This window comes from Pangasianodon hypophthalmus, chromosome 14 (assembly GCF_027358585.1).
Source record: "Pangasianodon hypophthalmus isolate fPanHyp1 chromosome 14, fPanHyp1.pri, whole genome shotgun sequence".
NCBI classification, from domain to species: Eukaryota; Metazoa; Chordata; class Actinopteri; order Siluriformes; family Pangasiidae; genus Pangasianodon; species Pangasianodon hypophthalmus.
In genome coordinates, this window is record NC_069723.1 from 8,662,837 (window position 1) to 8,801,875 (window position 139,039).

The 139,039-nt window shown below is 38.3% G+C and overlaps 6 protein-coding genes across 18 annotated transcripts; 4 read left to right on the top strand and 2 right to left on the bottom strand.

Annotated features, from left to right (window-relative positions):
- The first annotated feature begins 4,743 nt into the window (after positions 1-4,743).
- On the top strand, positions 4,744-9,092 carry LOC113532938 (zona pellucida-like domain-containing protein 1). 2 transcript variants are annotated; one of them, XM_026924682.3, is made up of 11 exons: positions 4,744-4,863; positions 5,170-5,283; positions 5,365-5,591; positions 5,783-5,973; positions 6,198-6,270; positions 6,351-6,448; positions 6,534-6,617; positions 6,757-6,928; positions 7,019-7,115; positions 7,230-7,256; positions 8,583-9,092. In XM_026924682.3, exons 2-11 carry the CDS (start codon positions 5,190-5,192, stop codon positions 8,708-8,710), a joined length of 1,191 nt encoding a protein of 396 aa, XP_026780483.1. In that variant the 5' UTR covers positions 4,744-4,863; positions 5,170-5,189; the 3' UTR covers positions 8,711-9,092. The 2 variants fall into 2 exon arrangements, with proteins under 2 accessions (XP_026780483.1, XP_026780482.1); XM_026924681.3 differs by having other exon boundaries at positions 4,746-4,863; positions 8,580-9,092.
- Positions 9,093-9,284: 192 nt separating this feature from the next.
- Positions 9,285-10,881, bottom strand: zgc:162608 (uncharacterized protein LOC100037332 homolog). The gene is made up of 3 exons (XM_026924683.3): positions 10,685-10,881; positions 10,475-10,580; positions 9,285-10,383 (listed from the first exon to the last, which is right to left on the bottom strand). The coding sequence occupies exons 1-3, from the start codon at positions 10,728-10,730 to the stop codon at positions 9,597-9,599; spliced, it is 939 nt and encodes a 312-aa protein (XP_026780484.2). The 5' UTR covers positions 10,731-10,881; the 3' UTR covers positions 9,285-9,596.
- A 3,310-nt stretch (positions 10,882-14,191) lies between these two features.
- On the top strand, positions 14,192-40,792 carry si:dkey-103g5.4 (uncharacterized). 10 transcript variants are annotated; one of them, XR_008303690.1, is made up of 34 exons: positions 14,197-14,897; positions 15,078-15,301; positions 15,584-15,745; positions 16,507-16,692; positions 17,633-17,750; positions 17,833-17,946; positions 18,041-18,206; positions 18,288-18,450; positions 18,538-18,726; positions 18,823-18,997; positions 19,582-19,721; positions 19,994-20,301; positions 23,440-23,597; positions 25,858-26,085; positions 26,229-26,564; positions 27,261-27,635; positions 28,754-28,924; positions 29,566-29,723; positions 29,816-29,956; positions 30,050-30,197; positions 30,296-30,429; positions 33,808-33,933; positions 34,121-34,310; positions 34,398-34,472; positions 34,606-34,761; positions 34,837-34,896; positions 35,159-35,275; positions 35,397-35,548; positions 35,707-35,793; positions 38,076-38,222; positions 38,317-38,469; positions 38,617-38,989; positions 39,449-39,573; positions 40,112-40,792. XR_008303690.1 is itself a non-coding variant. In XM_053239923.1 (32 exons), exons 1-32 carry the CDS (start codon positions 14,771-14,773, stop codon positions 38,767-38,769), a joined length of 5,301 nt encoding a protein of 1,766 aa, XP_053095898.1. In that variant the 5' UTR covers positions 14,192-14,770; the 3' UTR covers positions 38,770-39,406. The 10 variants fall into 10 exon arrangements, 6 of the variants coding, with proteins under 6 accessions (XP_053095898.1, XP_053095897.1, XP_053095895.1 ...); XR_008303691.1 differs by having other exon boundaries at positions 39,474-39,573; positions 40,112-40,791; XR_008303688.1 differs by lacking the exon at positions 40,112-40,792 and having other exon boundaries at positions 39,449-40,098.
- Positions 40,793-47,303: 6,511 nt separating this feature from the next.
- On the top strand, positions 47,304-65,311 carry ttc12 (tetratricopeptide repeat domain 12). Of its 2 annotated transcripts, none has more exons than XM_053239498.1 (21): positions 47,304-47,428; positions 47,679-47,827; positions 48,025-48,055; positions 48,173-48,250; positions 48,364-48,485; positions 48,607-48,666; positions 50,052-50,123; positions 50,232-50,292; positions 52,345-52,533; positions 53,506-53,575; positions 53,955-54,043; positions 54,898-55,066; positions 56,223-56,315; positions 57,312-57,375; positions 57,460-57,594; positions 57,820-57,912; positions 58,055-58,123; positions 59,235-59,336; positions 61,504-61,603; positions 61,845-62,070; positions 64,177-65,311. In XM_053239498.1, the coding sequence occupies exons 1-21, from the start codon at positions 47,371-47,373 to the stop codon at positions 64,244-64,246; spliced, it is 2,100 nt and encodes a 699-aa protein (XP_053095473.1). In that variant the 5' UTR covers positions 47,304-47,370; the 3' UTR covers positions 64,247-65,311. The 2 variants fall into 2 exon arrangements, with proteins under 2 accessions (XP_053095473.1, XP_026779663.3); XM_026923862.3 differs by having other exon boundaries at positions 47,679-47,842; positions 64,177-65,309.
- A 13,017-nt stretch (positions 65,312-78,328) lies between these two features.
- On the top strand, positions 78,329-88,827 carry ankk1 (ankyrin repeat and kinase domain containing 1). Its single transcript, XM_026924057.3, has 8 exons — positions 78,329-78,788; positions 79,080-79,359; positions 80,032-80,183; positions 80,291-80,340; positions 80,428-80,583; positions 81,690-81,811; positions 82,028-82,058; positions 82,143-88,827. The coding sequence occupies exons 1-8, from the start codon at positions 78,589-78,591 to the stop codon at positions 83,393-83,395; spliced, it is 2,244 nt and encodes a 747-aa protein (XP_026779858.3). The 5' UTR covers positions 78,329-78,588; the 3' UTR covers positions 83,396-88,827.
- Positions 88,828-93,756: 4,929 nt separating this feature from the next.
- Positions 93,757-121,932, bottom strand: drd2a (dopamine receptor D2a). Of its 2 annotated transcripts, none has more exons than XM_034310394.2 (8): positions 121,894-121,932; positions 107,393-107,703; positions 103,018-103,127; positions 99,849-99,985; positions 99,503-99,699; positions 98,687-98,767; positions 96,279-96,618; positions 93,757-94,743 (listed from the first exon to the last, which is right to left on the bottom strand). In XM_034310394.2, the coding sequence occupies exons 2-8, from the start codon at positions 107,669-107,671 to the stop codon at positions 94,556-94,558; spliced, it is 1,332 nt and encodes a 443-aa protein (XP_034166285.2). In that variant the 5' UTR covers positions 107,672-107,703; positions 121,894-121,932; the 3' UTR covers positions 93,757-94,555. The 2 variants fall into 2 exon arrangements, with proteins under 2 accessions (XP_034166285.2, XP_034166284.2); XM_034310393.2 differs by lacking the exon at positions 121,894-121,932 and adding an exon at positions 111,766-112,113.
- Positions 121,933-139,039: the final 17,107 nt, after the last annotated feature.

A 139,039-nucleotide genomic window follows, 5' to 3' on the forward strand; every position in this document is an offset into this window, starting at 1 on the left:
TACAGCCAGGCGAGTCGGTGAATTAATTCAATTCAATTCTATTTTATTTGTATAGCACTTTTAACAATGGTCACAAAGCAGCTTTACAGAAATATATACATTCAGGATATAAATTTGAAACTCAAAAATTTATAAATTTATCCCTAATGAGCAAGCCAGAGGCGACGGTGGCAAGGAAAAACTCCCTGAGATGATATGAGGAAGAAACCTTGAGAGGAAACAGACTCAAAAGGGAACCCATCCTCATCTGGGTGACAACAAATAGTGCAATAATAAATAATTCCCTTCTATAACTGTGTTCTACATGGTCAACAAGTGCAACTGTGTAAACAGGAAATTCATTATAGTTTTAACATGAAGTCCATTTTGCTGAGGTTATCAACTGTTTACTGTTAGAGACTTGAATGCAAAACTGTTTGTGGCAATTGCAGTCCTAAAGCTATCATAGCAACTGTAGTCCTAAGCCATTGTAGCAAGACTGTTCATATCAATTAGATGTGTTATCTATCAGAACCATGGTTACATTCTCTATGTAACTTTCCCATTTAGAAAAATTAACATAAAAAACTCCCATGGCCATGTTTCTGCATTGATAGTCCTGTTTCTGCATTGACATTTTATTAGACAACAGTCTATACAGATCGACCCTTTAAAACACAATAAAATACAAACATCTGTCCAATCGGAAAATAAAAATATATTTTATTACATTTTTAAAGTGAATTAAGTAGTATTCTGTACTCCACCTCTGCATCAGGTCACCAACTGGATAAAACAAAATTATTCTGACGTTAGTTTACTGGTTAGTTTAATGTCAGGTTAGGTCAGCTTTATTTATAAAGCATATTTAAAGAAGAAAAAAAAGAAAGTGTTGGCCATGGAGGCATGGTGGCGCCTGTTTCCGCTTCACAGCTCCAGGGTCCCCGAGCTCAGGTTACTGTCTGTGTAGAATTTCACGTTTTCCCCGTGTCCCTGTGGGTTTCCTCTGGTTTCCTCCCACCTCCCATTAACATGCCAGGATTGGCAACTCTAAACTGCCCCTAGATGTGAATGAGTGTGCAAATGCTTGTGTGTGAGATGCCCTGCAATAGATTACTGGTGTATCCATGCCTCATACTCAGTGTTCCCAAGATAGGCTCTGGATCCATCACAGCCTTGTCCAGGATAAAGCACTTCCTGAAGAGGAATACTGATCAGTAAAATCAAGTTTACATGAATTAGAGTAAAGGGGGGTTAAACTCTTTGCTCCAAATTCTTTGATAAAATATTTGTATACTGGATTGAATCATGGTCACAAAAAAAAAAAAATCAAATAAATAATTAAATGTGGAAAAATATAAGTACACTGGAATATTAAATATGGTTAATTATCATAGTATTGCTAGCACCTAGTGTTGTAGTTCCCTTCAACCCACAATGGAAATATATGTGAAAAGATCGACTGTTTCATTTTTGGAGAAATTGGCTATAATGTTGCATAAGGGATCGGGTAATTAATTATCACTATTGTGTTTGTCCCAAAAGTAAGATTTTCTTGCTGTCAGTTTTTGGTGAGGAGGCAAAACTCCTCCATAATTCAAACACTTCTTGCAGATTGCCGGTTCTTCATTTTGCTGCACATTGTATCCTTTTTACAATTTGATAATTGCTTCGATATCTTGCTTTTCAACTACTTTCTTTGACATTTTTTACTGGTACATGAGCCTAGAACGAAGTGTACACTTCAAATAGCAGTTGACCAAAAGTAATTTGGGACACCAAATCCACTAATTCACCAATGTGTCATGCCAGAATTCTCTTTCCGAGCCTCACGTAGTCACAGACTCATGGACTCCTGTCACGTCTTAGCATCAGAGGGAAGTCTCACTAGTCTGTCTATCTAGTCTCACAATTCCCAGTGTATCTGTTTACACTGTTAAGCTGGTATCATACATGAGTCTGATGGCCACAGGTCCTTCAAGAAATGTGATCACGCAATTGTTGTTGCATGAAAACATACCCAGGAAGAACACACAATGGCAGATATAGCAGGTTATAGTTTTCTGTCCTCTTTGCATCATATGAATGACACTTTGGACACTTTAATCTTCCCTTCTTTTAATCCTGCCTCTATTTAGAGCTTGTTTAGGGCTTACAGATGGTTTCACTTATCTGAGTAGGACACTGGATCATGTATTTTGTTTTAACTTTTATTATATTTATAAACAGATGTCTTAGAACCAGACCAAAATTTGTCACTGGTTTAATCGCATAACAGTTAAAAAGACATAAAATTCTTAATTAAGCGCTTGCAGCTTTACATCTACAGGGTGGTAATTTGTGTAATTAGTGACTCTGAATATATCAGATGTCATAATAAAAATCCAGCAGGTTTTTATGTGCAGTTAATACTTACTAATGAGGTCATGAATAACAAATTAGCTAAGATCATTACATGGGAGTCAGTCAGAGACATTAATCAGGAGTCACTTTTGTTCTCAATTTGATAGCTGCTTTCAAGAAGCTTTAGCAAATTTCTTCATTAAATCCTAGGAAAATATAATAACAAAAAGCAGGCTGTGATGAGACAGCCAGCCATGAATCTGTGAACATACTTTCCTCACACACATTTATGTGTGTAAAATGTATTTCATTAAAATATCTCATGAAAGAGGTTATAAATTCTTTAAGAGCGAATGATTATTTAATTTAAGAGCTTCTATCCCTAACCTCAGATGTCGGCTAGAAAACAATATATCCTCTTAATACTATCTTTGCTCCAAAGAACTGTGTAATGTAAAAACAGTTCCATTACACTCACGCAGGATTAATGCAATCTGAGCACAAGGTATTTGAGTTTAATATTGTATTGGCTACACTGAGAAGTTCATCTTAAAAAATATACACCAGAGGAGTGCCAGGAGTGGCAGAAACACGTTACTTACTTCTTTGTATGTTTTGTATCAGACAACACCTTTCACTCGGTCAGACAGGCTTTTAGCCTGTAGGGGTTTCTCAAGTCACTCAGATCCTGGAATATAATATGCACTAAACCCAACTAAAGTTGATTATTTATGGCACTGTGCTATATTGTATATATGATATCATATTTCCTGTATTCATACCTGTACATCCCCAGGGAAGATGCCTCATTTAACTTATCATGTGGCTTGTCTTGATCTGTGTACTATATGATTTATTTATATTTATCTTTCAAAGTTTTTATTTTGTTTAAAGGGGAATCAAATTTTAGAGTGTAGTGAGTGAGGACTCAAAAGCATAAATACTACATCATACTGTATATCCATTCCCTGTTTTGCACTTAGGGGTTGTTCATATACTCCTCAGAATCACTGAAGCAATTAAAAGCAAATTGTGAGAGCTTTAAGAGCTTTTGCTCAGTTTGTAAGTGATATACTGCATGCTGGACAACTGGGATTGACTGAAACAACAGAATATCAGCTATAGTTTGAGGGTGTTTATATGCATATTAGGTAAACCATGGTGGTACGGTGGGTAGCACTGCTGCCTCACAGCATGAACCCCAGCATGGGTTTCCTCTAGGTTCTCCTCTCATTGTTAAAAAAATGCTGCTTTAAATTGCCTGTGGTTGTGTATGTGTGTGAATCTGTGTGTGCGAGGTGCTCTGTGATAAACTGGCATCCCGTCTGGGGTGAATTCTCCTGGGATAGGCTTTGGATCCACCACAACCGTGACCAGGATAAAGCGCTTACTGAAGATGAATGAAGGAAACAGCTCGTGATCTAAAACGTACTGCCTAAACTGTGAAACATGGCGACATGTGGCTGACAGGATGACAGGATGAATTCTGAAATGTACAAAGCATCTTAACTGCTCAGATCCATCCATATGCCTCAGAATTCAAAGGAGAACAATAAGCATGGAGGCTGGACAATATTACCCGTAACTATAAAACAATTGAGCAACTATGGAGTTTTTCAGGGCAAAACAATGAAAATTTATGATTAGCCAGACAGTTACCCCAAAAAAAATCCCAATGGGAATATATTTTACATACTGAAGATAAGACCTGCGGTCCTGGAGAAGCAGTAACATCAAAAAAGTATGAATGGGATTTATGGGAATTTTTAAAAATAATTTTTGTGTTATATGGATTTTTTTTTACAATTATGTAAATATATATTTTTTTAAACTAATAGGTATTTTAAGTCATGGACTATGCATAAATGTGTTGTTTACCTGGTATATTTTATTATATTGATTCGGTGCACTTCAACATAAATACCATTGTTTCATTTAAAAATGCCACAGAAGCAAAGTCATGACAAATATTTTCTAAGAAATTACTGATACAATTTGGTGTATGTCAAAACCTAATAACACAGTACTATAATTATTTGATTGTCAGCCACTGAGGTCCTTGGAGTTCATTCATTCATCACCAGTAGCTGCTTTATCCTGGTCAGGGTTGTGTTAGATCTGGACCCTATCCCAGGAACACTGAATGTGAGGCGTTAATAGATCCAGGATGGGACAACCGTCCATCACAGGGCACCATGCACACATATTCACACCTAACCAATCCACCTGCCATCATGTTTTTGGGAGGTGGGAGGAAACCGGAGAACCTGGAGGGAAACCAGGTGGACACAAGATGGAAAACTGAGCTCAGGATCAAACCCGGGACCCTGGAGCTGTGAGGCAGCAACATTACCTACCCTTTTTTGAGTTCAGTTCTGAAGAAACCATGAGCCATATGGTATACAGCGTTGGTGGGAGGGGTGATATGTGTGTGTGTGTGGGATTTCCCTAGACCTATATACCCACCTGTTCACACTTATCTGGTCTTCTGATACTATATAAGGGGCAGCTTTGTGCATAGCTGTCTCAGGACTAAACAAGGTAGGGTATACTGACTTTACAGCTAAAACTTTAAGGCTAAACTGAACTTACAGGAATGCATTGTATTATAATCAATCCATGTGGTCAGACAAATATCCTTAATAATAATGATTCATTTAAAAACAAGATTTACAACGTAGTCGTGAATTCTGTAATATTTTCATGCAAGTTAAATTTGCTAGAACTTCATTTCTGTGCTATAAATTTATATAGCATTATAAATTGAATTTGCTAATACTTGACAGAAGATTAGTGTCTGGTATATAATGCTTCAATTAATGCTTCACAAAGTAATAATTTCTTTAGGATTTTCTCCAGAAGTGAGGATGCTGCGTTTGCTGTGTCTCACAGTGCTGACCTTGGCCCTGCAACCGGTACTCTCCCTCTATAACTGCTCCTCCCTTTATGAGAGGGTGCCAGGTGAGTCTCAAACCTATGAGTGCTGACCTTTTGCCATGTCTCTCATTTTACCAGATGCTAATCTTCCGCCTGTATACTCAGATAATAATGACCTGAAAGTGGATTGCGGAGTCAGCATTATCAAACTGGAGGTTAACCTGTGCACAGCACAGTGGGCTGGTTTTGACCCCACCGGCCTGGCCCTGAATGGCATGCACAATAGTAGCCAGTGCAAAGGCACTATAGACACCAGTGTGTACCCTCCTGTCATCCGGTATCAACTAGCGGTCAATGACAGTGAGGGCAACCTGTGCCGACAGTCACTTCAGGTGAGCACAGTGTATTTCTGTTTTACTCATTGAGTTCTTATGGAAACAAAGCAAAAATAAATAAATTTGTATACCACTTGTATGGAAAAACCACATGTGGAAAAGTCATGTGTAAAAATCACAAATGAAAATGAAATTATAATATGGACTGGGAAAATATGTTGATGACCTCTGTGTTCTTTGGTGCTCAGATTGTAAACGAGGTTCCCAGTGCCTCTGGACCTTTCAGCCAGTTCTCCACCATCCAGTCGGTCATCATCACCAGCTACATTGACACCCCAACCTCCTCAACAGGTGTTATCAGCTATTCCACAGACCTCTACTATCACTTCTCCTGCCGTTACCCTCTGGAGTACCTCATCAATGACACCATGATAATGGCGTAAGTTTCAAACCCATTTCTTTCACTTGTTATAGCTTATTTTTGTTTAAAAGACAAAAACTAAAATCGCAGTGAACACATGATCTTACACACTTAACCTCAATAGAGAGCATACTTAAAAAAGTGCATGTGAGTTGTCCTGTCCTAATCCTAGTCAACTGGCTGATATGGTATTTGTCACAACAGCAGTGACTAAAAAAGATGGTATTATTTTTAATTTCCAGATCATCAGTGTCAGTCGCCACCAATGACAAAAATGGAAGCTTTATTGATAGTCTCAGCATGAACGTGTACAATGTGAGTCAATTTACCAGTTTCATTTTAATGTGTTTAAAAGATGTCTTTAATTTTGACACTATAATCCAATCTATTCTTAGGATTCTACCTTTTTCTATCCTTTGGTGGTTCCACCTAATGGACTACAACTGCGAACCAAGGTCTATGTAGAGGTCAAAGCAGTTAATCTTTCTGGGAAGTAAGGGCTATAAAAAACATTAGAGATTTGTTCATTTATTTTGAAGGAAATGATTAACTATTTATTTGTGGTTTATTTGTCATAGCTTTAATCTCCTCCTGGACCACTGCTTTGCAACTCCATCACCTTACAGATACAACAACAGTGAACAACTTGACTTTTTCACTGTGTGAGAAATACAACTTCTGACCACAACTTGTGATTGAATAATGATCCACTGCAGTACATTCTGTCTCTTTTACTGTTTATTACATCCTCCTTAATTCGCTCTGATTTATGCATAAACAGTCAGGCCTGTTCCTCCACAGATGTAACTATGACCCACGGACTACTGTCCTGAGCAATGGGGTCTCCAAAAACAGCAGGTTCTCCTTTGAGGCATTTCGTTTCGTAGAGCATCGCAACCAAGACAAGTCCTCCATCTTCCTTCACTGCATACTGAGACTCTGTGAGCCTGACAAATGCCTGAATATTATCAGCGTAAGCAAAGAGTTTAACTTGGTTCATTTTTGAATCATGGAAAATAGACATGATGTGTAATTTACGATGGATTGTGTACTGCTTGTGCAGGGTTGCAATGGTAGAAGAAAGAGATCTGTGGAAGTGGAGTCTGGACAACCGAACACAGCTACTTTGTCAATGGGGCCACTTTATACAGCTGCCCAAAGTTAGTGTACAAACTTCACAATGCTAAATAAAGTGCACAAAGTGTTTATTTAGTTTATGCAAATGGCTATGAATGTCCATCACTGAAAAGGTTCTTGTAACACTTTTTTTTCAGCTGCTGTGCCAACTGCCTCTGCTTATGGTAAGAAGTTTTCTAAGCTTTATGTTGAGAATGTGCTGGCAATGTCATATACTGATCTAAAGTTCTGTTATTTTGTGGCTTTGAATAGAAGCTATAGAACTCGTTGCCACTTACAGTGAGGGGAAATAAGTATTCAGACAATTTTTTATTTAATATGCTTCCAGTGCATATAACTACTTCAAATTTACACACATAATTCATGCGCTTTGAAGTTGTACTTATATATATGATCAAAAGGTGTGTATTTATAAGAATAAACAAAAAAACAAAAAAGTGTAAGGACACCACAAATTAACAACATTAATACAGCCAATATTCTGGCTGTATATTTGGGGTCTTTGTCTTGGTGAAACATCCATCTTCTTCCCAGATTCAGTTTCTTGGTAGACGAGATTAAATTCTCCTCTAATATGTCCTTGTACATCGCTCCATTCATGTTTCTAGTCCTAGTACCAATTGCAGAGAAGCAGCTCCATATCATGATGCTCCCACCACCGTGCTTCACTGTGGGTATGATGTTCTTGGGATCATACCCTTCTTTCTTCATGAACATGATGAAATGATTTATTGTTGGAGACTTTTTGTTTCATCTGACCAGAGTATGTTCAAAAAGAGTTCTTTTTTTTTTTAGCAGAAGAGTTTTGCATGTGGTGTAGGAACAGAAATGATTGTGGTACAGGTCATTGTTTTCTGTGTAACTGATGCTCCTGCTGCTGATGCTCCTACTCTTTATCATTAGTCTGAGAGCGCATTGTGAAACCTTGCATGGGGACACCTGTGTGGGGATGCAAATTGCATCTTGACTTATTTTTATGTAACCCTTACATATACAGCATACATACAGTATACACACTATATAGTGTCTGAATACTTTTTACCATATCAATTTCATTTTTTCAACATATATTTGTTTGTGCTTATGAATACATACTTTTATGAATACTTGCTTTCATAAATACAAAGTCAAAAGACATTATGTGAATAAATTTGAAGTAGGTATATGCACTAGAAGTATATTAAATAACAAAAACAAACGTCTGAACATTTATTTTCTCTCATTCTAACATTGTGACCCTTACTCTGGACATTTTTAAATCTAGGTTAAAAACTACAAGAGGAAAATGCATTTCTTTTACAAGAGTAAAATACATTTCTTCTTAATCTTTTAATTTTTCAATTATTAGTATTTTAATGTGATTTTATTTTATTTAATAGCTGTAGCCTTAATGTATCTTACACATTAGGGTCCCGCTTTATGGCCCCTTGGTTAATGAAAGTTGTTTTTAAATGTGCTGTATAAATTGATTTGACTTATTCATTCAGCAGGAGGCACTGGAGTGTCCAATAAAAGCCAGGATAACATGGCAGGAGTGGTGGTAGGGGCAATTTTTGCCTCTGCTGGTGCATTGCTACTCGTTCTGGCTGGATGGTTTGTGCTGAAGAAGGTTTGGTAGGATGGTGACCTACGTTATGTTTTCAAATAAAGGAGCCAGAAGCCTGTCATCTGCTCTGGGCTTAAGCAGCAAAATTTGATCCACCTGATAAGACAGCTTAGTATCTCATAGCACCTTAATGAAGCAGGAAAGGTGCTTGAGTATGTCCAAAGGTCCACACAATTCAAACACATATATTTGTAAATGCATGAAGGAACTACAAGGAGATCATTAAAGATTTTTTAATCTTGTGCTTCAGATTATAAAAAGTATTTTCAAATCATCCCAATGTGTAAATACAACATTTGTGTTTTAGATAACTCCAAGTATTTAGATGATGGTTTATAATAATAAAATGGTTTATTATTGCACTTACATTTGAAGATATGCCACATTTAGCATTCCTAGCTGATCTTATCTAATCTTATGTCCATTATGGGTTTAAATACACTGTGTCTACTGTGTTTCTCTTTAGAAATCATTGTGGTAAACTATCATTTAGTGAGAGTGCTGATTTGTATTCTATTTTGATCCTACAATGAATTGATGATATTATGCAAATTTTGTTGGTTTTATTTAAGAAGACAATGAAAAATGGACGATATATACTTTAATTTTTCAATTTAAATGCATTTCTTTTAAAAATAGAAGACTTTAGATATTGATTACACAAAGCATAATAAATGTGCATCTAAAAAAAATGGTCCACTGGTGTTTTCTTGCACTCAACTAGACAAAACTAGACAAAAAGACACTACATTTTAATTTTCTGTATAAAAAGTTGTCTTTACTAGACATTTTAAGAGACAGTTTTCTACAAAAAGACAATAATTCACACTGTACAGTCTCACTTCTATTTACATTAAAGAGGTAATTCTAACATGAACAGAGAGGGAGAGGTGTCTCTCTAGTTGATAGTGTGTACAATGTCCTGGAGTAATGCATTTAGTCTGGTGGAGAAATCCTCCTGTATGGACTCTATGTTTACATGACTTGATGGCTCGCCTTTACTCTGCTTTTCCTCAAGCATGGATATTTGCTGCTCTAAATCAGCAATAAATTTATGATTCTGCCTTGAGGAACCATCACAGAACTGGTCCACTTTGGAAACCATTTCAGCTCCTAAGGGTTCTGATGAAGTGAGGAGTGTCGTTAATGAGACTTTCAGTGCTGCAATCTTGCCCTGTATCTCCAAACTGAATGAGCAGATCTCTTGGCCCAACCTAGCTGTCACCTCCTCCCAAAGATCCTTCCTACTGCTGTCTTTGTCCTCCTCAACTGCCTGAAATGCTTTTGTTTTAAAGTCCTCAAAGGCAGCGGTTCTTCTCTTATGACTCTCGTCCATAGCTTGACTGATCTTCTCTATTGCCTCTTGGTAGAGCGAAGGTCCATCAGCTTGAACCCCTTGGATGGTCATCATAAGATGACCGCAGAGTTGATGGGTGTTGGATTCGAGAGCCGTCTGGAGGCTCTTGGTAAAGGGAGACAGGAGCTCGTGGACATTAGTCGGGGTGACCTGGGGGTGGCTGGGGTAAGGAGAGAGCCTCTGACGGAGATCCAGAAGTTCCTGTCTCAAGCGAGCTCGTAGACGGTCTGATTCCTGGCTCAGTTTGTGCCTGAGCTCAGCTGCCATGGGGTTCAGGGAGTCTGGGGAGTAAAGGTCACTGCTCACCACGTGACTCTTCCACATTCCACTGCAACATATGAATTGATTTGTTGCTTTTAGACCCAGCGTTCTGTTTATCATTAATAATAAATATGAAGTACTATAACAAAAAGACTCACTCATATTGCTTGGTGGCATCTTGTTTTTCAATGGCCAGATTTGTACTTTCATCCTGGATTCTCCAAAATCCTTCTTGACTGGCAGGATCTTGACTGACAGGAAATGCTACATGGTAGACGAGGAACAAGAGCGTGAGCTTAATCTTTAATCTTTAAAGCAGACTATCTCATGAATAAAACTGCTCATTATAGGTTACAAAGGATACAAACCTGTTGTGGTCCCCAGTGTCACAGCAATGATCACATATAGAAGCATTTTTTTTTTCTTTAAACTTTTGTGTCCACTCTGAAATATAGGAGAGACAAAGTGAATTATTGATGATCAGAACCTTCTAAATGTCACAGCTCAAGTCAGGATATCGTGAATGTGATGTGTCCGGTTCTTATAAGGGTCTGTAGGGTACACCCCTCAATCCCGTCTTTTAAAGCAATCTCTTATCAGAGACCTTCCTGCACTCTGCCTGTGTCAACAGATACCACGTGGAGGGTCAATACGATAGCAGAGTGCTGCGAGAAGTTTCAGAGATCCCTTTGATTGGCTGCCTCATAGCTGAAACATTCCTGACAACTCTTCTTCAGAGTAATCTTAGTGTCGTCATAGCAAGGTCAGGAATGACGCATCGCAGAGTGAGGTGAGGTCAACGCTACTTCTGATGATTTTACTAACTGACGTGGTTTATACACTGATTCAAACTGATAAACGTTACTTCACATCTAACTAAATATTGATTAAAAGATTGCCCATAAATCCGAGTGCCTGAAAGGTTAAAACAACAAACCAAACTGTGTATGTGAGGTCATTCTATTAAATGGAGGATAAAAAATTGGCAAGGATATGGCCTATGTGGCTGTCATGGCACAAAAGTCCCAGAAAGTCCCAGAAAACTATGTTGACTGTGATATCTGATGTGCAGAGAACAAAGGTGCTGTTTGTTTGTATTCTGCTCAAAAGGTGCTGTTTGAGTTTGTCGTTTGTCTTCTGGGATGTAAGTAGTGATAATCAAAGCCAAAGGTGGAGCTCTCTGAAGTTCTGACATCCACACAAACAAGAAATCGTCTTTAAGTACATATAGCTGCAGTCCCCAGTAGGTTACACCTACAAAAAATAAAAATACTTATTAGAAAACTCAAGGCTGTTTTTACTTTATTTACCAAAGCACATGGTGAGTGAAGTAGATTCCAGGGATTTGTGGGTGGAATTGGTCTTGCTCTGGTCATTGATTATTTCCTGTGGGCAAACAATTTGAACATGCTCAATGTTTTTACTTCTGTCCCTGTTTGCCCTTGAAGTCCTTGAAGCAAAAAGTGCATACGCACAACAAAGAGTGCACACCGTACATCAAATAGTACACAAATAGTGTTTCTTGAAATACATATCGAACATTAGACATAAAGTTAACGTAAGACTCATAATAATTTCAGATATAAAAATTGATGACTGTCTCATTCAACAATTGTACTTATTCTCTCAAACAATGCTAATCTACAAATAAAAATTTGCTATCTGCAAATATTATGCAATATTGATTTTATTTATTGATTTATTGGCTTTTATGAAGAGGAGATAGAAAAAAAACAAAAAGACAGTGCTTATTGTCATGTTACACATAATGCTTATCATCATGAGACATAAATGGTCAATAAATAATGATTAATAGTATGTTAAAAGCACTACAAATAAACAATTACACTCCATAAACTAGTTTGGATGGTTAGATCGGAGTTCTCCTAACTGTTTCCCAGACTTGATGAATGCATTATTCTGTAAATGATTACTGCAAATAACATTAACTCTAGATAAACATGTAGGGGTAAACATGTAAGGACCCATTAACCTGAAACCAAAGCGTGTCAGGACGAGTTTGGATAGAGCCCTTATGCTAAATTTGACATAGTAACAATATAATTGATTAATTTTTCAATAATATTTCCTATTATTGGTTTAAACAGGGTTTTATTGTATGATAATTATATTCAATGAAATCGGTCTGTTCTATGAAAACTGAATCATTTACCAAGACACGCTCACAGAGCACTTCATTAGGAATACCTGCACACCTATTCATTCATGCAATTATCTAATCAGCCAATCATTCTCAGCAGTGCAATGCATAAAATCATGCAGATACGGGCCAGCAGCTACGGGTTATGTTCACACGTTCAACCATCAGAATGGGGAAAAATGTGATCTCAAGTGATTTTAATGTGGCGTGATTGATGGTGCCAGATGGGCTGGTTTGAGTATTTCTATAACTGCTGATCTCCTGGGATTTTCTTGCATAACAGTCTCTAGAATTTACACAGAATTGTGCAATGAAGAAAAAACATCCAGTGAGCTGCAGTTCTGTGGACGGAAACGCCTTGTTGATGAGAGAGGACAACGGAGAACGGACAGACTGGTTTGAGCTGACAGAACCACTCTGTATAACCACTCTGTATAATTGTGGTGAGCAGAAAAGCATCTCAGAATGCACAACACGTCCAACCTTGAGGTGGACGGGCTACAACAGCAGAAGACCACACTGAACTGCTGCTCATACAGTACTCATCGCAAGGGCAATTTAGTGTGGCCAATCCAGCTACTGGCATGTTCAGAGGAACCCCAAACAGACATGGAGATAAACTCTGTACAGACTGTAAAAGACCCTGGGACCCTGGAGCTGTGAGGCAACACTAAACTATGCACCACCATACAAAGTTAGTGCCAATATATCATTGATGCAGTAGAGAATCAAGCTATATCACATTCAAATATATTTGTACATAGTAAATACTTACAGCTATCTACACAGAATCCACAATTGTTAAGCTGTTGTTGATATTATATGTTATTTAATTTGATATTAGATGTTTTTGCATAGCTAATGTCATTGTAAGTAATAGAACTACTTATACATACACATATAAATCCTAGGACTACCTATACATACACATATAAATACATACCTTGGATTTCTTTATACAACTCCCACACACCCAACATTCCTGTCAATACACATGGCATATCCCATATTTATAAATATTTATACTATATTGTTAGCCTTTTCACTGCAACTACCTCAGCTCGATGCTGCACAGCATTGTATTGCACATACAACTGCACATACCTGCACTTTATATCACACACAGTTCATACATTTTTGCTGTCTATCTTTTTATATCTTTTATATTTATATTTTTAAACTTTTCTGTTTTTATGTAAATTCTGTTTTATGTCACCGGACAGTCATAAAGAGCATTTCAGGGAACGTTGTACTGTGTATGGTTGTGTGTGTGACCAATAAAACTGTAAATACATTTATAATAGTCTAATAATGTATGACTAGTAATAACCATTAAATGTGGAATTATAGAGATAGAAGTCATTGTATTACTGTAATACTGTATGCTCTAATAATTAACCTCAAATAATTTAACTCATTTGAGATGATGACATTGTAATGATTGTATTATCTATCCAGGCAGGAAGTTATGTTTCACAAGGTCAGTGAGACATACTACTCTCAATGAATTAAGTACTGTAAGTAGGTGAAAGGTAAGTTTAGTTTATGTGCGTCATAATGAAATTCGGGTCACAGTATCAGCATATTTGCCAAAGTCCATTATTCGGTAGTGCATTAAAGATTACATAATATCATGTGCTTCCAGTTTAGTGAACTATTGCCACTGCAATAATATAAACAGTGCATCTGTTTATAACTACTTCAAATATTATTATCTATTTACCATTCCTGTGGAAGTCTAGATATGCAGAGGCCAAACGGTTTAAACTGTTTTGCTCATGTGGACATATTTAAGATTACTTTTGTTGTATATTGGGGGATATTGTAGCTACCAGGGGAATCAACTTTAACCCAGAAGCCACAGAAGCTTTGCAAATAAACAGGCTGGGCATGACTGTCCTGTTTTGGGGAAAGTAAACAGAATTCAAGTCAATCATTCCTGTTAGTTGGAAATGGGGTATTATTTTAAAATTCACACTTAGAAGATTCAGCTATTAAAAAAAAAACTTTAGGGAATTTTTTTAAAGGAAATTTACTATTTTCATTAAAATGCATTATTAAAGGTTGCAGCTTTCACAAACACAAACAGGTGCTGAAAGACAGGTAAAGCACAGCTCAAATCAGTAATCAGTTTCAAAAAGGCTGCAATTTGACCGGGTTGCATTGGGTAGCCTCTTTCTTTGCCCACTGGCATGTGTGACACCTAACTCCTCATGAATCATTCAGCCTGGGAGAGAAAGTGCTTCCTATTTCCCTGAGAACCATCTCAGAGTACGGTACTCCACACTGCAAGATGATGCACAAAACTAGGGACTGTTGCTGGCCAGTTCTTCTCTGGTGGCTGTCTAGCCCAGCAATAAGGACTGCTTTTGGGCTGAATGCAACACGAATACATCAGCGCCAGCCCCCTTGTCAGCCAGGTAAGGTGCATAGTGTTCTCGCCGTGAGGCATGGGAATATAGGAATACCTTTTGAGACCAAAAGTATTTTGTACCTGTTGTTTGCCTGCATTGTCATTTTGAACTTCTCTAAAGGATACGACTACTGCCCTAAGGGAATGAAAAAGGTACATGTGAATGTTTTTTGTGCCTTGCAAAAAGGTCACTACTGTCCAGAAGGCAGTGAAACTGCAGTGCCATGTCCCAGAGGAACGTTTGCACCGAGTTTTTGGGCCAGAGACATCAACGGCTGTATCAGCTGCCCTCCACATCACTATGCACCCACAGAGGGTCTGTCTGCCTGTCTGCCCTGTGGATCCAGAGCACAACAGCCTTTACCTGGGCAGGATAAATGTGTATGCCTAGCAGAGGGCCAAGTCTTCCAGGTGAGCACATATACCTCTTTTTTTCAGTATATCTGTAACTGTATGCAAACAGATCAGCAGTATCCAGTGGTGCAATCTGTAGACTTCAGCTAAAACAGCCGCTCATGTTTCAGCCTAGAGGCGGTTAGGTTACATGGTCTGTCTGTAGCCCACTCAATACTAAACCTTTCTCTCCTCAGATTCAACCACAGGAAAACCAAGCTCAATAAACAATTCACCGTCACTCAAGCCTTTACAAAAGGATGAGGTTTTCAACATATGATCTATGTTTCATTCATACAGGCCAGCGATGGGCAGTGTCACTGTGCTTTGGGGTACCGTTCTACACAAAGAGGGGATGCCTGCGAGCTAAAGATATATGAGATCTGCAAAGATGGACAAGCGCGTTATCAGTATGGCGAGTGTCTGGATCGCAGGCAGTGGAAACACCTTTGTTCTCATGAGGTCGGTACAAGAAGCCACTTTGTAAAGTCAAACAGTGCTATCACCTACATACCTCTGTGAACTTTGGCATACAATATTGGTAGCTTGAAGCCTATGAATTGCTGCACGCATAGCTCAAACCACAGTGTCTATTTCAGATAGTCCATTAAAATGGAATTGCATTATGTTTATGATGGTAAAGTGACACAACATCACGTACGTCTGCAATGTCATAACCATAACATATGCTACACCCACATATGCTACACCCATAATAATGCATTCCCCAATTAAACTTTTAATATTTAAATCCTTAAATATTATTTTCCACTGCAAAAACAAGCAATGATTAAGATAAAAAAAAAAAAATTATATATATATATATATAAGAATTATAATCTAATATATATATAAGAATTATTTATAGAATAACATTATTTATCAAAAGGACTATAACTTTAATTATCAAAAGGACTATAACTTTAGTAAGATTTGTATTGGCAGATGTTAAAAGCAAAATGCTAGAGACGATGGTGAAAATTTGTACTTATTGATTTTTTTAACCACTTCCCATCTTCTGTTCTGAACATAAATGACCTGAGGGTCAATGAACCATGAGGGAAACAAAACACACTTTTCCATGAATCTCTTGTCACAAATACACTAGGAACCTGCATTCAGTTGACAATGAATGTAAGCTGTAACAAGCATGTGATATAACTGTAGTGAAACGGCAACTTTCTGAGTCGGAGTGTCACATCCTGCACGCTGCACTTCCCCAGGTGTGTGCATCTCCACAGCTGTATGAAGGCTATGATGCCTCCCTGGGGCTGTGTGTCTGCAAAAGTCTAACTGATTCAGGAAGAAGTGAGTGCTCAGGATGGTGTGGAGACAGGATGAGACCTGTGCTGCAGCTGGTGTGCAGTTCCGCTGTCCTTCAGCTGCTTTACACTGAGTCAAATCGACAGGTACAACATACTGGCCCAACCCGATGATTATACTTTTCAAGCTTTCATCTTAGAGGGCTGAAACTCATGATTACACATTGCATATCTACTCTATATGAACATTACTATAGTCTTGCCACACTAGGGGTGTAACATAATGCCATGCTATCTGTATCTGCACCTGTTTAGTGCTTCAGTATTCATATATGTATCTATAATTGGGTTTAAACTTGAGGTGGGAGTGGCCTAGACTAGGTATTAAAAATGAATAAATAAATAAATAAATAAATAAGAACCCTATGCTCCAAGGAAAACACTGGACAAATGAGCTAGAAACACCAGCACTGTCAGATTGATGTGTTAATTCTGGCTCTTCAATCTCATCTTAGTGCAAAATTCTCTACTAGAGATGTGCGCAGGACTATTTGTTTTAATCCTAGCACACACGGTTAGTATTATTTGGTACCTGTCTGCAAAAATGTGTAACAATTTTAGTTGGTTCTACCTCCCAGATTCTAAAAAAAAAATCTAGTAGGCTAATTTAATCCACCGCGACCCTGACCAGGCAGTTACTAAGGATGCACTGTGCTGCACCATCATGTGAATTTACATGGTCTTTGTTTGGTTTGCAAGCTTCAGATCTGATCTATGAAATCTATGAAAGTAAAAACGTCCTGCTTGCATAGATTTTGTTGCGTCCTACATGATCCATTTTTAGCAAGCTTTCTAAAAAAGAATGTGTTCATGAGACATTATTTGTTCAGTTGGAATAACGTAGTCAGTTAGATCCATCCATAATCAACATATAACAGTATAATGATAACTTCTAAAAAGCAAGTTTTATCCACAGTACATTGTTAGACAGTATCTTTGACAGTGTACTGTACATGTCCCATGGGCCCCGTTTATCTTGTTAAAGCAAACAAGGCTAGACTTATCTATATATCTTTGAGGGACACAGGTGAGTGCATCAGGAAGTGCGCTTTTATCTGTCCTCAAACATTGGGACTCCCGAGGAAGGCTGAGGTGTGAGCGGCATCACGGGTTCTCCAGGCCTGTGTACACAATACAGACAAGAGGTGAGTAACCATGGCCAAAGGCAGGATGTTGAAAGAATTTGCAAGTGTTTTGTAACACTTCCCACTGTTTGCCATGCTACAGAAAGTGGCTTCTATGGGTTCCTCCACACTATCCCAGCAGGAGTACGGCTGTTGATCTTGGAAGGTGGTCAAGTGAGTGACAGTTTTGCTGAGATCTTGAACAAACACAGCATGGGTAAGGTGGTGCTTAAAGGTAGTTAATTTATCAGCATGGCATACTCAGAATGAGTGACCATGACAGGTGGTTTCAAAATCAATTCTTTTACCAGGAAACCATACCTATATGGATACAGAATCCTACTGGTCCATGGGTTCTGATTCAAGAGGAGCCAGCAATAGAGAAGCCATTCAAGTGATGAACCCGATAGCGTGCTTGCATCTGGAGGATATTCTTTTATTCACTGTGACCAGGCACCACTATCCGCAGTATGACGTGTGAGTAAGAAAACTTTGTCTGCCCCATTTACAATTACTCCCTCAGTGACATGAACTAAGGGTTTGTCTTGTTGTTTACAGAGAGAACTTATTCAACACTAATGCTGCTTTTGACTGGGGAGTCTTTAGAGTATTAGAGCAAGAGCTAGCAATGGCACGATCTGCAAGCTCCCTCTTTTCTGTTAGCTTCAGTGAGCCTGGTGTGTACGTCCTCAAACTGAGCAGCAATCAACACAAGCATGTGGTACTGTTCTTGTTTAACCTACCTTTAACTGCATTCATAATATGACCTTGCTATCCATAAGATGCCAACAGAAAGGTCCTTCTCCAGTATGTAAGGGTTTTGCCTGCTGGAGGAGGTTGCTATGACGTCGGACCGTTCTTTCCTGCTGATCCACATTACATGATTCGGATGGGCATAACCCTTCAACGCCAGCTCCTGCTGCGACCCAACTGGTGGGTGATTGGAGGTCTCTTGGCTGGAGCTACAGTTGTGCTCTGCTTGTGTCTTGCAGTACTGGTCAGTCTTGTACTAATTACATAGAAACAGTACTATAACTATTGGTTACTGAGTTAAAATGGTCAAGAACCGCTGATTTCCATTTCCAACACACAGGTCTTGTTCAGGGAGCATGGCTGGCCAGAGAAGTTACCTTCTCAGGCCAGGTACCGGGATCTACAGCTCAAGTACAACATGGATGACTATTCATCAAAAGGTTCCAGGATCATAGCTATGAAAAAGACACACCGACACCTACAGGTTGGGATGAATGAGGACCCAGTGTTGAAAGGTAACTTTAGATGAAAATAAGAGTTTACAAGAGCTGAAGTTATCCATGTTGCCATATTGCACAACAATCTGCACTGAAAACTGGCAGTTATTTGAACTATTGCATCCTACAAGACAATGTACAGTACGCTGTATGATGTAAGAAGTTACACACAGAATTGGCAACCATCCGTGCAGTATTTACAAACAATAACAGCGTAAACAAATGCTATATTTTCTCTTTTATTAACTATTGGTTGGTTCTTGCATTCAAAGTCCCCCCATCGCAGCTCCTTCTTTAGTGTTATAAAGATATATAATCAGGTTTACTATGTTAATGGCCTGAAAACACTGATAACACTGATAGTGACAGCTGCATTTGGCACATAAGTTCACTTGCCAAAGTTCAGATGGTTTTGCTTGTCCTATCTGATGAGTGACTCTAGAGTGACATTGAGTGACTCTTGCTTTATACATTTTACTGAATTCCCTGCACTAACACACCATGGATTTGTTAATTAAATACTTAAAAACCAAGTATGTTGTGAACAGTTGAGAACTGAAATGTGGCAGGATTTTTGGTCACTGTTCTCATATTGCTCATAGCTATGGCTGTAACATCAGACGAGTTCTGGGACTACGAGGAGCAGGTGAACCTGGAGGCTTTCAGTTCCAGCACCTTCTATGACATCTTGCTTAAGCACAGTGTGTCTGTAACCACCCGGCTTGGGCAGCTCAGAGAAGAGGTGAATTTTCCACAGTTTGTCCCAAACCTCCTCCGTTTCCAGTGACCTCCTCCTAAAATAAATTATAATGAACACATGTTGAATGATGTTGCAGATATAACCACAATTAAACCATAATAAACATTCTCTCCTTTTTGTTGTTGACTGAAGTGGTGCTTTTGGGTGGAGTGAGCTAACCACCAATAACTTACTCCCCTGGAGCAAGCTGCAACATGACGAAAAAAAAAAAAAAAAAATTTCCCCCATTGAAGGAAAAATATCTATGACCACAGGTGAAGCAGCTCTATCAAGGGGTGCTGGAAAAAGTGCGGGGGCTCCAACCTGGCCGGGGGCCAGTGGTGGTAGGGGGCAAGCTGGAGTGTTTGGAGAGGCAGGTGGAGCAAGAGATAGCACGCAGGAAAGCTCTGGGCACTCAAGTTTCCCAGCTGCTGGACAGCCAGCTTCAGATCCTGCGGAATGAGTCACAGTCCCAGCATGCCATGCACAAGGCTTTCTCGGCACTCCTCAGAGAATGCTTTCGGTTGCTGATGCTGGTTTCTGACAACCAGGCCTCTCTCTGGAACAAACACATCCAGCAATGGTATGTATTACATGCACATTCATAAAGTCGTGTATACTGTACGTGTTTTCATAGGCCAAACCAAACAAAGATTTTGGCAATGCTGATTTATTTCTTACTCACTTGTCACATGCGTATGTTGATGAATGCCAATCACCGGTAATGTGCAAAGATCTTGCACCACACAGCTCATTTTCATTTCAGTGACGCTCACAAAACTCCAAAAAAGGTAAAGCCTACAAAGAGCTGAAAGTGGAAGTGGAAGTTATTTTGACTCAAGTATGTACAAATCAATATTACTGAGCAGCCTAACCACCTGAAAAGGCCAGAATTTGGAGACAAATTACAGAAAAGAAGAATTAGGTACAAAATAAGTGAGGTGAAGGAGATGCTTTGACATGACAAAGGAGGGAAAAAGAGATATGTACCCAAGGGATCATAGACACCAAGCACATCACACTGGTATGAAACTGCTATGTTTAATTGTTTTAAGTGTCTCTGCCTCTTTGGCTTTTCATGCATTAATTTGGAAACAACTTACACGCCAGCTTTCGTCTTAGGAAAAAAAAATCATACTAGCCTCAAAATATTCGTTTTCTAAATGTAGTGTGTGTTAAATCTTCTAGTAGCCTAATGCCAAGTGAGCCTTTACAGTGCATCGGCTTAAGGCTACCATATGCAGAGACCAACCAGTCCGCTTTTTATACAGTAGCATTTATTGTGCCTTAATTGAATGACTGGTCTCATTTGTGTGAATGCGTGAAATTAGCATTCTTTCTTTAATTATTAACATTTTCCCCATATTTAATATTTCTTTAATTAATTCCATTAATATGAAACAACAGGGTTTAACAAAAGGGTTGTTTGTGTGTAAAATTGAAATAAACAAACTATTTATTCTACACTATTTCTACATTTCTAAATTCTACACATTTATTCTTGACAGTGTAATCTGTGTAGACATTTGCAGTAACTCATTGCCAAATAATGATTTGAAGCCGATCAATCAAAGGTTACATTAGTGAGTCTCTTTTTATATAAATTTACACAAACTCAGGAGCTCTCAGAGGATATAAATGTTTTTTTTTCCAAACTATCTGGATTCCCAGGGTTCCCAGGTTGAACATGAGCATGAAATACAACCAACACAAGCCACTCATGTTTCCTTTTTAATTTGACTGTTAACCATCGGGGCTGAGCAAACTGATTGGCCACAGCTAGAGCTGATCAAAGTAGGTTTTATAAACCTTGTCAGTTAGTTTAGTCAGTTGGTTGAGTGATGTCATGCCGCAGAGCTGTGAATTGTGGCACAATCCCTCAAGCAATTACTTATTTATTTAATAAATCAATCCATCAAAGTTTGCAGAAGAAAGAGTGATGCTTTATAAAATGAAACTAGGTGTGCAAACTTGGAATGGTGGTCAAAGGAGAAAAGAGTTTGATGTAGACTTTAAAAAGCTTCAGCAAAAGCACTCAAAGCAGATTTTTAATAAACAGATTTACCTTGAACTGATTCTCTCAGTTATTGATTCCTAGAGTCAAGTGGGCATTTTATTATGTAACTACTTTGCCTTTAAGCTAGAATTTTATTTAAACTTTCATGCGAATCATGATTATATTTAGAGGTTATGATTGAACTTTTCTTTTTCTTCTTCTTTTAAGTAAAAACCTCTAACTAAATTCACCAGTATCATCCACCAGCATACAGGATCAGGCATAATTGATTGGAGTTTTTGAACTCCAGTGATGCTGCACTTACTACTACAATTCAGGACGTATTACTATTTAAAGAACATTGCTTCATTTTCTTTACATTTCATTTAGCTGTTATTTTTAAACAAGTCTAATCTTTGTATGGTCTGCTCATTTCAGTATTAAATAACCACTACTTATCTTTCAGGTAGAATTTGTAGAGAGAGCTGCAACAGTACTGTTTAATGTTCATCTGCAATCCAATGACTGATTCATAGACAGCCATGTGTTAAAAAGCATGAAATATCTTGGACACTGAATTAAAAAAAGACATTTCAAACTTGACACTTGAGAAAATGCATTATGAAAAATGCATTTCAGAAAGGATGGGTCATGCATGCTTGGTTATATCACTTCAGAGTCCTCACTATCCATCTGAAGTTTGCTTCCTTGCTTCCCTCTTAGTTAAATAGTTAAAGAAGTATTTGGCTGGAAGTAGGAACTTTGAACTTAAGTGCTCAAAAGACACGAGTACACTCTCTTCTCAGAGGCTGTCAAAGGTCTGAATAACCCTATGCCTCCTGAAACATGTGAAGCATGAACAAGGGGAATGAAGCTAAAAATATCTTTTCACTCAATATTTAAATAGAATACAGACTGTTTGCAAAACAGGAACTAAAATAAGAGTATTGGAGCACCTTTGCTCCCTTTAATGATGAGTCTGATGGATTTTCCATTCCATAAAAACCTTGGTATTGATCTGTTGAGATCATTTTGGCATGACTATTTGGAAAGAGAAGAAAGAGGAAACATTAGAAAAGACTAGACAGGATTCATTTTAAGATAGCTTATACATAGCTAAGCAATGATGAAAACAAATTTACGATATTGGAAGAGATAAATAAAAAAAACATGGTTCTTCAGAAATCATTGAATGGCATGCTTACAGAAATTAGATTTGATCAAGAACATCACTTACACAGCATTACCATAGCTAACAGATTCTTACTAATTGTTCTTGCATTTGTTTTATATATTTTGTCTTTGTTTCTGAATGGTTAACTTGTCCAAAAAGTTTTATATTTCAAAGCATGCAGAAATCAAGACTCTAGAATTCAAATGTTTCATTTGACAATTCTGTGATTTAAAGCTATTACACCATGAATTTTTGACCATCAATAAACCTTTCAGTTGTTTTAAATACTTAAGTAAATACTTATAAATACTATAGAAAATAAATTATAGATTTATTTTTATATATTTCGCACCTATATTCAGTATAATTATAAAGTGAACCCATTTTTTTTTTTTAACAGAATAGCCTTATAACCCCAACGATGAGTGTATTCCTGAATTAATCAAATACTGGTGTTTAGGCTTTCTTTCCAAGAGCTCAGATTCTTCTTTCATTATTTTTAATCGATATTTCCTGCCTGATTGAAGTAATATGCATGTTGTGCTGTGCAGTGTTATGGACAGAGTGAATGCGCTGGCTGAGGAGATGGCAGAGCAGGTCTCAGTGGAGGCGCAGAGGCAGGGTTGCTGGGCCGTGCTCAAACAGGGGACTGGAGCACGGCTACTGTGCCCCACTTCTGGATCGGTCCTCACTAGGGATGACATTATTGGTGAGTTATTGCAACTTTTTCAATAATTCACCTTCAATAACTTTTTCAGCTTTTCCAACACATGGGATATGTCCAAGGTCCTTGCCCTACATAGGAAACTACGCAACCCCCCCCCCCCCCACCCCCCCTTACCTACCCCACCCCCCAGAATTATTGACCTGAAAGAGTTAGTTCTATTACTATATGCTTTTTTTATGTACATTATCTCTGGACCCTTCCTCTCTTTTTGCTGTATTGCAACATCAGCAGAAACCTGTGTTCATTTCAAATCCACAGCATATATACCAGCATATTCAGCGTATATCTGTGTCAATTTTAAATCCACCTGCAATTCAATTGCATGCCTGCACAAAAAATATCTCTGACTTTGGGAGGGCTTACAGCTAAAACGGCAGATCATGAAGACAAAGGATCTGCTCGCGACGGCTTTGATGGAAAGTTTTTAGGAGCAAAAAAGTTGAAAAAGATCAGCTAAGCTTTGAACCTTCCTAGGAGCGCTGTGAAATCCATTATAACAAAGTGGAAAAAATAGGGCACAACCCAGACATTACCAAGATCAGGCCAAACCGAGTGCTCAGGCAAGAAGGGCAATTGCCACAGAAGGGTCCAAGAGTCCAGCTACAACACTGAAGGAGATACAGAGCTCACTGGTTGAAATAGGAAAGCCTGTGCAGACCTCAACAATATCAGCTCTTTACAGATCTGGCTTCTATGGGAGAGTGGCCAGAAGAATCTACGGGCCATTTCAGAAAATCGCTTTTGGGAAAAACAAATTGTGGTCTGATGAGACTAAAGTTGAGCCATTTGTACTAAAACCAAAGAATAATGTTTGATGCAAACCAAATTCAGCCCATCACCCAGGTAACACCAATCCTTTCATGTGGTAACATCATGCTCTAGGGCTGTTTATCAGGAGGAACTGAAAAGCTTGTCGCCATCACAAGCAAAATGGATGAAGCAAATTGTTCAGCAGAACCTGTTCCAGTCAGCCACACATCTACATTTAGGGCAAATGTTCCAATGTATGACAATGAGCCAAAGCACAGGGCAAAAACTACAAAGGAATGGCTTGAAATAAAGCTTTGTGTTCTGGAATGGCCGAGTCAAAGCCCAGTTGAAAATCTGTGGCATGACCTGAAAATTGCTGTTCACCAACATTCTCCATTCAGTTCAAGAGCTGGAAAAAAAATAGCAAGTGTCACAAGCAAAATGTGCAAAGCTCATAAAGACACATCCGAGACAACTCAAATCTATACTTGCTGCAATAGGACAATGAGGGGGTGAATACTTATCAATTAAGCAGTTTTTAGATTTTTTTTTTTTAATTTTCAAATAATTCTGAGGACATTTAAATACACTTATTTCATTTTATTTCCATAAAGAATCACCTTAAAAAGAAAAATATCCCATATTAATATGCTTCAGTTTGATGTTGCAATACAGCAAAAAGCGAAATAATCACTAGGGGGTGAATATTTTCTAGAAGCACTGTATATATCTATAGCTCTGAGATCATAATCTGTGGGTCTGTCAAAACTTTTTTGCATCAACCAATTAAGCAACTGCCCATGTCCATCAATCATATGTTGCATTGATAAGTCACAGGTTTGAACAAGCTGTCCATCATTTTTTTTTTTTTTGCCTAAAGCTTAGATTAATTTTCCATCCAGTATGTATCTATATGTTTCCATCTGAGTATCCCAAATGATGTCAGGATACAGCAAGCTTGAGAATACCGATTTCTGCATTGCATGTCCTTTGCATGCGCATACTGTATGTTAATCAATATCCAAAATTAGTAAAATTAACATGATTTAATTGCATATTAATTGATATTAATTATAGACCAGTGACTGATCCATATTATAATGGACTGATTGCCTGATGCAATTTGTGATTCAGAATCAAGAGCTGTTATCCTATTGGCTGATCCATACCCTAATCCTAACCTAAACCCTGTATGATTGGCTGATTCATTTAATTATAGACTCCCTCTGCTTACAGTCTGTCATACTCACTGTTTGTCCAGACTACAGGTTTACATACTTGGCACTATTTGTGTAGTGTCTGGTAAACTACCCCACCTAGTGGTAGTTGAATTTAGGAGAGAAAATTAGACCTCAGTACTGCTCAAATAGGGATTCGTCACAGGTTTCTGGAAATGACCGTTTTTTTTCCTGTCTCAGTAGATTACTAAAATGATTTAGTTGGCTGCTGGTAACAGTTTGTAAAAACTGCACCAATCTTTACACCAATACAGCACCTGATGGATCCGTCCGGGCTTGCGATACTGTCCATGTGGACCCCTGCACAGGCCTCATCCATCCAATCTTGAATGCCCACATGCTCCTAGCTAGTGGCCACAGCATGACTGTGCCCTCTGACTTCTTCCTCCACCCTCAGACTGGCCGAGTGCTCCCTGTGGCTGGGAATGTAGGATTTGACCCCTCCAGCTCCACCCTTGTCTACACAGCTGATGCTTGTGTGGGTGAGTTGAGGATCCTGCTTTCATTCCCATATTCAACTTCTTTTAGCATACTACAATTAAGTCATGATGATGCCAGTTTATAGTACTGCAATATTCAGCACCAGATGCTGGATGTGACCCTAACATCTGATCATTGATCTCAGGTGAAGTTGGAAAATGGGAGTCTCCTGTGCTTCCATTCATTCCCTACCCTTCATCTTGCCACTCTGAGCTCCTAGGGCCATGCAAGTTGAGAAGCCTCCAAACAGGCCAGAAGCTTGTATTTGGGGGACCCATGTGTGACTATGAAACTGGCGTACTTGTCCCAATCCTGGCAGTAACCATCCACCCCCAGACAGGGATGGTGTACCCGGTAGGTGGTGTTCATGTGTGCCCCGTGATGCGACTGCGGCAGCCCATTCAGATCGGTTGTCCAATGCTGGATCCTCGCACAGGCAATGTGGTACTCATCACAGGTGTTAGTCTGGACTCACATACAGGTCAGTACATGTGTACCTAATTTCTTCTACATTGAACATTTACTAGAAGCTTTCAGATTTACAGAAAAAAACTGACATCCCTGGGAAAACAACTGCCTGTAGCATTACAGTAACACCTTATTTCAGTAGTCTGCAAACTTTTTGTAGCCAGGGCCCCCTTTAACTGTAAAATAAATTCCACAGACCCATCAGTATGGATTTATTTCATGAACATTAAGATTTTTCAAATAATATTTTTGAAGCCATAGAGCTTTCTCTTCCTGATTTTTCACAGGTCTGAGTTGACTTTGGTGCTTGGACCCCTAAATACTGTGGGCTGTGATTTCCACCACTGTACCAAAGTAAAAAAATTCACTGGCTATGTTTCCTGAACCCCTGGGGGTCCCTGGACCCCACTTTGAGAACCACTGCCTTATTCTATTCCGCAGAATATAAGCTATTCCCCAAATTAAAGTCATTCAAAATTTATTATAAAACCATATCTCTGATATTAAACAATAAATTGACATCTTGATTCCACATAATGAGATTTTACGAATATGCAATTTGAAAATGCCCCAAGACTACGCTTGCCCATCTACTGGCAAAACTGTATATAAAAAAAGACTAGCATCATTCTGAATGCTGCTGTTCTTAAAACATTTACATGTTTGTCTCAGGTTGCTGGAGTACCTGACATTTAAGTCTGTGCTGCAGGTGCAGTGCTTCCAGTAGGAGGTCTCCTGCTGGGCGAATCCTTCATCGAGCCCTTGAGTGGCAGGCTGGTGCGTGTTGGTGGAGGCAGCATCCGGGGGGGAAAAGTGGTGCCACATGCAGGGGGTTTCCAGGCTCTACTGGACAGCCAAGCTCTTGGTGCGCGGGTGCGGGTGGTGGAGCTTATACGGGCCTACTGTGATGAGTGGAAATCTGGGAGTCTGGAGCTCCACAATGACATTAGCAGAGTGAAGGCAGCTGTCTCAGATTTGGAGCAAGCCTGGAGGAACAGTCAGCAGTGCATGCTCCAGCTGCTAAGTTGTCTGGAGGCTCAGCAGGAGTGGGCCTGGTGGGTGGCTGAAGATGGCGGCACTCTAGGTGAGTGGGTGCACTCATATGCTTAGATGTGAGTAAACATTTTTAATATGCACATTAAGTAAGTTTTAACCTTACTGTAGCAAAGCACAATAACTTACTATGAAGATACTGAAAGACAGAGTTAATATTTAGCTTGGTAATAACTTGTAAATATAGATAACACTTTATGTAATTATGTAATTTGTGTAATATTCCTGACAATTATAAAGAATAAATATAAAAATAATAAAGACTCACCTAACATGTTTGTTCCAGCATGAGGAAGCATCATTTGGACAGACATTTTGGCAAAACCTAGCTAGTTAGCGGTCATGTACACTTATGAGAGCTAGAGCTAGCTAGTTAAATCTCACTCATTTGCACATACACCAACATTTTTGGCATTGCTAATTTATTTTATGCTCTTGCCGCTAATGACCACCATTACTGTTATACTTGAAATTCTGTTTCACTGACAGGACTGTCAATGTGTCTTCAGAGATGTTTTTTGAATAATAATTATTCTTTTTCTAATAAAATAGTAATAAAATACTAACCAGCAAAATTGGTTATTAGCAAAATGTCACTGGTAAAGCTGGCTGTGTTTTTGTAGCTAGCATGATCATGCTGGTTGCTTTTTTGGCTGGTTTAACTTTTTTCTCCAGCAGGTAAATAGTAGTTTGTAGAGTAGTGTAGCATAACTGTGTGTGTGTGTGTGTGTGTGTGTGTACTTTATGACTTCTACATTATCGTGTCAGTAAAGAAAGCAGCATATTACATAAGAGACCACTTTTCAGACAAAAAACGTAATGAAGGCTACTGGGTTTTTCTGCAGAAATAAGAAGTGTGGCAGTCAAAGTCTCCAGAAGAACTGTGTCTGGTTCTGCAAGATGCTCAGTAAAACCTACCAGCTAATTTCCTTATAAAACTGGACAAAATTGTAACCTGAGTCTGCTATAATTTTTTTAAAGCAAAGGGTCATCACTTCAAATATTGACTTTGTTTCATTTATTACTGTTTACTGCTCTTTATAGTATATATATGTATGTGTGTGTGTATATACATGTGATTATTTATATGTATGTATATGTATATGTAAATCTGTACATATAAAATATTAGGCCTGCATGCTCTTGTAGGTGAGATCAGTCTGGCCGGCACTGAGCTGTCCCTGCCCGCTCTGCCAGGATTGGAATATCCAGACCCAGGGGGTTCTGGCTTGTCAGTCCCTGTTCTAGGAGAACAGCTGGATTGGATGTCGGGGTGTATGGTGCCTCTTGCTGGAACTATGGAAGATGCAGATGGCAAGGGTCAGGCATAGTTATCCCATTTTGCATATTACACCCCTGCAGTGTTTGTGAACACAAAGAGATGCGCACACAACCTGGTTGCAAAAAATACCTGAGTAACCTAGCCAGCTGGCACTACTTGGTTATAATCTGACTGAACAAGAATTTTAATTAGAAATTGTACTGAAATATTATTTCACTTACTATTATGGATTACATGCAGTATATACATATCTTCTAGAAACTCTGAGTGTTTATACTACAGAGAAATCCATTATAATTGTCGGTTCGGTTCTTCTGTTTTGATAGTATGCAGTAAAAATTAATGTGCTTATGAACACGTTTCATATTCTGACACACAACAGCACAATGCTTTTTGAAAACCAATTCTGCGCTCATGAATGCAGAAGTGGGTAGATAGCGCTTTCATGAGCAGCAGTTCGAAAAATATGCGGTCAGCTGGCTTCACATGATGCCTGATGGGTGGGAATTGGACATGACTAAATTAGGGAGAAAATCATCAAATTTGCTTGTTCTTATAGATCACCATAGATGTTTTTGCAACCAGGAAGCACGGCTAATATCAGAGTGGCATGTCTCACTCAGGTCTATAGATAGAATGGTATGACCTGCTTTCTCATCATGACCATGAATGTGTCCAGGGCTGGTTCCTATCCGCTTTGGGGCACAGACTGTAGACCCTGTGACGGGGGTCGTGGCTCCAGTGGTAGGAGCTCAGCTAGACGTGTGGAAGAGGACTGTAGTCCCAGTGACTGTGTCCCAGTGCCTGACCATAAGAGAAACTCCAGACAGTATTCTGGTGAGCAAATTTGGTTAAAAACCTGAATGTTTCTAAAAGGCTGTGCATGTTGGAAGTGTGTGCATGTGTGTGCATGTGTGTGTTTGGTGCAGGCAGAGGCCTTACAGAAGGAGTGCAGCATGAGGGCCCAGTTCTGGAGACAGCAGAGAGAGAAAGAGGAAGAACTGGTGGCAGATTTAGACAGAGCTCTGTGGGACTGCCTTTACACAGCCCTACAGGAAGAGTCAGATCATGTGAGGCTCACAGCAGGCTCGATAGATAAGAGATGGCGCTGAGTGTGAGTGGAAAGACCTTAATCATGGTGTGTGTGTGTGTGTGTGTGTTAGCTGGTGTGGACAGATACAGAGAAGCAAATAAAGGAGGCAGCAGCAGAGCTTCAGGAGGCAGTCTATAAAGAGGCTCAGAGAAGAAATGCTGTGAACTCGGAGCTCTCTCTCCTGCTGCCTGGACACATCCTACTCACTCTTACTGGAGGTGACATGTACACACTTTATTGAGAGGCTGTGGTACTGATGGGTTTACAACAGAGAACGAATCCCACAGATTAGGTGTCTTTGTGTGTGTTTGCATAGGTGATGAAGAAGAGTGGAAGCAGCAGCGTCACTGGCACACTGAATTGACTGCAGCGTTGAATAGAGTGAGTGTGTTTATGGCAAGGCAGCAGTGGGAGCAAGATCAGTCCACACCTCTGGGTATTGAGCAACCGGTCAGTTTCACCGCTCAATCTCTTTTGCTTATACACATTTTACTATGAAGATTCCCAACACAGACACTGCATGCTGATCAATAATGTCAGCAGTTCACCATCTCAGCTTGCTGTAGTGATACCCCAGCATAAAATCTGTCTTAAGTAAAAGCATATTGGTTTGCTTGGAAGTCAGAGACATTCTGCACCTTTAAGAAACATTTTGATGTTTCTTAAAGCCATCAATCTGTCCTCATTGCACAGACAATGCAATGCCATGTGTAAATTTAGGGTAGTCTCAAAAGAGATGTTTTTATTTTAGAAAAAAAGCATTGTTCACAGTACAATATAAGGAATTTATGCCCAGCGTTTCACATTATAATAAGAACACTTTCCACCTGCATGCAATCGCTACAGCATGTGGAAGCATGTGTAAGGAATAAAACACAACAGGGCGTGATGTTATAGAAAAATAATCCGTGCCGGGGTGGTGTGATATGTGAGGGTATTTTTTGATATATCAACATGTCCCATACCATATACTACAGTCATTTTCCAATGAATCCAAATTTTAATTTACGTCATGCTTGTTTAACCATTTATAGATATGATTAAAGTTAAGGAACATCTGCAAGACAAGATAGTTCCTGTTATCACTTACATACAACAACTATAAATAGTCATTCCCTCACCAGAATTTTTTCTCTCTTCTAGTTATTAAGACAAAAATGCAGCTTGTCATGTTACAGAGAAACCAGAAAGCTTAACGTCCTGTCCTGAAGACTCTCTCAAGGGAGAAAATGTATTGACTGTTACAAAGCACCAATACAAGGACTCCTTCCATAAATATTAAATAAACATCTCCTAACAGAAAAACTTCATATCAACGATTAGCCGTTTTGCTTTGTAAAATAAAAATTTTAGTATCCATTTAATGTCCTTTTTTTATACAACTAACTCCCTATGAATGAGCTGTTACTATAGAAACAATAACACCTTACAGTGAGCATTAATATAAACAGATTTGAGAATTCAACAGCACATCCACCATAGCATCATATGCTAATCATGTCAGCTCCTTTATATTTGGCTGCATGCTGCACAGATTGAAGTGCAGGGTTTTATCAGCGTGTATGACTAGTGAGACCACTGGTGTCAGTGTACTCAACCATAGTGTTTCTACATCTCACTACAGCCAATATGCGTGGCCTTTTCTCATGTTGCAGCTTCAATGCACTTTTGAATGTGCATAAGAGCTCTTTAATGAAGTCGATAGTTTGCGGGATAGCCCAGTGACTCGCTTGAGCGACTATACAAAGAAATGAGTTAGGCATTCAATCATGTGTGGAAGCTCCAGCTTCGGTTTCAGTAGCGCAGCATTAATATCAACCTGCAGAGCATTTGCTACTGCTGAGCTGCGCTTCTGATCATCAGAACACTCAGATGGCGGGTTGTCAGCACTCTCTGCCAGGGTAGACTCATTATTCATGTTTAGAGAATGAGAAGCAGCTACTGAGAGTACATCAGGGTCTGTCTGTATGTGAGGCAGCTGTACTAAGCTCCTCAGAATTCTACACATCATTTCGCTGCGTTGCGCTATCAGCTCATGTGTGTGTCTCATGCCTGCTGATGACCCCTCTTCGTTACAACGTCGTAAATGAGCTAACTCTTTGCATTCTAGCTGAACCTTCTGCGCTTTCTGTTCCTGGCGCAACAACGCAGCAAATGATAGCTTATGGTTTTCTTCCTAGAGGGCTCAGCAGCCGTGTCTGATGTTCACATAGCCTGTGAGGTTCATACATTGCAATCAGCCTCATGTTGCTTTAAGGGCAAGGCTCTATAAGTGCTTGTCAGAGATGTTCCAGTCAGTGGTGAGGCCAGAAATTTTAAAGTGAGTGGACCTTGGTGAAATAGGGTGGACCTCAATGCCTATTCTCAAATTAAATAATTTTACAATATGTATAAAAATAATTTGACAATTAAGATTAGTTAAATGTTATTTATTGATAGCCAACAGCAAGATTTCTGGACTTGCCGTTTTTTTGTTGTGCGTGGAAACTCGCGTAAATGGGGCTGAGCAGGTGGTTCATTAAGTGCGGATAAATCAGCCGGTGGGTTGCTTCTCTGGAGGATGGACCCAGGTTGAGAGGAGGTGCTGATGGACGGGAGAGATGACGTTGTTGGCTGCTTGTCATCAGTTGTTGACGTGTCTGTATTGTCAGCATCATCGAGTGTAGTTTCAGACTCCATTCTTGGTTTTTTAAAATATTTAATCAAAGATATCTGTTTCGACATGCTCGCCTTGTGCATGTAGATATTAGTTTATATTTCACTAGCATAAGTAAACTCACCTTCCCATCCCCCAACATTCCGTGATTGGCTGAAACAGTAATAACAGTTTATCGATTGGCTGTTGTTAGGCTATTTATAAAAAAAAAAAAAAAAACACGTTTTCACACTAAAATAATTATTTATTTCTGAAACTTGATATGCATATTTGAACGTGTGTTTGAGCGATTATTATTGTAATGTATGTGTGATTTTTTTTCTCCTTTCCCACAAAAAATATTTTCCTCATTTGATTGGGTGGACCAGCTGTCAATCTGATGCTCTTATGTAACCTCGCCACTGTAACCGCCACTGTAACCTCGCCACTGGTTCCAGTCTCAGGCAAATTGAGCACTGATCCCTGACCATTATTCAACTCCATCAGGGTCTGGTAGAACAAACAGTTTGCCAAGATGTTAGGAAAGTTCAACAATTCACAACAAATTATGGATTCATGAATTCATAAATGTATTAATTTAGCAGCACCCACTACTGCTACATGCAGAGACAAAAAATAGGCCACATATCTGCTCTATGGACAGTGTGAACTGTGGCGAGAATAGAAATTTGTCAAATGCTAAAATTACCTTCATCCAAGTTATGCATCAATGCACAGTTCTCTGATGTTGCAAAATTAGTTAGAAATTCAAAGTATGTTCAAAGTATTAAGTGGTAACAATGTCAGTTACCATTTTAAAACCAAAAAGTAAAAATCAGAAAAAAGTCCCCAAAAAGTCCAAAATGCTACATTATCTGATCAAAAAAGAAAATCTTGGCTACCACCTGTGGTTTACATTGTGCATGGAAGGGAAAAGGGAGTAACTCTCACCTTATCCTGTCTAGTGTTTATGTGCTTTGTTAAAAGAAACATACCAATTCTCAACATTCTCTAGATTCCATTAGTTTCACTGTTTATTCAAGAAACCTGTGCTACACCATAACAAGCAATTTACTGTAAGCTTTTCTAGCCTTCTCAACATTGCTACTTAGCCATAATTCAAGTCAATGTAGTGAACACAGGTTTCACAAATCCACTTGCATACTTGGTGGAATGATGTTCTGGTGCTACAGGATGAGAAGGCAAGGCAGAAGGAGCTGTGGGAGCAATTAAAGCAGAGACACACCGAGCTGGACGTTGCTCTTTCTTCAGTGCACTGGGCCTGCGAGCTCGGCCAGCTCCGTGCTGATACTGCAGAGGTAACATACACCTAAAGCCAGTATGTTTAACATGGCACACTGGACTCATATTCAGCTCAGCAAGGCTGAATGCACTTTAAGAGGATTTCACACATCAGCATATTATATGGATGAGCTGGAGCTGCCTTATGAGTAGCACTGTATTACACACTAAAATTCTATAAGCATGTTTTTCCCCTCTCAATAGGCCATATTATCAGGCTCATTCTCGTATAAGGATTATGGTATGGTGCAGCCCAGAGGCAGAAAAAACCCTCTGAAAGCAATGGCTCTGACTCAGCAAAAAATCCTCCCTCAGTTGGAGCGCCTCATTCAGCTGCTGGAGGATGGCAAACTTTCCAGCCTCTTCATCAGCGCCCAGGGCCAGCAGAGCTCCGGTACAACACGCTCATTCATTTCTTTGACATAGAAATGGAAATTAGTGTGTCCTGCTTTCTTTAGTAGTCTTCACTGTTTCTTTGCAGACTTGCCAATAAAGCAGTTGTTTGAGAGTGACACAAGCTCTCGAGCATGGACTGTATCAATCCCTGTAGCTAAAGGTATTAATTAAAAGTATGAATGAGTTAATCTCACTGGTCAGGACAGCACTTTTTGTATTTTCCTCATGTTTGCTCTGAATGGTGTTGTATTCTGACTGCCCATTGTGATATTAATGTGATTTTTGATGCACAGATTCCAATCAGTCTTGCTGTGCAGCAGTTTCTGCTCAATCCCTGAAAGATCATGAAAAGGCTTCGTCTGTGAGTGAGCTGAATGGCTTAAAGCCTATATTGTCCAGTACATCCCCACAACATAGAGAACAGGATGTAAGCCCCGCTCAAAGCCAGGGTAAGGCAAGATTCTGACCGTCACATCTCTAGTGACAGCACTTCACCTAACGGTCTCAACTTTGTGCCCAATCAGATGCCCAAAATCTCAAGGAGACAATGTTTCCTGTGCTCATGACAGTCCCCAAACTGTCAGGTAAGACAATCTGCATTTGTAGGACAGCTTTGAAAAGAAAGATAGGAATAAAAACATTATTTCATAGGCTGAAACTAAATGTGTCCTTGCATATTTGAAGCACTAGAGGGTAGTAAGATCCAACTTCAGATAGTAATTAAGGCTCAAGATGATTCAATAGCTGGTCAAATTGATTAGATGTGTTAATTATTGTATTGTGTTGTTATTGTAAAAAAGCCTTTTTAATGATAATTAGTGCCATGTGCTCTACTATATCATCCAGGTGAGGACTGGGCCGGTTTGCTGGAGCTCTCTCCACTCTTCCGGATTATCCAAGATGTGGAACAACGGCTCAGAGACCAAGCACAGAATGCAGGCCTGCTTAGCGGCGAGCACCCAGGTCACTTGCTAAACTCATTTTGGTCACTTGCTGAAAAACATTTGCTGTCGTTTGTAGTTAATTGTAGTTAGTCTCTTTAACTGAGGATGGAAGGCTTGAGCATGCTGTCTTTGTGCTGCAGGCTCAGGGTGCCCCTTTATCGATTTCTTGGATGCGCAGTGGGATTGCGAGGGAAAGCTCGTCAAAGTCGGTGCTGACACTCTTAACCCCCGGGAGTTTCTGATCTACCAGCACGGCCAGCTCCTTCTCCAACTGCTACACACACACAGAGTGGTTTGAATCTCCTTATTTCTGTCTCCCTATTCGCACATACACACTCCTTCATTTTGATTTATTGTGAGTAATATTTTACACCCACTGAACAATGACATAATGGAATGGTTGATGTATTGGAAACTCCGATTAGTTATGCTTGGGTTTGTACTTTCCAGACACCAGCAGTGAAATTACACCTTGCCTCAAGTCTTCCTACAAATAACTACCGCTGCAATGCCTTCCGCAATTCCTTTTATTATCAGGTATTTATGGCCATAAGTAAGCATATGGTAATATTAAACATCTGTCTTGACAATGGAGGACAACACAGGGGGAAAAACTGCCTGTTTTGTGAAAAAAACTGCTGCTTTAAGTCTATATCACACAAGAGTTTCAATTAACATAAAGTAATTTATATTTGACGCTTTGATGCATTTGTAATTTCTAGCAGGGAATTGGTTTTTCATATATTCCAACTTTGGAAAGAAGTTGGGGTCAGAGAACAGTGTCAGCCATTATACTGCAAAATCTGGAGAGGCTTGCACAGAATCCTGCAGTCTCAGTTTAACAGTTCTAGGATTTGAACTTTCAATATTCTCATCAGTAGTGCAAAATCTTAACCTCTATAATACTATCTATAATGTTAACGGAATAGATTATAATATTTAGTCTTCTACTGACACTTATTGTATACTACATATACTTCTGTGTTTAAACACATTCATTTATCTGTATCATGATGCATGTATCTATGGTCATGTGTCATTTGTATTTAAAGATGCTTCAGATCAATAGTGATTGATTGACCAGGAAACTAACAACCTTTGAAATCAATGTGCAATTTAATATACTTCCAGGTTTTCAGTGCCAATTCAAAATGCATTCCTGTCTCTTGGTTATATTTTAGGTTAAATCACTTTACAACCCGTTTATATGATAATTTGAATACAATTAAAATGATGCATTCCATTTTAACAATATTAAAGCAGACTGTAGTTTACTCTGTAAAGAATTTAAAACCAGTCATCATTCATAAATGGCTTTTCTGTAAGTACAAATCTTTAATTTGAGCACAAAGCATCTGAAAAGTGCTGACATGCAATCAGATACAGGAAAAAGAAAGAAGTGTCAAGTTGCAGCTACACTCAATTGTTATGGGAGGGCATTGTGGCTTAGTGGTTAGCACGTTTGCCTCGCACCTCTGGGGTTGGGGGCTTGAGTCCTGCCTCTGCCCTGTGTGCATGGAGTTTGCAAAAGAATGAAACGTCATGAAAAATTGCACAGAGAGTACACAGACTTTATAGAGAAAATGCTGCAGAATGACCTGCTGCAGTACCTTCAAAGCAATTGCATGAAGATGAGGGAAAAATCTGGTACATACCACACCATGGTGTTTACCATAAGCGCAAGCAAAATTTACGTGTGGTATCTGATTGTTCATCACCATTTAAAAACACATCTTTGAATGGGGAATTACTCCAAGGACCAGATTTAACACTCCCTGTGCTTCGGGGGGTTTTCCAGTCCAAAGATGTATTGTAGGCTGATTGGCATTCCCAAATTGTCCACAGTGTGTGATTGTGCCCTGCGATTGTGTCCCCCACCTTGTGCCCCGAGTTCCCTGGGATGGGCTCCAGGCTCCCCATGACCCTTTGTAGGATAATGGATGGATAATGGATGGAAATGATAATGTTTTGGGAAATGGATGGATTTAGTTATATAACTCTATGTAGGACTTAAACTAGTGTTTCAGTTTATACATGTTAGCTAGCTAAAGTGTTTGGTAGTTAACATGCCTGTTAAGTGAACGTTTGTTAGTAATAAATAAGCTGCATTTCAGAGATTGTGAAGAAAAATTGCAAACTGTCTGCTGTTTGGTCAACTTTAAGACCTAATTTATACTTCGCTTCTGCTCCCTAGTGGACATGGTACATGCAAGTATGCTGGCAAACACCTATGTGACTCCTCACTCAAAGTCCTACATTTTCACAAATACTGTACATGGATAGAATAATCTAGCCCTAAGTATTTGCTAAGAAAATGTTGACAACCATTCTCCTTACCTTCAACTGACCCTACCTTTACTTTTGAAACTCCATATGCCTTGCGAGTTGCTTTTGGCAGGGACAGACCCAAGTTCAGGGTTGAACAAAAGATAGAAATAAAGAAACCAGCCAAATCCATATAAACATTAACATGCCATTATTGTGAATCAGTTTTCTAAGGTATCATTGAACTTGTATGATTAATATAGGTCTAGAAACACTCTTAATGGTCTCAGCTGTGCCTCCCGTTCCTTAAAAGGCAACACATAAGGCAGAGGAGGTAAGATCTATTGTTAATGTTTACGTTGCAATTGCTCTGGGACTGCTCAAGCAGCCTGGGGTTCATTTTGTGATCAAGAAGAACGAAGACATGCTGATGCTGAAGCCACAGCACCACTGCCGCTTCTAACTGTGTTGATGTATGTCAATAGATTAGGAAAAATGAATGCTCAGTCAATCCAAATGTCTGAATGATTCCCAAGCATTGACTGTGTCTGTAGGAGACGGATAACACTCTGTACGTACGTCAGCAGAGGCTGCAGTCTGTAGGAGGTTTCTCTCTGCTGCTTCTGCACTGTGCTGCTCACATATCCACCGGCCAACTTAGCGTTGATACAACTGTTGCTTTCCAAAGAGCCTTCTTTAAGGTAAAAGCCAGGCTCATACACCAATGCACCATTTCATTTCCTAGCATTTCGGGGTGTTGATTGTGCTTCTCCCCCTGCTCTTTTTATGCTCCAGGTCCTACAAGTGGGTCTAAGTGAGTTGTTCCAGGCCAGATTGGAGCCTGATTCAGCTGAAGGAAAGAAACAAAGCAACGACTCAGCCCTTCATAGCCTTGTGCTCGAGAGAGTGCAGAAACACGACCCAGGAACTGTGTCTGAGAACCTGAATGTAAGCCAATTAATTATAACTTGTGCTTCATTGTCTGGATGTAAGGCACTATGCTGAAACCTGGGACAGTCACCTGAGAGGTGAAGTGTCACCTGGAAGCAGGTTGTGAATTTACAGAATAATTAATATAGTGTATATTTTTGACAGGAGGTGGCCAGGCTGCTGGAGAAGCACCATGAAAGTTCAGTGTTCAGGAAAGTAGAAAGCCTGCTGAGAGATAAGATCTTGGAGGTCAGCCCAAGTGACAGTGAGCTGCCAATTAAACATGGAGCAGAAGGCCAGGACATTGCGCCAGAGTGAAGTGATGAATCTGTCTTGAAATACGAGCACTGCTTCCTTTCACTGAATGTGACAAGACCAACTATCTCATCCAAACTACTGTACGCTGCTCCATGGGAGACAGATGGCGGCCTAGATGCTGGCTTTGCTTTGGATTGATGACATACAAAAAGAAGCACATGGAATACACATTAAACAGCGTCAAACAAAAAGGGACAATCCAAATGTTGACAAATGATAAGTAAGGACATGAACGTACTGCAAATCAGTGCAAATTATATAATATTAAGATCATTTTTCTGCAGTGGATTGGAAACTACTAAAAGGCAAGGTCATGTAGTCAGCACTTGTGTTGGTATGCATTTAAAAAAGCTTGAATATAACATGTTTAAGTCATGAATGCTTTCAATATTTCATAAAGGAAGACCCTATTTGACATGAGGTCATTACAGGAAAAATATATACTGTATACTGACCATTTTTTCGATAATGTTTGCACTCTTGGGATTGCACATGGAGAAACTAGAAGTGTTAGGATGACAAGGCAGAGATTTTCAGCTCTGTGGAGTCCTGTTGATGGCACAAAGTTTTCTTAGGGCAGAACTGGAATGATTGATTTATTATTTTTTTCAATAAACCTGTCTACATATTTATGGTTGTAACTGGCACTGTGTTTAGTTTTATGTCTGAATTTTTCAAGGCTCACATGGTTATGGTTCTCCAAGGTGGAGAAAATTGATTCTTGCTGTTGAGAGACATGGAGCTTCAAATGACTATGCAGAAAAGAAAATTATCCTCTGTGGTCCACTAATGCTTTTAATGAAGGTATGTTATAAGATCTTAATTTCTCTCGTTTCATTCTGATTAAATGCATTGTCAAAGTCATTTTCAGAACATGTTTCAGTTCACTGCATACACCTAAGTTCGATCATACTTATTGTATTTTATACATAAAAATAAAAACAATTGAGTTTACCAGTAACAGCTTTGTGGATGACTTGTTCCATAGATAAATAACATTTTGCTCTTTTGTAACCTCTGTACTAGAAGATTCTAATTCACAATTTGGTCAACTATTATTTCAGTAAATAACTAATATGTTGGTATATAATTTTTTTTGGCCTTCTAGCAGCTACGGCCAATCATAATCAATTGAACACTACTAGTCTTCATTTATATAATAAATTTGCTGCCATGAACTCGATTTTAGTCTTAGTTTAATATGTTTACTGTCGGTGCAATGTGTTAACTTTGAGACATTAGAAAACATCAGCACATTAGAGAACAAAGTTAATGATGATAGCACAGCGAATATTAGCTAACAGCTACCTACCATCCTTTTATTTATGTATTTTTTTTCCAGTGTTAGCAGGACTAAATAGCAGCTGGTATGAGACAAGGTGTGATGCTGAAGAAGGAGTGGGTAAATGTCCTTTAAGGGTGTAAATCAGGACATCCTGTGTGATAGATAGCTCTAGTGCTGTTCATATAGTTCAAAAGACAATAATTCCTCTGATAGCTCTGATAGTTCCAGCTGCAAGACAAATCACATTTATATTACTGCACTCTCTTAATACGTTATTGTTTCTATAGTAACAACTTACACAGAGACCTGTATGGCAGATGCTCCACATAAACCATTTTTTTTTTCTTTTTAAAATTGTGTGTATTTGTTAATATGCTGAAGTTGTCTGTGAGGAGACGGTTACTTCTCTTTTTTTTGGAAGGAGTCTCCAGTGACAGTGCTGTAAAAAGAGGAAGTGTTATTCCTTTGAGTTCGGATACAGGAGAGTCTTCAGGACCGAGTCTTCAGGCTTTGTGGCTTCTTAGTAACATGACAAGCTATATATTTTTTTGTCCTATTAACATCAAGAGGAAAAAAAAGAGGCTGGTGAGGGAATGACATAAGTGATAACAAGACGAGTTTGTTTCGTGGACGTTCCATAACATTAAATGTAACTGTAATCAGATAAAATGTATAATGTGTCTTTTCTTTTATAAATAAAATTTGCTAGTGTTGACAAATGGCTGTGGTGTAAGAGGAATAAAACACTGGGATGTGCTGTTATTAGAGGTGATAACAGTAACTCCGCCTCCCAATGGACTGCATAACATTACTGATTATTTTATTCCTTAACTATGGTTCATTCCATATAACAAAATTTATTATATATTTCCTATTTGACAGGTCATTTGTATATTTTTTCGAGATACTTAATGTTCTGTAGCTGGGCTAAGTATCATACTTTCAACTGCTTTCAGTGTTTTTCTTTTGTAAGTAAATTAATTTTGCTGATAGAAGTTTCTTTTTCCTATAGAATAAACATTGTGTTCCTTTTCATTTTTTCCCCCTATGGATATAGCAGGATTAAACAGATCAACCCGGATGAGCTAACAGACACCCTGGCAGTGTTTTCAGAATTATGTGAGTGCATTTTAGAATGAGTTTCTCTCATGTGTGCAATGTCACACTGGACACATTATACCTCTGAGCTTATGGTGATGGGCATTTGACATGTGTTATTGAAAATGCATTTGACTTGATGCCTGTCAAGTGTACCATCAGACACATCTTCACATGAAAAAGGAGATCAATTATTTATTAACCTGGGTCTAGCATTATTCTCTGACAGAGCAGGAAATGTTGAAAGAAATACCTTCCGGAAACCAAAGCCCACAACATAGGTGTTTGAAAAGCCTAGCAATATAACAGTTAAAAAAGCATAGTGTCAGAATCTATCTATCCGTCCATCTAGGTCTTATAAAAATGATGTAGTGGACCATGATAAAGAATGTGTAGTGATTATAACTGCATGCTGACTTCAAGTGAGCCATGTGAATGAGCAAAAGAACACAGCAGCTCTATTGTTAAGCTACTTGTAGTATACAAACTCTACACTGATGCAATAACCATTATACACCAATCAGACATAACATTAAAACCACTGACAGGTATAGTGAATAACCTTGAGTATCTCACTACAGTGGCACCTGTCAAGGGGTGGGAAATATTAGGCAGCAAGTGAACGGTCAATTCTCAAAGTTGATGTGTTGGAAGCAGAAAAAATGGGCAAGCGTAAAGATCTGAGTGACTTTGACAAGGCCCAAATTGTGATGGCTAGACGACTGAGTCAGAGCATCTCCAAAACAGAATGTGGGATGTTCCCAGTATGCAATGGTTAGTCCCTACTAAAAGTGGCCCAAGGAAGCATAACCGCTGAACCGGCAACATGGTCATGGGTGCCCAAGGCTCACTGATGTGAAGGCTGGCCCATCTATTCCGGTCCCAAAGAAGAGCTATTGTAGCACAAATTGCTGAAAAAGTTAATGCTGTCTATGATAGGAAGGTGTCAGAACACACAGTGCATTGCAGCTTGCTGACTATGGGGCTGCGTAGCCGCAGACCATCAGAGTGCCCATACTGACCCCGTCTACTGCCGAAAGCTCCTACAATGGGCACGTGAGCATCAGAACTGGTCCATGGAGCAATGGAAGAAGATGGTGTGGTCTGATGAATCATGTTTTCTTTTACACCATGTGGAGGGCCAGGTGCGTATGTTTCACTTACCTGGGGAAGAGATGGCACCAGAATCTACTATGGGAAGAAGGCAAGCTGGCAGAGGCAGTGGGATGCTCTGTGCAATGTTCTGCTGGGAAACCTTGGGTCCTGTGGATGTTACTTTGACACGGACCACCTACCTAAACATTGTTGCAGACCAAGTACACCCCTTCATTGCAATGGTATTCCGTAATGGCAGTGGCCTCTTTCGGCAGGATAATGCACCCTGCCACACTGCAAAAATTGTTCAGGGATAGTTTGAGGAACATGACAGAGTTCAAGGTGTTGACTCCAAATTCCCCAGATCTCAATCTGAATGAGCATCTGTGGGATGTGCTGGACAAATGAGTCCGATCCATGGAGGCTCCACCTTGCAACTTACAGGACTTAAAGCAGGGGTGTCTAAATTTATCCCCAAAGGGCCAGTGTGGGTGCAGGTTTTCATTCCGACCAAGCAGGAGCCACACCTGGTAGTCCACTGAAAGTGATGATCAATTGATTTAAAAGGGTGGAATCAGGTGTGGCTCCTGCTTGATTGGAATGAAAACCTGCACCAACACTGGTCCTTTGTGTATAAGATTGGACACGCCCGACTTAAAGGGTCTGCTGCTAACGTCTTGGTGCCAGATACCAGAGCATACCTTCAGAGGTCTTGTGTCCAAGCCTTTATGGGTCAGAGCTGTTTTGAGGGCACAAGGGGTACCTACACAATATTGCAGCTGGTTTTAATGTTATTGATTATTTCTTACATAAAGGAACTCATGTAACCTCATTTCAATTGCACCACCGAAGGAATGCCATACTAAATTCTTTAAAAGCTTTGAGAAACTTAAATCTGCTATTACCTGCGAAGTGTTCCTTAGCTTCTAACATGTTGATGTTGGAGGTCTGAGGTGGCTGTAATACTTTAAATCCCATCGGACTTCCACTCCAGGAAGGTCTTAATGATGTTTGCAGTGTGTTTGGGTGGTCATTATCTTGCTGAAAGAAAGATTTTACCAGTCAGTTAGTTTTCCCATAGGTACAGCATAATGAATAAAAAAAATCTCTTCATCATTCATTGTCACATTGCTTTTGACTGTGTCTCTGAGATCAGCACTCCACAAGACTGTCACAATTGGGAGGTGAAGGCAGATGCAAGTACAGACAATTTTTCAAGTAAAGTGCAAACAAACCAATCAAAGACATGAAAACAAGCACCATGAACTGTGGATCCGAAGCAAAGAAGGAGTGACTTCCTCACTCATCCAAGATGGAGTGACTTCCTCAGCCAAGCAAGGAGGCGGCGTGACATCCTCAGTGGGGCAGGTAGGGTGGGAGATGGTTCTAGCCTGGTCAGAAGCCCCCTCCTCAAAAAATTTCCTGAGGAGGTGCCTGGCTTCGTGCCATTCCTGTGTGACCTTAACCCAAGCTCCCCTCCCCTGATGCTCCCATGTCAGGCGGTTCCTCTCCAATCTCAAAAGACTCTGCCGCATCCATTTGTCAGTCAAGCTTTCTGTCAGTGGGAGGTGAAGGTGGATGCAAGGTGGATAAGACAAAGTTATTTACTTTATTAAGTAAAGTGCAAACAAAACAATCAAAGACACCACAAGCTTGACTGTGAAACACTGAAAAACTTAAATAGTGCTGCTAACAAGCCATAACAAGATACAGGTGAGAGTGATTATTAAGACATGTGATGTGCAGGGGCTGATGGGTACTGTAGTTCTGCACCCCTTTGGCGCTACCATGACAAAGACCATGATTCCCTGATTCACACAAACCTACAGACATGCATTAGTCTACTTCTCAAAGCTCTTTTTCTGAAATACTAATAGTTTATTAAACAAACAAAAGCAATTTGGGACTTACCGTTCCATAAGATCTGACCATCACACCATGTTTTATGTGTATGCTATGTGATAGCATGTTATTATTTCTTCTGCTATGCTACAAAACCATTTCTAAGGATGCTCAAGTACAGGGCTGGGCATTATGACGATATAATATTGATATTGTAATAAACCATGTCACAGTGCACTTTACTGGAATATTGTGGATATTGGGATAACTTTTTAATTATTTTTTAATGTATTTTTTAATATGTACACTCACTGAATGTCAAAATTTTGTACATAATCTTTGAAATCGTAAACATTTTTGAAAATAAATGCTCCCTTTTCAGTTTTTTTTTTACTTATAAATACATGTTAATAAATTGATTGTAAATGTGTGTATTAATAATATTATTAATAATAAACAAATGCATTATTTGTAGCAGCTTTTTAATGCAACGCTACTATATTTCTGGCAATTTGTGGCATGTATTATGTATAGCAGAAATGGCTTTGTGAAAAGATTCGTGATGTGACATTTTTGTCATCACCCACCACTAAGCACTATGTGATTAAGTGCTGATTGCTGAACAAGCCTTAAACTGGATTTCTTTGTCTTTTAAGAAAATGACAATTAAGATGTGTTTTTTTGCCCTCCACTACATTCTATGACATCGACTTACCCAGTTTTCTTTCAAATATCGCATAGTGAAAGATTAGTTTGGTGTCTATTGTTCTCTATTGTCTACCAAATCTATTGTTCGCTGCCACAAAACTAGGATGATGTTTGTCAATATGTCTGTGTGATCACATAATTTAACACACCCGTGTAAAATCAACCATCCCACATGGTTCGATTAATCAATGTCTACGTTGAATCAGAAGTGCTGGTGATGAAATATATATATATATATATATATATATATATATATATATATATATATATATATATGTATAATATCGATTTATATTTCATCAGAGATTTCAAGGATTGGAAAACAGACTTTTATAAAATGAATAATATGTTATTTTTATTGTATTAATATTAAAATAGATTTATTCTAACAATTTATACCTTTACATTTTACACAGTATTAATGCTGTACATAATATTGCTCATGGACACATATTATCCTTCACTTAAGGAATATGCTTAGTTAAGACTGTACAACAAATGATAAACTTATCACTGAATTTTATTCTTTCCTAACTATTACGTCTTCCTCCATCACCTTGTAATCATCTGCTCATCTTACAATATAGTGCTGTAATCTATCCCACCAGCTATTGCTACGAAATCTGTATTATTATCCAGGACCAAGTTCTGATGAGGGAAATGATCTAATCATGCATTCTTATTCACACCAGCTGAATAACTTCATTCAAATAATTATACAGTGAGTTACAGAGTGATTTAAAAAAATAAAAAAGAATAAAATGTCTGATTTTTTCATAGTCTCTAACAATGGATAAAATAAATTCAGTATAACTTTATATTTCTCCTCCTTTTATCATTTACTCTCCTTTTTATTTTTCAATTTCTCATGTTTCCTGTATGATGTATGATGATAAAGGGGTGTGTCCAGCCATTAGATCCTGACATTGAAGTTTAATGCAAACTAGAGCAATCGAAAGTGTCAGTGTTGACCACATTATGTTGCCCAGCAAGCTGCTGCTGATTAAGACAGAATTTAGAGCTCTTGGAATAAATGACACCATGCTCTCATCAGTGTCAACGTTATTTAAAGATGAGGCCTCATTAATATTTTCAGAAATGTTTTCATTATAATTAAAAATGTCATGACATGATGGTTTGCCTATACACAAATCAGCCATAACATTAAATCCCCCTGTCTAATATTGTGTAGCCAAAACAGCTCTGACCCGTCGAGGCATGGACTCCACAAGACCTCTGAAGGTGTGCTGTGGTATCTGGCACCAAGACTTTAGCAGCAAATGCTTTAAGTCATGTAAGTTGTGAAGTGGGGCCTCCATGGAACGGACTTGTTTGTCCAGCACATCACACAAACTCCATCGGATTGAAATCTGGGGAATTTGGAGGCCAAGTCAACACCTTGAACTCTTTGTCATGTTCCTCAAACCTTTGTAAGTGCTTTTGGTGCTGGACAGGGGTCAGCATGGGCACTCTGACCAGTCTGCGGCTACGCAGCCCCATACACAGCAAGCTGTGATGTGTTAGAAAGGTGTCATATCATAGCCAGCATTAACCTTTTCAGCAAATTGTGCTATAGTAGCTCTTCTGTGGGATCGGAACAGACGAGATAGCCTTCACTCCCCATGCATATCAGTGAGCCTTGGGCGCTCATGACGCTGTCGCAGGTTCACTGGTTGTCCTTCTTTGGACCGATTTTGGTAGGTACTAACCACTGCATCCCGGGAACACCCCACAAGACCTGCCGTTTTGGAGATGCTCTGACCCAGTCAACTAGCCTTCACAACTTGGCCCTTGTGAAAGTCACACAGATCGTTACGCTTGCCCATTTTTCCTGCTACTTGCTGCCTAATATATCCCACCCCTTGACAGGTGCCACTGTAACGAGATAATCAATGTTATTCACTTCCCCTGTCAGATTTAATGTTATGGCTGATTGGTGTAAATCATACTGTAGACCTAATAATTATTTTATTTAAATGTCTAATTGTTCTTAATTATTTTTTGTAATATCTTGAATTTAATTAATTCTGATGAATTTATATATTTTGTTATAATAATAAATGTTTGTAATAACATCTATATCTGCCTAGTTGTTATTGTAATATATAAATATAATAATATTATTATTAGTAGTATATTTGTAGTATATAGGAGAAGTGAGAAGTTGAGAAAAACAAAGGAGGGTTTTATATATATATATATATATATATATATATATATATATATATATATATAAATATATATTTATTTATTTATATTTTGCATTAGCATATTAGCAAATATATATATATATATATATATATATATATATATATATATACAGTATATGCTACTTTATAGTTATATATATTTGTTTATATATATATATATATATATATATATATATATATATATATATATATGTCAAAATGCTACTTACTGTTCTATTTAGTACGCTACTATGCGTTTTTGGCCGCACAACAATGACGAAGCATACCACGTGGTTTCCGACGTTGCTATGGTTACAGGTCTCCGCGCGAGGACGCGCAGCTTGACTGTGTTGTTGACTGATAGCTAAATAGCTAAATTAAAGTATGGACTCGTGTGAAAGTGAGGATTTGGAAAAGTTCCTAACGAACGTGGACCGTATAAGTGCGTGTTATTTATTTTAAAATACATTTGAGACTCCACAAGAGCCTAATTTCTGTAGCTGACTGGAGATAACTTTGCAAGCAAGCTAGTAAACATGCTAACTTTTAGGCTTGACACATTATACTAGGTGCTATAGTGTCACTCATTTCACAGCTTCTGCGTTATTTTCTGCTCTTTTGTTAGCCAAGTAGCACAGAAAGATGAGTTCTTGAGCTGTTCTGAGTGTGGACTTTGCTCTGTGTTGTTCCAGGTGAGCTGGTGAAGGAGCTGAGCTCTGGTGATGTGGTCACTCAGGAGAAAGCTGTGGAGAAGGCAGATTGCCTGGTTGCCTCATTGGAAGAAGAGAAAACGAGCAAACGTCCCATCAACAGGACAGTTATTAATCCCAATCCCTCATGTGTGAGCAGACCAGTGGTAAATACCACTATATTTATTCCTTGATCTGTACCTACTCATGCATGCAAGCATTATATAGTAGTCTCTCTTTGTGATCTTAATCAGAAGGCTGAAGGTCGAGTTACTTTTTTTCCCAAGTTTTTTATGAAGAGTCCTAAAGTTGTTTTCAGTGGTATATTAACAATCATTTTATTTCCTAGAATGCAAGTTATGTACCCAGTGAAAGTCCAGGTAGGTTTACTGCATATGCTTGTCCTCAGAAGATGAATAATAATTTTTTTGTACAAGACTAGAACTAGAAATGTACAGCATGTACACTCCTTGACTTGTCTATGGCTTTTTTTAAAGAGAATTTTATGAAAGCTTTAGAAAAGGATGCAGAGGAGAGAAGAAAGAGGAGACAAGTGAAAGAGAAGCAAGCAAACGGTGTGTGTGTGTGTGTGTGTGTGAACTTGAAATTTTGAAATCATACCAATGCTGTATAGCTGCATTTCTGTACACTGTCACTATCTTTTTTTTCCACTCTATTTGATCCGCAGTCTTAAAGGAGAAAGGAAACAAAGCGTTTGCCCTGGGAGACTATGAATTGGCTGTCAAGGTGTACACAGAAGGTCTAGATCAGCTTCGTGACATGCCAGCCCTTTACACAAACAGAGCTCAGGTTCTCAATGCCATTCTTTTTGTAAAGCATTCAAACAGCTCAACTGCCTGTATAAAATGATTAAAAGCCCAGTGATGGTATGTTGCTAAAGTTTGCCTTCTCATGGATCCTTATCCTGCAGGCTCTTATCAAGCTGAAGAAGTATAAGGAGGCTATAAGTGACTGCGAATGGGCCCTAAAGGTAAGTGTAGCTGTGAGTAAAGGTTCGCCAGAGGTGCCCTCTCATTCATCTTAGTGTCAGCTCAGCTACTCCTCCTTTTATCCTGTCCTGTTTGGGGACTGCTCTGGGCCACTCAGGAGCATTGTTTATTAAACGAAACAGTTGCACAGCTTTAGAAAACTGGGTTGAAAACTGGTGCCTTGTTCTTATGAGCTAAGTAACTTTGCTCTGAATGCACCAACTCTTAAAGTAATGGAGGTACATGTTCATTATCTGAGGGTTAAAGCATTACTCCAACAAAGTCATTCACAGGCAGTCTAATGAGTTAGAAAAGAATGTGATATAACCTTGAAGCCTTTCTGAGGAAAATTCTCTGTTGCAGGGTTCTGCACAGAACCTTTAAGGGTTCCCCCAGAGGGACAGTCAGAAATATTAATAATCAGAAGGATGTCTCCAAACATATCTAAGCAGTATATTGGTCTAGGTTGTTTGGGTCTGACACGGGCTGCGGTCCATTCTGAAGTGACCATCTTAACTGTTCCCATTGACCAGGGCTGAACTTGATTTCTTGGATTGTTGTCGTTGATGAAGGATACACCGACATGTTTGATATGTTCTTCATTCTGGCATGTGTTTTTTAGATAAATTGAAAAATTGAGGTACTTCTTCCTTTTTTCACTTAATAACCATGGGGTATGCAAACTTTTGCACTCAACTTTGTCTGCTATATCTGTTGCCTGCACAAGAAATATTTGCCTGTACTGAGAGGAACCTTTTTCTTGAAAGTATAATAAAAAAAATTAATAAAATAAATAATAATAATAATAATAATAATAATAAGGTCATGGACAGGTGTTGGCTGTCAATACATGCTTATGCAAAATATATATTTTTGTCCAAATCTTTAATTAATCTTTCAGTTTAATATTTTTAAGCTGTACAATTTTTCCTTTTAGGGCTTTTCCTTTTAAACAAAGAATTTGTGATTATTATCAGTCTGTATACACGGAGGCCATAAAACCTTATAGAAGGATCAAGTAATTGCAGTAGTTTTAGTGCAGTGTTTAACAATTTGATAAACCTACATAATACATAATACATAATAAACCTACATAATACATTGGTAAGACTTTCTTTCGTGTCTGTCTCATAAGATCTTTGAATTTTTGTTAAATTTGTAAATCTTTTAAATATGTATTGATAAATTTTAACAAGTGCCCTTAGACTTCCATTATAAGTGCATTTCAAGTAAAAATACAATTTCTGCTACAGGAAAATTTGAAAATGAAATTCTTGACCCTAATACTCACAAACTCACTATAGATGTGATAAATAGACACTAGGTTGAGAAATTGTTGACATGCTCAAGTACCTAACCAATGCTTATATTCTGTTTTCTAACACAGTGCAGCGATAAGTGTATAAAGGCATACGTCCACATGGGAAGAGCACATCTAGGACTAAGACATTTTACTGAGGTAAGAACAGCTGGCTATTATTAGTTTATGTATATGGTGTTAAATTCTTCATGCTAGCCTCCTTTCTGATTAATAATCTCCCTCTATATTATCCCCATATTTCATTAGTCCAGGCTGTGTTATGGAAAGATATTGGATATAGCACCAGAGCGTGAAACCCTTGTAAAAGGTAAGATTTAGACGTACTATCAAGAGGTGTGTATGTAATATATGGTGACATTTAAGTTTCCTTTTTCTGCCTCCTTTTTTGTTTCACTTAAACTATCATGTTGTGCTGTCATGACAACATAAAGTGTGTGCGCTCTCTCTCTTTTCTGTCGTTCTCTCCCTCCCTCACTCCCTCCCTCCGTGTGCCCCCCCCCCCCCCCCCCCCCCCTTTTCTTTGCTTGACTGTGCACAGCTTTGGAAATAATTGCATGGAAATGTGTCCGTAACAGCTTCACTATTTCAGCATTCTCGTATAAGCTCTTTACATATTCACACATACTTGGTAGAATATTGCCACTTGACATTTTAAATGAGTGGACAGGATCAACTATAATTTGTGATAACTAGGGTATAACACTTTTTGTAGGTCAGTCTGAACAACTGCAGATGCAGTCCCTGTTAACGGAATTGATAGTTGTTGTTTGTTCACTTTTAAAAATAATTCAACAGAACGGACATTAGCTTTGGAGCTCTTCACTTTTTTTGACAGTGTAATACTGAGTTTGGCATTTCTTATTAAAGGCCAAATTTTAACTAAAAATCCAGTTTTGTTTGAATAGAGAGACAATAGTTGGCTGAGGCCAATCTAGAAAGACGTGTGTATAGGCGAGATGAATTTGAGAAGGTGTCTGGGTTATGAATACAGAGAGTACGTTGTGAGTTTTAGCTTAGTGCTGAAATAAATTAATTAGGTTTAAGCCCAAGACTGCTTTGAACTGATTTCTTGTTAATCCAGCTTTATGGTATAACAGAGTCAGGTGTATGTTTTTGTAATTAATACTTTCATTAATACTTAAAGGAATGCTAAATACATAAATGCTTAAAGGTCTAGTGGCTAAGGATCCCGCGCTCTCACCGCCATGGCCTGGGTTCGATTCCCAGGCAGGGAACCAACCCAGCCGCCAGGAGTGTACTCTGAGTGCTGGTCCCAAGCTCGGATAAAATGGGAGGGCTGTGTCAGGAAGGGCATCTGGCATAAAACCTGTGCCAAATCAAACATGTGGACCAATGATCCGTTGTGGCCACCCCTAACGGGAGCAGCCGAAACAACAACAACTTGAAGGAATACTCCAGAGTTTTCCAACCTAATCACTTTGTGTATTTCTGTGTTGAGAAAAAAAAAGAAAAACCTGCTTACTGAGAGCTCAAGTGTGAACATCTAAGCTACTTTCACATATGCAGCATTTAATCAATTTGAATCAGTGTGTTTCCTCCCAAATCAACCGCCCCAAGACTGTCTGAGCGAGGTGTTCTTGGCCTGGTTCTACGACAGTCCTGGCACAGTACGATTGCACTGAGAACACGAGTCGACACTGAATTGACCCATCTGCAGGAAGAGAACTAACATGCCGTGAATTTTGAGTTGTGTGCAGCATTTTTTTGCAGATGTGAACTCCTAAACTGAGCCAAAGGACAGAGCTGTAGCACTGCAGAAACATGAGCTATTTTAGTTACTTGGACCAAGAAATGATAAGAGAAAACACTGGATGTGACACACAGTTATTTATATTATTATGAAATCATTTATTTAGTGCCAACTCCTTGTTCTCAGTATAAGTTTCTCTGTATTTCTAACCAGTACTTTTTCAGCCTTACATATACCTCAGGCCAAGTTTTTTTTTTTTTTTGCCGTTTTTGGTTTAGGAAACCAAACCAAAACAAATCACCAAAAGTCTAAATTTTGCTTTGATTAACTGAGCAAGCAGACTAATAGGCCTGAAAGCTTGTTGTGACAGTAACTACTTATTGTACCTGTTATCACATCTGTCTCATCCATAGACCTTTATTGTTAAAGTGTAATGGTTTATTGACAGAGTTCAACAACAGTTCTTAGACATAGATTCTAATTGTTTACTTTTCACTGAAAAGAACGGTATGGAAATTTTTTGTCATAGGTTATCGCACATCTGCAGAGAGATGATGGCATTATTCCTTTAATACAAACACTAACAAGCAGTAATAATGCACCCCTGATAAGAATGACAGTCCTTTCCTATCTCTGCTGCCACTATAGATTATCTGACACAAGTGGATTTGGAAGAGAAGAAGGCCCTTCAGGAAGAAACAGCACTCAGGGAGTTGAAAGATGGAAAAGAAGGAGCCATGGCCATTCCTGACTTGCTGACAAAGCTGGACAGACTCAATGAGCACAGCCTCTACTACTGCGGTGGAGTGGAGCTTCTCACACAAGCTGTTACAGACAGTAAGTGCACATAATGCTGAATTCATGGTCTTTGTCCTCTTTAGTTTATTTCTCAACCTGTATCCCACAATTCATCTCCATTCAGCTTTGCTGGTCCATCTTTAGTTGTGCACATTTGTGAATGTGTACTTATGCCTGATTTGGCTTTGTCTCAGCAGCCAAGGCAATATTTGTTCTGCTTTGTGGTCAATAGGGAGAGGAGTGTGGGCGTAGATGTCTCATCGATTCCCCTATGCGCTTCATTAACACTTTGTGATAACGTTTATCCATGCTATTGGTTACAGAGGCAGCCTCTGATCCCTTTAAGAACATGGCTAAGGCAAAAAAATGAAGCAAAAGGAGATAGCCAGGTATATTCTTTATGTTCTGCTCCTATCAGTATGTCTGTATCTGAACAGCACCAATTACTTTATGCCGCTCGGTAGCTCGGATTTGATCTCAGTAAGGTGACTTCCAAAGAAGTCATTCATATTACGAACTAGAAACTTGCCTTGTTCACACAACAAAGGGCTAGGTTTAATAAATTTGTAAAAAAAAAAGTGCCTAAATGAAATAAAGTGTAGTGAATTCAGTACTGCTAGAGAGGTGTTTCAAAACTATTTTCTTGGATGCTTGTTATCAGTGAAAGCAGAATGAAGGCCATGTCCCGAAGTCATTCCTACAAACCACGCAGCCGTGAAAGCTTTCTAAAATGAAAAGATCCCAGCCAGCACTCTGGACAGGGAAGATACCTGAACAGGGCCTTTGTGAGCTAATTTCTTTCCACAGAAGGTATACTGCTTTTGGCCAGATAAGAGAACTGTCCCTGACTCCTAATGAGTTTTTGTTTATTTCTCTCTCTGTCTTTGTCTCTTTTGCCCTTGACTATAAGGGATTTTGTTTCTGAGGCTGGCCGGGGTGGTTCTGTATTGATACATGGCTTTCACTGCATTTGTTTTGGTTACAATGACAGCATTTTTTTGTTCCTCTCAGGTACTGGGCAGACGTTATTCCGATTAAACAATGGCTTTGGTGTCATCGCTGGCAATAACACTATACGGAGGTATGTTTTTAGAGAAAAGGCTTCTGACAGCCTGATCATTTTGAAAAGTTTTTTTGCTAATTCATTTAGGACTTCAGTCTTTTGATGCAGCAAAGGCTTTTCCCATATGTGTTCACTGCAAATTGTGCAAACCAGCCCTTAATTGATTACAGCTTTAGATCTCTTAGACAGCTCTCTTCATCAGCTGGCTTTTTGTGGACTAATTTCTAAACGACTGAATACGAATGAACTACTATGAATATGTATGAAACTCTGAAATCTGTTTTTTATTAAAGTACGCTTAGGTTTTGTTGTGATTCAACAAGATTTGCAGCAAATGTTAAGCATGGATAAGTGCTTTATAATCCCCTCTTTTTTATCCATCGCTGTCTCTTTCCAGCTGTCTTGCACAGACTTTTAAAGAGCTTCACAGCGAGGAGCTATGTGTTTCTGTCCTCAGATTATGGAGAAAGGTTTGCAGCGGAAATGGTAAATAGTATTTTTTTTTTTTAACGTTTTCCTTTCCATTTGTTCATTTGGCAGACACTATTGTCCAAGTTGGCAGAACATAATCAAAGTTTAGAGTATAGAGCTGTAGAGGAAGCTAATTTTTCACCACGAATTTAACAAGAACTAAACACAGAGGATTGTAGAAAGTGATAGCACTCAGAAGTGTTGTTTTGTCACAAACTACAAATCACACAAGTTTAAAAGTCAGGATTTATCTCAGGTAAAAGAAATACACAGTAATTTTGGATGCGTATTGAGTTTCCTTCCTGTTTAGTGTTAGTTCCAAGTGCGTTTCTTTCCACCACATTGCAACACCATGGGTATGCCCTCAAGTGTAGCGCATAGCTACTTTTTTATAGGTTTATTTGACATACAGGCCATACAGAACTGCTGAATTACAGCTGTGTAACCATGCACATGCTCAGTCATTTGGTATATTGATTAGCAGCCTTGATTCTTTTCATTTCAAGGAGACTGCACCCAGTTGTGCACTTGGAGAAGCCCAAGCAAGTGCCACAGCTTGACATTTAGTTCAAAGCAGAATCACAGGGCTTAAATCTTCACTGCTTATATTGAGTGCATTAGAGTGGGAAGCGTAAGAGCAGGCACTGATGATGAGACTTCAGCTGCCTGGATAGATAACAGTTCTAAAGACATATTTCTCCAGTTTATTATCCTAGCTTTTCAAATGGGGAAAATTCATTGGCAGTCTCTACAGGAATAATAAACTCGTGCTGAAGCGTTCAGTTTCAGTTTAGTGCTACAACATTTCTGTTAAGGAAATGGATGTTCTCAGAACACTGAATCTTGTCTTGCAATGCTGTCACTTACAGAGGAAAATCAGCAGCTGTTACTGCAGTGTCTCAGCACAAGAGAGCAGATTGTCCAGTTGTTAACCTCAACTTCATTAGCAATCCAGCAGGAATGTTTAACTCTAATCTGCATGTGCTGTCAGACCCAGCATGGGAGACACTTGGTAATTGAAAACCTCGATCTGCTCAGGTAAAAGGTTTTCTGTTCTCAGAGAACATTATTCAGTTTTATTTTAGAGTGAATCTGAATAATGAAATTCAACATACTACATGGTGTAATAAGTAAGGAATAAAACGTGACGAGGTGTGCTGTAATTAAGCAGCATCGTATGAGCAAATTGGTTAATTTGCTATAAATTAGCGACATGCTATAACGTGAGTGTGGCTTCTTCGGTATCTATTTCCTCTAGCAAAGCAAAAAAAAAAAAAAAAAAACTAAACATTTGGCCATATTGTGTCTGAAATGTCGCTTACTCAATGTTATACTGAATATTGGCATGGCTGTTTTGATTTGTACTTTCCTGTTAAAGGTGCTTCCAGTGGTGTCCCTTTTCATCTTCATCTGATGAGCTTTCATATTTTAAGTCAAAAGTTTAATTCCTGAAAGTATCATTTGCCATGTCTGCTGACAATGTCGCTAACACTACTGTAGTAACCGTTTCGAACTAGGAAGTTTCGAAATGCTGCATATGTGGCGAACACAGATGAGCGGAGTGATACACGCAGTGACATGTCCCAGTGCGTTTACAGTAAATATAACCACTCTTGGAAAGTCACTCAAACTAGTCAAACTAGTGGACCGGAACTAACTGTTGTATAATAGGAAACTAATCCTGTGGTGTGATGCCCTAAAGTTTATTATTTTTCAATAACGCATCTTGTAGTGTCTTATTCCTTTTATACCACAACTATTTCTCAATGACAATTTTTAATTTGTTAAGAAATCGCACATAATACTTTTAACCATTTATAGTTACATTAAATGACACATTTTTTTATACCCCTTTATTTTTAGATTATTATTAAACTTAGATTATGTGAAGCACTGGCCATATACGTTTCTGTGAATGAGTTGTATCTATAGAAACAATAATGTATTAGAAAAAATATATTAATATGATTTGAATTAAAGCCAGTACTACTGTTTGAGCCATACTGTTATTGAAAATTAATTAACATCTTCTGGCCAATCAGATCAGAGAATTCTACAGTGCTGTGGTATAACAGATAATAATCTATTGTAATTCACTTTTCTGATAAATATGCATTTTGCTTCTCAGATCTGATTTCTTATCTTTAATTATGTCACTTATTGAGTCTGTTTTCTTTCTGGCTTTTATCTGTAGAATGGTAGAGTTCTTGATGGACTGCATATGCAAAGAGGACAAATCAGGAACCACGGCCCTCGCTATTCTGGAGAACTTGGCTGGAGAAAATAAGTAATGCCCCATTGATATATTTACTTCCACACCTCAGCCACTTGCCCTCTGTACACCTCACTAGAATCTATCAACCTGATAGGCAAGAGAGGAGCAGCTTCTTCATGAAATCCTGCACATGACCCACACGAGATTCCATTACGCACCCATGCATCATAGAGGAGCATTTTAAACCAAGACCTATTCAAATTCATTCAAATTAATAGCCAAGGCCTTGTGAGAATGACAAATGAACCAGAATGAAACAAAGCAATCCATCACAGCTCAGTATTTCACTGAAAGAAAGGAACTTTTTCTTTTCCTACAATCCATTTGACCTCTAATCCGAGTAGTAAAGGATTGATCACACTTGTGGTTTTAGCTGTCTTTTGCCATGATTTGTTGTCGCAGACAAATTCCATACTCATGGCCGAATCCAGAGCTTTAGGTCATATGGTGTGATGCTGTCAAGGACAAATGATTGAGTGCCTCTGTGAGCTTTTAGATAAGGACTGCCACCTCTAGAAATTTCAAGCATTGGATACGGTGTGTGTCGTGGTGCAGTAAATTTTCTTTCAGTGCTACAATTCAGACTGGCCTTCACTATGAGCCTAACATACACATTTAACCACAGGATAGTTGGTGATAGTATGCTAGATGGCAGTGACCACCAGGAATGACTGCATTTCTTCATTACATGTGGCTCAGACCCAAGACATCAGTTAATTGAAATACTTTGTGAGCCACTTTATAAGCAAAAGTGAGTAAATATCCTTGATAAATTAATTGCTGCACAGACCCAAAAGATTTCCAATTATATCAGCCCTATATTTCTCCTTGCAGTAGCAAGGCACACTCATCAGTATCCAAGATTTACAGGCCCTGCTTGGATCAGTGATCAACAGTGGGAAAATGCACTCTTTATATTCCAAGCCTGAGGTTCAATTTGCATAACATAGAGACACTGTAGAGCTATCGGAAATGTAGTGTAAATTTTTTTTGTGTTTTTGTTTGCAGGTTTAGAATCCAGTTTAGAGAGAGCATTACAAACGTTTTTGCTCCTCCTTTTGAGCATTTGCTGGTAATGAATCTCAGAGGTCCTTCTGATTTGTTTAGTCATTACTCTTTGAGTTAACTGTGTACTGAACTTTTATTTCATCTGTAGGAAAATGTTGCAGCATCCAGCCAAAACTTGCTGCCCTGCTTAATTTCCGTGATTGGTGCCATGTCTCTGGATGAAGTCATTATCAACAAGCTGGCAAGCCGTGAAGAATTTTGGAAGAGCTCGTTCTCTGCCATGGTAAATTTGATCATCTCATATGATGAAGTTAAGTTTGTCCTTGAACATCACTGAATAATGTATAATGTTTTCCCAGCTTGAATTTTGATTTTGAGTTTAAGCTCATTTTCGTGTTACATTGTATGAGCTGCAGAACATTAAAATGCTTTTTGATGTTTGCACATCTTCACAGGACACACATTGAATTTTTAGCAATGTCAAGATGAAATAATGTTTTTACACCAGGGGCAGTGTGCTAGCTGTGAATACAGAAGTATTCTCTATCCTCTCCTGGGTCTGATGATCAACATAGCCTCTAATCAAACTCCGGTCATTCAGGTAAGGGGCTGGCTGAATCTTTGGATCAATGCAATAATGTATTTAAAGGATATAAGGTGGGGGGGAGGGGTCTGTCATCTCACTTTGCTATAATCAAGTCCAAAAAAGTGCATTGAGAGTATGGTATGTGTTTCTCACACAGGAGTACGCTGTTGTGAGCTGTAAAAGATGTGTAGCTCTGCTCAGTGATCCAGATGGTGGCATCATCACGGTGAGGATATATATATATATATATATATATATATACACACCCCCCATCCCCTCAGGATTCACAGTAACAGTCTCCCCAGCTCCCACTCAACTGCTCATTCTTAGCTGTATATTTGTTTGTGTCACAGTGGCTACAAGTCTGCCTTGTTTTCAGGTCTTCTGCTGTTTTGCACATTTTTCCAATTTCTGTTTTTTTATTTCTGCCCTAACTCTACTATGTTCACTCTCACTTGTTAGTATCTGCACCTAATTACTCTCACTATTTTGTACTCAATCCTTGTCTGAAAAAGTTGTTGCTCACTGGGCTGCGACTATATTTGATTACGACCATATTGCAGGGATATAAGCTGCTGCATAAATTGCACTGCTCTTAGCAAGTTATTGGTCTGTCCTAAGAAGTTTGATTCCTCTTGGACAGAGAGAGGCATGGTGAAAGTAACCTTGTCTGCATGTGTGCTGCCCCCAGCCAATGCTTATACTAATGTTATAGTAACACTAGCCACTAGAGAGTTATAGTCTACAGTCATTTTGAAAAATTACAACAAACAGCAGTGTTTAATTTGCTCCTGTATTGTTCACTTCACTCATATTTTGATTGGTTTATTTCACACATGGCTGTCTATGATGTAAAAGATGTATTTTCTTAATATATTGATGTTTTCGCTTCGTTAGCACGAAAGCCTCAAGGCAATTCTGTCAGTATGGAAGGAAGCATTTATAATGATTCCTGTGGCAACCCTAGGCATAAGCTCAGGGACAAATTTCTCTGTATCTATGTAAATCAATCTTCAAATGCGATCTCCCTGAATTTGTTTTCTTGGCAGATCTTATCCCTCGAAATGTTCCACAATGTACAATTATTGTGAAACAGCAACACCCTGGCTTGCCCATATGTCGAATAATGGAGTGGATTGTTTACCTGCAGTAGCAAGCCAAGCTTTCAGTGCTCAGATTATGCGTCAGCACTGTGACTAGTTTTCTGTTGTCCTCCTGCTTTGATGCTAGGCTGTTGTGAAACACTCTAACTGTCTGAGAGTGATGGTGCTGTTACTCAGGCATGACTTTGTCTATCACATGTCATTCTTTCTTTGCCTTTTTTTCACTGGCATTAGAGAGCAGCGGGATTGCTAAGTGTGGTCCTCCCAAAATCAGCTGCTGCCACTCAGGAAGTTGTGCAGCAAGGAGTAGTAAAGAAACTGCTCAAGATTCTCAAGGTATCAAGTATTCAATTTCACCATTGCCAAAAAATAAACACTGTATTCCAATTTGTAATGTGACTGTTAGCAAAGAATCTGTCAAAAGATGAAATATTAAGCTTAAAACCATATGCACAGAATTTTGTGCATTTTGACATGTTGACACTCTGTATGTGTGGAGCCATATGTCCAAAAGATTCATGTAGCTAACATTTTGTTCTCTTAGGTGCCAGTAACATCCTTGAGTTATTTGACTTTACATCTATTATGTATGAAAATGGCATATAACTTTTATTATTAGACACTCCTACATTCCAGGATGCCATCTGTAGGGTGCACAGAGGCCAAATCTGTGCATGATTCAACATTAGGGCACTTTGACTAACCAGCAAAATCAACGGACCTGAATCTGGGATTATTTGGAACAGCAGGTTCAAGGCACAAGGCACTGGTGGCATCCTAAACTCATGGTACTGGGGGCATCGTAATCTCAAAGCACTGGTGGCATCTTAATCACAAGGCACTGATGGCATCCTAAGATCAAGGCAATGGTGGCATCGTAAGATTGTGACACTGGTGGCATCCTGAACTCAACAGACTGGTGGGATCTTAAGCTCAAGGGACTGGTGCTCCTAATCTCAAGGCATGAGTGGCATCCTAATTTAACGGCAATGGTGGCAACTTAATCTCAAGGCACTGGTGGCATCCTCATCAGTGCACTGGTGGCATCGTAATCTCAAGGCAATGGTGAAATCCTAATCAAGGCATTGGTAGCATCCTTACCTGACAAGATTGATGCTATTTTAGTGCCTTGAATAAATATTCATCCCCCTTGTACTTGTCCACATTTTGTAGTGCTACAACCTGGAAATGAAAGGGATTATTTTAATAATTAACATTAATATTAATATTGAAGTGTGATAGGATGGAACAATATAGTTTGCAAAATTATTTATAAATGAAAACATAAAAGTTCTCATGTGTTCATGTATTCACCCATGTTGCTGTGAAACCCCTAAGGTTCTGGTGCAACCCATCAGAAGCCACATAATTAGTTCAACGGAGCACATTTATTATACTAAACACATTTATAACACATTAAATTATACAAAAAAATTTAAGTGTTACATGATCTCAATATAAATACACATCCTGGAATGTGGAAAGTCTAGTGTTTGTTAGAGAACATACCTAAACATCATGAAGACCAAGGAGCTATCAAAACAAGTTTGGCATAAAGCAATGGAAAAGTATCTCTCAGGGTTTGGTTAGAAAAAATATTCCAAACTATGAACATCCTGCAGATAATTAAATCTGCTATTAAATCATGGAAAGATTTAGTCAGAGTCACTGCACAACCAAGACTCTGGCTAAAGGAGGCTATCCAGGAAAACGGGTAAAAACGGGTAAGGATGACAGAGAAGACAGAGGAGCAACCAAGAGGCCAAGGGTAACGTTCAACACGATGCTACCACCACCATGCTTCAGAACATTAGAAAATGTGGAATACTTATGCATGGCTGTGTATTAAAGCTATGGGAGGTAACCAAGTATTATGGAAGAAGTGACACATGTAACAAATTTTTTGTCCATGGAGATGGCTCTTCCACTGAATGGGTTCACAATTCACTTATTGAGTTCGAGAGTGACTATTGGTGTTTTGCCAATTTTTATGATTGAGGTTAAGTGATTTTGCCAGTCAATGTCCCATCATACTTATTAAGCAAGTCACACACATCCATCATAGTTTCAGATTCAGTTCATGTGGACTATTGATCCATTTTTAAATAATTTGTTAAAAGATAGATACACATCATTTCACATATGGTTGAGAATCAGTTGATAGGCTGGTTCATGACAGTCTAAAGATAAAGTATAAAATAAAGCATTGCCAGCTTTACTTTAGAAATAATCACATACTCAAATCACTACTGCAAAATGATGACTGAACCAAACCAGCTAGCTAATAGCTTTGCTATCGACAGTCCTAAGTAGACATTTGGAAAGTGTCAACTTTGTCCAGTGTCAATTCTCCACATTGACAGTTTTAAATATGAAAACCTCTTGAGCCAACTTTTGACAGCATTAATTATTCTTGTTTTGTGTCACAATGGGATACCACCATTAATGTGTAATGTGGTGAAGTTTCCTGAAAATTTTAAAGCACTTCTTTTCATTCTATCAGGGAGAAGGGCAGGCGAGCTCGAGATACTCAATTAAAGCTCTGGCAGTGTGCACTGCCTCTGGCCAGCAGGCCTGTGAAGAGCTGGTGAAGCTTGACAAGAGTAAGTACTGAGGGTCAGAGAAATGATATTGGAGTGGGGTACAACTATTAAACATAAATGAGCCTAAATAAAAAATAATTGAATCTGAAATACTAGTAGGTAAAAGGAGAAGCTAAGTAAATTGTAAAATAAAGGTACAGTAATTATTTAAGAAAAAAACAGTATGGCAGGAAAGTATAGCAAAGTAAGTTTAGTGAAAATACAGTAACTTTGTGTGTATTACACACACTTGTTTATTCAGGGCTGGTGACCATGAGGAAGCTCCTGGGCAGCAGTGATGAGCTGGTGGTAGGGAATGCTGCTCTGTGTCTGGGAGACTGTTTGGCGGTGCAGGGAGCTGCAGCCAGTCTCTTGGGCACAGATTGCGTGATGCTCCTGCTGCGCCATGTGGCTGGCAAAGCTAAGAGAGCTGACGTGCAGAAGAACGCTGCCATCACTTTGGGGAAACTGTGCAAAACCGAGCCCAGGTATGCAGAAGTGCCCTTTCTGTCATCCTGATCATTATGCCAGTTAGTCCTGTGTTTCTGACGTACCTATTACCTACATGATACTTGCTTATCATTCCTGCTTCATTGGTGGCCACTCTAATAAGCAAATGTAATTGTTGCCCTCATTATCTGCAGAGATCACTGTTTATCCATAGTATGCAGTTATTAATAATGCACAACGTGGACACGAGTGGTAAAAATATTTGGATTCCCTCCTTTTCTCATAACTTCAGCATCCTTCGGCTATAACCCTAATTTACATTTCAAAATTACCTTTTTTTCTGGATGAACCGACTCCTTAAGAAATATTACTTTTTCAGGGGATATATGCAAAGAAGGGATTACCATTTGGCAGGATTTGGAGTTTGGAGTCCCAGACAGCATTAGCAGTATCTCCCAATTAGGTAGCATCTCCTTAGAGTCTCTGAACTCTATTATGCCAAGTAAAATTATTACTCAGGTTGGTATTAAAATGAGATTATTTCATTATAAACATTGTTGTCTTATATTAGGTCCCCAACAGTGCTATGGGGTGCATGGGAGAGAGACTTAAGTGTGCCTCAGTCTATACGTGGAATAAAATCAAGTTATGAGATGTGAGATCTTGATTAAAAAAGTTCAAGATTCTAAATAGATATTAGTAGACTTATAGAAGTCCTATTCTGTCTTGATCTCATTTTCTGATGAGGGAATTCCCTAGTGTACCAAAACTGACTAAACTAACACGGTGATTCAAAAGGTTCAGAGCAGTCAGTTTCAGACTATACACTCACTGGCCACTTGAGTATGAACACAGGTTCACCTGCTTATTTACAGTTATTCAATCAGCCAGTCAAGTGACAGTATTACGCAGACACAAGGCAAGAACCGCCATTAATTTTCACATCAAACCTCAGAATTGGGATCAAACTGCGATTTCAGTGACTTTGACCATTGCATGGTTGTTGGTACCAGACAGGCTGGTTTGGGTATTTCAGAAACTGCTGATATGGAATTTTCATGCATAGAAGTCTCAAGAGTTTACACAGAAAGGCGTGAAAAACAAAAAAGGTCTAGTGAATGGCAGTTCTATGGGTGGGAATACCTTGTTGATGAGGGAGGTCAGAGGAGAATGGCCAGCAGAACAGCAGAAGACCACATGGGATTCCACTCGTCTCAGCCCAGAACAGAAGTCTGAGGCTACAGTGGGCACAGGCTTACCAAAACTGGACAGCTTAAGATTGGGAAAAACATCACCTGGTCTTTTTCTTAAACTGTCAGGTTTGAACCTGTGCCCACCGTAACCTCAGATTCCTGTTCTTGTTAGGAGTGGAACCTGATGTGGTCTTCACATGATGTCATGTGTTCAACTGTGCAATTTCATGCACCTTCAAGTCTTTCACATGTGATTACATAATACTCACATAATCACATGTGAAAAATGTATGAAATGCAAGGATTGTATTTAAGAAAGAAGTTGAAAAACATAGAATTGAAAAATATATAGGCTATTTATTGTAATTTATCAGTATGCAATGGGGTAAATTCTCCTTAAGCGGGTCAGTAACAAAATGTGACATTTTATGAATCAGATGCGGAATCAAGATTAGTTGTTCGTGAGGAGGCATTTTGATATGCACTTATCTGCTTCATGCTTTAATTCACTGTAAAATCGGTCTTGCAGCCGTTGCATTTATAACAGCTAATGGGGCAGCTTGGCAGGAGTAGAATCTGTTTAAATATTTAAAGTTTTCAGTTATTTGACTTTTCAAGACCTTGCTGTAACTAGTTCTAATTAATGATGCTTTGTTCACACATTGAAAGTGTGGGGGCAGAATGCATATCTTCATGTAGGTCATGTTATGAGGATAATCTGGGTCTCAGAGACTAAGATGTAGTATGGGCTCAGGCTCTCAGTGGACACAGACTGGCGTCTGGCTAAGAGAGCAGCCTGTTTAGGATAAAGGCCAAGAAAAAGTGTTAGACAGACAATGATCATATAATACAATCACCACATTAAAAAAGGGACATCTGCAGAGTTGACAGCTGATATGATGGACAATATTATTCACTTAGTCTGACTCTGTGCTTTGGTCTTATTTTCAGGCACATAGTGAAGCTCAGAGAGCTCAATGGTCTGGAGATCCTTCACTCCTGTATGAAATTGATCACGTAAGCCCTTCCACTTCATGCAGACACACCCACACGGACGTTGGATTAGTATCCTGAAGATCACAACTAGAACAATCTTCTTGATCTTAAAGTGAGAAACCTACACTGCACTAGGACTATTACTTTCTTTTATTACTCAGTTCTTGCCTATGTTCATTTCAGTTGCACAACACTGACACTGGTGCACTAGATTACATGCAGCCCAAAGACATTCCAAATGGCTGACTTTGCATGTTTGTTCAGTTTCATTGCAATTTCTTCTGTTTGTTGCCAAAATTGAGAAATAATTGCTTTTTTCTATATGGATTTTAATAATAAATAAACTTGGATGTTTATTGTAAAGAATTGGAAAACCCGCACAATATATGGAAATGCATAGGCATCCTGAAAACAATAAGCCACACTGGAGAGTTAGGTAAAAAAAAAAAAAAATTAATTAGATATCATTTCAGGCGAACTTAGACATACTTGTAAAGAATCACTAATCAGGTCAGCACCTAGTTTACAAACATGCCATTAGTGTTATATAGTTTGGTCTTTACAGGGTATTAATTTTAATTCTTAAACTTCTCAGTTTAAGTATTGGTTCCTAAATTTTAAATGACATTAAAGCTGGTTCATGAAAATGAAATGCGTTGCTGTTTGTAACTCCATGCCTCCAGTAAAATTTAACCATACCTCAGGCTCAGTCAATCTGGGAACTGAAGAGCTCATGAGTAGACCTCTGGAATAACTAGCAGGCAATGAATCTATTTAATAATGGATTATGTGAACACATATCATTGCAACCTCATGCAAGCTTTGGCACAATTGGGAAATAATAATACTTAGAAGGCACATGATTACAGTGAAGAATTCTTCCACTGATCCATTTTGTGTTGTTCACGTGTGGGTAAATTAATCGAAGTATAAATGAGCCAAGAGCAAGGCATAGCTTTCAGGATGTTATTAGTCATACAACAGAACAATAGACTGACTGGGATTATTATAACAGTGTTTATATAAGCAAAGATTTGTTATGTTCTTCTTGCATAAAACAGTAGCTTGATAATTGTGGAGTTAACTCTCATACATATTTCTCATGGTTGGGCATACAGGTAAGTAAATTGCTTGTAAGGTAATTGTTAAATTTATACTAAATGGAAATAAGCTATTTGGGAGAAATCTTCACATGCTGAAGAGTTAGGAAATAGACAAATTAATCTGGAAAACAAATGCAAATGCAACAAATAAATATAAATGCAGTTGTTTTAATTTGCAACTTGATAGTTCTAGAATATTTACAGTGCTAGTTTATTAATTCAGGAAACCAATGTTTTTAAAGAAACAGTTTCTCTGAAACTAAAAATTCGAGTCCCCGCAAACCGAAAGCAGAACATTCAAAGCTGCTCTGCCATCAGAAGACCAAAACAACCCCCATCACAACAGTTCAAAAGACTCCTCTGAGAACCTTCCTTGTCTGAATGTGCCTGTAATCGCCTCTCCTGGGACAGATTTGTTCCATGCACCACACGAATGGCCCTACGCAACTATTATAAACTCAATGAATGGTATTGCTAAAGATGTAATTAGTACAAGAGGGGCTCATGTCATTCTGATTCATTCACTGTGAGTAAGCATAACACATCAGCTCTGCAGCTTGCCTGTGGAGCAGATCTCCCATTGATCTCCGATGAGAGGGGATCCTCATCGCATACTGAATCAGCACAGGTTATTAATGGTATCATGGCAGCTGCTGCTCATCCAACCAGATGCAGGGTAAAGGTTGCTGCTTTGCTTCACACTCCACACTGAATCAAAGAGTCGTGGAGCCTATTGCTCTTTTGCCCACAAAGAGCATCCCTGTGGTATCAGGCTATGGTCCAGCAATAATTGATAACCTTGAGGAGGCTGACAGAATAGCAAGAAAAGAAACAAGTACAAATGAAATGGGACTTTGAAGTTGCTGGGAGCTTCTTACCCTCTGAAGGCTACAATGCCCATTTTCAATGATGTAAATGACCTTTGTACAAAAGGGCAGCCTCACTATAATGTATTTGACAATTCTGCCGAACAGATCTGAGTTACGCACCGAGGGTAGTGCCTCTGTAGATGAACTGGTTGCCAGAGAGCCTTCAGAAGAATTAGAAAACAGTCAGCTTGAGCAGAAAAGTATGCCTGCTCTAGGTTTAGTGACCCATTAGAATGCTATCTCTGAGGCTAACACCGGTTAAGGTTGGGTTCATCCAGCCAGGAAGCAGTTCATGAAACAGCAGAAAACAAACAAAAAAAATCGCTCATCTTCAAAGGTTACACAAGCATAACGAGAGTGTTTACAAATTCTATGAATGAGAAGCTCCATGTCTCTACATTTTCCAGCCCTTTGAATGTTCTCTCCCCAAGGCCTGCCTGCATGAGCCTAATACACTTCCTTTGGCACAGAGAAGCAAATACAGGCTGGAAGCATCTAACAAGATTGTTTGTAATCTCACTATGGACTCTGGACCTGTCGCAGTGAATCATGTCTGAAAAAGATGAAAGTATAAGTGAACTGACAAGTCGTAACACATGAAGTGGCGATAGACAAGTGGGAGCAGCTGTCCACTCACCTTCTCAGTCAGCTCACTCATCAAGAATTCTGCACTAGTAAAAGATGGAGGAGAATTTAAGTTTCAAAGACTCCTTGTAAATAACTTCACAGAGAGACTCTCAGTTTTAATCAAAGTCAAAAATTCCACTCAGTCTGAAAACAATCTCCTTTTATGCCCTGAAAACATTTCATCTACTGACAGCAATTCTTTCCATAAGCTTTATTATCGCTCTTAAGCTTCCAGTGAAGATAGAATGTTATATCCGTACGGGAATGAGACCCTTGACAGATGATCCTCAACACATGAGAACTGAGAGAGTTATGTCTGCATCTACTCAGAGTAGAAGTGATGCAACCGTGCATGGTGGAAGGATTTAATGAGCTTGATCCCAAGTTTTCTGATCACGCCTTCCAAAATATGCATTGCGTAGTTTTGTCAGACAACCTTTGTCAGTTGCGTACATTACGCAAACCCCCTTCCATCCCACTCTGACAGAGATGCAGAACTTCAAACATCACTAGTGTTTGAAGGTCAAGCTGTCACTCCGAGTTCGGTCAGCCAGGCTCTGTCTCCATCCAGACAGCAACTGCAAAATCTTTCCTATCAAGCTCAATTGGCCATGTGCCATTTCCATCTGCCTGTGACTTTTAAAGAACACTCATTGATTTTGGCCTTAGGACTGATGACACCTACTCCTAGATCTATGTCTTTGCTGGGAGTAAAAAAAAAAGTGCAAGGCTTGACAGGTTTTTATCCTATGGGTAAAAATAGAGAGGACCATGTCTTTCATCACACTGAGCAGCTAATCAGAATCACAGAAACCTTGCCAGCAACAGGAACAAGCTCAGGATCCACCTGCTCCTCAAGTTTACCAGGAGAGCAGCAAGATCAGACCAATTAGGTACTCTGCTTTTATAAGTGTCCTTTTAAAGTTGAACTTCTGAAAACTACTGAAGGCCAAACTAACACATCTGTTTCATCAGCTGGTATTAACGGTTTTCAGTCAGCCCCTCCTTCTACCACTGCGGTTGGACAGGCAATTAATCAGTTGAGTTTGCTCCACGCTACATTGTTATCCATCATAGCTGCTGCTTCAAATGGCCCACTATCACCATATTATGCAACACAAAATCCAGTACGTGCAACCATTTTTAGCAGACAGCATCATATGAAGAATCACAACATCCTCATCAATAAGCCTGACAGACATTTTTGCTACGCCAAAGGTACATCCACATGTCTCAATGGCTGACCTTCTATAAAAAAATGTCATGAAAGAAACTCATTACCAAGACTGCACTGTTATCTCATATTGAAGGGACATTCTTGACCACACAGATGGAAGCTTGGCAGAGCGACAAAGATCCCTGAAACTGCTTTTTTCTTACAATTGTCTGAGTTAAAATCAGACCTTCCAGTGATCCAGAGGACGATGAAGACTTCATCACCAGATTTTCTCCCTGGAGAAATATGACATTTTACTTTCACATATAAAGCTGTATACTTTCTAATATAAACCCTTATTCTCAGGGGTGGAAAGTAACAACCTACATCTTACAGTAGCTACTCATGACAATACTTGAGTACATAGTCCACTGTAATTGTAATTTTTTTATATCAATTTAAAGTAATCATTTTGTATCATAGTCATAGTAATCATCTTTTTTAAAAATAAATTATTCAACTTTGCTACATTTATTTTGATCACAGTTTCAGTGTAAAAAAATAATAATGCATTTAACACTGCAGAACTGTCACTGTAAAAGACAATACATGCAAAGTATTTTAAATAATTCAAAATTAAGCCATTACCTGAAAGTCTACACTTCAGGCACCAAAAACATAATCCGCAGCAGCAATGTCTGAGATAGTGGAGACGGATGAGTCTTCCTTGCACAATTTGTCAGGTGTCCTCAGTTTTAAATGCTTCAGAGGAAACACTGTGATAATGATCTGCAAATTATGCCAGCCAAGACCGGTGGAGATACCTGTATTTCACAGCTAAACATCCAACATGTGGAATCATGTACAGGTAAGCCATTAGCTAGCTGAGTGAGCTAGACTAGCTAGCAAGATTTATGATGTTGTACCGTATGAACGCTCTGTATTAAACTTAACTTGTCACTTTCGATGTTCGGGAGTTATCGCCTGTTGTGTTAAAAATATCTAAGTGCTGCTACAGCCTCTAGGTAATGCTCAAGATAATGTGTAAGGGGCATTTTTGCTAGATAACTATCTACAAAGCTAGAAACATGTATGAATTATAACGAGCTAGCTAGCTCTTGCTAGCTAAAGAGCCTAGCAAGTTACTGAAACCCCTATCAGCATTTGCTAGCTAATGCTACCTTTCTTTATACATTGTTGATTGATAATAGATGTGTTGTTCACTTTGGCATAAATCACTTAAGAACACTTAGTTAACGTAAAAACAGAATGAAAAATAGAACATTTTCGGATTAGTTGTGTCAATTGTAGACATGTAAAAAAGTAATTTGTAAAGTAATATTTAGTAATAATAGTTTTTGTTTAAATTTACTCTTACTTGATTAATTTTCTTAATCGCTTCTTTTACTGAAGTGAATTATTACTACAGTAGCAGGACATGTACTGAAGTCAGTATGTTTTGTACTCTTTTCACCACTGATTATTCTCAAATAAAGATCAAGGTTTTAATCGGCTTTCATTATTTTAGCCTACAGAGATAATTACGAATAGCATTTTTGAACTTCTTGAATAAGGCTTGCCACCAGAGAAACTACCCACGATGTCTCACACTGTACACTGTGTTCAAGGCAAATTAGTCATTGAATTGTGCTTCAGTTTAAAATCTATAGTCAACTTTAGAAGAATTGACAACCTTCATTAAAAGGGGAAATAAATAAATATATAAAATTTACACACTGTTGTTACAGTTTTCTACTTAATTGCAGAATTTATCCCTAATAATCCCTCATAGTCATTTCTTTTCTCAAATAATTTAAAAAAAAAACATTCTCTCAAAACTTTTACACCCCTAAAGAATGTTTAACAAATCTTCATCCTCGGGAAATTATATAGCATAATTTTAAAAATTTATTTAAAATGTATTTTATTTTATTTTCCCAGAAAGTCTTGTTGCCTTTTGACCAAATATGAGATAACACTTATTTAAAAATGTCTTATCATGCACCAAATATAGATATGATAATAATAATAATAATAATAATAATAATAATAATAATAATAATCTGGAACAGTTAAAAATTTGCCTGAAAGAGGATGGACATTACCTCTTATAGGAGGTTAAGACTTAAATACATTGTCTTTCAGAATTATTGACATAATTCTTCATAAAAATGGGCATTATATAGCCGCATTATATAGTTTTATGGAAACTTTATTTTTTTTTTTTTTCAAACAGCCTTGTTTGTAAGTAGTGCAGTATTTTTTTTAATACACAAAGCACTAGTTTCAAAATTATTGGAAACTTTAACATAAATATTTGATGATGATGCCTGTTCTGGAGAGAATAACAGCACTAAGTCTCTCTCTGTAACATCTGGCAAGGTTGAAAAGACTCTTCTTCCATGCAGAACATTTTAAGGGGCTTCTGAGTGGCGTGACAGAAATGTATTCGCCATACCGTCCAGAGGTCGTGAGTTCAAATCCCAACAATGCACCAGCCATCCATAACCAGAACACAAGGGACCACTATACGATGTGCATACTCTCTCCCTAGCCAATTGTGGGCATCTGTGAACTCATGTATGCAGAAGAGGGCAGATAGAGCGTTCTTTCAAGTGTATTACGCAGCATGAGCAATGGTAAAAAAGATGTGTTTAACTGACTTCACATGTCTCAGAGGAAGCATGTGTTAGACTTCACCCTCCCCAGCTGGTAGATGTCTTGTTAAAAGCATTATTTCTGGCCAAGTCTGAACCTCCTGGCAGAGGCAGCCATGTTTTGGGCTAAAATACCCAATACTTAACAGAATTACTGATGCCATCAGTCTTCGTAAGAGCCGCTGAACCATTGACCACAAAATGTCCTCAAAGCATCACTGATCCACCTGCATATTTTACAGTGGGTGTCAGTTGCTTTTCCTTGTGTGCAGTCCCAAACATAGTGAGTGTCTATGTACATGTCCATTTCCTGGCAAATTTTCCAACTGTTTCAGTCATGTGAAAATTTTGGTATAAATTATAAATTTTACATAAGAGTCTTTTGTGTTGAAAGTTCTTTGTTTTTTTCCCCATGGTAATAGTTGACAAAGAGATTTTATATGTGTGCAACCTCATATTTATACCCCAATGATACAGGACGTGGTTGAAGACAACCCTAGAGTTCCTGGGGACTGAGAGCAAATGAATTCTTTTTTTTTTTTTCAAGAATGATAATTTGTTTGCCTTTATTTAAAATAATCCATAGAAATATCAGTAATTTCAGCACAGTATTTCTAATGAGAATGCTTTATTGTTAGAACAAATATAAAGTTTCTTCTATTGTTTCAGTGGAAAATTTGAATTATTGTGTGTAGTGGTTATTGTATACAATCACTTTTACAAGTCTACAGGGCACTCTAGATGCTACCCCCAGTGCCGCCCCATCTTTGAAGGTAATGACTCCAAACATGCATCCAAATCAATACCGAAATGACTGCAGGAACAAAATCAGTGTTTTCCAATTGCAATCTTAGACTCTGAATTTGATCCTATTGAAAACCTGTAGTCTGAATTGAAGAGGGAAGCCCATATGGACAAGGAGCATCAGTGGTCTGCGTGAAGGAGTTGTCCCTGTACAAGTGTCTCCAACAGCTTAGGAACTACACAGTGGAAATGCACATGAACCTGGAGAGACATATCAAGCCAGAGGATCTCGTCCCAGCCGTTGTTGACCTGCGTGTTGTCCTCAGATAACAAATAACACCCAAGTGGACCTGGAGATTAAGCCTTGTTTATTTCCCACCCACCATAAGATTAGACCAGCTGCTGTTTGGTAAGGTAAACCACTGTTTTAGGAAGGTTTTATGTCCTTGCTATCAAATTTAGCCTAATGTATTTAATAGACCTAGAATATGGCGTTCATATCTCACTTGTTTATGGATACAAAGTGTAAATCAGACTCCTGCTTATAGGTAAATAGTCAGTCTATAATCTGATGGGGTCTTATCACAGGAGAACAGCACTCTTAGAGTAATTTTCCCTTCAAAGAATTCAGGTGTTGGGAGCTGTAAAGGTTTAACATCTTATTCAATGTAGTGCAAGCTTCTTTTATTTATTTTATCTTTTTTTTTATGTTTTTTGCAAGCTGCTCAGTGAATTGCTGATGTCTGTGTCCTTGGTTTTTGCCTTGGCCAGTACACCATGTCTACTTTCTGCACTGGAATTTAGTTAGAGATGTGCTAGTGTCCATAAATTGTTCTTATATTATATTCCATTCATACTTTCCCCAGATACAGCCTTTAAATATTATATTTCCAGTGGGTTAAAGTCTATTCAGAATGTATTTGATGTTGAACTTCTGATTGGAAGTTCGTGAGTTCAAATCGCAGCACCGCCAGGGTGCCACTGCTGGGCCCTTGAGCAAGGCCGTTAACCCTCAACTGCTCAGTTGTATAAATGAGATAAATGTAAGGTGCTCTGGATAAGGACATCTGCCAAATGTCATAAAAGTATTGAGACTCCTTTTTCATATTTAAAAAATAAATAAATTTCAGCCAACCTCCAAAATGGATTCATTGGCAAAAAATATTTCACAGTGAAATAGCATAAACACATTTAAACAAGCACTCAGTACTTTGCTATCGCACCCCTGGCAGTCACTTTCGCCTTAAGAGTTCTTTGGATTTATCACGTCTGTGTCTGCAAATCCCATGACCTCTAGTCAATGCCCTATCCCTGTTCATAGTCACTTGATCACACTTCTCCCTTTAAATAACCCAGACTGACAGACACATTTTGCAAAGTCTCGCTCCAGCATGGTCTCTCTGATGAGTTTGCTGATTTAGTCGTGCCTAGTTTATGCCCAATTACTGATCGCCTGACTATTTGTCTGCCTCCTGTTTCGGAGTACTGCCTAGCCCTATTGTTTGCCTGCTGTAATGGTTTTAATAAAATCCAAAAACCTGCACTTGCATCCATCTGTTTGCTTCATGTCAGTATGATGCTATGAGCATGGCACATTGGATTTGGGGTTCTTCTCCCATTCATCTCTGCAGATTCTCTCAAGAGATTGCAGATTGGATAGGGAGCAAGTCCATGAATTAGGTTCATGACTGGGATAACAGACTTGACCTATAGCCACTTCTGTGTTGTTTTGATATGTTGGAAGGTGAACTTTCTCCTCAATCCGAGTGAGACCTTGAGCTATTGTGAGCTGGTTTTTATAATGATGTCTCTGTACTTTGATCAGTGAATCCTAATGATCATCCCAGTCTCTGTGACTTTTACTGAGGACTGGTTTCCATCTGGCCAATCCTACCATAAAGGCCTAATTGGCAGCGTGCTACAGAGATGGCTGTTGTGGCAGGTTTATCTCCAGAAAGTTCCATCAGAGATATTTGGGTTCATTATCACCCCCTTGTCTAACCCTGCTTCTCCATTGTCTTAGTTTGGCTGAGTGGTCCACTCTAGGAAGCAACTGGATTCTGGAATCTTACAGAAATTTTAAGGTATGCTTCCCTGGAATTGGTTCAGACAAATGTTTTGGACAATTCTTTTGTCCAACCAAATGTTAGCTATGGAGATTTATATACTATAGATTGATGTCTTTCCAAACTGTGTCCAATTAACTAGACTTACCACAAGTGAACTGTTTTAAATTTTTTATTTTACCAGGGTTTCTTCCCAATTTGGTCACCTGCCAATTCCCACTCAACAGCCAGCTCCCCTCATCACACGACAGCTACCAACCTGAGAAGGTAAAGGCTAACGCTTGGAGTAAGGAACTAACAAATTGTGGAAAAAGTGAAATGGTCTGAAAACTTTCTGAATGCACTGTATATCTGAAGTTTTCTCCCACTGCTCTATCCTCTTTTCTCCCACTGTTTGTCCTCCATGCCATTTGCCAGGTTACTTGTAGATCCATAAGGCATCCGCCTGCTTCTCAGGGCCCTGTCAAAACGAGCCAGCTTTACCATCAGTCTCTTCCACATGATTAACTACGGCACTGCCTACCTACACCGTGATCTGAGTGTGTGTGGGGAACCGCTCTGAGTGTGCGAGGGTGAGTCTCAGCTGCCTCGCTCTCCCTGAGTGAGCCTGGAGATCATTCAGCACTCCTGAGCACCTCTCAATAATTCTCGCCCAACAATTTCTACCCATCATTACTCTACCATGTTCGATATCACCTCTTTCTCTTCTCAGTTTTCATCAGGTTGACCTTTTCTAGCCTTCTACTCCATCAAATGTAAAAAGGCAAGCCTGGAGTGATCCATTTCTCTCAGCCATATAGTATTTCGCGAGGGCTTTGAAGGGGCTTTTACGTTAAATGTGTTTTAAAATAAGAAAGATATTACTGTAATGATGTAGCAGTCGTGGAGAACCCATCAGATGTTGCTGTGGCTGAATTCTGAAAAAAAAAAAAATTTTTTGCCAAAATTGCAGCTTTAAGAAACCATAAATATATTTGACCAAAATGATCTGGAAATGTTTTAATTTACTTTCTAACATTGCTTTGGCTATTTTCCTGCAAATATCATGCTGGGTTCGGAGCCAGTTTAACAAACATGTTAGTAAAGCCAGTCAGTCTGCCTAAAGATGGCTAAAACCTTTTTAGCTACATTTCATTTTCCCACACAGTGAATGTTAGGCTTTGATCAAGTTATTGAGAGTTATGTGCCACAGTGAAATGGACATAAGCGTAATCAATTCAGTTTGTAATCAGATACTGGCTGTCAAAACATCAGAGTCAGAATGAAATCTTTCAATGTGATTTTCTCCGTTTCTGGGAGTAACCAGATTTTAAAATGCTACAATTTTGCTTGTAGTTGTAGCAAAAAGGAGAAAAAAACATTTTGATTGAGGAAAATCTGTTTTCACAGCACTGTATATAATAGGAAATGTCAACATTTCAGCATGTGAATGGCTTTCCCACCAGCAGCACAAAAAGGCCCATGCTGCGGGTGTGGCAATACAGGAACTCGCATTTCTTTTGGCTCTATTTGGAAAGGAGCAGATGGATCTTTTGTAGACACAGCAGGTAATTACCATTTTGTTTAATATGATCATATAGTTATTAGTGGCTTTGCTTCCTTCTTAGAAAGAAATGCAGCAGATGAGATGGCAATGAGTCATGAATCTGGGCGTAGTGTCAGGTTAATCTCTTCTCTGTGTGTTTTTTGGATGATTATCAAACATCACGTATAAAGGTCACGACACTGCCTGTGTGTGACTCCCAACAGCGACAGACCCGCCAACTTACCATGAGCTGAAATGCATCCAAGCCCTGCCAAATGCATTTACTCCTAGACGTGCATTAATCACACTTTGGCTGGCATGCTGGCAGGTTATAAATAGATTTGCTTGGGCAACAATCGAATCAGCAAACAAACAAACAATAGTAAAAATGCAACACTGGCAAGAAATCTGTCTGTAGCCTTCTTTCTCAGGTTCACACTGAGTCTGTGCCTGACTAGCTGTGGCTTTCTTCAGCTCACAGTGTGAAAATGTGAAAAATGTTCAGGCCATACAAACCTCTTTCAAATAACTGCACAGTGTTCTGCTTCTTTATTTCGACAGATTTATCAGATTGCAAACTTCAGTTAAACACAGCAACACTAGAAATGATTCATGTTTCAGATCCTCATCTTTCCATCTGATTAAGCTTCAGCAGGAACGGTGTGAGCCACTCGTCTTTTGATTAATCGGCAACATTGATTAAATGTTGATCTATGATTAGCTCCTTTGTTTCTATAATCATTTTAATTAAGACATAAAAGATGTTTTAGCATTAGATTAGATATTATTAATAGCAATATAGAATATTGTTGATTTGCATTCATCATGCTTTGGCACTTTAAATATGCAACACATGAGGAATGTGAATTCAGATAGTGAATGTTTTCCTGTAAGCCCTCTTATATCCCACAAGGCATACACACACGTACACACACACACACACACACACACACACACCCTCAGTCTCACACCCATGCATACAGCATTTGGTTTGGGTGTATTTTATTACACAAGGTTTATCATTGTTCATTTTCCAGCTACAGAGTCTGGATTAAAAACATAAGGTACAGCAATTAAACTGTAACAAGCAAGCAGTGCCTTTAGGAAACCTCTGTGTGTAAATCACCAGTGTGGTGGTAACGAACCAGAGGCAAGGCAGATTCAGGCAGCAGAGGGAAACCGTGAAAGAAATGATTATTTATAAACCGTTTAATAGGTTCCTGTAATTGAAAGTGTAAGAAGTTCAGCCATCTGGAAACCTGAGCAGTGCAGAGACAGAACTGAAACACAGGAAAGACAGAGGCTTCTCATTCATTTAAAAACAAGAGATTTGCAGCTAGAGAATATCAAGAGAGAGAGTTACAAATGAGTCTGTGTCACATTTAAATACAATCATGTGTAAATGTGAAATTCATTATTTCTCCATAGTGACAAAAAGAAAAAACAAAATAAAAGAAATAACCTTAATTATATAAGGAATGAAACATGACAGGTCATGCATTTATAGGAAAATAATCAGTGACAGAATGGTGAGATGTGGACTGATGTGAAGTGTTTTAATTCCTCTTATACCACAGCATTTACATTGCCGACATTTAAAATTACGTCTTGTCATGATAGCATGAAACCAGGAAGCGCTGGCACTGGAGTCTCCTTCCATACAATCTTCTTACAGAAAACTTTACCGTATCAATGATTATACATTTTCTATGTTAAATCACAAATCGTGTGTCGGCCATACAAGTCCCTGAATGAGTTGTTACTTTGAAAAGGATAACATATTTGAATGAGCACATTAATATAAACCTGTGATGTGAATTACAGTCAGCACAGAGCTACAGAGAGAGAGCTGCTGTTATACAAAACGAATCAAGTCCATGAGATTTTGACCAGATTCAGGAATTCACAGCTCAGTGGTATAAATTGTTTTAATGTTCAATTCAATTCAATTCAATTTTATTTGTATAGCGTTTTTAACAATGGACATTGTCACAATTCATCTTTACAGAAATAAATGGATTTAATGTTGCATGATGTCTTTCAATTTTGCATGAAATTCTTAATTGAGACAAGCATTAGAGATTGAGGAATGCTCTGGGAAATGTGATTAATAAGAATATAGATGACAGCTAATTTGCATTCATCACGCTTCGCTATATTAAATCTGTTTTAAGCCTCTATTGTATTTCATTTCATGCTTCTTGATCCCTTTCCAATTTGCATGAAATGCTGAATTTGTGTCCGAATTTAAGGCAAGTTTAAAATAGCTTAAAATGCTATCAAGTCAGTGCTGCGTTCCATTGTGTGTCTCTGTGACAAAGTGAAAAACCTAAATGTTAGCTATCTCAATATATATCTACAAATGACAAAAGAAGTCTTGTTGGTGGACATTTCTTTTATTATAAAGAAAAGAGATTAGCATCCAAGATCTAAGCTATCTATCTGTGAACCCGTGTAACCTGTGTGAGCCATTTCTTTATGTTCCTGTGCTGCATTCTTTATATTTGCTTGAATTGGAATGCAATTAGAATAAGACTATAATAACATTTGGTGAAATACAATGGCTTGCATGACCAAAAGTGATTGGACAAACATTTTTAACACTTGCATGTTTTTTGTATTTGCATGTTTTTATGCATTGCACTGCTGCCACATGATTGGCTGATTGGATAATAATTTAATAATTTCATGAATGAGTAGGTGTACATGTGTTCCTAATAAAGTGGTTGGTGAGTGTAATATGTAACTACAAAAATATTAATCTGTGCTTACACTGTTATTACGCTTATTTTAAATTTTATTCGCATCATAAGGTCACTAGCTGACTGAAATCAGGCATAACACATATTAATGCAAGTCGCTAAATTGTTAAATGTGTGCGAAAAAAAAAAAATTTGTGGCCTCATGCAGAGTTACAAATTCCAATTCCTCAATTCTGCAGCTTGTTTAATTATTAATTTTTCTTGTCACAAACATCTTATCATATCCCCTTTAGCAAGCTCTTTATAGAATGAAAACAGAGAGCCTGAGGTGTGTGCATTAAAGTTTAAAATACACACACACGCACACGCACACACACACACAAAAGCATCATGTAAAAAAAGCTGGTCTTTGAACGACAAAATGATCATAAACAGCAATATTTCACTTGTTGTATAATACTGAACCCCGATGAACATGGGATACTACAATATAACAGAAACTACATTTATGTAGTTAACACTTTCATGCATAAATTATTTTGAAACTTATCCAAATTATTATTATTTTTTTTACTTAAATTGTTGTGAGTTTTGACCTTTTCTAAATATGAAATAATGTATCTGAAATATTTTTTTTAAAATCTGTATTTACAGTATGGCCACTTTATTTACAGTATGGACATAGTGCTAGTCTTTTGTTTTTTCCTGGATGCCTCCACACAAACTAGTGAGAAGACGGAAATCTATGCAGTCTCACCTGTACAACTTAAAAACCGGCTAAGTAACATTCCTATGCAAACAAGCAGCACCCTAAACTCCTCCTAACTCCCGGACCAGTTTGCAGTTGGTGAAGTTGGTGAAGAGAATACGCTGCTTGGGGTTGAGAGTTACAGAACTTGGAGTTTAGAAAACTTTAAAATGGCAGAACCTACTCCACGGAAAAGTGAGCGTCTCGATTCCATCGCTCAGGAGAGATTTACATATTTTAAAAAAGAAGAATTTGAAGTAGACTGGGAGAAAGTGTCAGAAGGCAAGTTCAGCCGCGTGTACAAAGTCAAGCTCAAGCTGTGGCGTGAAGAGTGTGCCATTAAGACTTTTATTACCTCCAGTGATTACAGGTACGGCTATACATTCACTGAAATAACACTGAAAACTGCAAAGGATTTCCATTCAATTTAATTCAATTCAGATTTATTTGTATAGCTCATTTAACAATAGACATTGCCACAAAGCGGCTTTACAGAAATCCGGATGTCGATTTATCTTTAGATTATATTTACATCATGGTTTAAATTTCTGAATGTTGAGAAGATTCGAGAGCATTTGTATGGTTAGATCCAGACTTACAAGTCACCACTCCTTCTTGTACTATGTGGTTCAGATTATGTCATGTGATCTATTTCTCCTAGGAACATGTTGCAGGTCTCCAAAATAGGGAAGATTAAATTTAAATACTTGATGACTATTTACGGGCTGTGCAAAGACTCGTCTGCGGCGGTGATGGAGTACATGAGCAGAGGATCTCTGGATAATCTTCTCACAACTCATGCTCTTATGTGGCCAAAGAAGTTCCAGATGATCCATGAGGTGACCATGGGCATGAACTTCCTGCACAGCATGAAGCCACCTCTCCTCCATCTGAACCTCAAGCTATCTAACATCCTTCTTGATGATCATCTTCATGTTAAGGTGCATAATCATAATCAGTAGCGCTGGTGAATTCACAAAGCAGGAAGTATTGATTAATTTTCTATAACAGCATGGCTCGAACAGTAGTGCCATCTGCATGGTTTATATTAATACTCTTGTTCTAATATGTTATTGTTTCTATAGTAACAACTTACACAGGGACTTTTATGGTGAACGCTCCATATCAACGATTTAAAAACTTTTTTGTCAGGACATGTTTCTTTAGCATTTTTTGGAAGGAGTCTCCAGTGTCAGTTCTTTGTAACAGTCAGAGGTAAAGCAAACTTTTAAGTTTGCAGGTATGGAAAGTCTTGAGGACAGAGGGCTTTGCGGTGGTTATTAATCTTAAAGAGAGAGAAAAAAGAGAGGCTGATGAGGGAATGACTGTTAATAGCTGTTGTAATGTAAATAATAACTGATTTGCAGATGTTCCACAACATTTAGTGTACCTAAAAATGGATAACAATTGTGCATTGTTAATTAATAAATTAAAAAATTTCAATCGTTGGCAATTTGCTGTGATATAAGAGGATTGTCAATAATTATTTGATGCTTCAATTGTACAAAACTGAGTTTTGCAGAATTCTATTAAATCCAATTCACAGAGACTAGAACAGACTTCAGTAGCAAAACATTTCCTGAAATAAATATTTGTTGATTTGCTTCTGTAAGATTTCAGATTTTGGGATAATTAAATGGGACGACTCTTCTAGCAAGATGGCATTCATTGAGCATTTGGCAGCAAGGGGAAACATTAGCTACGTCCCACCAGAGACTTTCAGCCAGAACCCTGAGCCTCCTACTTCAAAATATGATGTTTACAGGTGAGAATCCAAAATGCATGCAGACTTTATAATCACATTCAGTCCCACTATGTTTATGCATTTGCTTTGCCTGATTAAGGACTCTATCTGTTCTTCCTTAACAATAGCTTTGCCATCGTGATGTGGGAGATTCTGACCCAGAAGAGGCCGTACTGTGGTACATCTGCATCCTAATTCCACCTCATAAAGAGTTTGTGTATAAACTTTGTATCACAAATCCTCATGTTTCTGCTCTTTGATGCAGGAATGAATATGACTGAAATATTGATCAGAGTGACATCTGGCAAAAGGCCCAATGTGGAGAAGGTCCCAGATGACAAGCCTCGTGAGTGTGAGGAGATGATCGGCATAATGCAGCGATGCTGGCGCCAAGACTCGAGCGAACGGCCGGCTTTTTCTGGTAACACACGGCTGTGTTTGTTTTTACTTTCACCCTAAAGGGCAGATTAAGTAGTCACAGAAACAAAGCACACAAACACGAGCAGTGTGTACAATTTGTCTGAGTAGCTGTGACTTTCAAAATCTTTTTTTTTTTTTGAGACAGGTTTCAGTGAAGGAAAAACAAATTATTGTTGAATCTTATCCATGTTCTGTTTTGATTCTATCTTTAGTGAAATATTGAATTAAAGTTGAGAAAAAGATCTCATTAAGATATTTGATTTAGCCATTGTGTTAAAGGTGCAATATAATTATAATATCATTAGGTGCAATATTTATAACGTAATTTTTTTTATTCCTTACTTGTACATATAACCTGGAAGATACTGTATGTAGAACATGATTTTTTAAAAAAAAAAACAATGGTTTAAGCCGTGGCCTTAGCAATAGTGAATTAATTAATTGATTAATCATTAATTATTAATGAATAATTCTGAGTCTGGTCCGGAATGCTTGTTTGTGTTTGATGCGACTCCTGTCAGTCATTTTATAGAGACTCTAAAGGCCACTGATCCTGGGTTTTGTGAACATGGGCAGGAATAAACCCACCTGTTTAGAGTGTTAGAGACCTTATCTTAAAAAAAAAAAGACTAATCTTACTTAATGAACCTTTAATACAAACCATCGCTGTTTATTGCATTAAAATGATTTAATATGATTCTACTAATTTCAGCGTAGTTAACTATAATGAGCTGAACATAATTACACCTGGGTATCAGCTTACTAAAAATGTGATTAGCACAGTCATTTGCTAGGCACAACACTTTTATGCTTCATGTTGAACACTGTTTGATTAAGACCCTCCAGTCGCTCAGAGGTTACAACTCATTTGAAGGCCAATTACATATTATGTATCGTAATGAACATGGACTGAGAGCTATTAAAATAACCATCAGTGCAGATGCAGTAAAGTCACCAGAGCAGGATTGGATCTGATTTTGTCGAAAGTTAAACTGAGCCTAATGAATCTCTGTTGGAATAAAATGGCAGAGTGCTTTTTCTGCAGTGTGCTTTTAGTGAGCTGTTTGCGCTGTGCCACCCAGCAGGATGATATCTGTTTTTCTTCAGAGACTGTGTGGATGACCGAAGCTCTAAGTGAAGCCCTGAAACTCCCAGACAAGATTCCAGACAGGGAGATGAAGAAGAGGTCACATAAAATTGAAAAGTCTCTGTCAGCCTTGCAGAGAGGAGTAAGTGATGTTTGGCCATGTAGCACACTGTCAGCAGAAAAATGAAATCTCTGCTTAAACTTTTATCACTGCCACTTTCCCACAAGTTCCCTTGTGGCCTTCAGCCTAGACCTAATACAGTGTAGACTTTATAGATGTATTTTTCAAACTTGTTTTCCCCTTTCTGTTTTTTCTCTATCATAAAGAATAATTCACTTTGCACCTTTGCTCTTCCAGGACTCAAACGATATACCTGATGGACATTCAGGTTGGTTTTTCAAATATAATGTATTCTGTATTTAAAATTTGCTCCAAGGATTAACACAATCTTTTGTATCCATCTCGCTAACAGATAAAGACATTGTGTCTTACTTGAAACGCAAGGACTTTGAAACCTTCAAGAATGTCTTAAAGAAGGAGCATGTCTCAATGCTCTTCAAAGACAACAACTCACTCCTTCACCATGCCGTCGCCAGCGGCAACACTGAAAGCGTTAGGCTGGTGTTAAATCATGGGGCTTCAGTGAACTGCCAGAGTGCTAACGGATACACACCACTTGTTGTCGCATTGCTGAAGAAGTTTCACGAGATCTGTGGCCTACTTGTGGAATGCGGTGCCGACGTCAACCTCGCTGAGCGAGACCTGTGGACGCCGCTGCATTTTGCCTCGCAGAGCGGAGACGACCGGGCTGTTCGCCTCTTACTGGATGCCAAAGCCACAGCTAATGCGAAAGACAAAGACGGATGGACGCCTCTTCACCTTGCTGCTCAAAATGGTCATGAGAATGTTGTGCGCCATCTTCTGTCTCGTTTGAGCAACGTAGATGAACAAGAGGAGCAATCCGGAAGGACGGCACTCCACACGGCGTGCGAGTACGGTCACCTGCGCATAGCCAAAATCTTACTGGCCAAAGGAGCCGACCCAAACAGGACAGATAACGCTCAAGCCACGGCGCTGCACCTAGCAACCGAGCAGGGCCACTTCAGGGTAGCACGGCTGCTGGTGACCAGCGCGGCAGATGTGAAGTGCAAAGACAAGCGTAGTTACAGCGCCCTGCATTTTGCAGCCCTCCGAGGCTGCACAGGCATCTGCAGGCTCCTGCTGAGTCACGGCGAGGACGCCGATGTCATGACGTGGCAGAAATGGACACCCATGCACCTGGCGGCACTTAAGGGACACTCAGAGACGCTTTTGGTTCTGGAGGAGAACGGCGGCTCTGTGGACGCGCAAGGTGAAGGAGGGTGGACACCGCTGCACCTCGCATGCCACCACCGACACGATGAAGTTGTCTCGGTGCTGATAAACGCCGGTGCCAACCCAAACATGGCTGAGGATGGAGGTTGGACACCGCTGCACTTGGCGTGCCACAACAGCAGCTTTGCCAACGTGCTCTTGCTCATTGCTGGACATGCCAACGTCAACGTGCAAAACAACAGCAAGGACACACCGCTGCATCTGGCTGTGCAGTCAAGCAGCGTTCCGATTGTCAAAGCCCTGCTGATGAATAATGCAGATAAGGACATAGTCAACTGCAAAGGATATTCACCATTAGATGTGGCTCAGCAAAGCAACAATGAGGAGATGATGCAGCTACTGCAGCACTAGAAGACTAGGTGAGACAAGGTGACTAGGACAGACATTCAAATCCACACGTAATGGCAAATAACAACAGGCAGTGGAAAAGGAGGAAGGGCTGCATTGATCTCGCATATTGATTGTGGCGCTCTGCATATGTTTTTTTTTTTGGTTAAAAGTGTTCCTATTGATTTGGTTCAGGGGCATTTTCATAATGTGATGAAAAGGCCTTCCTCAGGTATTGCTCACCCTTTAGTGAATAAATTCTTCTATGAGCACTTCCTCTAAGCTGCATTTGATATGTTTTAGTTGAATATGAGTTCAGAACATTTTTGTAGTGTCACAATTATATAAACTACCATCCAAAGGAATCTCTTAGTACATCCACCTAGATTATCTCTTCCTCTGCCAAGGAATGAAAGGAATGGAGGTCATTCATAACATTCCATTCCTTTAAAACTCAGTACATTGCACAGAGTGTACAACTGCTCTGACTGCATTCTTCCCTCTGCTGCTTGCCTTATACAGAGAGCCAGTGAGCTACACTTTAAACAATTGCACTGTTGTTGTTGTTTTTTTTTTTTCTAAGAAGCTTGAAGACATAAGAATGCACTGGTTAAACGTACAAACCTGAACTATTGAAAAATCAACAAATTCGAATGAACAGCAGCAATTTGCGATTTGATTTGAGTGATATCATGCAAAAATAATAAACACTTACTCACCCCTTTTTAACTTTTCATATGAATCAAATTGTTCCTAATATCAAGTGTGAGAACATGTTGAAACGTGCAGTGAATACACACTGACTCACAGCAGCTCCCGTACAAGAGAAATCCTGCTGATGCATTTTTATACGGCTTGCTCTTTGTGACGTATCAGAAACGCATTCATGAGCAATAATAATCAATAAAGTAGTTATCTCTTTGTCCATTTAATGGACGATCACGCATCTATCATGCACGATATACAGCCTGCTGCTGCTGTGCAGAGAAAAGAGGTGCTGGTATGAGAACCAAAGCAGGATTAGTGTATAAGAGAAGGAAGGAGAAGGCTGTAAGACTAAGGTCTATAATATGACACACCACTTCCAAAATGTAATGTTGTAGCATAGTAAGCAATGTAATGTGAGTCACAGAAACAAGTGATGAAGGTGATATAGTTCATTACAGTTCTTACGTGTAAAAAAATAGTACACCTCTTTAAGCTGGACATAAGGACATGAGGTTATTTTTGTCCCAAAATTTTACATTTTCTTATCAAATAAAGTTTCCCAAGAAATTAGGTACACTTATGATACAAACAATACCTCATATTTAAAAAGTTTTTTTTTAAAATGTACCTTTCTTAATTCTGTAGACGGATTGAAGGCCCTAGCGAAGGAATTAAACCCTAGCCTCCACATGTTTTTCAAACTAAACCCAAATGCAGTATTATATGACCTTGATGTGTGAGACGCTGTTCGGATCGGAGGTTTGTAAACGTTGCTATGAGCTCCATAGAAACCTCAACGAGTTCAAAAGGATAAAGGAGCTGGTTTTACTGTTTGAAATGCAACCCAGTGTCAAGAGTGCTTCTTCCAGCGCTGTTATATAACATCTAAACGGCAGTTCCACCCTTCCAAGCGTGAATGAATTTGCTTTTTTTTTTTTTTGGTCAAGAAAAGACCAAGCTAGAGCCGACTTCGTTGATGAAACAAGCCTTAACAACATGCAATTACGTGTTATTACAAAGTGAGTGTGCCAGGAGAGGATAGGAGAACTAACTGTTTAGCTGTATTGTACATTACATTATAATATACTAAGAAGAATGTTTTCAGTGTTTACACTAAGAGTGGCATTAAAATCTTTAATAATAACAACAAAACCTTAGCTTCCTGATGCTTAGTGACAATTTCCCCCAAAGGAGAACCAGAGATATTGATTGTGTCTAGACTGTTGGCTTTAGTGAGAGGCTTTTTGTATTATTCTTGTCAAATGCTAACTAGATGCCCTATTAAATCACAGCACTAAAAATCCATTCCAGTGCCCTGTGTTATGGGGCGATTTTTTTGGTATATGGCTGTGAGTTTTGGTATACATCTTAGACGCTACAGGATTTGTTCATAGCACCACAGAATCTACTTTCAGGTGTTAATGATGGTGTTCATACCATCATATTTATACTAACATGTGACCATACACTGAGATGCTTGTGGAATCTATTTATTACACACTATTTATGTAGAGATGTGTGTGTGTGTTTTAATTGAATCCTTTTATATTGAGGCATAACTATTTCAATCATATGCTTGATTTTGAAGTCTGAACGATTTTCATCCCCTTGAAAACCTCTTTTATTCTCTGAAATTGGAAAACGTATTATATTTTAAACAGGTTTTCAAGGTCTTTACAAAAAAAAAAAAAAAGATTATACAATCTAAAATATCACTTATATGGGAACTGTTACATTTTGGTGAAGGAAAAAGGTGTAATGGTTTAAAAAGAAAAAAAAAATCACATCTTGCAATCCTCATTGATCTCTCACCAGAGGATATTACCCTCACAAATCATCTCTTCTTAAAACAGCACGCTGCATCTTGCTCCAAGTGAAGTTAAAATGAACCCCAGTGTTTCCAGACTTTATAGTTATTTATGATTCTATACATATGAGTCTTTCCTATGAGTAATGCAAAACGATGCTGTATGTGACACAAATAAGCTTTACGTCTATGGGTTTTTAAATCCAACTTTGTATGAAAATCTCCTTTTCCATAATAATACAAAGACACCCAATAAATCAATACTTATTTAGGAATTATAGATAGACATGAATCCCAGCTATCACCTCAGATGATTGTCCAGCAGACTAGACGAATTGCTTCTGCTCGTAATTTGTGACAGTGCAGGCGCTGCTAAATAAATAAGTGATGTGCAGCTTGGGCTGAGTGGAGTGCCGGGCACGGTCTGTCGGGAGTGGTCTTATTAACACATTAGAAAAACAAACACAGCACCTGCCCCAGGCTCAGCTGGCCCAGTGTAATTGTCTATATAGTGGGTGAGCCTCGTCTCACTGAGCATGTGATTATAGGCACTGCACTGTGGGAGCTTCCTCTGCCTGCCACTTTTTCCCCTCATTCCTCCTCATTCCTCCTTAACAGCAAGCTTTAAGTTTTCCCTGTATCACTGATATATATACACTCACCATCCGCTTTATTATGAACACCTGTACACCTCCACATCCATGTAGTTATCTAATCAGCCAATCATGTGGCAGCAGCACAGTGCATAAACATTATGCAGATACAGGTCAAGAGCTTCAGTTTCAGTTCCATCAAACATCAGAATGGGGGAAAAGTGTGATCTCTGTGTTTAACCATGGCATGGTTGTTGGTGCCAGATGGGCTGGTTTGAGTATTTCAGAAATTGCTGATCTCCTGGGATTTTCACACACAACAGTCTCTAGAGTTCACACAGAATGGTGAGAAAAGAAGTATTCATTCATCCAGTCATGAAAGAGAACAGAAGAGAATGGCCAGACAGGTTCAAGCTGACAGGAAGGCTATGGTAAATCAAATAAGCACTCTTTACAGCCATGGTGAGCAGAAAAGCATCTCAGAATGCACAGCAGGTGGATAGGCATCAACAGAAGACCTCGTTGGGTTCTACTCCTGTCAGCCAAGAACAGGAATCTGAGGCTATAGTGCGAGCATCACAAGCATTTTCACAGCTGGTATCTGATTATAAACTGAACTGATGCTTATGTCTGTTCCACTACGGCATGTAGCTATCCAACAACACGATCAAAGTGTGACATTCAGTGTGTGAGGAAAGCACACTTAGCTAGCAAGGTTTTAGATATAGTCAGACTGACTGTTTTTATCGCCACGTTTGTTAACCTGGATTCTTACCAAACATGGATGTCTGCAGAAAGCCTGGACTGTATTATAAATTAAGTTGTTAAATTAAGTTATTTTGGTTAAATATATTGATTGTTTCTGAAAGCAGAAGTATGTTATTGGCAGAAAAATAAAATGTCGGCTTTTTTTTTTTTTTTTACATTTCTTTGGACAATTTTGGCTGTTTGACATCCAATGAGTTTTCCTATGCCATTATAATATTTGTGACACTTACTTGGGTAGTAGTCAGGTTTGAAATGATATTGAAGCATTTATATTGTAAGAAATTATGTTCATGCATGGAATTTTAAGGTGAAATGCAATGCATTTGCCAGCATATGAGAATAATACATAATTGGAACTGGGTCACTAGAAGAGTAAATGGTAAATATGCACCTTGTGGGGTCAGTTACACCATGTTTTAAATCCAACCTTACTGCTGAAAAAAAAAAGATATTTAACCTACTCAGTGTGACTCTCACTGCATTTTTAATTCTGTATGCTGGGGCTGGTGTATGTGCTTAAGCTTTTCTCTGTTGTGCAGGACTGGGGTGTATCTCGTTTCTGCAAACCCTCTACAGAGTACTTGAACGTATGTACATGTGATATTATACTTGTGGTCCATTCAGCAGGCAGCTGCTTTGTAGATATCAGTGTGGAGCAGCATTCGTGCATTCCCATGATAAAGACCATCCCATTCAGAATGCAGTAAAATACAGCTGCCCTCTACAGCACCTTAATTTGGCCAAATTTGCATCTAGTATCACATCCTTCCTTCTCTGTGAAGGCATTTTCACAATTCTGTTCACAGACATGGAGCCCTTGAAAAGGCAAAGAACCTGATGATTAGAACTGGCGCTCCAATACACTCGTGCAGTTTACATACAGTCAGGTCCATAGGTATTTGGACAGTGACACAATTTTCATAATTTTGCCTCTGTACACCACCACAATGGATTTGAAATGAAGCAATCAAGATGTGATTGAAGTGTAGAGTTTCAGCATTTATTCAAGAAGTTTAGCAAAAATATTGCATTAACTGTTTAGGAATTACAGCCATTTTTTACAGAGTCCCTCTATTTTCACAGGCTCAAAAGTAATTAGACAAACTAACATGATCATAAATATTAGGATTGTTTTTAACTCTTGGATGTCAATGACTGCCTGAAGTCTGGAACCCATGGACATCACCAAATGCTGAGTTTCCTTCCTTGAGATGATCTGTCATGCCTTTACTGCAGCCGCCTTCAGTTGCTGCTTGTTTGTGGGTCATTCTGCCTTCAGGTTTGTCTTCAGTAAGTGAAAAGCATGATCAATTGGGTTGAGGTCACTGGACATTTAAGAACATTTAATTTCTTTACCTTAAGAAGCTCTTGGGTTGCTTTCATGGTATGTTTTGGGTCATTACCCATCTGTACTGTGAAGCGCTGTCCTATCAGTTTTGCAGCATTTGACTGAATCTGAGCAGAAAGTACAGCTCTAAACACTTCAGAATTCATCCTGCTACTTCTATTAGCAGTCACATTATCAATAAACACCAGTGACCCAGTTCCATTGGCAGCCATACATGTCCATTCCATAACGCTGCCTCCACATGTTTGACAGATGGTGCGGTATGCTTTGGATCATGAGCCCTTCCTGTCATTCTGATACAAGTTAATCTTGCATCAGAGCTGATCAGGATTTTTTTTTTTTTGAATTTTTTTTTTTTTTAGCAAAAATCTAATTTGGCCTTTCTGTTCTTGAATGTTACCAGTGGTTTGCATCTTGAGGTAAACCATCTGTATTTATTCATGAAGGCGTCTCTTGATTGTAGACTTTGACAATGATACGCCTACCTCCTCAAGAGTTTTCTTGACTTGGCTAGATGTTGTAAAGGGGTTTTTCATCACCAAGGAAAGAATTCTGCAATCATCCACTTTAGTTGTCTTCCATGGCCTTCCAGGCCTTTCGGTGTTGCTGAGCTCGCCAGAGCATTCCTTCTTTTTAAGAATGTACCAAATTGTTGATTTGGCCCTCCTAAAGTTTCTGCTATCTCTCTGATAGGTCTGTTTTGTTTTTTTTTTTCAGCATAATGATGGCCTTCTTCACTTGCATCAAAAGCTCTTTGGACTGCATATTGAGAGTTCCCATGAACAGCTACCAAATGCAAATTCAATGCTTGGAATCAACTCCAGACCTTTTATCTCATCTCCTTAATTTGTCATGAAATAATGAGGAAACAGGCCACATCTGGCCATGAAACTGCTCATCAGTCTCAGAGGGACAGGGCTGTAATTCCTAAACAGTTAATGCAATTTTTTTTTTGTTAAACCCCTTGAATTAAAGATGAGACTCTACACTTCAATCACATCTTGATTGCTTCATTTCAAATCCATTGTTATGGTGTACAGAGGCAAAATTACTATCCAAATACTTATTGTCAATTGTATTGTATTGTACTGTAAATTGTACAGAAATGCACTCCTGTTTTGTAAATAGCAAATTACTGCTTCAATAGCTATATTGTGTATATAGATCGAAAGCAGCTGCTTGCTTGGTGAAACTTGGATTGCTAAAGTAAAAGCACCTAAAGCTTAGAAGCCACACCATTATATTTCAAAATTTAACTTGTTCTATTTAAGCGTCATGACTGGGTTTGTATCTGTGCTGAAACATATTCATTTCTCAAAACACTTACACGTGGAACAGAATCCAAACCAAGGAAAGAGCTTTTAGAGGAGCTACAGAACTTTCTAGAAGTTTCCAAGAAATTTCACTCTTAACAGGCTTTTGGAAGCATATGCTTTGAAATAATAAGAACGAAGTGGTAAAAAGAAATCTGCGCTCATATGAGAAATGAATGCGGTGTTTTTAGGAGAAATCACCAAACAACATTGATTGATAATTCTTCTAAATCTAGAGACTGGTTTTTGAAAATTCATTTTATAGGGTAAAAAACATCAATTGTATTTTCATTTCTCTCTAGAAAAACACATTTTCAGGTGAAAGGTCCCATAAAAGGTTTACTATTCTTTCAGCAGTTGACTATGCCTCTGAACTTGCCTCTATCTATACATGCCTAAATTTTCTGGCTCAGCAGCAACCAGTATTTAGAAATTATGAAGGGATTCAGCTGTGATAAGTGAATTTCCCCACTGTGGGATCAATAAAGTTTATCTTATCTTATCATCACTCAATGCTTTTGGGATAAAACATGATTTTTTTTCTGGTCATGCATCTAACACCAACAGTAATATCTCCAAACAATGCATTTGATCCCCTCCCATCTGGTACCTGCTGTAGCTGCACTTGGATCAGTGTAATTTTCTGCCTGACTGGCCTCTTTCGGATTCTTTCCAATTGGAAAGTCTAGAGCTTTTGAAAGGTGTATAAGGAGTGGCGAAATCTTTCATTACATCCAACCTTCCATTTGCTATTACGTTGAAGAGAGTGATTTGAAGTGTCCGCAGGCCAAAGCAGTAATTTTCAACTCGTCCCTTTATCAGTCATGGCTCACTCATTCCCCACTCTGCTAGCAGCTACTCTTGGCCTCAACACCATCATACTAAACCACTTGGCTAGGATTTGCAGTAAATCATTCTAGTCAAACCTATGCTTTAGACTTTGTAATACAGGACTGTGTGTTCCTCAGGAAAGTTTCAAACGGCCAGCCAGACTGCTGCCAATTCATATCAGTAATAAAATAAAAATAATATCAAAAATCTTGATAGAAGAAAAACATGGTGTGTTATATTGTAGGACTCACCAAAGTGCTGTATTTGATAAATGTCTCAAAGTCATTCTGTCACATCACAGGCTGTTAGATGTAATTTTATTTAACACGATTACATTTAATGATGTTTCACCAAAAGAACATCATGCATATGTTCTGATATTTAACCCACTGCTATCAAGCTCCTCAAGACAGCTTGTTGATATTCAGCTTGATATTTTATTTCTGCACAGTTGTGTAACAGTTGTTTGGTGTTTATCGTACTATTACTACTACTGTTTCTATTCTAATGTATGAGTTTCTTTAAGGTGGCCAAACAAAGTTTGCTTAAACATAGTATTTATGTGACAGTCTGGGAAAACCCATTGGAAGTCACTGCAGGTGAATTCTGGTTTTCTGCCAGGTAAGAAGCCAGTTAAAAACACTGTGATAAAAACAGTCAGCCTGCCTAAAGATGTCTAAAGCCTTGCTAGGTAAGTGTGCTTTTCTCCCACACAGTCATTGTCAAAGTTTGATCAAGTTGTTGGATGGCATAGCAAAACAGACATGAGCTTAATCCATTCTGTTTGTAATCAGATAGTCCTGTGCCATCAAATCATCAAAACAGAGAAAAGTGATTACCCACTCTGCACTGATACAAAGCAGACATATTTAATTGACCTAATAAAAATATGGGAAATTTAGATGATGTATTTCAGCACCCATGTGAAAGTGAACAGTGTTACAATTTGTATATCTTATTTATTGCATATTACAGGGAATGCACCCTGGATGGAACACCAGTCCATCGCAGAGCACTGAAATGATAATAAAATCAATAAATAGTAGTTGCTTTTAGACAGTCAGTGTGAGACACGAGAGGGTAAGCAGCCTTTAAAATGCCTGAACTGTACTTCTGGTGCAAGAAAGAAACATATTTCTGTTCAGGAAAACCTATAAATCAAAAAATGTCAAAATATCACCATGAGAAGGATTTTTCCTGGCCAGCCTCTGCCTCTCAAATTATAATTGTTTTGTGCCTGACCCAAGTATCTGATGCATGAGCAACTTTTGTTGAAAGTATGTTCCAGCTAACTACACACAACATATTACCCTTCTTTATGAATAAGGTTCCCCTGTTGCATTTGGAGTGGGAAGCTGTCAGCTTCTTCACAGAATTCCTATATTTATTCGGCTCACCTCCTAATAGTGGATCAAAGCCCGAATGCAGTGCTTATCCTGCTCAAGAGACCTTACTCCTAACTGACTGTGGTTGATGCACCAAATCCTGTCTGTCATGTCATTCTTACAAAAAAACAAACATTAGCCTGACAACACAAACAGGAACTAAAAAGATTTGTAATAGCAATTTTCCTTTATTTTCTCAAGGCCTCAGAAGAAAAAAATGGATGGCTCTGGATTTGATTTACAGCACAGTATCTATACAGGCAGAAACTTCTTGTGGATTAGGAGGGGTCACAGGAAAATAGCTGGACTGGTTTGAGCTGACGGAAAGTCTTGGGTAATCCAAATAACCACTCTTTACCACCATGTTGAGCAGAAAAGCATCTCAGAACACACATCAAACCTTGAAGCAGATGGGCTGCAACAGCAGAAGACCACATTTGGTTCCACTCCTGTCAGCCAAGAACAGGAATCTGAGGCTACAGTGGGTATAGGCTTTCCAAAACTAGACAGCTAAAGATTGAAAAAAAAAGACCAGGCAATGATTTTCCAGTCTTCATCTGTTAGTTTTTTTGCACCATTCTGTGTAAACACTGGGGACCGTTTTGTCCATGGAGAAGATCGTCAGAGAGAAGCAGTTTCTGAAATATTCGTCAGCCTGTCCAGTACCAACAACCATGCCACGGACAAAGTCACTGAGATCGCATTTTTGTCCTTATTCTGATGCTGGTGTGAACATTAACTAAAGCTCTGACTTATATCTGCATGAATTTATGCATTAAGCTGCTGCCACATGATTTGCATGAATGAGCAAGGGTACAGGTGTTCCTAATAAAGTGGCTAGTGAGTGTATAATGTGTGTGGGACTTTTTTTCAATGCCAGTCTGACTGTTAGACCTTATATCCTTTACGCAGTCGGAAGCTCTCAGTTGGTGTGTGCTAGTGCTGTAAGCAGGGCGCAGTGCCTCAGGTCCCCAGCCGTCTCACTCCACAGATGGTTGCCATGAGGCTAATGACACTGTGGTATCCAAAGTGCACGCATGCACATCAAGCTGCTTCATGCCATATTATTTAGAGAGTGCCCTCAGGCACCAGTCTCACCATGGGAAAAATCCAGCTGAGTTAAGTGAAGCTACAAGGACAAAATGGTTCACGTTAATTTCTGTTTGTTTCAACTGGATTCGTTCCACATTGCCTGATAAACACTGTTGGGTTCATCACCAGATATAATTGTAACCCAACTCTATTGGTTTTTTATTCATTTCGTGACATTAGAATTATACAGTCATTTCCACTTCATTTATTCTTAAGGTCTAGAATGTCATTTGCCTTTTTTTTGTGGTCACCTGTAAAACTGAAACCCACATATTTCAGTTTTATTACTGAATCAAGTAAACAGCTCCTGGAAGGTTCAATTTTACCATATTTTATTATATTATTACATTTTATTTATTTATGTAGTTTTTTGCAGACCATATTTGTATCTGTTTTGTCATAGTACAACATAACATGCTCTATTTTTTCAAAGCAGGCTTATCACATTCAACGGATCTTATTAAAAACATGAACAGCTTATTACAGTAGTAATATATATATATATATATATATATATATATATATATATATATACCTTACATTATAATTGCACAGTCATTTTGTGACAAAATTTTTGCAAACTGGTTTAATGATCTTGAGTGGTGTTTTCCTCTCACACTCCATTCACCAAAGTTTGAGTTATGGTTACCATTTGTACCTTTTCTTATGATTTCGTTCATATGAAATTTAACAAACTCCAACCAAATTGCACTTAGTACAAATTTCTCATGGGATCAGTTTGACCCTAAAGACCAAATCATCAATCATCAAGCTACAGCGATTGAATGCGTCTTGATAGTGATAGCTGAGACCAAAATGCACAGCACCACCATGTTTATGAGGATCAATATTTCCTCAATATTATTTTCAAAAAAAGCACTTTTTGTTCTTGTGCATATTACTTTTATACACACATGTATATATGTAATTTGTTGTCAGCTGAGCATCAACACTTGCATTAGTGTATTAAAATCTTCTTACTGTTGCTGCATATTACACTGCTGTATGTTACCACCACTATGAAGACTGCAGTATTATAATCTAAATGATGTTTACTTTACCTTTATTGTGTAATTAATAAACAAAAGTAATACTGTGAAGCTTATACTGAATGACACCTCCTTAGGAATTATCCAGAAATGTCTTACTGTTGCATGAGATGACACTGGGAGAATTGCTTGCTTTTATAATACATCTTCAACTTCATATGTACATCCGTGTCATTCCCAGTAATCTCCTTCAAGTTTAGCTCCCTTTTAAAACAGTCTTCAGGAAGGAGCTTTATGTAGGCCACATGTGGATGAGCTGTGTTTGTCTTCACTTATGGATAATTCCACTCTCAGCAGTGCAGGATCTTAATAAAAGCCTTGCGGAATTCAATATTGAAGGTGGTGTATATGATGGGGTTCACGGCGCTGTTGACGTAACCGAGCCAGGTAAAAGCTGTGTAGAGTTCTGCAGGGACGTGACAGTACGTATTCATTATGTGTGTGATGAAGAACGGCAGCCAGCATATAATGAACACACCTAAAAAGGGAGAGAAACAATAAAAAAAACTTTATTTGCAAAACTTTATTTCGGTGTTCTGGTGTTTATCAGATTAGAAGCCTTTAATGTGATGCACTTTCTTAGATTTGTGTGAAAATGTTGAGAAAGGACTATACACAGTCAGGTCCATAAATATTTTGACATTGACAAAGTTATTTTTATTTATTTATTTATTTATTTTTAGCTGTTTGCCACAGTATATTGGAGTGTAGACTTTCAGCTTTCATTTGGAGAAAACTGGCTGTTCAGCTGTTCCATGGACAGGTTACACATAAGCAAATAAAAAATAGGTGATTTCAAGTGTGGCATTTGCATCTGGAATCTGTTGCAGTTAACTCTCAATATGAAGTCCAAAGAGCTGTCACTGTCAATGAAGCAAGCCATCATTAGGCTAGATAATCCTATCTGTGAGATAGCAAAAACATTAGGTATGGCCAAATCAACTATTTGGTACAAGCTGAGCTCAGGAACAACAAAAGGTCTGGAAGACCATGGAAAACAACTGTGGTAGATGACAGAAGACTTCTTATCCTAGAGAAAAAAAAACCCTTTACAACAGTTGGCCAGATCAAGAACACCCTTCAGGAGGTTGGCATATCTGTGTCAAAATCAACAATCAAGAGAAGCCTTCACTAAAGTAAATACAGAGGGTTTACCACAACATGTAAACCCCTGGTAAGCCTCAAAACAAGAAGACCAGATTTTGTCCAAAAAAAGAGCCTGTGGTACAACATCCTATGGACAGATGAGACAAAGATGAACTTGTACCAGGATGATGGGAAGAGAAGAGTATGGAGAATGAAAGGAGCTACTCATGATCCAAAGTGTACCTCATCTTATGGCATGGGTGTGTATGGCTGCCAATGGAACTTGTTCCCTTGTATTTATTGATGACGTGACTACTGAAAAAAGCAGCAGGATGAATTCTGAAGGGTATAGGGCTATTTTATCTGCTCAGATGCTTCAAAACCCATTGGACTGCGCTTCACACTGGAAGTGGAATGGCCAAGTCAGTCACCTAACCTGAATCCAACTGAGCTGCATTTCAATTGCTGAAGGCAAAACTGAAAGCAGAACACCCCAAGGACAAGCAGGAACTGAAGACAGCTGCAGTAAAGGCCTGGCTGAGCATCACCAGGGAAGAAACCCAGTGTCTGGTGATGTCTATGGGCTCCAGACCTCAGCCAGTCACTGGCTGCAAAGGATTTGGAACCAAGGGTGTTTTGTCCAATCGCTTTTCATCCCTTAAAAAGGTGGGGCAACACAAATAAAGTGCTGTAATTCCTACGACATTCACTCGATTTAGATATAAATACCCTCAGATCAAAGCTGAGAGTCTGTACTTTGAGCTCATATTTAATTTTAACTCAAATATACTGTGGTAGACAGCTAAAATAACAGCAACTATCAATTTCCAAATATTTATGGATGTGACTGCATGTTATTGCCAACTATCATCTGCTGGTTGTTTTATTCTAAACATTGGCTGTGCAGTTAAAAAAATCTTTGCTTACCGAGCACAATAGCCAACATCTGAGTAGCTTTCTTCTCTTTCTGCTGAGAGATTTTGCGCTTGCTAATGGACTTCACTGATGTCTGCATTTTGCCACTGGGAGACACCTGAGTCTCAAATGCTTTAGCCATTTTGGAGGCGTCGTAGGTCTTTCCGTTCCTTGTTGGCTTGAGCTCAGGAGCGGAGGGTGCTGTATCTATTTCACTGTGGTTCGAACCAAGCAGAAGCCCATGCTGACTCTCACCTGTCTGCTGAAGTGTCCTCTGGTTTGGAGGATTAAGGTTTGTGATTTCATCCATTTGGCTTTCATTTTCATTGTTGGCCACCTCCTTTATGAAAACCTGTAGGAAAAAGAGAAGATTTGTGTTGGTGAAATGCTCTAACAATGTGCTGACATTCACTTTTTTAAAGGCAGCATCATAATGCAAAATATATTTTAGTAATAGAATTAACTGATTTGAAATAGCATATATTTGTGATTTGTCAAATCATTCACGATCAATTAATATTCTGAAAGGTACTCTAGATCTGAAGTGAATAGTAACAGTGAGCCCTCAGCATAGCAGAGCAGTACTTTAATCAGTGTGCGGAGTAAGGAAATCTGCTGCATACTATTCCCAGTAGTTCTTAGAAGGTAAGATATATATATATATATATATATTGTTTTAAAATGGGTAACAAGCCAGTCTGCTCAAAACTGCTCACTGTCTGGTTTAAATGGGGTGACTCTTTAAATCTATTATTAATGTACTCTCTATCAGGATCACAAGCTTCAAAGCATGAGCTTCCAAATTACAGTTAACTATAAAGACCCTAAGCCGTTTTTCTTAGAAGAAAATGTCAGTGTTAATGATGCAACTGCAATCATAGTTGGTTAATCCAATTTCTCTCCTCTCTGTGTTAATTTAAGTAACTGTCCTACTTAAGTACAGTGCAGTCTATAAATAACTAGGCAATTTGTCATTTAGTCTCTGAACATCCAGCATGATGGATTTAAAACAACAACTATTTGGGTAAAGTACAGAATGTTATCTTTGGTATCAGACTCTATATTTAATGAATCATATAGTAATCACAACCCTTTTTACACAATGTCCATTTTATGTGGCCATTTCAATTAAATAAATGGTGTGCTCAATATTTTTGATGGTATGATCAACTGTACTACTAAGCAAGAATGCACCAGAATTTAGTTATAGCAAATTGACATCTACAAAATATTGCAGTAAAGGTGGAGAGAAGATATTACAGCTTGCTATAATTTGGGAGTACTTCAATTGTGTAATTGTGTGATTTTAATGGCTTTCAGTGGAGTTTATGCTTGAATTAAGAACATAATTGGGAAAAATAAGATACAGCTTAAAATGCTATGCATTGCAAATGTTCACATTTTACATGTGGATTGAAATGGTTGTTAAAATGGAAGCTTCTGGTGTGCAATTTCCCGAATGAAACCAGAAGATGACGTAATGTTGCCTCAGAATGAGAAAGATTAAAAAATACTCACATATACACAAACAGACCAGATGATACCAGGGAATGCTCAGCTGCACTGATGGCACATTAAACTAAATTTTATGATTTTGACTTTGTCTGATTATTTAAAATTTCTGAATGATTCAGTACAGTGATTTGTGTATTCTTAATTCTTTCTTCTTTATTGAAGTAATTAACTGTATGTCTCAAACACAGGTAGTTTCACTGTAGTATTCTTGCAGATCAGAGCTTCAATCTTACGAACCTTACCATTAAGGTTTGCTGAAACCAGTGACACAAACACTAACATGCCAAAAAGGTGGCATACCAGGACTTTTTTTTTTTTTTTCACTTTAAGCCTGCTTACACCTTGCATTTCACTTACTGTAGACATAATGAAAAAAGGCCAAAGGTACTATATCAAGAAGGAACTGAAAGCAGCTGCATCACAAGTCAAAAACTTTATGTGAAATGGGGGACATTTGACATTTTTATTTTATTTATATCATTTTGCCCATTCTCTGGAAGAGTACCGATAATTCTGGAGTCGCCTATCTAAAATGAGATGTGATTTCAAATGCAGTTCACCCAAAATAGATAAATATATAATTTTATATTAAAGCTGATATTCTGCTTTTTGGTTTTCGAAAGAATAAATCTATCTCTTTCTAACTACACTGTAGTGCACTGCACTTTTAGTACAGCATAGCTTCCCCTACACTGACTTTTATACAAAGCAACATAATAAACGTACATTACACAAAACAACTCAAAAAAACTAATTGCTTTACAGTCTTAACCTCCAAAAAGCCAAAGTGATAGCGTCAGGAAGTAAATGGAATGGACTGGTGGCTTCCGGGTTAAAAAAAAAAAAAAATCCCTTGGGGCATGTTTTTTATTTTTTTTCAAAGGAAGTAAAATCTGATACATCACATTTTTGTTATTAACAGGGAAATTCCCATTGGACTTCACAGCGACCGTGCACAGCTTCACATCATCAGGGTGAGTGCATTTCTGAAAAAGAAGAGCACAGAAGAGCATTCAGTCACTAGTCACTGACTGATGGTTCAAAAATGTGGACAATGTCAAACACTTTCTCTTACAGCTGACGTTACTCTGAGAACATCATGATTTTTTTTACACCTGAGATTCATAACAAAACACTCAGTACAATGACCTTGAAACGCAGTGGAAAGAGACTTTTATAGGAGGCACAGGAAGATTAGATGAGACATCACTGATAACAAAAAAAATATTGGTTTGCTAATGCTGGAAAAAAGGAGAAACTTTATTGCTGTGAAACAGGTGACAAAAAAGTAAAAGTAAATAAAAAAGTAAATGGTAAATGTACTTTTACAAGGGCAGCATGTTCCCCATAAAAAAAAAAAAAAAAAAAAAAAAAGATTTGTGTGAATGCTGCAATGTTAAAAACAAACTACAGATTAAGCAGGTGTCCAGCCAATAGAGAGGTATGGGTCAGCTTTCATTTTCTCTAGTGCTTGTATTGATTTATTTTATGCCCCTATAGGCTGAGTAACAGAAATGGTCTAAAAGGCATCATCCTGGCTAAGCTGCTCTTAGTGGTATATACACAGTATATCTCATTCAGACAACAGTATATTTTGAAGTGCCTCTGAAGCGCTTCCTTATAAAATATACTGTAAATCAGTTCTTTATTGTCATATTGTCAAAGAGCAAGTCATTAGATGTGCGAGTTACCTCCGTGTTTGTTTAAAATGATAGCGTTACCTTCAAAGCACCCATGTCCATGTTGCTGCTTGGGTACGTGCGCTTTGTGCTAACACGTTTCCGCCGTCTACGCAGCACTACGTAGATCTGCACGTATACGAGCAGGGTGATGATGAAGGGTACATAGAAGGACACAACAGACGAGTAGACTACAAAGGCAGGGTTCGCGATTACACACATGGCTTCATTGTGGCTCTCTGCAAGTTCGGAGGAGAATTGAAATTCAGTAAAAATCTGTTAGGAAGGATTTTCTCTTCCTTTTCTCTTCCATTCCTCTTGTTTTGAAATCCAAAATAATAATAGCTGACATAAAACTAGACCTTGCAGGCCTGCAGCATAAAATTACCTGTGTTATTGAGTCCAAACAGCAGGGGGCATGAAATGGCAAAGGACAGGATCCACACTACTGAGATCATGACTGTGACTCTCCTCTTGGAGCTGTAGCGTGTATTATACAACATTGGCATGGCAACTGCTGTATACCTGGAGGAGGAATAGTTTGGTCAAGCACAAAATTCCCACACTGCCTTTACATTTTCCAAAATTTAATTTATATCAGTGTATATGAGCCAAACTTCCTCTTTAAATGTTTTCTTTTCTGGAGACACATATTGTCACAATATTGATCTAGCTATTAAGCAAAATACTAACCATACTAGAAAGAACATTAAAGGCACACATTATGTTTCTCACAGACCTGAAATACTTTGGATGCTGTTTTAATAATACCAATATTGCAGTCAAGGTGGTTTCTAGCTATAGGCAACATAAGCAGCCGCTTAGACCTCTGTAAGAATGCAGGATAAGAAATAAATATATATAAATATACATAGAATAAATAAAGTATAAATCATTTAAATGATATCTTTTGGTGAGGCCAAGCTGGTTATCTTGATTCTGGCTTTGTTTGGGGCTTATAGGGCCGATAAAGAAAGAAAGAGAATAAAGAGCAACAAAATAAAGTTCAGAAACGGCCGTGATTGCAATCATACTCAGTCTCGTATCACCTGCGTCAGTTCGACTGTAATGGCGTCTGCTAAATATCACACTCTCATTCAGAGTCAGTTAGGCTCCTTGAACATTCATTCATTCATTCATTTAGTTCTTTAGTTCTTAATCTTTTCCAGGTCAGGGTTGCAGTGGATCCTGAGTCAATCCAGAAAGCACTGGATATAAGGCAGGAATACACCCTGGATGGAACACCATGCACATGCAAATTCACACACTCATTTATACAATTTACCTTAGCCAATCGACCTACCGGCATGTTTGTTGAAGGTGGGAGGAAAATAGAGAACCAGGAAGAAACCCAAACGGATATGAGGAGAACACACTGGAACTAATAATAACACTTAAATAAGTTTCTTATTATTTCCTATTTACCTGCATTGTTGACTTAATTATTGACTTGATAATTACTATCATATGGAACGAAATTCTAGTTTGATATGATACAATATGCTGTATTTTTGATACATCACTAATAAGCATTGCCTGAATATGTGCCTTGGGTTTCCATTTTCACATACCATGACAGTACTTAATAATGACACTGTGTTTGTTTCAGCCATTCAGATTCTTAGCAGAGTTATTAAGAGAGTTGACTAAAAGCACAACACACATTATTGGCAACATGGAGTTAATTTTATTTTTAATTAGGTTTATCTATTGGTCCTATTCTGCCATATGAAAATGTGTTATGTGACTACATTAAAGTGGTTTGAATGCTCAAAAAATACATTATGTCCTCAAAAAACACAGGGTCAGGGAACATATTAGGCGACTATTTTGTTTAACACATCAGTTTAATAGATGAATCAGTGTTACTGTTTTATAAGCAATATGAATGTATTCCAGCAGAACATCATCTCTGTTGGTGATGGTTGGTCATGGTCATTTGCAGCAGCTTCAAACTGCATGGAAAATTAGAGTGTGCTAATATTAGCAGCTCTGACAGACTGCATTGTGAAGTTGCACAAGCAAACTACTAATGCAGCACAGCTCATTACAACATTAACATTTCCCTAAACTGGAAATAAGGTGCCCAAACCTGTTCCAGCATGACAATGCGCCTGTGCACAAAGCGAGCTCCATGAAGACATGGTTTGCCGATGCTGGTGTGGAAGAACTTGAGTGGCCTGCACAGAGCCCTGACCTCAACCCCATTGATCACCTTTGGGATGAATTGGAAAGTTGACTGCACCCCAGGCCTCCTCACTTGACATCAGTGTCTGACCTCACTAATGCTCTTGTGGCTGAATGGGCAAATCCCCATAGCCACAATCTAGTGGAAAGCCTTCCCAGAAGAGTGGAGGTTATAATAACAGCAAAGGGAGGACTAAATCTGGAATGGGACATTCAACAAGCACATATGGGTGTGATGGTCAGGTGTCCACAAACTTTTGGCCATATAGTGTATATAGCATATTTAATTCTTCTGGGTTTTATGACCCTGCAGCAGGAAGATTTAGTCCCTTGGTGGTTAGTAAAAGTATGCTGTTGTGCTAATAAACAGGCGAACAAAACGACAGTGATATTGACGTATTTCACGAATAATGATGGCAATCACAGCAAAATAGACTGCAAAATCCAATCTGTGAAAATATCAAGAGGAACTACTAGGCTACGGCTTCTTCCTACAATACAAGTAATGTGCATCTTAGCAAGAAGCAAGGAACAAGCACCTTAAACATAAAACATAAAGTTGATAGCAGCACACTAGGTGAGAAAAAATGTCTACAGACAATGCTGGGGGAGTTTTTTTTCAATACATAGTTTTTTCAAACACTATAGGTCCTTGATAATGAGGGATTATGACACAATGAAGACAATGAAACGAACTTTACTTGCAGCTGTACAAAAGCGCTTTTCCAAAATCCAAAGTGGAAAAGAACCTGCTCTCTTACTCGATCCAAGGTAACTGATGTAGCTAGCTAATTCACTTCTTTTAAAATCAACTCATCAATTTCAGGAAGAACGAACCTAGAAGTATGTATGTATGCGTGGACACAAGACTGTGTGCTTTTCATGGTTGCTATTTAAAGAGGGGAAACATAATCAGAGCTAGTTTCATGATGCCCATGATTGATAAATACTAAGTAGATTACTCATTTCGGTATCAGTATCTGCATGTACCAAAAAAAAATGTATTGTTGTTTCTTGATCAATGTTACATATACTCTATACTTAATGGGCTCATGACTATATACTGTTTATATGGTGCTATACTGGATGTGTAGTATTGGTATTAACAGTATAATAGTAACAGTAAAAGCCATGGTACATTGCTGTCCTCACATTTTTGCCATTCCTTCACTCTTCTTAGATTTATACAAATATGTGCCAGCCAGCAAATCTGCATTCTGCAAAGGATGTGACATCTTACATCATAGTTTACCTTTCATGCTTACATAAAATCCAGCAGTGTCTCTTGAAGCTTACTTGCAAATCATTAGGCCTCCTGTATTACAGCTAGGCTGGTAATGATAATGTGGAATATTATTAGATATATTTACCTATCAATGCTAATGGCACAAAGATTAAGGATGCTTGCTGTGCACATCATAACATCAAGAGTGACAAAGATGTCACAGTGGATTGTGCTAAACCTCCATTCTCCCACCACCTGGAAAAAAAACAACAACAACAACAAAAAATCAGCTCTCTTAACCATTCAATTACAGGTATCATTTTTTTCTTGAAATTTGTCATTTCTACAATAAAACTCTGTGCTCAAACCAGTTTAATACTTAAAATGTGTTTTACAGTTAGATAGCAGCCTGACAGGTAACCATATAGCTTTCTTTCTTATCTTCATTTTAATGTGGTATATAATATATATATATATATATATATATATATATATATATATATATATATATATTTAGATATGGAAGGTAGGTACAGTCCCCTCCGAAAGTATTCAAACAACTCTTTGGTTTTTGCTATACACTGAAGACATTTGGGTTTGAAATCAGAAGAAGAATATGAGACAATAGATCAGAATTTCAGGTTTCATTTCCTTATCTAGATGTGTTAAACAACTCAACATGGTAGCTTTGTTTAGGTGAAAAAAGTATTCTAACAGTATTGTAACAGATAGTATTAAAGTAAATTAAAGTAAATAACACTTAATATTTGCTTGCATATCCCTTGCTTGCAATAACTGCATCAAACTAGCAACCCACTGAGATGACCAAACTGTTGCATTCTTCTTTTGTGATGCTTTTCCAGACTTGTACCACAGCTTCTTTCAGTTATTATTTGTTTTGGGGGGGTTTCTCCCTTCAGTCTCCTCTTCAGGAGGTGAAATGCATGCTCAGTTGGGTTAAGGTCTGGTGATTGGCTAAAACCTTCCACTTTTTTCTCCTGCTGAAGTCCTTTGTTGTGTTGGCAGTGTGTTTTGGGTTATTGTCTTGCTGCATGATGAAGTTCCTCCCAATTAGATTGGATGCATTTCTCTGTAAATTGGCAGACAGAATGTTTCTGTAGACTGCTGAACCATCATGAGTTACATCATCAATAAAGATTAGTGAGCCCGTTCCAGAAGCAGCCATGCAAGCCCAAGCCATGACACTACCTCCACCGTGCTTGACCGATGAGCTTGTATGTTTTGGATCATGAGCAGATCCTTTCTTTCTCCACACTTTGGCCTTTCCATCACTTTGGTAGAGGTTAATCTTGGTTCCAGAACTTTTGTAGAATTTCTTTGTTAGTATGGCCTCTATATTTCTGCTCTCTTAGTCTTCTTTGAATGTTGGACTGTGATATCTTCACCCCTGTTTGTTGGGTTTTCTTCACAGCTCTCACAATGTTTCCATCAACTGCTGTTGTTTTCCTCAACTGACCTGTCTGATGTCTGGTTGTTAGTACACCAGTGGTTTCTTTCTTTTTCAACACATTCCAAATTGTTGTATTGGCTATGCCCAATGCTTGTGCAATGGCTCTGATCGATTTTCCCTCTTTTGTCAGCAAGCAAAATAGCTTGCTTTTCTCCCATAGACAGCTCTCTGGTCTTAATGTTGGTTTATCTCATATTCATCTTTTCTCAAACCCAGAAGTCTTCAGTGTATTGAAAAAACAAAAGCATTGGCCTTGCAGTTCCAATACTTTCAGAGGTAAGTATACGGCTGGAACCCACTGATTCTGTCACTGTTCACATTGTGGCAGGTTCTCATTGTGTAATCTTTTATTTCAGCAGTTACTTACTCTGTAATTTAATAGCCTTTAATAATCTTACAAAAGATTATTAAAAATTCTTAGCAGTAGTAAAATTAATTATTTGCTTGAAAGATTTTTTTGCTAGGATTTTTGACCCTTTTAAAGATATTTAAGATTTATGTTTGGCATTAAAAGTGTTATGAGTGTAACTGTAAACGTGCAGTGGTCATTTTTATAGTCACACACAAATAGTCCTGTAAAAATTTTGTTTTGCAATCTATTTAAAATACTGTAGGCACACATTACCGTAAGAATGCTGTAAATTAATTACAGTGATGACTTGTCAACTCTGTGCCAGTAAGATACTGTACTGCATATTCATTGCTATTGTGACTGATACTGTAACCTCTCCCTTGGTAATTAAGTGACTCAGAGAGTTTGGTTTTTTACATTGTCCATGTGTATACAATTCATAGTGTATATGCAATATTTATTATTTATCTACTGAAAAAGTGAAAATAAACTGAGATACTGGATGTGGCAGGCTTAGTGAATTTGCACCCAGTAAGTATAAGAGAGTTTGGCTCCATTTCTTTAATGTGCCATAAACCTGGCAGAGAACTAATCTAACTCAGGTTAATCTCATAGTGTCTGCTGAGCAGCCTGGCAGTGCTCTTCCTGGCAGCTTCTGATTAATGTTTGTGTCTTCAGGCATGCTGAGGTGCTCACACCCTGCTTGATCAGCCTGCACTCTTGCCTCTGGAGTTTGCCTCTCTCCCATTGATTAAAGGATTATTTACCTCTAATGAAAGCCGCTGTGGGTAGTCTGGATCAGTTCATCAACAGTTTTTTTTCCCTAACTCTGTCTAATGATGGCCATTACTAGCCAAGCCTTTTTTTTTCTTATTTTGTGCAGAGCCAACATATAGTGTGACAGAAGAATATTGCACTTCAGAATGCACTTCAATCGAAAGACAAAAACAATTTATTGCTAATTTCAGGAATCATCCTGTAATTAAAAGTAATTTAAGATTCTTTGTATATTAATGAAATACACAGCATGTGAACAAAATTGGATTAAAAAAAATCTTTTTGCCAAATCATATTTGGAAAAAAAATGAAAAGCATTTCACAATCAAATTGCATGTGCTCAAACCTTTTTTTTCCTTCCTTTTTTCCTCTGTTTTCCCCATTTCTCAGACAAATCTATACCCATAGTCAAGTACTCTTAGCTTCATTCATGAGGCTTAATAATAATAAATAATGAATAAAGAACAATTTGCCTCATAATCAAATAGTTTTATTATGTTCATAAAATGAATATGTAGTAATGGGAGTCTGTAAAAAGGGGTCCCTGGCTACAAAGAGAGGTGTATATTTTTGTATTGCATATTTGGAAATCTCAAAAAAAAAAAAAAAAGTGAACCAAGACTTTTTTTTACTGTTCATTTTGTTCATACTCATGCACAGATCCTCCTCCCATACAAATTGGTGCATGTCTTTGCAGATGAAGCTAACTGCCTGTGACGGCAGTCTGTTGTGTAACGGGTGATGCATGTGCAGATGAGGAGAAATGTGTGGAAAATGTCTGTTCCCCACCTGGGACATTTTCTTGTTTTAATGTTAAGTTTAATATTTTCTAGACAATTAACAACTGGCATGCTGGAAAAAGTGAGATCATAAAAATTTTCCACCCTGGACAGGAGGCCAATCCATTGCAAGGCACCATGCACACACACTTGTTCACAGTTAGGGGCAATTTAGTACAGCCAATCCACCTACCTGCATGAGCTTGGACAGTGGGAGGAAGCCAGAGAACCCGGAGGAAATTCATATAAACACGGTGAGAAACATGTGAAACTTCACACAGACAGTAACCTGAGATCAGGATTGAACCAGGGATCTTTTTGATGGCCCTACCCCTCACAACCACCCCTCACAATATCATGTACCCAGTCTACCACTTTTTTTAACAGCTGTGTTTGAGTCAGAGGCCCTAATGTGCAGCTGTTTCATTGATCTGGTGGGTAATTTCATCACCAAATAGACACACCAGAAAGAGTTCTCCTCTGCAGATGAAGAGCCAAAAGAAACAGTGTAAAACATGTCTAAGAATGAGTATTTCACAGTGGTATCTACTGAACATTGAACAGAGTTAGTGTAAAAATCACATTTATGTGATAAGATGTTACTGGGAGCCAGTATGGAATATACAGACTTTATATCTTGCTGATTTCACTGTGTTCGAAGATAATTTTTTCAAAACAGTTGCTGGTTATTTCTTATTCTTGTGGCCTGATCAGCCATGTGATTAACAGCAAATAAGTTAACCATGCATGCTTTTAAAGTTCTATTATCAAGCGGTATTATCAAGCGGTATTATCAAGCGTAAGAGTGTTCTTAGGCATGACATGAAGGGGAGTCCAAAACAGCAACAACAATATGATAAAATCCACTGTTCACTAAATAATTGAATTCATTGTAAAGTATATTTGCAATTAACACTTCTTCCACCACACAATATAGTTCGTTAACAGTAAGCCTTGTTTGCTGAGTAACACCGGCTTAACTGTAGGCATTTTATTGGTTTAAACCCTGGAGTGTTAATACAGAATTCACTTACTGTGGTGCAGTCACAGGTGAACGTGGCTCAGCCAATCAGATTTTAGAACTATTTGTTTTAGAATGTTACTGTAATGAATGTGTAATCATTTGTATTTCATAACTTACCTCAAGATATACCACCCAAGGCATAACCAGAGTCGCCACCAGCAGGTCAGCGACAGCCAAGCTCACGATCAGGTAGTTAGTAGTGGTCTGTAGAGCTTTCTCTCTTGACACAGCCATGCACACGAGTACGTTTCCGAAGACGATGACGAAAATGAGCAGTGTGAGTAGCATGGCATAATAATTGTACTGATGTCTTCTGCCTCCATCTGTAGTGTTGAGGCCATTGAATCCATTTTTGAGGAAGCTTTCATTGTAAGCATACTCCTCCAAGACTTCCATCAGCTGTGAGGGTCCGAGGCCAAGAAGAGGCCCTAAAAAACCCAGACAGAACAGAATCAGTTATGGTCAAATAAAAAAGACATGGTTCATTTCACCCAGGACAGTTTAGCCAGGCACTTAATCTAATGGTAATCAATCGCCTGGTTGTCTTGGGTAGATTTTTACTTGCTCTCACAAAACCATTACTTTAGCCTGTACATATTGTTCTCATTTATTTCTTGAAAGCCATATATCTCCTCAATATCTACTGTGCATTCTGTACAATGCAGGCAGAGACAAGACTCCCAAAGATGCATCAGCTAAATAACAGCACCAAGTATTGCGAGCTATGAGACAGCTCCATTAAGCATCTCAACAAAACACAAGCATTCCCTGTTGTGTAGGAAGAATTTCTAAACCACCTCATGTAATTGTTATTTAATACTGTGCAGTCAAGCAAAACTGTGTATCATTTGTGAGCTCTGCATGTACTGTATACATAATGAGAAAATGTATAGAAGAACAGGATGGAAATTGCCCATGACAATATAAAAATCACGCCAATTTAAAGATTTGTGCAGATTTAAAATGTCAAGTGAAACATCTATCATTAATTCATTGTACCATCTGGAACTACTGAATCTCAAAATGTTATACTACAGTGACAGCTGCTCGTGATATTAGACAAGAGCGCTAAAATCTAATAATCTCATCAACGGCATAATAAGGATGATATAAAAAAAAAAATAGATAGACAGGCAGCTGTATTCATGATTGCTAATTTTTAAGATGTTGCAAGTCTGTAATGCTGTACTACTTGAATACCAAATACACTAAACAGAAAAGTTGTAACCTTTTTGTTCAAACCAAAAACCCTGTTTTGTGTCTGTTATCTGCCCTATTGTGCTTAAGTCTAGCTATTTCAGTTTTGCCTCCAAATGCATTTTATGAAAAAAAAAAAAAAAAAAGGATGCTAGTGTAATTAATCCATCTTGTTCACCTTATTTACACCAACGACTGTATTTTACATGCACCTTCTCAATCACTTCTAATGACATGTTATGAATGTATCAGTGAAGTGGGCTGAAAAATATCAGCTCAAATGAAGATCAAATCTAGTGGGAGTTTCGCTCTGTTTAATCACTTAACCTGACTGTCACTGATAGACTCTACAGTCTGGGACAGAAAGAAATCAGCCCCAGCCTCCCTTCTTCATATCATTCTGAGTACTTTTCTTTTGGCCATTGGCGGTGCTTGTGTGCTTGGTTCCACAGAAGTACAAAATAATTCACTTTTGTGGTCATACCACCACTAGTCCATGTGGCAACTGACTTGTGTAATTCACTTCCAACTTGTAACCAAAGATAAGAAATGAATGCCTGTATTCATAGAGTCAAATCTTTTGAACCAAAAACAATAGATGCAAATGGGTCTTGAAAGAATTATACTCATCTAATTTTTCTTTCTTCCATGAGAGACATTTTATGGTCTGTAAAAACAATTATATGAATTTAGAATAATACAAGTTCAAAAATAATGAGTTCAGTCACTCATGTGATAAACACCATTTAACCCATACATCATCCTGGGAAATAAACATCACAAATTTCTGCAAAAATTCTAAATTAAAACTGTATATTCTGGTTGGGATGATGTCTCCAAGTTAATGTCGTAACTCTTGCCAGTAGGAAACAATCTATAAATCATGAATTCATTTATTTTAACATGACAACAACAATATTGGATAACTTGTTTTCTGCCTTTCTGTCACTAGGTTTATCCAGCTGACTTTTTTTCAGACACAACTTCAATTTTTCATCTTGTGTTTCTAATGAAATCAAATAATATTAAGGCTGAGCAGCAAATCTAATCTTTGATTAGGTTTTGAGATGCCTTTTACAGACTCACAAATATTTCATGTTAAGAAACAATTAAAATTTCAAGTCTGTGAATGAAAATATAAAACCCTTTTATAAAACAAACATGCTTACACAATGATGTGTTAACACACATAACACAACATCAACCTTTAGCTACACCTTCCCGTTAAGATAAATGTAAATGTAGATGCGTTTCCCAGAAGATACTGAATTAGAGAAAGCAGTGAAAACACAGGTCAGCATAATCGAACATCATTTTCCATAGTGCTCTGTGTGACTCTGACATTGTGCTACTCAGCAATGAGTAGTAATATTAAGCTGTAATGGGAGGAAGTGCAAAAAAATAAAAGGATGGAGACACTCATGCTTAAGAAAATGTATACAGGTCAAACAAGATCAGCAATTTTTCAAATTTAATGAGGGTTAAAGAGCACGAGATGCAGTGTTGCATAATCGATGTAAAATCTTGTGAATTAATTATGAAGCACCAGTCAATTAAGACCACGATGATAGCAAGCTGAAGTCTAATTTCTAGTTTACTAATGTACATTATTTAGTTTAAAAGGCTGGACTATGATGAGCAACTTTCTATCTATCTTTATACAAAAAGAACTGTACAAAAAGATATTTAAAAATCCTTAAATATCAAGCAAACAAAATGAATACAGAATACAGGCAGGAATTAAATGAAATGGAATTACTTAAAATCATGTTGTGCATTATTTATGGAAAAATGTCCCATGATGCATATCCTCATTTAGACATCATGATATGTTTCAGTACACACTGCGGAGAGTCATGTACATGGTTTGTACTAATTGAGTAAATTTTGGAATATTACACTTTTGATTACTGGCCTACAGTGAAAGATTTTAGATCACAATTTAGAAAATTACATTTACACCAGATCACAAAACAATGCACACATTGTCCGGGCTGTATTGATCATATATTACTCAATCGATATTTTTGCACAGCCCTAAACATCTTCCTCATGCAGGAGCCGTAGAACCCTAATTGCAGCTGCAATGTACACCAGTGTAATAGAAACCTCACAGACCTCTCTCTTTTTTGTTGTTTTTTTCACCCTGTTTGCCAATTCAGCCCTTTTAGAGACAGCTTTGCTCCTTGAAAGGCTGATCACTGTCAGGCTACAGAGTTGTCACAAATCACGAACAACTGCCGGAATCATTAAAAATCTTGACACGTGTGCATTAAAATGATTTTCTAATTATATTCTTAAACTCTTGGTAATTATATGCACTTCAGAAAATTATGCCCATCTCTATAGATTAGCCAAGTGAAAGCATTCGTACAAACACAGGCTTTTTGACCTTTTTTTTTTTTTTTTTTTTTTTACATGTGGTCAACAGCCTCTCAGTGGCTGCATCAGTGTGTGTGTGTGTGTGTGTGTGTGTGTGTGTGTTTGGGGGGGGGGAGGGGAATGTTTTTATATCTTGGTTCCTCTGATACCAAGATCATGATAGATGATATCTGAGAGTTTTGACCTTGTGGGGACACTTGGCTGGTCCATATAAGGAAAATGTTTTCAATAAAAACAAACAAACAAACAAATAAACAAACTAAAAGAGTTAAAAGGTTTCCTTTTTGTTACTGAGGTTAAGGTTAGATTTAGGTGTAGGCATAGCATTAATTATAGCTGCATTAATAATTATGTCCTCAGAAGGATAATAAGACAAACGTGTGTGTGTGTCTGTGTGTGTGTGTGTGTGTCTGCGTGCGTGCGTGCGTGCTATTATGCTTGATGGAAAAATTATCCACGGGGGTATTCATCATATCCTTCCGTGCTATGATGCCTTCTTAAACAGGAACATGGTTTATAATCGCAGAACCTGCAACATAGCACTGGGTTTAGTTCTGACAAACTGAACATTGCATGCAATCTCCTTTATGAGCAAAATAGCAAGTGTTCAGAAGAAATCTGAAATACCATTAAACAGGAAACAGGGTAGAAGCACGTACCCATCCATGTCGCTCTTTTTCTCCATTCCTCTCTCCATCTCTTTACTTGCACCTCTCCATCACTTCTCTTTCACATGCACAGTGCACGCGCACATACTGTACTGTGATGCATGGAAGAGTAACCAGCTACCCTTTTTTTTTTTTATTAACTTATTGAACTCTCTGTGCTCATTCATGTCCAGATAGATGGAAACAAACACTCTAAGTGTTAATTACACTCTGAGAGGGGAAAGAAAAGAGACACTCGCTTACCTTCACGGTGTCAGTTTCATTAACAGAGAAGTACAGAGCCGAAGGTGTTTTAAATCCACTTTTCTCCGGCGCATGCGCCTGTCCATGAGGAGCAGTCGAATAAATCACTCACTGCTTTCACCAACTACTTCGTCAAGACTTCACGCCAACAGGAAAAACAAATAAACCCGACTTCTTTCAAAGTCGCCTTCCAACTTGTTTTGAGCCACAAATGTCCCGTGTTTCTCCTCTCTTTCTCCTCTGGAGGTTTGGAGTGAAAGTGTGACGCGTACAGTACAGCACGAAAAGTCCTCGTGCGCAGCGAGCGCGTGTGGCAGGTGGAGTGAGTGAGAGCGCGCGCCTTTACGCACGCGCCAGCCTTCCGCGCGCCTCTAACCACCACACAGTGGAGAGGCGGGGCAACAAGAGAGAGGCGTGGCGAGTAAAAAAAAAAACAGACAAACCTCACCGTAAAATAGTTTTGCCCAAATTTGGTTATTCTCAGAGTAATTGATCGATGTATGATTTGTATACAAATCTCAAAAATATAAAAGAAGTCCTGTGTTCCTGTGTATAACCCTGAACACTGAATATTTAATAATATCTATCAACACTATACAATAATCTGACCCTGTAGGCAGGAGTGGACACAGGCTGGCTGAGGGGCAGGGGTGAAAAAAATTACAAATGGCACTTGGAGGGCATTAACTCGTGTTTTGCCTATTAAAGAGGCACCCTAGTGGGCACATTTTCTTGCACATAAGAACAACTAGAAGGCACATCAACTCTTCTTTGACATAAAGTCAGGTCCGGAAGTATTTGGACAATGACAGAGTTTTTGTGATTTTGCCATTATACACCACCACAATGGATTTGAAATAAAACAATCAAGATGTGATCGAAGTTTAAACTTTCAACTTCATTTTAAGAGGTTCCACAAAAATATTGCATTTACCATTTAGGAATTCCAGCCATTTTAAGCCAAGTACCTCCATTTTCAGGGGCTCAAAGGTATTTGGACAATTGACTGACAAGAAGTGCAGAAGAGGTGCGGTCCATTCCCTCATTACTTCAAGACGAATGAAGCAGATAAAAGGTCTGGAGTTGATATCAGGTATTGAGTTGGCATTTGTCAGCTGTTCAACTGGAGCTACCAATATGAAGTCCAAGGAGATCTCAGTGCAAGTGAAGGAGGCCATCATTAGACTGAAAAAATAACATAAATCTATAAGAGAGATAGCAAAAACCTTAGGTGTGGCCAAATCAACAGTTGGGTACATTCTTAAAAAGAAAGAAAGCAGTGGTCAGCTCAACGACATCGAAAGGCCTGGAAGACCACGGAAGACAACTAAAGTGGATGATCACAGAATCCTTTCCTTGGTGAAGAAAAACCCCTTCACAACATCAGCATAAGTCAAGAATATTCTGGAGAAGGTAGGCGTATCATTACCAAAATCTACAATCAAGAGACACCTTCATGAATGTAAATACAGAGGGTTTACAACAAGGTGCAAACCACTGGTAACATTCAAGAACAGGAAAGCCAGATTAGACTTTGCCAGAAATCATCTAAAAAAGCCTCCCATATTCTGGAATAAGATTCTTTGGACTGATGAAACCAAGATTAATTTGTACCAGAATGATGGGAAGAGAAACGTATGGTGAAAGAAAGGAACAGCTCATGATCCAAAGTATACCACATGATGTGTCAAACATGGTGGAGGCAGTGTTATGGCATGAGCATGTATGGCTGCCAATGGAACGGGCTCACTGGTGTTTACTGATGATGTGACTGCTGACAGAAGTAGCAAGGTGAATTCTGAGGTGTATAGAGCTATACTCTCTGCTCACATTCAGCCAAATGCTACAAAACTGATAGGACGCCGCTTCACAGTGCAGGTGGATAATGACCCTAAACATACTGCGAAAGCAACTCAAGACTTTTTGAAGGCAAAGAAATGGAATATTCTTCAATGGCCAAGTCAGTTGCCTGATGTCAACCCAGTAGAGCATGCTTTTCACTTACTGAAGACAAGATTGAAGGCAGAAAGACCCACAAACAAGCAGCAACTGAAGGTGGCTGCAGTGAAGGCCTGGCAAAGCATCTCCAGGGAGGAAATTCAGAATTTGAGTTTTGAGAACATTAGCTCCAGACTTCAGGCAGTCATCGACTGCAAAGGATTTTCATCTATTAAAATTATGGTTATATTTACAATTATGTCACTTTGTCCAAATACATTTGAGCCCCTGAAAATGGAGGTACTTTGTTGAAAATGGCTGTAATTCCTAAATGGTAAATTTTTGTGGAGCCTCTTAAAATAAAGCTGAAAGTCTACACTTCGATCACATCTTGATTGTTTTATTTCAAATCCATTGTGGTGGTGTATAAAGGCAAAATCACAAAAACTGTGTCATTGTCCAAATACTTCCGGACCTGACTGTATGTAGGAAAGCCAATGGGGCACTGCATCTCCTTTTCTCCACAGGAAGGGAACTCTATAGGGCACATCACATTTACTCACATGTTTGGGAGCCCTATAGGGCACGTCATCATGGTTTTTGTACACAGGGGCGCTCTAGAGGGTATTTCTTCAAGTTTTCTTGTATGCAGAGAAGTCTATAGGGCACTGCATCTCCTTTTCTCCACTGGAAAGGAACTCTATAGGACACATCATCATGCTTCCTCACAGGTTTGGGAATCTGCCTGTATTGGGGGTGCCTGTGTCCAGCATTGAATTTATTTCTGATATCACACTCCACAGTAGTGGTTAATGGCTCATATGAAAGTATACACTCAGGGCTTTAAAAAATTTGCAGTGTTTCAAAAATATTTATTTTTTTAACTAGCCTACTAGGTTTAAATGTTATAATTTTATTATGTCATTTGTATACAATGTTTTACTATTTAAAAAGTTGTGCTGTCTGTTTTATCTCTGTACCTATGTTATTGTGGAGAGGTGTGAATTTGTCTGCCCAGCAGGTGGCTCACACCCCTCCCATTTCACATTACCCTGCTCCCCAGCAGCTAAAAACAGAGTCACGATACTCTTCACACAGAAACCCAACAGTGCCCTGACTAACCTTGTTGTGATAAAATAATTCATTTGTTTACACTGATTGAAAATGTCTAATAAGCCGATTTCCATTCTGCCAGTAGAGTTAAGTAGTTAAGTAGACAAAGAGAGACATCTAAAATGTAAAAAAGTCAAAAAGAGAACCCCTCAGAATCTTTGGAGCAAAGATGAAGTTGGAGCAAGTGAAATTTCCATGCTGCATTCATAAGATTTTCTCATGCAGAATCCTTTCATGTAAATGCCGAAGGTGAATCTTTCAAGAGTTCAGTATGCAAAGTACTTCTTGTCTGTGAGCTGCCTGAATATGACCATGGAGAAGCATAGTTATATCAGGCTATCTTTATAGATGTACAATATAAATCAAGTAAAATTTGATCCCTTTGTAAGACTTGTTATTTAGAGGAACTGTTAGGGTGTCTGTCTTGTGGACATGACTATGCAGCAGTCTTGCATAGGAATTTATGCTTATTTGTAATCCCAGAGATGATGCTTTATTCATCTTTATTCATTTATGTAAAAGTTTAAAATGATTTACGAATGAATAGCCTTAAGAGTCAGAAACGTGCAGCCTTATAACACCACTATAACCCCATAACAAGAAAAAAATTACTTGCTTTTACATTATAACAGTGATGCTCTGTGAAAGACTGCCATATAATGGCAGCACACTATTATAGCAAAATCCCAGTACAGTGGCCTCTATTAACTCCAAATGATGAGGAAGCTTGTGTGGAATGCCAAACAAATCACATTTCTGAACTCAATTTCTTTTAGTAGCAATTGGTGACTGCTATCGAAAGTCTATCTTAATGGACACCAGGAAAGTGATGACAGTCACTATAATGAAATGACAGTATTCCATAATAATAATAATAATAGTAATAATAATAATGTTAAATGATTAGCATTTGGAGTTTATTAATATCATACAGTGAGTTTTTCATACTAGTTTACTGAAGGAAAGGAGACTGAAAAGCCAGGGATCCATTAGGAGCACAGATGGAGAGGGGAGTTGCTTTTTCAAACCCAGAGCAGGATGGTGAGAGTATAATGAGCATCTATGGTACATAGGTGCAGACTAGCTGACAAAGCAACATGACAAGCCTTCAAATCAAGCTCTTTAAAATTTTTGAGCTTTATAAAAACAAGTGGTGCAAAATCCATTTCCTGCTCTCTGTATCCCAAAGGAGAAAGTTTATACCCCCTTTATCTGTGCTGTGGAGAATAAACATGAGAAGTTCAGTCTCATAACAGATTGCTGTTGATAACAGTAACCAATTCCTTTGATGTGCTCTGAGATTGTGCTTTTTTTTTTTTTTTTTTTTTACCCTAATCAGTATGTTTTTTTTTTTTTTGGAACTTTTGACATTCTTAAATAAATTAACGAGAGTTGAGGAAATGCTTGTAGGTATTCCTAAGTAAAATCATGTGCCAAATCTACAGATTTAGTTTCAGATTTAGGACAACATTAAAACTACCAAGCCTAGACTTGCCAGACAGCCATAGAGTGTGAGTCAATGGGATGAAAAGGTCCTACTATTTAAGAAACTATCTGTGGTGTTGGGATGATTTGATTGGTCCCATCTTTCTCCTAAAACATGCAAAACAGGTGTGTTTCAACAATGGGGAGTGAGTCAGTCAGTGAGAATGCCTCTTCAAGGCCTGCCTGCTTGGTGTTTGGCAAATCAGACATGAGACAAGAATAAAAAAGAGGTTGTGCAAATTATGCAGTGTTTAATATGAAAACATGCCCTTCACTTTTTCTTAATATTAGCATTATTAGATGTTTGATGGTTATGGGTTAGGATCCAAGGCCCACACAATCAAAGAAGTAGTACAGGACTATCAGAACTCTCTAATGACAAAAGCTTGTTGTCATTCTGGACAACAAACCATCATTCTTTGCTCACGTTGCTGACCTGAACAACACAGAGGACAATTGTGTACTTGCTCAGTTGCTTGTCATATCGAAAATGGACCACTGCAACTCACTCCTAGTAGTTTTTTCCATATCTGTCACCAGATGCCTACAACTGATACAGACTCAAAGACCCAAAGTATTCACACTTCATCCAGTTGCTGTGTACTTTCCTACACTCGAAAGGGGTTTTAGCTTAATGGTATTATTGGATTCTGGCCTATTTGTACTAGAGTGAGGATATATTTTCCATTTAGAGTACAAAGCACTTCTGTAAGTTGATCTGGATAAAAGCATCTGTCCAATGCTGTAAAGACAAAGGCATATGTAAAATAAAGCTCACAAAATGACAACATTAGAAGCCAGTAGGTTTTGGAATATCGGAGTATTTGACCGCATAGTTTGACCACATATCACAAAAGATAGTTTGTGGTTAGTGATTTGTGATTCTGTCTGCTATAAATCTGTGGTGTTGTAACATACACCCGCTAGTGACAGTGTGTCAGGTCTGACTTGTGAATTATAACAATGTCATTCTCACCAACAAAATCAGCCAATATTACAATTTGGGACTATATTTTCTAAAGTTTATACAATAACTACAAAATCTCAGAGGAACAAAAACTGGTTCAAAATGACCACATGATTTGTGAAAATTTACACAGTTTTGTTTTTGTTTGTCAGTATTTCACAAAGTAATTAAAATAGTTTGGAAAATAAAATACTGGAAAACAGACTTTAATAAAACTTCTTTAAATTTAAAAGTAATTTATTCAAGGACAGTGGTTTTGCACAACTGAAACATTTTTTTGTTAAACATTAAAATATCTGTTTAAAATTACAGAAACATTATTTGTTGTAACAACACAATGAAACAAAAAAAGAAACCCTAGGGAAAGTATAAATGTTAAGCTGATCCAATTAAAGTACTTACAATTGACTTGAATTAATTACTTGTCTCTGAACCTTTTATACAAAAAGAAATTGTGGCCAACCAATCCAAATTGTGGTTCTATCCAATGTAATCAAATGACAAGAATAAACAAGATTTTGGTTCAGCCACATTCTAGCAATCATTCTAGCCTTTAAATTCTTTAAATTTAAGTAATTTTAAGAATGCAGACAAAGCATTTAACAAATACACAGAGGCTGTATTTAAGCAATTGTAGAGTTGTAATTGTATTGCAAGTGCAATATTTTCAAAACTTAAAAAATCAAGGCAATTAACACGCTGTACAGACGCAGCCAAATTCTTGTATGCAAAACAAGAACAATAAAGCACAGAGGGAATAATGTATGCGATACTCGCAATGAAAAAGTTTCAGATGTGTACCTGAAAAGTGTCAAGGTGGTTGAATTGAGCTTGCTATTACACGAGTAAATGATGAACAATTTAAATTAAATGATTTAAAACTTTAGTGCTTGGTCCCCTAACAGAACTGCTCTATTTATTCACAAGGCAGTAGGGTAGAGCTGTCTTAAGCAATCAAATTATACACATTTCACAAATGCCTAACTCAAAGTAAAATTACAATGTGATTAACATTATTGTATTGAAAGAAGCACTCCAAAGTCAAAAACTGCAATGTCCGTGCTGAAGAAAATCCAGCATTGGTCTGACCAGCTACCAGCTGCCAAGCTAGATGGCAGACCATGTTTGCCAGCTGGTAGGGGTGTTATCTTGATGGAACAGAGGCTTACCAGTGAATAAGGGATGGATAAAAAGGGACAGAGAAATCTGGCTTCTTCATTTGGGTCTACTGTGATACAAGCTCAGGAATTTTATATATATGTATATACTGTATATACTGTATGTGCTGATGTTTCATTGCTTCTTTCCTATTAGTTCATTTCAGTGGAGTGGAGCTGTAAAAATCAAATCAAATCGAGCACCTAAATTAAAGTTTTCTTATAATGATTGTGTGTTTAAATAAAAAAAAAATAAAATAAAAAAAAATACCAGACAAAACATGTTCATGATCAATCAGGTTTTGGAGTTTCTGTCTCTGCTTTAGGAAATATAGACCCAAACTGTAATACTGTCGGATTTCTTAGTTGAGAATGATATCAGACATGACAATATGTACTATCACTTGCAGGTACACCAGTGTGTCTGAACTTTATATAGTTATTGAATGAGCTTACAAGGTCATTCACTGTTGGCTTTGCTGTGATCACCACCAGGTTGAATCTCAAATGGCTGTTTAGATTAGTGCCCTATTTCCCCCCAATATATTAGTAGTTAATTCAGATATCAATAATTGCAATCATGTATGGAGAGTATAATGGAAAAAATGCAATTTATATTTTCAAATATGTTCCATCCATCATTTAAATACCATTACAAATAGATTCATGCTAAAGGGAATAAATGTAATCCATCCATGTGTATGCAATCTAAGACATGCTGTGTATCATATCAATGAATAGTGCATTTCCATTTGTTTCACAGGCAGCAAGGTCATACTGCATTAAAGTTGGCTTGCTTATGGTTTGAAAAATGACAGCTAGGTATATGTAAACCCTCAATATGCAATACATAATAGCAGACAATGTCTTACATTTCCACTAGCTGCTTCCATAACCGCTATGATATATGATACGCCTGTGAAAATTGCTAGGATGTTGTACAAACCTGCTATTAGCACTACAGCCTACAGTTTATTCATTCATTCAGAGATCTTCAGTAAATGCTTTATCTTGGGTGGGACATCATGGATCTGAAGCCTATCCTGGAAACAAGGGGTGCAAGGTGGGAATACACCCTGGATGAGACAGATCAAAACTTTTAACCAGGCCTTAATGCTATTTTTTATAGAGCAATCTTCCTGCACCTTGAGCAGATGAAGCAAACATTTTTCACAAATAACATGAGAGTTTTTTTTTAATCCACTAGTTATTACCATGCCATAAAACAGAACCTTGAGAGAGCTGCTTAAAGTGGGACCTTGGGCAAAGCTCTAATAAGAGTGCAGATCATGTGGCAGTGAACCCTTTGCTTCATAATGAAAAGTGAGAGATGTAGTAGAGGTGGATGTCAACATGTGAATCAGTCTGCTTGGTTCTTCTAAGACAAACCACCAGATAATTAATGAATATTATGTAAATGGAGCCCAGCTAGGCGAAAGTATATATTTTTAATCTTACATCTTATTTGAAATGGATTGATCTATCATGATGGATTGTTCTGAACAGGACAGCTTTGTTGGGTATGGATATATATATATATATATATATATATATATATATATATATATATGTATATATATATATATATATATATATATATATATATGTATATACAGCTTGTAAACTCATAGAACAAGAGTTTAAACTGAAAAAGAGGAATCTCAGCAATTTACGTATATTTTATTCTTATGTTTATTTGCCCAGAATGTACATGCAGAACCCATGACTTTGACTCTTAACGCAAATAAGAGACGATTCAGCATTTATGTCCTTATGAAATCCTACAGCTTCCAGGCCACGTGTATTCTCAAGGTCAGCCATGGGTGACAGCCAGGTGTGATCTCCTACCTGCGTGTCTAACTGACCTTGTAAATTTGACTGACTGGTCGTACAATCTGTCTACTGACAACCAGCAGAGAATTAAATGGCTTGTGTGTTCATAACGAACAGCAACGATACATAATATATATATAATATAATATGCATGGAGCAAACCTTTTGTAAGCTTCTCTTTGAACAAAACATGAATGTGCACTTAATGAAGTCTGAGGAATAATCCATTAACAATAATTTAGATGAATGTCTCCAGACCCAGGCTAATATAAATAATGCTCGTATGTATTTGATGAATAACCTGTTCCACATGACAGCTATATTATACATAAAACAAAGATTGTTCAGGCATACGGAGAGAAAGGGAAACGTGACACTCAGAACTACAGCAGTGTTGCACTGGCCCTTTAATTTGGAGTCCTGTGATGAACTCCATGCTGGGATGTTGTGTTGATTAAGTGACAGGGGAGGTGAATTGCAATTTGATGTGAACCCAGTAAGTAATGACTGCTCAGGAAGGGTGAGGCAAAAGAGGGCTATAAGCATGACAGAAAGAGCTTGAGCAGTGAGAATGTGTGCAAATGTGAAAAGTGAGAATTTCAGATATAGTAATACTGTACTATGAAATGTCTTAGTCACCCTAATTATGGATATAAATGTATGAATTTTTTATAGATAGAAACTTTAATTTCATTTCGAATCCCATATCGATTAACATTTTCCAAAAAAATTGTCTGTATGTCTACCAGTGTCACAGAATAACAGTAGCAAGCTGACTGATACAATCTTAAAGGTAAAGTCAAAATACTTACTTCATTTAGTTTTTACTGTTTGCTGCTCTTTAAAGTTTCTTTTTGAAAGCATTTTTGCTTAATAAAATTGCTTTCCATGACAGTAATGTACTTTTTATTTGCCAGCACTTGTCATAGAAATGGACTTTCGCACATAGAAAGGTTTCACACATAGAAATTCTCAGTGTGCTTGGTGAAGACACACACATGCAGTGACAGACATACAATGAACCAACTATCTAAGACTCCAAGGCAATTAATCATAATTTACTTGTGATCACTAACTAACTGTAACTGAATATATGATATTTGTGTTTACTGACCATAATGTATTCAATCATGAGCTCCCCATTCATGTTTTAGTTGTGTTTGTGTAATTTATCATATCAGTTTAGCATCCAGAAAAGCTTGATCATCAGTTAATGTGACTATGATGCAATCTGAGTTCAGCTCTGCAAGATTTCTGCATGTAAAAGAGTACCAGCTTTTAATGTTCAATATGAAAGAAAATACTGTTTATTTAATTTATTCATAAATAAGCCAAATTGTCTTGATAATTAAATTTCAGATAGAGTCATGATGATAATTTCAAATGCCACCATGTAGCCCTATTAAGAGTGATTTCAATTTTAAAAATGAAAGACACAGTATAATACACATACAGTATCATATCCAATTTATAACATATGTTTGTAATTATGTACACTCTGGAGACAGCCTCGGGTAAATCATTAGGGGCTCAAGAGCAAACACTGCTCTGTCATATGCATCACAGACCAAACTCTCAGAGAGGACAATGGTTTTACTTAGACATAAAGAGTAATAAAGAGAAGATCAAATGTACCTTTTACTCCCAAGCGCCTCAAGCCTTAGGCTCTCCAACCACGTTCCTCTCCAACTCAAGAGCCAGAGAGCCTGCTTTTATGGAGGCTGTTGCCTCTCCATTAACAAGCCACACTTGGCTCCCTATCAAGGAGGAGGGATAATTAGATTGTGGGAGGTATGACAACAGATCTGTCTCTCTGCCACACACAACATTTCTGTAGTTTGTAAGCATTGAAAGCCAGCATGGTCCATCATGGAATCCAGAATACAGAGATGGAGGCATTCTTTGCTCAAAGACATCGTATTCAAAGCACTAGCTGTGTTAAAGCGGTACTTTCACTCAGTACTTCCAGTCCTCTGGGACTGGAATTAAAGCGACATTTCCAGTCCTCTGGGACAGGAATTAAAGCAGTATGTCCAGTCCTCTGGGACAGGAATTAAAGCAGTATGTCTAGTCCTCTGGGACAGGAATTAAAGCAGTATGTCTAGTCCTCTGGGAATGGAATTAAAGCAGTATGTCTAGTCCTCTGGGACAGGAATTAAAGCAGTATGTCCTGTCCTCTGGGACAGGAATTAAAGCAGTATGTCCAGTCCTCTGGGACAGGAATTAAAGCAGTATGTCTAGTCCTCTGGGACAGGAATTAAAGCAGTATATCCTGTCCTCTGGGAATGGAATTAAAGCAGTATGTCCAGTCCTCTGGGACAGGAATTAAAGCAGTATGTCCAGTCCTCTGGGACTGGAATTAAAGCAGTATGTCCAGTCCTCTGGGACAGGAATTAAAGCAGTATGTCCTGTCCTCTGGGACTGGAATTAAAGCAGTATGTCCTGTCCTCTGGGAATGGAATTAAAGCAGTATGTCCAGTCCTCTGGGAATGGAATTAAAGCGACATGTCCAGTCCTCTGGGACAGGAATTAAAGCAGTATGTCCAGTCCTCTGGGAATGGAATTAAAGCAGTATGTCCTGTCCTCTGGGAATGGAATTAAAGCAGTATGTCCAGTCCTCTGGGACAGGAATTAAAGCAGTATGTCCAGTCCTCTGGGACAGGAATTAAAGCAGTATGTCCAGTCCTCTGGGAATGGAATTGGGCACCCTGTAAATCATTCCTGGTTCATACAGTACATGTGAACCAAGATGCACAGAAATGCTGACAGATTTTGATTCGGTAGTCTGCCTGTGGCTTGTTATGAGTTTCATGATAATATATTTTATGGAAAATCATGTAATCATATTTTTTGTGATCATGTGAAAATAAATGAATCATGTGTAAAATAAAACATTGAATGAATTGGGTGAAAAAAATGAACATCAATGATTTGAACATGGAATTTAAATGAAATCTGTGCAAAAAAAAAAAAAGTTTGGACACGTGAAAAGGAATGAATGGTGTGAAAAAACACACTTGCATATAATTTAATCATGTGTAAAAAAATAAACACAAAAATAAATTAATTGTAAAAAAAAAATCATGTAAAAATTGAAAAAAAAAAATAATAAATTATTCATGTAAAAAATCACACATGATCATAAATTAACCTTGTGTAAAAACAGCATGTGAAAATAAATTATTAAAAGTAAAGTAAATAAATCACCTAAAAAAATCATGTGTGAAAATGAATGAATTGTCTGAAAAAAAAACATGAAAATAAATTAATCATGTGTAAAATAGCACATGAAAATAAATGATTAATGTAAAAAAAAACCTGATGAAACTAAATGAATCATGTAAAAAAGCATGCGTGAACATACTGTTAATGAATCATGTATAAGTAGCATGTGGAAGTAATTGAATCATGAGTAAAAAAAAATCACATGTGAAAATTTTATTTTGTGAAAAAAAATCACATGAAAATAAATGAATTGTGTAAAAAAAAAATCACATGTGAAAAATGAATCGTTTTTAAAAAATTACAAACAGAAATAGGTGAAGCATAACGTGTAAGCTGTCTAAAGACCACATTTGTAAATTTCACATATGAATCATTTTCATGTGACCTAGCATTATTTTCTTATTTACCACAAATATGTGTTTTTTGGCTTCTCTTTTTGATGAACATTTTTTCCTGGAGTATGGACAGCAACTGATGCAATCTGACAGCAATCTGAGTACAGAATAGATTTTCTCTACTGAGGTCCTATTTAAATGAAACCTAAGTCACTGACTACGATGTCCACTTTGCAGATGCTTCTTCTGCCATAATCACTGCCATAAATACCAAAGCAAATGATACAATACCTCTTACCTGGATTTAATGAGACAGGTTCCAGCAGATTGCTTTGTACAGAACTTTGCTCTAATTACAAGTGACTGATTACAGGGTGACTTTAAATATTGGGAGGAAGTAAAGATCTAATCTTCTAGCAGAATTTGATAATGCCTTAGTGCAGTAATTACAGGAGGTAAGTTTCATAACAAGCATAACCTTTTCTACAGAGAGCACTTTTTGAGTTCTGCTGTAAAATCAGAAAACGTGCAGGCACACTTCTCTTGATGTAAATAGCACCGTGAAAGCTATAATTTGATTAATTATACGAGCTACAAGTCGCCATCATGATTAACAATTCATCATCATGGTTATACTTAAGAGAAACTTTTTGAGGCGATGGATAACTACTGTACTTCTCCCAGTTTTCAAGCCTGCCTTAAAATTGTCTCTTCCTTTGAGGTTGAAAGAATATATTTTTCAAGGATTGACACTCATTAAAAGTTTAAGATATGCACATCCTTCCTTGATCACTTTAACAGAAGTTGAATCTTGTGGTATGTCATTTACTTGGTATTTTCCATGTATTTGTATCCATCCCATTTCTTCCATGCAGATCAGTTACCACAGCCATGTGGTTTACGATGTTTGGTGTCCCTTCCAGAAAACAGATCACATACATTTAATCATACACTATACGGCCAAAAGTTTTTGGACACCTAACCATAACACTCATATGTGCTTTTTGAAAATCCCATTCCAGAACATCCACTCTTCTCTTTTCTTGTAAAGCTTTCTGCCAGATTTTGCAGCATGGCTGTGGGGAGTTGTCTGTTCAGCCACAAGAGCGTTAGTGATGTCAGGCACTGATGTAGGGTGAGGAATCCTGGTGAACAGTCAGCGTTGCAATTAATCTCAAAGGTGTTCAGTGGGGTTGAGGTCAGGGTCTTGTGTGGACACTTGAGTTCTTCCACTCCAACCTTGACAAACCATGACTTCATGGAGCTCGATTTGTGCACAGCAGCATTGTTAAATTGCAATGCTACAGGATACAAAGACATTGTTTACATTCATCAGTACAGTGCGACAGCAAGTTGTCCTATTATTCCTATATTAATATAATGTAATCATATGAGTTATATATGAAATAGGCATTTCATAGTTGTGTATGTATGACGAAGCATACAGTTTGAAGTCTTTCTACAGCTTGCTAGAAGGGCCTTTGCAAGTATTTTTATATATTGTTCATGTTCAGGAGCTCTTGCAGACACCAACTGTAAAATACCACCATTGCGAGTGTATGTTTATGCCGAAGCCAGTGCATGACTACAATTCCCATCAGCCACTGCACCTCAGTGGATCACATCACATGACTGCTTGCACCTGTTTCATGTTTTAGGTTTAATGAGCACTAGTATAAGAGTCACATCTTGTGCAGCACTCGTCCTCTAGCGTTTGTCTTTCGTTGTCACATTGTGCTCTTTTTGGCCATGTATGTCTTTGCCTCAAAACCATAGTTCATAGGTTTCTGCTGTCTGTATCATTTGTTTGTCATTAAAGTAGAAATCTGCACTTGCATCTGCCTCCTCTACAAGATCCCTGACACACAGGAACAGTACTAAGAAGAACATGGAAATGCTTCTGCCCGTTGCATATGTTAACTTAAGTAAAGGTCTGTGAGATGATGTGAATAATTTGTGATGAAATAAAAAAAAAAAACCAAAATTAAATGTTCTTTAAATTAAATGTGAAAGATCAAATGAATCATGTTTATTGTGTATAAAATGTATATATGTCCCTTTTGTCCCCTGTGAAGTTCTTGTGACTTTTTCTTTATGTTGTACTATTAATTAAAATATAGCTCTTAATATAAACCCGAAAAGTCAAATAAAAAAAAAAAATCACCAACAGAAGAGTGTTATTATTATCTAACTGTGAAAAATGGCTTTTCCTAAGCCTTCAGAAATTAACTACTGAAGACCAACTGCAGCAAGAGACCTAGTGAAAGAAGATCGATTTTGTGCGTTATGAGTTACACATTTGCATTTTGCTTATGCGTTTATTTAAATCAACAGTTGAGACAGGGTACAACTAGGTAGATGGGGCTTAAGGGTATTGGACCCAGCAGTGGCAGTTTGGCAGTGCTGGGATTTGAAGTACATAAATATGAGTTTAAACTCATGCAAACAGTTGTGTAAAAGCATTACATCCAGTTGGATTGTTGTGTTGATTCTCTCTTGTTAAAATGTTAGAGCTGGATACAGAAGCAAGGACAGCGTCTCTAACAAAGTAAGTAGCTGATAGACACAGAGATTCTAATAGGGCTAGAAATAGTGTACAGACTAGACTAGTGACAAAGTCAGAGACTTTAAGACTTGCCATTCCACATTGTTGGATGCCAAGTTGGCTTTGTGGCTCACAACATAGACAAACCTGGGCTAAAAGCGGGACATCCTCTGGACTTTGAGGAGACCACTGTAGCTGAGAGAGAGGGTGAAAGATACAATGGATTCGGTTGTTTGAACCTCTGAGTCGTGCTGCTGCTGGAGAAGACTTGCTTTATTCCTGTAAAGCAAAGTCTTCTGTAATGCACAGGGAACATGAGGTGGTTGGTGGTAATTACCATTATAAAGCGTTTTATTTTGGGTTTTCAAAAATCTAAATCAATATGCAGAATTTATTGCATGCAATTCTAAACTCCCTATGCAGGAAAAGGTCAAAGCCAGTAACTACAGGACACGACTGAGGATAATAAACCAGGCAACATTGCAGGAGAACTAGAATCCAAAGCATGCCTGAAACATAGACGAAAATTGGATTGGATTCAAATAAGAGTGTGTGACACTACTTTAAAAAGCACAGGAGTCTAAAGACTAGACCTAATAAGTGATAAATGGTGTGGATAGCAGGAGGTAAAATCAAGGAAGAGAGAAAAACAAAATGAAAACAGAATCATGCAACGGCAAAAAGGATATATTCATTGCACTGTTTGCTTGCTCATGTTTACTCGCGTTTGTTTTTATGGCCGTATCAGATAGAAATATTGACTTGATTTTGCATTTAAGCCTCGGGTTGCTAATTCTTTTTCAGCAAGGAGGAATTATAAGCACTGCCAGCTTTAAATGACAATAACAGAAAACAGTGTGAGTCCTATAAATGGTCTGAAATCTGAGCTGAGGAACCGTAGGGTCAATACAACTGTGTTTTACTGGCCCTTCATTTTCTGGAGTCTGATAGCAGTAAACTATGATAACAGACATGTGGTTGCGCATAGTGAAACCTCAATAGTCTTCTGTACCCGACTTGCTGTATGCTTTTTTATACAATGCTAGCACAGACCTTTTGTTAATGCAACTAACAAGATTATGGGCTAGATGTACTAAGCTTTTTTGTGTATTTTTAAACAATAATTAGGCTACATTCTGAATGAAAAACCCTTTGTGTTATGTAGGAAACTGGCACAGAAGCCTAAACGTGCAAACTGTGCTTCTTTCACTTTGGAAATGGAAAATGCAACTCATTACATTTTCTTTTCAATGCAGTAAACTTTGAGTAATAGCAGAAGCCAGTTTTATTCACGATTTTTTTTATTCATCCGCCTAGGTGAAATCTAGGTGAATTAGAAGATTAACACCAAGTGAGTTTTATAGGCAGTCTTGCCAGAACTTTTGAACTGTCTGCATGTTTTATATTCATTTTCATATCATATATTTTTAATCAATGACAAAATGTTTAACAGTACGAGACAATTATAGAAGCTTCTTTAGGGAAACTATTAATATGGCAGCATGGTGACCCAGCAGGTACCTCCCCAGTTCAATCCTTAACTTGGTTTTCTGTACACAATGCGTTTCGTGTTCTCCCTGTGTCTACATTGGTTTCCTCCAGGTTCTCCAGTTTCTTCCCACCTCTTAAAACATGCTAGTGAATGGATTAGCTATGCTAAACTTCCCCTAGGTGAAACACAGAATTGGCAACCCTGGTCAAAGCACATACAGGTACATCACGAACACAGTGGCTTTCCTCACATTCAGACATTAAACAGGACTTTTGTGACATACTGTTTAATTTACACACTTTAATACAGATTAGCTTATTCATTAACACCTATTAGGAATCAAAGCATATGAGTTTTATTAATACCCTCCACTTGTTCTTACATAAGAGTCTTTATTCACGGTTTCATTTAGTAACACATTTTCTTTGTTACTGAACTTCGGCCAAGCTTTTCTTCTTTAGCCCTGAGCTTTTTGATGGCTCTGTGGCTGACCATTACCACAACTTCACAGCAGCATTTAAACCGCAATTTACACCTCACACATTTTGTAGTGCATTTTGTAGCCAGTCCCAGGTGCAGTGTGTGTGATGACGAGCTATAGACTTTGTTGAACGTTGATTAAACGTTAATTTCAGCTGTGTTTTCTATGCTCCTGATGTACGTCCACTGAGCCCAATGAGTCCGAGTAGTTTTGAGTGTCAGAACAATTCTCTCCAAACCTCCCACTCACTACCCCCATTAAAAAAAAAAACAAAACAGAACAGCCTTAGTGACAGCATTGGAGTTATGAGACAAGGGATGAATCCAGATGAGAAAGCTGTAGTATACGTCCCCTGAATTCCAGTCTCCTTGGCTCAGTATTTTGAAACTGTGAAGGCTGGGGTTGGGGATGGGGTGTGTGTGTGTGTGTGTGTGTGTGTGTGTGTGTGAATCTGATAAGTGAATACAGTCCAACAAAGATCCACAATCCCCTGCTGTTCCTGCCACCTTGCAGTGGAAAACAGTCTTTCCTATTAAATTGCTGTGTTAACGTTTTAGAAAGACAGATGTATAGAAGCAAAGTTTTTTTTTTTTTTTTTTTTACCTCTCACTAGCAGGTAGTCATTACGCATGAGGAATGACTGCTCAGATGACTGAAGGTAAGGGACATAGCAATATTTCAATATTTCAGCTTCTTTAACAAGTGTCAGTGGCTGAATTGGCTTAAAGAACGTAATTCCCTTCATGCGCCATCTGGCAGATGTGATTATTACTTCTTAACAGAGAAATATTGTATTTTATTTTCCAGTGTGACAGCCATACTGGATTTCTGGATCATTGCAAGTGTAAAAATATTACAACCACAGTAACATCTCTCACAGTTGCCTAGGTAGTCATTTCTAGTAGCAAAAGTAGCAATTCTTTTGTTGCACAAACAATTAGACATGTAATATCATCTTATATTAGGATAAGTACATGCACACAAACACACATGCATGCCACTGACAAGCGTAACAATTCAAACCCCTGAGTTTCCCACTCAAGCTCATTTACTCATATTGATAATCTCATTCATCTGTATTTAAAATCCAGGCTAGCGTTGATTAGAGTATGCTTTAAACAAAAAGAACATTAACACAACAGGCTTGTCTGCAGCATTGGTAATGAATGTTGAAGGAGCAGCGCAGACTGAAGCACGCACTGACGTCTTTGCTCTATTGTTAGTGTAATGAACACCTGGTCATCAGTACAGTGCTAAATCAGTCACGGTACTGCTGCAACACGTCAGGACTGCAGAGCTGACATATTCAACACATCTACACCTGTTTCTTTGGGAAGACTGGTCGATTTAAAGCAATTTTTTTATTTGAGGAATGAGAAAATCTTTGTATGAAAAGGAGGCTTAGGAAAAGAACTCAATAAAATTATTATTATTATTATTATTATTATTATTATTAGTAGCAGTAGTAGTAGTATTAGAAGTATTGGTACAATAATTCTTTTCGTGTCCACGTGGGTTTCCTCTGGGTTTCTCCTCCTGTCTTCATGGGTTTCCTCCAGGTTCTACTACTAATAATACTACTACTAATACTAATCCAGAGTACTATTATTATTATTATTATTATCAGTAGTAGTTGTAGTGGCACAATAATTCTCCTTGTGTCCAAGTGGGTTTCCTCCGGGTGTTCCAGTTTCCTCCAAACTACTACTACTACTACTACTACTAATAATAATAATAATACTATGAAGAAGAAGAATATATCACATTTATACATTCACTGAGCACTTTATTAGGAGCACCTGTACACCTACTCATTCATGCTGAATATCTAATCAGCCAATCGTGTGGCAGCAGTGCAATGCATAAAGTCATGCAGATACGGGCCAGCAGCTATGGGTAATGTTCACATCAACCATCAGAATGGTGGGAAAATGTGATTTCAGTGATTTTGACCGTGGCATGAGTGATGGAGCTGGGTTGATTATTTCTATAACTGTTGATCTCCTGGGATTTTCAAGCACAACAGTCTCTAGAGTTTACTCAAAATGGTGCAATAAAGAAAAAACATCCAGTGAGCGGCAGTTCTGTGGACAGACATGCCTTGTTGATGAAAGAGGTAAACGGAGAATGGCCAGACTGGTTTGGGCAGACATAAAGGCTACCGTAACTCAGATAACCACTCTGTACAATTGTGAGAAGAAAAGCATCTCAGAATGCACAACATGTTGAACCTTGAGACGAATGGGCTACACATCAGGTTCCACTTCTGTCAGCCAAGAACAGAAAGCTGAGGCTGCAGTGGGCACAGACTCACCAAAACTGGACAGTTGAAGACGATTTACTCATCTTCTAATGGCTGCTTCCAGCATGATCATGCACCATGTCACAAAAGTCATCTCAAACTGGTTTCATGAACATAACAATGAGTTCAATGTTCTTCAGTGGCCTTCCCAGTCACCGTGTCTGAATCCAATAGAACACCTTTGAGATGTGGTAGAATGGGAGATTCACAGCATGAAACTGCACCTGAAAAATCTACAGGAATTGCGTGATGCAATCACGTCAACATGGACCAGAATCTCAAATCTCATTTTCCAACATCTTGTGGAATCCGTGTCTTGACGAATTGAGGCTGTTCTGAGAGCAAAGAGAGGCCCCACCCAGTATTAGCATAGTGTTCCTAACAAATTGTTCACTGAATATTTACTGTATAATGCTTTTATAAAAAATCAAGGACACTTTCAAATTACGAACTGGGTAGAAGAAATGACTTAGATTAGAAGGAATAAAGGTGAAAATCTTGGGATTACAGTAAATTTTAAAAAGGGTCTTAAAAAGGGAGAAGGAAGAACAATCATAGAGGTCCTTAGGGATGGCATGTCAAAGTCTGGTGGCACTGAAAGATCTATAAATTGCTGCATTTTCTGAGGGCTTGTGTTCCATTTCAGTTTCAAGTGCTCTATATAACACAGAAGGACCTTGGTTACTCTGCCTCCCTGGATTCTTAAATGTATCCTAAATGAGGCAGCCAAGGGCCCTCAGGGATGCAAACTCTCTACCTGTATGAATTCTTTGACGTGAGGTCAGTATCAAAGGAGTGATGCAACATTTGAAGAAGCTGTGAATTACCTTAAATCAATACTGGCCAAGGATTCTTAAGAGGTTTCTCTTAGTGTATACTGAGGAAATTTGATTAAATGCCGTAGATGTGCATTACCAATATCATTTCATGAAGGAGATGCTTGAAAAGTGATACTCTAAGGGACTTCTCCAAACTGTTAATGCTGCAGAACGGTTGTGTGTCAGGTTTGTGGGTTATTTACTCTGTGTGTGTGTGTGTGTGAGTGTACCTGACAAATGATAAAAGTTCTCCTGTGGAAAACCACAAAACTTAGTTCACTTTGTGTTGCTAATTATTAATTATTACACTTGTGCAACCTCCAACTTCTTACATCAAATGAAAGCACTAAGCCTATTAATGGTTTAATGCGGTCACTGTCTAGCGACACTGTCCCAAGACTCTACAGACTGTGCTCATCTACATATAGTGTATAAAGCAGTGAAAACAGATAAGAGTGTATCCAATGGGGGGTTTGGTTGAATTATTCATCATAATCCACACCCTAGCAATGGTTTCTTATAATGATGTGTAAATAGGGTGACAGAGGAAGACTGACAATAATTTATTTTGACAACCAGGTGGCAGTGAGAGAGTGCTATAATCTTCTCTGAAAATGATGACGTGCAGAGCAACAACAACAAAAACTCTTTAAAGTAGAAGTTATCTAAAACTTTATTATACAACAGTTATTTCTGGTCCACTAATTTGATTGGTCGAGCAGAGTACCAACAGTGCCTATATAAAAAATCATGCACATACAGGTCAAGAGCTTCAGTCAGATTCCTGTTCTTGGCTGACAGGAGTGGAACCCAATGTGGTCTTCTCAAGGTTCAATGTTTTCTGCATGCTGAGATGCTTTTCTGCTCACCACGGTTGTAAAGAGTGATTATTTGAGTTACTATATCCTTCCTGGAAGCTCGAACCAATCTGGCCATTTTCCTCTGATCTCTCTTATCAACAAGGTGTTTCCACCCACAGAACTGTCACTCACTCACTTTTTTTTTTTTGTTTTTTTTTTGTTTATTGTTTTTCACACAGTTCTGTGTAAACCCTAGAGACTGTTTGTGTGAAAATCCCAGGAGAGCAGCAGTTTCTGAAATACTCAAACCAGCCTTTCTGGTACCAACATCTGTACCACAATCAATGTCACTGAGATCACACTTTTCCTTAATTCTGATGTTTGATGTGAAGATTAACTGAAGCTCTTGACCTGTAACTGCGTTTTTTGCGTTGTGCTACCACATGATTAAATAAAATGCATGAATGTTCAGGTGTACAGATGTGTACAAAGTGGATGGTGAGTGTACAAATGAATGTGAGCTTGATAACCAGCTGGCTGACATGCTACAATGTGAGTGTGGCTCCTTTGGGATTTATTTCTGCTAGCAGAGCAAAAATAAATAGAACAATTTGTCCATATTGTGTCCGAAATGTCACTTATTCGATATCAATTTCTTGTTTATAACTGTTAGTCCAAAACTTTTATACATACACTATCTTGCGAAGTGTATGTGGACATAATATCAAGCACTATCATCAAGCACGTAGACATGCTATCTCCAAACAATGACAGTATCCTTCAAAGAATGGGTTTACTGAAGAGCTAGATCTGCCCCGGGCAACTGTAAGTGCTATTATTGTCAAATGGAAGCATCTAGGAGCAACATCAGCTCTGATACAAAGTGTTAGACCACGTTGCAACACTCTATATAGAGTTCCAAACTGCCTCTGGAAGAAACATCAGCACAAGAACTGTGCATCGGAAGCTTCATGAAATGGGTTTCCATGGCCGAGCATCTGCACAAAAGCCTAAGATCACTATGCACAAGGCCAAGCATTGGCTGGAGTGGTGTAAAGTGGTGTAAACTGCCACCACTGGACTCTTGGAACTCAGTATTAATGCCCACAATTTTGGAATGAGATGATCAACTGGCTCATACAGGTGTGATGGTCAGGTACCCACATACTTTTGTCCATATAGTGTATAATAATCAATCAGCCAATCATGTGGCAGCAGCGCAGTGCGTTAAAGCATGTAGATACAGGTCAAGAACTTTAGTTACTGTTCACATAAGGCATCAGAAAGGGGAAAAATGTGATCTCAGTGACTTTGACCCTGGTTGTTGGTGCCAAACAGCTGGTTTGAGAATTTCAGAAACTGCTGATCTCCTAGGATTTTCACACACAGCAGTCTCTAGAGTTTATGCAGAATGGTGTGAAAAACCAATGAAAGCAACAAAAAACATCCAGTGAGCAGCAGTTCTGTGGGTAGAAATACCTTATTAATGAGAGAAGTCAGAGGAGAATGGCCAGACACGTGCGAGCTGACAAGGAGGCTACAGTAACGCAAATACCCACTCTTTACCATTGTAGTGAGCTGAAAAGCATCTCAGAATGCAAAACACAACAAACCTTGAGGAGGATGCGCTACGAAGGTAGAAGACCACATCAGAATTGACTCCTGTCAGCCAAAACAGGAATCTGAGGCTATAGTGGGCACAGGCTTATTAAAACTGGACAGTTAAAGATTAGAAAAACATCAGGTAGTCTTTTTTCAATCATATTTTCCACTTGTAAATATAATAGTTAATGATAGTTACAGTACATGGACAGGAAAGGAAGTCTTCTCAGAGGTGCTTACTCCAATATTTTGTTCCTTACAGATAGATATAGAACATCCTCCTCAGGAAAAAAAAAGCTTTTAGCAAATACATTCAGCACAAACACTTACACAGTTCCCTGTGTAACCAGCCTTACACCTTCCTATTAAAATGAATCCTCTATATTCTAGAGCCTGGTAGGAGAAAACCACAGGGCCGCCAGATAAGTGCTGTTTAAAACTACCTGCCACGAAATTTTTTTTTTTAAATCAATATTTAAACTCAACTTCCATCCACTGTAACATTCATGTTTGCAAGGTTTCCCATCATTAATTCGCTTCAGACGTTCCCAAATCCCTTGCTTGGAGCATCGATCACATAGAGCAAGCCTCACTGACTGTCATGCATACGTGGTTGCACACTTTTCTGCTCTTTTTGACAGTGGATTGGCTACTGGTAATGTCTGATAATTGGAGATTTTCAGCCAGCATGCTGTGCAATGAATATGAAAGCATTCATTTCCCTTCTCTTATCAGCCTACTACAGATTATTTTAGTTTGGCTGCTATTCACCAGAGGGGAATGATTGTGTGTATAATTATTATATGTGTGCCAACCACAACAAATGAAGGTAATAGTGCGGCTAGATCCACCAAGGCTTTATTTCAGGCAAATGGTACAACAAATTCAATTATAAAATTTTTAAATAACTTTCATTCTTAATATAATAATCTCCATTCATCATTTGTTGTGTTGTATATAAAATCCGACTATATAAGTGCTTCTATGTGCTTCTATATTTTTTCCACACCCCAAAAAAAAAACCTATTCATTTTAAGCAAAAGGGGCAGCATGTAGTTATGATTCCGCAATGCTTGATTTATAGTTAGGTTTTTGGATTCAGCTCATTATTAGTATTATATTTTAGTAAGCTATTCAGATCCTTTTAGGCTATATTAGTTTCCACAACCTGCATGTGTACTGTATGTGTATGTGTGTGTAATTAATTAAGCAAATAGGTTAAATAAGCAATATCACACACAAGCAAGACTGTGGTTATACTGAATATCAGCATGGCTGTGATTCGGCCTTAGGCACGAGGTTGAAGGCTGAAAGCCGTAGCTAATCACAGACACGCCAGTATTCAGTATAACTGCACAATTATACTGTAACTGCACAATTATACAATTAAACTACACTCGCGCTCGCAATTATGCGGTTATACTGAATACTGGCGATATCGATTGTGCGATATTGCTTTTATACAACAGTTCTATAAACAGGAAATTAATATCATTAATATAAGTGACATTTTGGACACAATATGGCCAAATGTTCTGTTTATTTTTTTCTCTGCTAGAGGAAATAGATCCCGAAGAAGCCACACTCAATTTATAGCATGTCGGCTAACTGATTAGCTAGCTCACAATGATTTGTACGTTCCCGTGAAAGGTCTTTTGGGGAAATTGGTGGACTTCTTCCTTTTTATCGTCATCTGATGAGCTTTCATATTTTAAGTCAGAAGCTATATTCCTGAAAAGTATCATTTGCCATGTCTGCTGATTATGTCGCTAACACTACTGTAGTAACTGTTTCAAACTAGGAATTTTTACATGGTAAACACAGACGAGCGGAGTGGTACACACAGAGAAACATGTCTCTGACTGTGCCTATTGTACTGTTTTAGTAGTTATTGTGCTGTTTTAGTAGTTATTCTGCTGTTTGCACGTTTGCACATGCACTTTGTATAGAAATGTGTAGTCTCTTGTAGTTCTGTTGTTTGATGTAGCACCACTGTCCTGCAGGAACATTGTTTCGTTTCACTGTGTACTAACTAGCTGTATATGGTTGAAATGAAAATACTTGACTTGACTTGACATCCCGTTGTGGTTATATTAAATATAAGCACTCTTGGAACGCCTCTTGTCCAATCAAATTAGTGGACCGAAACTAACTGTTGTATAATATTAAATATCTATCAACAGCCTGACATTGAAACTCTTAGGACTGAGGAACACATTATATCACAAGGTCCCGGTGGTGTAATAAGAATGATGTGAGGCAAACTATTTCACAAACACACACACACACTCACTTACGCACATAAGCAGCTGTGTTTGTGGTTTCTAATTTCTTTTAAGTGTTTCAAGTCCATAATGTCCTACTGGGTTCATGTCGTGTTTCCTCTGAATAGCAAACATGCAAAACAGAAAGGCTTTTTATTTTTCCCTTTATTTTTCAAACCAAAAAACACTGAACTTACAGTTCTCTTGTCTGTCCTTAATTGTGTAATTTGTACTTGGGCAATGCATGCTTAGTCTGTCTACTTCTAGTTTCTGCTTCAAATGCATTTTGGTGAAAAAAAGGATGATTGAGTAAATAATCCACCTCATTCATGTTCATTACACCTGTGACTGTACTTCACATGCGACTTCTCAGTCACTGCTAATGACGTGTTACAGATGTGTCAGTGAAGCAGGATGAAAAAAAAAAAACAAACAGCCCAAATGGAGAGTAAATCTGGGGGCGGTTCACTCTGTGTAATCACCTGAAACAAAAGTTACTGCTAGATTAATGAAGCCTATCAGTGACTTTTGTTTCAGGTGATTACACAGGGGAAAGAAACCCCCCTAGATTTAATCTCCATTTGGTCTGTTTTTTTCCCCCATCCTGTTTTCAAAAGGTTTAATTTTTGGCATCTGTTGTTAACAGCAAATAATCTGATGTGGATGCCAAAAATTAAACCTTTGGAAAAAACATTCAAAACCTTTTGAACAAAACATTTCTAGCCTATTCATATCAGCATCTTACCCTACCTTCTTTGTAAGACTGATGTATTCAAACCAAGTCCTTGAGTTCCTCAAGTTTCAGTTGCTTGAAAATGTCTCTAGCAGATTGTCAGCAGAGAGATGAAAAGCTGTTAATGAGTGGAACAGTGTCCCTATCGTGTTGTCTTCATTATCACTTGAACATGTGTGAGCTGACTGAGATTGTCTAAGGATTAAATCAGTCTTGAACAGAGTGCACTATGCACCATGAAGAATAGGACCAAAGTTCCCCCTAAGCAGTAGCTAATCTTTGCTCAGCTTCTCCACCTACATTTATTTCCAAGGTTGAGCTTGCAATAGGTCAATACAGGGAATTTCCTCTTAGGCAGCACAGGCATCATGCTGTCTTAACAGCAAACTGCCACATCATAAGGGTGGCATTCATGTATTTTGTATGTAATGAATCAGTTATTCTTCAGTAGGCTATTCTCTTCAGGGCTGAACCATTATTTAGTGGTCTACTTGGATATCCTGTAATTGAGCTTCACATATCTGACATAACTGCTACTATGCAGCATTTGATCAAAAGAGGCAAGAGTGTCTGAGGAAATTAATTATGTATACTCTTTCTTCAAAAGATCTCATGAGAAAAAAATCAGCCACCAAAAGAACCACTTCTGCCTGAAAGGGAATACTGCCATCTAGTGGTTTGCAGTAAAGTTCTGATAAAGGAGGTACCAGAATCTTTGGTACTGTATGTGTCCAAAATGCTGCCCTGAGCCCTGCAGCCTTACCACTGATTTAATTTTCAACCCAATACCAAATAATACCAAGAATAGTATCCTGATACTGATGCAGAAAGTTTTAACAATTTTCTTGTGTAATAGAGTAAATTTATCATTTGTACAATGAGAATTTGCAAACATGGATATTAAAAATGTTGCAATTTGCACACACCCACCCAGACACACACGGCATAGAGGGCATTAGTCAGAGAAGCAACTAAGGTGCCAAGAGCAACACTCAACATGAAGCTCCCACCACCATGCTTCACTTTGGAGATGGTGTTTTTACAGTGATTAACTGTTTTGGGTTTACTAATTGTAGCGAAATATTTGGTTTCCACTTTGTGCCAAGGCCAAAAAGTTACATCTCATCAGACCAGAGAGCCATGTTCCACATGTTTTTTGAGTCTTCAACATGCCTTTTGGCACACTTTTGCACAAACAGGATTTCATATGACTTGCCACTCTTTCATAAAGCCCACCTTTGTGAAGTGAATATGCCCTGTAAACAGCTTCTCCCCTCTGACCAGTGACCTTCTCTCCAGTGGATGTTCAAAGTGTGGGATAATTTTGGGATATTTGGGATGTTTTTGATAGCTCATTGCTCGTCCTGACACTGTTTGTTTAGGTAAACACACTCACCATCCATTTATAAGGAACACCTGGTACAACTGCAAAAAACTCAAAAACAATTGAGTGAGTGATAGTTCTCTGGGTGGAAATGCTTTATTGATAAGAGAGGTCAGAGGAAAATGGCCAGATTGGTTTGAGCTTCCAGGAAGGATATAGTAACTCAAATAATCACTATTTAACTGTGGTGGGAAGAAAAACATCTCAGCATGGACAAAACATCGAACCTTGAGGTTGAGGCCACAACAGCAGAAAACCACATTGGGTTCCACACCTGTCAGCCAAAAACAAGAATCTGAGGCTATCATGGGCACAGACTCACCCAAACCGAACAGCTGAAGATTAGAAAAAAATATCACCTGGGTTTTTTCCAGTCTTCAACTGTCCACATGATTGACTGATTACATAACCGCATGAATGCGCAGCTGTGCAGGTGTTCCTAATAAAGTGGACGGTGTATATATATATATATGTGTGTGTGTTTGTGAGAGTGTGTGCAATTAAACCTATTAACATACAAGTGGAATTATAATTTTGTTAAATATATTGATGTTTTTCATGTACTTCAATTTTAATTGAAGTTCACAGGAATCAATCTTTAAATCAGAAAACTTCCCTAATGATTATATTGGTACATACCTGTTTCATAGGTTCATGAATGAAAAAAAAAAAATTGGTCCGAGATGTCTGAGAACTCAGTTAGTCTATGTGTATTATGAGCAATAGAGGGAGACACAGACCACAGCACTATGAACAGGGCAAGTGAGTATGTCGATTCTGATTACAAACTGAGCATGTGG

Coding starts and splice junctions, on each gene's coding strand:
- drd2a (XM_034310394.2), bottom strand. CDS start 107,671: ATGGAAGTCTTGGAGGAGTATGCTTACAATGAAAGCTTCCTCAAAAAT. Junction 98,768..99,502: donor TGGACATGGGTGCTTTGAAG/GTAACGCTATCA, acceptor CTTCTTTTTCAG/AAATGCACTCACCCTGATGA. Junction 96,619..98,686: donor TCCCTGTTAATAACAAAAAT/GTGATGTATCAG, acceptor TTTTTCCTACAG/GTTTTCATAAAGGAGGTGGC.
- LOC113532938 (XM_026924681.3), top strand. CDS start 5,190: ATGCTGCGTTTGCTGTGTCTCACAGTGCTGACCTTGGCCCTGCAACCG. Junction 5,284..5,364: donor CCTTTATGAGAGGGTGCCAG/GTGAGTCTCAAA, acceptor CTGTATACTCAG/ATAATAATGACCTGAAAGTG. Junction 6,449..6,533: donor GCAGTTAATCTTTCTGGGAA/GTAAGGGCTATA, acceptor TATTTGTCATAG/CTTTAATCTCCTCCTGGACC.
- ankk1 (XM_026924057.3), top strand. CDS start 78,589: ATGGCAGAACCTACTCCACGGAAAAGTGAGCGTCTCGATTCCATCGCT. Junction 78,789..79,079: donor ATTACCTCCAGTGATTACAG/GTACGGCTATAC, acceptor TATTTCTCCTAG/GAACATGTTGCAGGTCTCCA. Junction 80,341..80,427: donor CCAGAAGAGGCCGTACTGTG/GTACATCTGCAT, acceptor TCTTTGATGCAG/GAATGAATATGACTGAAATA.
- si:dkey-103g5.4 (XM_034310865.2), top strand. CDS start 14,771: ATGATGCACAAAACTAGGGACTGTTGCTGGCCAGTTCTTCTCTGGTGG. Junction 17,751..17,832: donor GTACACAATACAGACAAGAG/GTGAGTAACCAT, acceptor GCCATGCTACAG/AAAGTGGCTTCTATGGGTTC. Junction 19,722..19,993: donor TTGGGCAGCTCAGAGAAGAG/GTGAATTTTCCA, acceptor CTATGACCACAG/GTGAAGCAGCTCTATCAAGG.
- zgc:162608 (XM_026924683.3), bottom strand. CDS start 10,730: ATGCTTCTATATGTGATCATTGCTGTGACACTGGGGACCACAACAG. Junction 10,581..10,684: donor GACACTGGGGACCACAACAG/GTTTGTATCCTT, acceptor TCTACCATGTAG/CATTTCCTGTCAGTCAAGAT. Junction 10,384..10,474: donor GATGCCACCAAGCAATATGA/GTGAGTCTTTTT, acceptor CATATGTTGCAG/TGGAATGTGGAAGAGTCACG.
- ttc12 (XM_026923862.3), top strand. CDS start 47,371: ATGGACTCGTGTGAAAGTGAGGATTTGGAAAAGTTCCTAACGAACGTG. Junction 56,316..57,311: donor AACTTGGCTGGAGAAAATAA/GTAATGCCCCAT, acceptor TTTTGTTTGCAG/GTTTAGAATCCAGTTTAGAG. Junction 57,595..57,819: donor AGAGCTCGTTCTCTGCCATG/GTAAATTTGATC, acceptor TTTTTACACCAG/GGGCAGTGTGCTAGCTGTGA.